This window comes from Anastrepha ludens, chromosome 2 (genome assembly GCF_028408465.1).
Source record: "Anastrepha ludens isolate Willacy chromosome 2, idAnaLude1.1, whole genome shotgun sequence".
In the NCBI taxonomy this organism is placed as follows: domain Eukaryota; kingdom Metazoa; phylum Arthropoda; class Insecta; order Diptera; family Tephritidae; genus Anastrepha; species Anastrepha ludens.
In genome coordinates this window covers 167,986,602-168,108,258 of record NC_071498.1, presented here as the reverse complement: position 1 = coordinate 168,108,258, position 121,657 = coordinate 167,986,602, and the positions used below count along the sequence as shown (strand labels likewise).

The window sequence follows — 121,657 nt, the reverse complement described above, 5'->3', positions numbered from 1 at the left end:
AAGATAATCCCTTTCAAATGTTGGCCGCAACAGCGCCGTACTTTGGCCATCCGTAAACATCAATTTTGGATGACTCGCTGGAAGACTTCGGTCGGTATCTCGTGAATAAGTTTAATAATGCTGACTTCCAATGTCTCAATTCAAGCTGATTTATCCACAAATCATTTAGACTTTACATACCCGCACGGACCTACAAATAAAAGTTCAAAGGTGTGAAATACCACGATCTTGGTGGGTAATCCACTGATCCGAGTCGAGAGATAAATTGCTATCCTGGCGCGATATTGTTCGCCATTCACTGTTTCATTGGTGCCAGCATCGTCTTTGAAACATGGAAGAAATATGGCCCAATGATTCCTCCAGTCCATGGGCCCCACCAAATGGTTGTTTTCAATGGATGAAATGTATATTCTTGAATGGCTTCGGGTTCTTCTTCAGCCCAAATAAGGCAATTTTGCTTATTGACGTAGCCATTAAGCCGAAAATGGGCCGCTCGTCGAACACCATAAGTTGGCTTGAGCGCGCGATGAACGCTTTTCACGGAGCGTCTATTTTCGCAAAACAATTGTCCGATTTGTAAACGTTGTTGAGATGTAAACGTTTGTAAATGTTGTTAAGGCCATGATGAAACGTCAAGGAATACCGAAAAAAATATAAGCAAACGTTGAAGGATTTCAACGATTTAAATAAATCTCTCTATAATAGCTATATTAATACCATGGAGTTAAGCATTAAAGCATATCCCAAAATCTTCTGGAAATACGTAAAATCTAGAAGGAGTAGTACCAGTGTCCCCACTGGTGTGTTTTTCGATAATAGTCAAGCGCGAAGCCCACGTGAAGCGGCAAACTTATTTGCTGAATTTTTTAAAACTAATTTTGTTGGCGAAGAACTTGATCCTCTGTCCGACTTTTCTTCTGACTAAGTTTATGCCTTGAACTTTGGAGGCATTTGCCTCTCTCCTGAGGATATTAGTAACGCTTTAATTAAATTGAAATCATCCTCTCAAAAAAAATTCTCCGGTTTTGGTCTATCCTCTGAAAATTATTTTCCACAAATCTTTATCGTCGAGGTGTTTCATTGACGCATGGAAGCTCTCTTTCATTACGCCCTTCTTTAAGAGTAGCAATAAAAATGACGTTAGAAATTATAGGCCTATTTCAAAGCTGTCAACTATTGGTTATTTAAAAGCTGTCAACTATTGGGCAACTATTGCGGTTAAATCTTTAATTTGCCCTAATCAGCATGGGTTTATTGATAACAGATCTACAGTATCTAATCTGGCTGTTTTTAGTGAATACTGTATTGATTTTTTCTCGACTGGCTTCCAGGTCGACTGTATTTACACTGACTTTTCGAAAGCCTTCGACAAAGTTTCTCCTAGAATTTTAGATAAAAAATTAGCTTATTTTGGCTCTCATTCTGCATTTCTGCAATGGACAAACTCTTATTTGAGCAATAGACGTTGTATTGTAACAATTGATGGTATTTCATCTACCACCTTTGCTGCTACCTCTGGTGTTCCGCAAGGAAGTATCTTGGGACCGCTTTCATTTGTGTTATTTATTAATGAAATCAAAAGTTGTTTCTCATTTGCTAAATTTTTGCTTTATGCTGATGACCTTAAGATCTTCTCAGCGATCAAGACTCATGCCATTAAACTTCAAGCCGATATGAATAGACTTTACCTGTGGTGCCAGAATTCACGACTTTCGCTGAACTTATCTAAGTGCTTTCAAATACCTTTCTCGAAAACATCTAACATTTTGTGCACTAAGTACAGTATCAGTTTTGGCGCATTTAAGGACCTTGGCGTTATCTTTGATAACAAATTTTCTTTTAATAACCATGTAAATTATATTACTTCTAAATCTTTTTCGATGTTGGGCTTCGTCAGACGGAAAGCCACTAAGTTCTCTGATCCCTATATCATTAAGTTACTCTATATATCTTTTGTTAGATCTCATTTAGAATATGCTGTTTTTATTTTGATACCTTGTAGTCATCAAGCTATCAATAGAATCGAGCGGGTGCAAAAAATATTTCTCAAATATGCCCTTCGGTCTCTGAATTTTTCTGATCCCATGCCATCATATTCTGCTCGTCTCATGCTTATAAGTCTCAAGTCCTTAGAAATACGTAGGTCTATACTGTGTCTGTCTTTTACTCATAATATTATTACTGGAGTAATTGATTGTTCCTACTTGTTGGAAAGAATTTGATTTAATGTTCCCCAGCGATCTCTTAGGAACTTTTATCCTTTCTATGGGGGAAACTTTAAAACTAAGTATGCCAGTAATGCTCCCATTACTCGTGCTTTACGGAAATTAAATTCCTTTCATAATGATGTTGTTCTCGATTTTTTGCTTTCATGAGTAGCATTTTTAAATCTCTTGAATTCTATTTTATAGTTGTTTTTAAATACATGTAATATATCAGTAGTTTAATCTAAGCAACTTTTGTATCATAGCCTGTAAGGATTGTAATTCATAGACTTAAATAAATAAATAAATTATGTATTTAGTTTAACAGTAGTTACGCCCTTTACCTGGCTAATTTATCTGCCCTTTCGTTCCCATTTCGTTCTGACCTAAGATATTCAGCTCATCGAGATATTCCAGCACCAGTTTTGATGTAACCGAAAAAGAGTTGAGAGCGTTGATTGCAGCTGGGCTATCAGTAAGGAGACCTCTGATTCTCTTGTTATAGTTGCGTTCAAGATTAAAATGAGCGCATCTTTCTATTGCATAAATTTTCGCTTGAAATATAGATACTTGTATTCTTGGCTAGCACTTTCCATTATCTTTTTGCCGGTCCGCAGACACCTGCGGTTGCCCCTACCTCAATTGGGGGCGATTTTGATGAACGCCTTGGTTGTTCTTAGGATAGTCCTCCTCTCTTGTGATTGCATATGAATGAGAAGAGGTGCAATTTCTAGAAGAGCCCCCATTGATAGCGTGGGACATGTTCGCATATGTATACATACACAAGTAGTTGTAACCTTGTTATTATGTTTTTTATTATTTATTTCATAGTGCAATTCTCTCTAACTAACTCTCTGTCCCGTAGGAAATCATTGGTCGGACTATATCGTGTAGATCCATCGCAGTGATTTTGATGTATCTGATTTGTCTTCCACAAATATTAATGGTGTTACCTACACATAAAATAAAGTAGCTGACATGAGTGACGTGTGACGTAACAAGTGGATAAATAATAAAGAGAACGGCGTTGTACAATAATTTCACTAGTGAATAACAATAAAAATGAAAAATGTAATAATAAATTGTTAACAAATGCCCACTTATTAAGTCAGCAAAACAGGTAATTCTGCCAAATTCACTGAAAGCGGATTAGCGGTTCACGCAAGTCGCCGCCTTCTGTATTCTCTCTATCGAGAATAAAATATTATTTTTGCAGGAGAGTTTGCTCGAACCATTTACCAGCTCTATCTCTGGTATCTGCTATCTCCGAATGAATAGCCTAACCGTCAATCAATGTAAATTAATGCGAACTCTGTCCAATATTATAAAGGGTGGTTAAGTTTTAAGGGCCGGTGTTGATTTTGAATAAAATACAATTTTTTTTTTAATTTTTGTCGGCGGCACACCTCCAAAGACCACCAAATGAAAATAGTTCCTTATCTAAAGGGTGGTTAAGTTTTAAGGGCCGGTGTTGATTTTGAATAAAATACAAGTTTTTTAAAAAATTATTGTTATTGCTCTTTATTATGATAATACTGGTATGGCTCAATTACGCATAAAACAAAATATTGGCCAAATAGCCGCCGTGGCCTCAGCGGCACACCTCTATCCGATGGTCAAAATTTTCGATGACGCTGAGGCATGATTGAGGTTCTATGCCGTTAACGTGCCGACTTACCTTATCCTTTAGTTCTTGAATTGTTGCTGGCTTATCGGTGTACACCTTTTCTTTGAAATAACCCCAAAGAAAGAAGTCCAACGGTGTCGTTGACGTTTAGGTGTGGTTCACATTCAACATCCGCTCTTGAAATTTAACCACTCTTAATCATATTTTTGGCTATCTTTTCATAGTTTCGGTATGTTATACGTCCTATTTTAGATATGTATATCATCTATATCAAATGGATTAACGAAACCAACTCAAGACAAGTCTTGTCGAGGCCCTATGCTCTCGCTAGCGGCATTTTAAAAATGAGGTATATGTCTTTATTGTTGCTGTTGTAAGTTATAACTTTATAAAAGGCTATCTATGTATGCTGCTGTTATAGAAATGGAGTGAGATGCAAGATAACTTTCTTGCTGCTAACATACATAAATGTTATTATCAAATGTAACATAAAAGTTTGAGAAGCACTACTGTAGTGATGTTCATTGGTCGGCAGAATAAATCTAGTTTGTTGCTGTAACTAAAGTAGAACCGAACTGTCGTGAGAACTTGTGTGATTTCGTCTCATTTACCTTACCTTACGAAGTACGCATTTGATGTTCGTCTCGGTATAAAAAATCGCGGTACTGCATTCGGAAATTCGTTTAAGTGTTAATGTTTGAAACTGTTTTTAAATGTTTACGTACAGCCAAGGAAACACAAACTGTTGATGGTGTATTTTACAAGTGTTAAACGAAAGATCATGCATACCGGCTCAGCAATCATGGAGTCTACCGTCTACTGGTGTCAAACCTATTACTTAGCAGAGTAGTTTCAAACCATTCATGGTATACGTCTTACACAAAAAAAATGACGTAAAAATGCATTTGCTGTGTCATCCATTAATTAGTCACTTGCAGTTATTTATACGTACATATATATTCATGTTTATACCTATGGTATTTCCCTTCCTTAAGTTCTTGCTAAACCAACTTTTTACTCTCTGGCTCTCTTTTTATTAAGATGTTCATCTAATCATTTCACGTAATTAATTTGATTTTGTTTAATGAATCGGCGCTCAGTTGTTATCTCCAAAGCTGTTGCAAACAACTGGGAAGAACCGCATAAAAAAACATATATATATATACACATATATATATATACACCTATCACCACATGCATATGTACATATATGAGTATGCGTATTAAACTTGATGCCTCTCCTGGAATAACCGGTGGCAATGGTAAAGAGGAATATTTTATTTACAATAATATTGTAAACGAAACGAAGACCAAACAGCGGCTTGCCCAATTGAGTGTGCGAGCATTTGAGTATCGCATGTCGAGCAGAATTGAAATCAAACTAGCAAGCGCGCATTAGTAGTTAACTAAAAAGAGATGCTGCTGCTGATACTGTAACAGAGCACCCATAATTTGTTAGTATCGAGCAGAACGTCATTCCAATACTAGCGTCTTCATAGTAGGCTTTAAAGATTAAACAAATAATACAAAAATAAATATTTAATGAACGTTTCGGTGACTTATAATCTTATTTTATTACTTTAACAACAAAGTTGTGTGATATTCTCGTTACAAACTGAGACCTCGTATTTGTTTAGTGAACTTGATTTCAATCGAGCGTAATGACAATCCGGTTGTATATTAACGTAATTTTGGCGATTACGACAACGGTTATTCTACGTTTTGGTGACGCTGGTGAGTATAGATTTAACGCTTATTTGAATAAAATTCTGAAAGCAAAAGGTAAATAAATTTTGCATCTATTCTGCATTTTGTTTTTTAAATATATGTTTTGAAATTTGAACTCTCTTATCAAAAATGTTCTTTTTTCGTCGAAAATATTGCTTAAACTTTTCTAAATAAAATAAAATAAATTCGTTTGAAAACACACACAAATTTTGCTCTCAATTCTATTGAATTGTATGGGTAAACAAATTCTCAAATCCTCAATAATAATCTCAATAACAGAGTAGAGGCTTACATGCGCGTATGCATGTAAATATACCTATACCTATTAGCGATGCCAAGCCCGGGATCGCGGGAAGTCGGTGTTTGAATAAGCTAAACATACCGAGATTCGTGAATATTAAGCTCAGTATAAAATACTTACATAAATTGATTTTCTTCGCGATAAAGTGTGAGAAAAATTTGGAATAAAATCTTATTGAAATAAATTTCCCCTTTTGCTCCGTAAAACATTAGTATGAGTGTGCAAACATGCGAGAAAAACAACATGCGAGAACAAATGCAATACTTACAGAGTAGAAATGCTCTAGGTTTTATTTGGAATAGGTTTAAATCACAATTACATAGAATACTTCACCTTACATTCAAATTATCAAATTATTTTTATCTAAAAAACAAAATAAATAATTGGCGCATACACTTTTGGCAGAGTTTGTTCCACAAATTTTATTTACAAATACATACATATTATTGTTCTCAGCCAAAATAAAAATTTAAAAAATAAGCGAAATTTTTCTACGTATTGGCGTAGGGAATGACTTCGTAGCGTTTTTACCGAAGACGTTTATTTAAACAAAAAACAATAATTATACCAATAAGTGAATCAATTATTTATTCGCGGTTGCTGTTTACAACCTCTTTCCACATTTCGACATTGATTCCGTTCCGCCAAAAATCGCCTGACCTGGTGTCGAAGAAGTTGTTGAGCGAGTTTTTAAGGGCCTCTTTGTAATCGAAGGTAACGCCCTTCATATGGTTTGACAGGGAGCGGAAAAGATGGTAATCGGTCAGTGCAAGGTCCGGAGAATACGTCCGATGCTGAAGAACTCCCCATTCGAGCTCTTGGAGTGCAGCTTTGACGACTTGTGCAACATGGGGCCTAGCGTTGTCGTGAAAGAGTATGGTTTGACCATGCCAATCAGGGGTTTTTAAGTCGAACAGCCTCATTCACGCTGGCAATGGAGGGCTCCGTGACATTCTTTTCGAGCATTTCCCAGTGCACCATGCCCTCCCAGTCCCACCAAGCACATATCATGACCTTCTTTGGATGAAGATTCAGCTTGACTCTCGGCTTTGGCGTATCTCCTGGAGCCGTCCACTCCTTTCTTTGCTTCATATTGACGTATAGGCACCATTTTTCATCTCTCGCATCGATTCGCTGTTTATGACTGTGTGTTGTTGCTCGATGGCGGGAAAAATGCTGAGAGGCAATTTGAAGGCGACTTTTTTCGATTTTTTTTTCGTTGAGCTCGTGAGGCACCCAGGCTCCCATTTTTCGGTAAATCCCATGAAAGAAAAAGCATGCAGATGATTAAGAATCGTTTTAGGTATGATCAAAGTTCAGTCTTTTCGCCAATTCACGACTGGTTTGGCGACGGTTCTCTTTCAAAAGTTATTTGAGACGTTCTTCATTGGACGCCTTCCGTCCGTTTTCCGCTGCGGGACGTGTTATCGACGTCAAAGTCGCCATTTTTGAACTTTGCAAACCATTTTCGTACTGTAGATTCGCATATGACACCTTTTCCATACACATCGCAAATTTCCCGGGCTGCTTCGGCTTCGGCAGCTTTTTGACCTCGATGAAAAGCAAAGAAGAGCAGGTGTTGATTTTTACCTACTAGGCATTCCATTTCTAAACCTCAAAACTAATAAAAAATTAAATAACTCAAAAATACAATTAACATAGTTTTGTAGAGCAGAAAGTGGTCTATCGAATGAATACTTTCCCTTTGCTTAACAGCAAACAATTCGTTGTAAAATAAAAGACAATATAAAAACCCTATGAACTTATTCCCCAACCCAATAAATAACATTCAAAACCTATTTATCTTTACCTTTCAGAAAAGTCTATTTGATGTAGTATGTCTAAGGCGCATTTATGAAAGGTGGTGGCACTAGACCAACAACAATGTTCTGTCAATTGTCAAAGCAAAGTAATGAAAAACTAGAAAACAAAAAAATAATTCGCCTTGTTTCATTCTGAGCTGACAGCCACATGGACTCGGCGAAAGACAAAAATCAAATCAGCTGATTTACCAACACCACCTTTAATAGATTCGCCTTGAGTATGTCAAACAGCTAGCATCTGCTTCTACCATAGTTCCTTAGGCTTAAATTTGTTAATAAAATTAAAGAAAGTCATGTTCCGGCATGAATCCACGATTCCGGGATTACATTAAAAACATCCCAAAATTCCAAAATCAATACTACAAATTGCTAATATTGGCATCCCTAACACACACACATAAAGGGTTTTCCAATAAGAGGTATTATTCCCATAAAATATTAATGGATTCGTTGCTTGTGTGGCACGTAGCACCGTCTTGTTGAAAATAAGCGTTGTCCAGATCAATATCATACAATTCCGGAAATGAAAAATCGTTAATCGTCACTCGATAGCGCTATCCATTCACCGTAACTTTTGCTCCAGCTTCATTTTCGAAAAAGTAAGGTCCAATCACTCCGCCGGACCATAAACCGCACCAAACAGTCACACGTTGAGGATAGAGAGGCTTGACAGCAATAACTCTTGGATTTTCTGAGCCCCAGATCCGACAATTTTGCTTCTTGACGAAGCCACCGAGGTGGAAATGGGTGCGCCCATCACTTAATATGATTTTGATTTGATTTTTCGATTGAATTCCGGATCAGTTTCATGCATTTCAACGACCGAATCAGCAAAGACGTCGTTGATGATCGGGCGGCGTGAGTTCTTGTGGTAACTGGACCTTATAAACCTTAAGATCCAAATCTTTATGCAAAATACGGTGTAACGACGTTTGTGGTTTGTCCTAAGAACGACGAGGAATGGACAAATCTGGGTTTTCTTCAACACTTTCGGCTACAACAGCAATAATATATTTTCTGGTGTTCTTAAGCGACGTGCACGGGTTGTATTCTTCACATCACTAACTTGCCCCAACAGCTACAATTTTTTCACCATTCGAGTTTTACGAACCGTCTCTGCCCAATTTTCAACATTTTTATAGTGAATTTTAATAATTCCAATGCATTGTTCCAATTTTATTAACGGCGTAGTTTCTACTTGTTAAATATCAAAAAATGACGGCTTCAAAAGTGACATCTACCGAAATAGCGAGCTGTTATTGGAAAACCCTTTACATACTTCCAATCTATATTTTATATTTTACAAGTTGCTGTAAAAGTGTTTGTTTATTTTTGATTTTAGTAACAAATTATGGAGCCTGCCGCACACCGAACCGCATGGAAGCTACGTGCATTAACCTGGAAGATTGTCGCTACCTTTTCGAATTAGTGCAAGATCCGAATCTATCACAAAACGATCGCGCATATTTGCGTAGCAGCCAATGCGGGTATCGCGATCGCAAAGTTTTGGTAAGTAAAGCCTCAAATATGGGAAAAAAAGAAAATGTTAAAAAAATGTCGATATTTTTGTAACTTGAATACATGCAGATATGTTGTCCTTCACAATACATGACACTAAGTGCCACCACGCCTGCACCGTTACCCGCACCTGCGCCAGCTCCAGCCTTTGCACAACCAGGTGTGCTTTTTCCAGAATCCCTGCCAGCGAAGCGCCCTGTAAGTAACAGCGCTAGTGGTTTCAGCGGCGGCGACAGCAGAATCAACAGTTCCTCTAGCTTATTGCCGAAGTTTCCGCAATGTGGGAATGTGCTTGACAACCGCATTTACGGTGGCACTGAGACAGCGATAGATGAATTTCCGTGGACCGCCTTGATTGAGTACTTAAAGCGTAAGTATTGTACACACACACACATATATATATATACATATACACATGTATTCATAAGTTATATATCCATACGGCTTTCTAATGATACATTTTTTCCCACAGCGAATGGCGTGAAGGGCCACTATTGCGGGGGCGCATTGATAAGCGAACGCTACGTATTGACGGCCGCACATTGTGTTAAACCGAGTGATCTGCCCGCCGGCTGGAGATTGACTGGTGTGCGTTTGGGTGAATGGGACACGCGCTCTGATCCCGATTGCAGCAAAGAAGGTTGTGCGCCCAGTCATAAAGATATCGCCATTGTGCAGAATATTCCACATCCAGATTATGCAAGTCACAATGACCCCAACGATATTGCATTGCTGCGTCTAGCCGAGTCTGTGCAATTCAGTGATTTTGTTAAGCCGATTTGTTTACCCACAACAACAAGCCTGCGCATGGACACTTTTCTCAATACTGCAATGGATGTAGCCGGTTGGGGTTCAACCGAAACAAGTTCAAGTAGTTTTGTTAAATTGAAAGCCACCCTGAAAGTTAAAGATTTGGATGCGTGCCGTGCGAAATATGCTAAACTAAATGGTATAAAATTGGATTCGACGCAGTTGTGTGCGGGTGGCGAGTCGGGAATCGATACGTGCCGTGGTGACTCGGGTGGTCCGTTGATGTTTCAGGATGATGTAAACGGTAAAGCGGCTTATTATCTGGTAGGGATAGTCTCGTATGGACCAACTCCATGCGGTTTAAGTGGTTGGCCAGCGATTTACACGAGAGTTGGTGCGTTTATAGATTGGATTGAAAAAAATATGCAAACATAGATAAAATATTTGATTATGGACTCGCGAATGTATGCATTTACATTTATTTGGTGTTCTCCTAAAAAATGGAAAAAAATACATGGGAGTAAATAAATCAATGTAGTATAAATAAAAATCTATGACAGTTCATCGAGCTGTATCCAAAAGGTGAGGTTAGGTTATATTGGTTGCCTAGAAAATGGGCCCACTTGAACGAAGAACTCAAGTTCATCCTTTGTGATACCATTGGCAAGGAAGTAAGGTGGAGGAAGACCAAGGGGACAAATGGAAGAAGAGAGTGGGGAAAGGAAAAGTGGGTGAGTATTTTTGGAATAGGAACGGTGACTGATTTGCGTTTATGTTAGACGCTTTAAGTTGCTGATGAAGTTCATCAGATTTTTTATATCAAGGCCTGCTATAACCAAAAGACTAAGGAACGTTTCAAATTTTAAAGGTAAAATACATTTGATTTCCGATTTGGATTTGCTCGCTTGGTACACATGCCCTAAATACTAGGCTGTTCAATAAATTTGTGGTTCGATAAGAAAAACACGATTTTATACAATATACAATGGCAATACACTTGTTTTCGTATCCCTAGACAACGCAGCTACCGTAGTCGAATGGGTTGGTACGTGACTGGCATTCGGAAATCGGAGTACGTAGGTTCGAATCTCCGTGAAACGCAAAAATAAAAAAAAAGTTGTTACTAACAGCGGTCGCCCCTCGGCAGGCAATGGCGAATCTCCGAGTGTATTTCTGCCGTGAAAAATCTCCTCATAAAAAAAAATATCTGCAGTTCGTAGTCGGCTAGAATAACTAGGTTTGTATATAGGGGTACACCGCAGGTCGGCGTCCTCTCGCCTCTCCTTTGGTTAGTAGCTATTGACGAAGATTTAACTCGTTTAAACAGGGGTGGGGTAAAGGTGGTAGCATTTGTCGATGGCTTGGTCCTAATGGCTTAAGGACCCTTCCTATCAGTAATGGCTGAAATTTTGGAAGGCGCATTGGCTACACTCAGTAGATGGGCTGCCAGTTGCGGGCACAGAGTCAACTCTGGCAAAGCGGAGTTGATGCTATTCATCAGGAAATACAAGCCTCCACCTTTTAAGCTTCCAAGACTAAACAACCAATATCTTACACTCTCATCGGAAGTCAAGTATTTGGTGTAATACTTGACCCCAATATCCATTGGAAGCTGCACATAGAAAATCGAGTTAAGAAGGCCAGTATAGCCTTCTACGCCTATAAATCTATGTTCGGCAAAAAATTGGATCTCAAGCCACGTGTCGTAGTCTGGATGTACAACTTAGTGGTTCTGCCAATTTCGACATTAGTTGGGTGGGTAGCTCTTCAGGAGGGCTACAATGCCACTAAATTAGAGAGAGTGCAATGAACTGCATGCGAGGGCATCACTGAGGTATGTAAAACATATCTCACTGCCGCTCTTAACTTCATTCTGCACTTACTTCCCGTGGATCTTCAAGTTAAATCCATTGCTGGTCAGAGCACTATTAGGTTGAAGGAGATTGGCCTCTGGAGGCAACTTGTTGTAGGTCATAGTAGCATCTCCCCATCCTTCTCTGTACTTCGTATTGTTCTCTCCGCCCGCAAACTGAGTTTTGAGGGTTGTGCTAGGGCTATCTTTCCGAGCAAGCAAGATTGGAAAGAGGGGAGAGTCGGCACGGATATAGGTACCTCTGTTTTCACTGACGGATCCAAGAGGGAATCTGGAGTGGGAGAGAGAGATTAATATTTTTTCCGATAGTCGAGCTGGGATCAAGGCCCTGTCGTCGTCGTGTTGCAGGTCTTTTCTGGTTAACTACTGTAAGGAGGAACTCAAACGTCTGGAACGTACCGGAAACATTTCCCTTCATAGGCACATTAATATAGAGGAAAATGGAATTGCCGAAGGGGTCGACAGAACCGGTTTCAGTTGTCCACTTCTCATTCATCGGTATCGGCACGTAAGTGCTAAGTTGTTCCACAAATGTAGGTACTTACAGTTTCAAGCCGACTCCGAACTTCAGGTATTTTTTTATGAGGAGCTTTTTCATGGCAAAGATTCACTCGAGGTTCGCAATTGCATGCAAATAGCGGTCGCCCCTATTAGACCAAAACTTTTTCTTCATTTTGGAGTTTCATCGGTATTCGAAAGCTTGGTGGCATTCGGTTCAGTGGAAGCAAAGTTATTGCGCCTAAAACGTCAGTATGTTTGTGTCATCGGTACAAAAATGAGTTTAGAACAAAGAGCTAACATCTAATTTTGTTTTAAAATCGGTAAAACGTTTACCGAAACATTTGAATTGATGAAAAAAAGTTTATGGCGATGATTGTCTATCTCGTGTCAGAGTTCATGAGTGGTTTACTCGTTTCAGAGATGGTTGTGAGGACATAAATGACAATGAACATACGGGCCGCCCAAAATCAGTAATCACCGAAAACTCCTTCGAAATTCATCGTAAATTTATCAAAAATGAGCTGAAATCATCGTTGAAATTCATGGAATCGGAGCTGAGTATCTCCAAAATCGATTTATCGCATTTTAACTGATTATTTGGGCTTACGAAAGGTCTGTGCACATTTCATTCCGCACAAGTAAACTGAGGACCAAAAATTGCTCAGAATTCAACATTCGAAAGACCTCATTAAAGAGGCGAGAAAAGACGAGAACTTTCTCTATAACATCGTAACTGGTGATGAAAGGTGGTGTTTCTAACATGAACCTGAAACTAAGCGTCAAAGTGCCGAATGGAAGGCCCCAGACGAGCCACCACCCAAAAAATCGCGATTGGAGAAGTCAAATATCAAGACGATGCTCATTTGGTTTTATGATTCCAAGGGAATTGTCCACAAGGAGTTCGTGCCAATGGGCCAAACCGTCAATGCAATTTTCTATCTTGGCGTTTTGCAGCGTTTCTTGCTTCGCATTCGTCGAATTCGTCGAAGGAGGAAGCTGGCGCTTATTGCATGATAATGCACCATCTCATCGATCCACTCTTGTGACTGATTTTTTGACTAGAAGTCGCTTGATATGGCTCCCTGTTACTTCTGCTATTCGGAAAATTGCATTTGGTCATGAAAGGAAAACGTTTTGCGTCCGTAGAGGCTTGTGTCGACATCCTGTTATTCCCATAATGGAAGTACCTGCTCAAGTACCACATCGTATACCTGCTTCATTATTTTCGTAATTTTTGACGTTATTATAATTCACTTTTACTATCTGAAGGCAATACGGCAGATAAGCATTCACCTTTCAACCGTAGTTTGTTGGATCGGGTAAGCATTATATGCTCTATAATCTAATATTTATTGTGAGCATTCACAGACAAAATAGTAATGTTAATTATTAAAGAAGACAATGTCCACCACGAAATAATTGTTGGGGCTTACGAAAGAGATATTCGAGTACATTCAGTCAAATTTCTTTTTTAATTATTTCGTAAAAAACATTTATTTTTCTACCTACAAAGTATTCAACTCCAGTTATAACCCGTTTTCCATTCTTTGAAACATTCCTTGTATGCGATTTCCGACATCGCCAGAGTTTCGATGTACGGCTTCAGTAGAATCGGAATGGGTAACTGCACAAATGACGCGCCTTATTCTACATAGAAAGAACTAAAATATCGAGTAAACTGGCCTGAATTATTTTCATTTATTGCTTTTCATGTCGATTGGTGTAAAAAAATGCTAAAGAAACTCAGCGACTGTGGTTCAAAGCACGTCTATGACATCGTAACAGGTAACGAATCTTGGATCTATGCATATAAACCGGAAACAAAACAGCATTCGACAACAAAATTTGCAACTCAAAGCAAAAGCACCTAAAAGTAAATATTCGCCTGTTTTTTCAGAAAATCTGGTAATGTCGCAACTGTACCGCTGGATAAACTTAAAAGAGTCAATTCGAAGTGCTGCACAACCATTACTTTGTATGAACTTTTGGGGGAATTAAGGAAAACCAACCTTCGAAGACGAATTATCCTCCACCAAGGCAATGCTAGCTCTTAAGTATCGTCTCACACAAAAAAGTTTTTGAGCACTCAAAAGATTGAATTAATGGGTCATCCGCCTTACAGCCATAATTTGAAACCTAATGATTTCTTTTGTTACAACTATCAAAAAATGTGCAGTCAGCGTTTTTCAATGCTTGAAGCAGCTGGTTTGATTTGTACAGCTCGTTTTGGAAATAACCGCTTCCAAGTGGTAAAAAGTGCATTGAATTTTGGTTCAAGAGAGTGCAGAAGTGTATTATATATTATATATTATATATATATATATATATATATATATATATATATATATATGTATATATAATTGGCGCGTACACCCTTTTTGAGTGTTTGGCCGAGCTCCTATTCCTATTTGTGGCGTGCATCTTGATGTTGTTCCACAAATGGAGGGACCTACAGTTTCAAGCCGACTCCGAACGGCAAATATTTTTTATGAGGAGCTTTTTCATCGCAGAAATACAATCGGAGGTTTGCCATTGCCAGCCGAGGGGCGACCGCTATTAGAAAACTGTTTTTCTTAATTTTGGTGTTTCACCGAGATTTGAACCTCTGAGAGAGAGAGAACTCTCTGTGAATTCCGAATGGTGGTCACGCACCAACCTATTCGGCTACGGCGGCCGCTAAGTGTATTAATACCCTAAGAGAATTTTATATTTTGAAAAAAAAAACATTTTCATTATTATTTCATTGTGTTTTCATTATTGGGCGCTCTTTGACTTTTTTCTTAGAATTTCATGTAAAATCCCAATCTGCTAGGAATGTCGAGATGTCTTTCTATACATACATATTGACACACCCTAATGTACATATTTGGTATCCGGTTGACTATTCGTGAAAATTTGCCATTGAGTCATTTACTCACTGGTATTTTTAGATAAAATCCCTACCTGGTGGTGCATTCGCGGATAACATAATATGAAAAATTTGCTTCGCGTGACGAGTTGTATGCCCACGAATGTCGAAAAGAGATATTTTTGCAATTAATTATTTAAAATTGGCAGAACTAAAAATTACTGTTATTTTAATTTGCGGACAAAAGCTTGCAAAAGTGTTTAATAAAAATATTTCCTCAATTGATGAAATAACGAAATACGTCAAAAAGACTAATCGCCTTAATACAGTACAATGAAGAAGATCTCTATGATCTCATCGCAAACGCATTTATTTGATTAGTTCACGAAAGATGAGGGTATTGTCAATACGAAGACGATTTCATGAGCAGAAGTGGCAGAAATTAAAAGTAAAAGTTTTGTAAAATAAATTTTTGTGTTACATATTTATATTAAAAAAATTATCAATAAAAAAATCAATAAAAACTGGCCGAGTTTTCAACCGTCATAAGAAAAGTGCTTACTTAGAAATATAATATCAATTTTCCATGAACTCTCGAGCCCTAAAACACACATCTGCTGGTATATGTTTTCATAGTTTTTTTTTCTCAAATCCCTGATAAGAGCAGCTAACTCTACATTTACCCATTACTGAACATTACAACTGAAAGAGAAATCAACTAAGAGCATTTATTCTCTTATGTCACACATGCATTAACATACAAAGTAAATGAAAACAAATAATAATAATCATCGTGAGAAGTTTACTTAAATCAGCATTAAACAACAGAGTGCTACGCAAACTCTGATTGCTGTGGCGAATTTTCGAGCGCGACTCAAAAGATTTTAGCATAGACATACAGCCAGCATCTTCTCAAGTTCTCAGTTGTCTTTGCGACGTGAAACGATACTTGTCTCAGTAATAAGACAGTCTCAGTTGTAAGGCAGTGGAAAGTTCAATTCGCGAGCAACTCGCTGATCTTTGTGAGCCAGGTTGTGATTACAAAAAAAAACCAAAAAAACAAAAGAGGAAAAAATACAAAAACAAAAAAAAAACAACGAAAAAAAACCATAATCACAAAATTTCTCTATCATCAATACGGATTTGGTTATTAATTATTTCTTAATTAATGCAAACGTGTTGTGGTCATTAACTGCTGCTCCAATGAGTTTAACTGAATTCGTAAAATCTGAACACAAAGACATTTATTGAGTTATAAAATACGAAGTTAATTATTTAAAAAAATTGCATTTACATATCGCACTTTTTGTGTGTAAGATTTGATTTAATTTGACTTAATAAAAATAAATATAAAAACTAAAAAAGCAATAACAAAAATTTAGCTAAATCAACGAAACTGGAATCAGAATCACAAAAGAGAAAACTACAGTAGCAGCAATACATGAAGAGAAGCACCTTTAGAATAGCGCTAATAACACTAAAACAACAACAACAATACTTATTTTGGTATTAGCAGACACTGGGATCAGCTTCAGTCCAATATGATAAAACCGGTGTTAATTAGCGCCTTTTGCGTTGCTGCTTTTTTGTGCGGTTTATCATCGGCACGTAAGTCATTTACATACGTATTTCACCATGTATATATATATATATATATGTAGATATGTATATATAGCATAATAAATTTATTCCATCAGGCGAAGCCAATATACAAAACAATTTGCCGAATTTTTAGTGACATTCACTCATATCATTTTTATATCCATACAAGCATTATACACATACATACATACGTTTAGAAAATTATCATTTGTATGTAAATGCATATAAGAAACAAATATGTAAGTGTAAGATCTGCAAGAAATAAAATCAAAATATCCATCACAAATACCTCAAATTAGATGACACTTTAATTGCTGGTATTACCCTGCAGGAAAATCCACTAGTATCCGCTTCTAGCGAATATTCTTAAATAATTATGTAGTTCACGTTCCTATTTGGTGGTGCTGCCGCTATTCTAATAGTCAATAGGCGTCGCATTTATGCAATCTTAAATTCGTTTCTTTGAACAATTTTCATAAATTATTTATTTAACATTAACATATGTACGTGGATTTTCGAACTTGCATATATTTTATCAAAAATCATATTGTAAATAAAATTCAAACCGCTTAAATGTATTTATTGAATTTGAACCGTGACATCATCGCTCCATTACTACTTGAATTAGCAACATTTTGAACCAAAAGCCGAAGTCAACGTACGAAGAAGGACGATTTTTGATATTTGGCGTAGTTGTCAATTTGGATTTTTTTTATTTATTTGTTTACTTCAGTGTACGGGAAATTATGTTACAGAGTGATTCACTTAATTAAATATTAAAAATATTTTCATTGAAGTTAATTGCATTACAATAATAGTTACAGCATCGTAATAATAGTTACAGCATCGTATCATACAAGAAGTTTATGAAATGCATAATTCGCCGTACTATTAGAAAAATTAAAAAAAACGACGATTAATCCTAAGACTATATAAGTATATATGTATGCAAGTTACTCTAATCTTTAAACTATTAGGATTATAATTAATTTGAATTACAGTAATCGTAGTCCATAAATTTTTAAGATTACATTTTCCAAAATATTTCAGCTGGATTATCATTTATTAACCACATAGATGTTATTTTAGCCGCTTTAGATACGCCACTTCAAGTCAGGAAACCTTAAGTGAGTTTGTTTATAAATATTTGCTTAGCTCTACGGGCTGGGTGGAAAGTGAGGAAACAAAAAAAAAGTTTGCATTTTTAAATAAAACTAGTATTGTATAATAGTTGAATATATAATCAATTCAACTTCAATCAACTTATTCCCAGTGATTCTTCAATTATTTTTTTATCATCTCTGTAATGATTTTTCAAATTTCTCTGTTGAATTGTTGGCGGATGCTGCGCTAACTTTCCGAACAGCTTTTCCATATATTCATAATTCTTCATGTAAAATAAAGAGTACGTTCATATGAAATGCCAATGATATAAGCAATTCCATTTCCTCGGTAGTCTAGCGTAAGTGCACTAGCCTGCCATCCTAGAGGTTGTGGGTTCGAATCCCACTTTTCCAAATTTTCCTACTTTCCTAGTAAAACTAAAAAAATAATTGCCCAAAAATTCTTATCTCTCCAATCCTTACTCCCGCACAAAAATAAAGAAAAACACACCTTACACATTGCATCAGTGGCGCCAGCAAAAGGAAGCGGGCAATCGCGGTAATAGCGCAGACACACCAAAATTTAGCGAAGTCCTCAACCATCTGTGCGATCCTTTTGACAGAAAAATGTGAAACACAGATGGCGCTCTAAAAAGTTAGAAGACGTTGTTCCTAAGCAACAACGGGTGGGCACTTCAACTACTTAGGACTAGTAGCGGCAGGCTAATCACCTACCCTGCCAGAAAGCAAAAATAGATTAACGAAACCAAAAATAAAAAATAAAAAAAAAATAAAATAAAATTCATTGATATATACTTGTATATATATTTCCGTGTTTCTTAGGTGGAACATAGGCTTTTATCGGTTTCAGTAATCCATAAGTTTAAGCTGTGTAGGGGGTTAGCCTTCTGCATCTGTCTGGTGCTACTGGCCTTGCCACCAATTTGAAGAGGGACGTAGGAATTTCTTCCTCGCTGATGGTAAGGTTATACCGCCTTGACTCAGTCGACAGAGCCGCGTTAGCACCAAAAAGGGTTTACCAAGTACGAGAAGTCTATGACAGTGGGTGAAGTTTGTCGTTTGGAAACGATTGGCTGTGTTATTTGCATCACTTCCCCATAAACCGAGCAATTGTGGAATTGCTCAAGCAGAAATGAAGCAGCAACGTCCTTAAACTCTTTAAAATTTTTTTTAAGAATTTTTGCTGCATCAAACGCAAGAATTTTATCATTGCACGACGTTCAGTTCTTTATTTGGTAGTCAATTTGAATCAAGAATAAAAAATTAATGAATGAAATCAAGAATGAATTGACAGATCGAAATGAATTTACTTGTGTGTTCAAATGAAAGTTGAAATCATGGCCCAAAAAAGAAGGAAGTCCCACTTAATGACATTAACTGCGATGCTAGACGTTTGCCTTCTGTTGGACCACGTTCACAAAGGTCAACTTTTGTTGCTTCAATTCGTAACTTGTGGAAGAGGGGGGGTTGAAGAAAAGAAGGGGGAAGCGAGTTGTTTGTGATCGGTCAAAAAGCTAAATGTTCTCGTTTTTCTCAATGTTGTTGTTTGTTGTAGACTAAAAATTAAACCAATTACAAGCAACGGAGTTGCCGTATGGGAACCTCACAGATGGCACCAAAAGCGTATTCGCAAAGTTGAAGCGAGAAAAGTACCCCTTTATGAACAGGGTCCTGGAACTATAACATCTTCATCGAAATATTGGTAGCAGATTGAGAATTGCAATTAAGTTTTTTCCATTGCCTTCAACTCAGTTCAAATTAAATTTTATACAAAAAAAAAAAAACGAGAAAAAAAGACGAATAGCCAAAATGATGCAAAAATATTAGAGCAAAAAAGCTGATGGTTATCAGAAAAGTAATTGCCGATTTTACATAAAGACGGCTTTGACAATTGTTTTGAACAGCTCGTGACCATTTATTTATTTTTTTTCTTTCGACAGTTATTAGCTGTCACTTTTAGCTTGCTTTAGAAAAAAAGTGCGCGTAATTTTGTTTATATTTGTTTGTTTGGCGTCAATTTTAATATGGAGCCCACAAAAGAGCATTTTCGTCATATTTTACTTTATTATTTCCATAAAGGAAAAAGCGCAGAGAAGGTTGCTAAAAAGTTGCGTGATTTGTATGATGATAAAACCTTAAAAAAAAAAAAAGTGTCGAAATTTGTTTATCAAATTCAGTTCTGGAGATTTTTCACTTAAGGGGTTATATACCTTGTGTTTTTCAAAAAAATCAAAATAAATTTTATTTCTTTATCGTAAAGTACAATCCCTTGAGAACATTTTCCAAAAATTTCATAGAGATCTGAGCAATAGATCGAAAGTTACAGCGTTTTAAATTGTGCGTCGTCACGTCCTGAGCGTACGGCCTCATGCGGCGCTTGAAACTTTAAACGCGATTATCTCAAAAACGTGTTTTTCCAAAAATGCTTTTGCGGTGGACGCGATTGCAAAAAAAGTATTCAACCGATTTTTATAATTTTTTTTTTAAATTGTTCGTAATTGATGTCGCCTCTTAGTGAACGATCAACTTTTTATGTATAAATTTTTATTTTGCAGATATGAATTTTTTAATGCCAATTTTAGGACTGTAGAAGTGGAGTTTTTTAAAAACATGTTCCTATTTTCACAAAAATCAAAATATTTAATATATTGATCGTTCACTAAGAAGATATAACCCTATACTAATGAAATCTTTTCGATTTTTTGATTTCAGTTGACTTGGTGGACTTGAATCGCGTCCACCGCAAGCCTCTTCCAAAAAAAGGGTCTTGGGGGAAAACGCCATAACTCCGCCATTTTTAAATATTTTTACACAAACAAAGCCTTTTTTTTTTCTTTAAACATTGTAATATCCAATAATAAAAACTTTTATACAATAAAATTATTGCTACATATCTTTAAAAAAAACCCAACTTTCGCTAATTTCACCGGACCACAAGGTATATAACCCCTTAAAGATGAACCACGTTTAGGTCGGCCAAGTGATGTCGTTGAAGACGTTATCAAGGTTTTCATCGAATTGGATGTCAACTTTGCGAGAGATTGGAGAGAAATTAATTATACTAAAATCAACCGTTCATGAGCATACTATATAAAGAGTCTTGGACTGATAAAAAAGCTTGATGATTGGGTACCACATGAATTGAAAGAAATTTATTTAAAAAACCGAATTAACGCTTGTGATATGCATCTTAAACGCAATGAAGTCGATTCGTTTTTGAAGCGGATTATCACTGGTGAAGAAAAATGGATTGTTTACAATAATGTCAATCGAAAACGATCATGGTCCAAGCATGATGAAGCGCCACAAACCACTTCAAAGGCTGATAGTCACCAAAAGAAGAATATGCTGTCAGTTTGGTGGGACTGGAAGGGTGTGGTATATTTTGGGCTGCTTTAGAGGAACCAAACGATTAACTAAACGATGGACAAATTGAATACAACCATCAACGAGAAGCGACCACCAGAATTGATCATATTTCATTAGGACAACGCTAGACCGCATATAGTACATCTTTAGTCACCCGCCAAAAACTGAGAGAGCTTGGCTGGGAACTTTTGATGCATCCACCATAAAGCCCTGCCCTTGCATCGTCATTTGTTTCGGTCTTTACAGAACTCCTTAAATGGTAAAACTTTCGGCAATGACGAGGCTGTAAAATCGCACTTGGTTCAGTTTTTTGCAAGTAAAGGCCAGAAGTTCTATGAGCTCGGAATAATGAATTTGCCGGAAAGATTGCAAAAGGTTATCGAACAAAATGGGAAATATACAATTGATTAAAGTTAATTCTAAGTTTTAATGAAAAAATGGGGAATGGGCAATTTCTTTCCGGACAACTAATAGTATACGGTTTTTAAATTTCAAAATACCATAAATCATTTTTCACTAGTAACTGTTGCCGCCATAGCCGAGTGAGTTGGTGTGTGACTACCATTTGGGAGTGCGTAGGTTCGAGTCTCCGTGCATGAAACAGCAAAATTTTAGAAAAAGTTTTTTGCTAATAGCGGTCGGCAGGCAATTGTGGAACTTCAAAAATCCGTCAAATAATTTTAAGTAAAACCAATTTATTTTTTAAATATTCAATACTTTTTAACGAATCAAATTGTAGATTTTTTCGAGCGTAGCCTTCATGTTCAATCGCAACGAAAACATGATTACTTACCAAATTGTATAAATATACAATATAAAGGGACTTTCAAAAGACGCTCGTATTTGTTGTCTTAAAATAAAACAAGTAAAAATTTAGACTCTTTCTGGTTTCACAATTACATGTAAAAAATGGCATCATTTGAATGTCCACCATAAGCACGTCTACAGGAATTAAAATTTTCAAGGACTCGTCCCCACATATTGCATTGAGTTCAGGAAGCTTGATCCGAATGTTGTGCTGTAGCTCTGGAACCATTGTCGGCTTATTCACATAGACTTTACTTTTCAAAAAATCTCAGTCTGGTCTGCCAGTCCTTTTTCTATTCTCAATAATGAAGCTTCTTCACCATCCTTGGAATTGTCGACTTATTCGGACAATTCTTTCCAACAAAAAAATCACCAATTTTGCGATATTTTGCTCTTAAAAATCGACCATTTCTATACTAAATTTTAATAATTTTAACGCGTTGTTTTATCGCGTAAAATTGTACATCTGTCTACTTGACAAATGTCAAAGATCATCATTCATTTTTCAAAAAATCATTCACTATTGACATCTAGGCGTCACTTTTGAATGGCCTTTTATTTCGCAAATAGAACCAATTTGAAGTTAATTAAAACTACAAGCTAAATTCTATGAAATGAGTTTTTTCTTGTTTTTAACCCTTTGGGGACGGAGCCGCTCGAGGGGCGAACGTCGCTGAGGACGAGAGGTATTGGAGTGCGCAGTAAGGAAAATAAATACGATGAACGTTATAAAAACTAAGGCTTAATTTAACACAAGAATAATTTTTCATAAAATCATTTAATAAACAAACTGCTATCACTGCTCAAGTTGAAATGCCTGAGTGGATTCCTTATTGCATGGATTTCACTTCCACTTGACGAAGTAATGCCGTCAAATTCCGTCTTATCATATTGAAAGTGATGTTCGTCAGAACTGTCAGTATCTAACGTATCATCTCTAGATCGCTTAGCCTGCGTGCATAGGATAAAATATATAAAAAGCCTGCTGGTTCCTCTGGCAGTGGCACTGAGAGACTGAATCAAAGGACTGAAAATCGTTCTGACTCTAAAGTCATCTCACATCGTAAGCTTACATTATAAAGAAGATAAGACTTCATCGCTAATGGCCCCTAATGTCTTTGAATGAAAACGTGATTTTCGTACTATACCTATGCGCATCTTATCACTCAGAATGACAGACGTCGGAAGCCTTGCATCTACGAACTAATTTGGGCGGTTATATGCCGACACGCGTCCTCAAAGAGTTAAAACCTTTTTTTAATTTCTCTCTTTAATTCCTTTCTAGCTGCTGATTGCACAAAGGAAATGCTTTTAAAAATATTACTTAATATCTGATCACCCCATTAGTTTATGGTTTTCGATTTCTAGCGCCTATACTATAGCTGCTTATCAAATTTTTGGCTGTTTAAAAATCTCTAACTAAAATACACAATTTTACCTCTAACTAAGTAAAAGATAGACTCCAATAGTTTATGTTAGAATTGGAGACCTCATTAAGATCACGAACGTGCTTTTGTTGAATAGGAGTGTTGCTAACATAATTTGTATAGAACTTATTTAAATAAAAATAATTGCATTTTTATTTTGTGACTACTGTCGACTTTACGCAATTGCTTGTATATTTGCTCACTTGGTGATTCCGTATTATCAGTAAAATGCAAAAGTGAGTGCTCTAATTTTAGAATATCGTCCGCTGCAACATTTGCTGAATCTGATAACGCAGCTTCGTTATGTCACTAGCGAGGTCGGCTTCTGTATTCCATTTCAAAGTGGATATCTTCTTCGAAATCATTGTTCACAAACCAGTAGTGCGACGATTCGACAATTGTTATTTTTGTCTCCAATAGTTGTCGTTTGCTCTAACGATTATGCTATTGACAAACTTACGTTAACTAACATTCAACAGCTGACCTCTTATATTTATTCAAACTGATAGAGAGTGGCATCTCCGACACTTTAAATATCAAAATGAGGGAATAACTTAAAGAATAGCATAGGAGACTTTACCTTTGTGCAAAATATGAAACGGTTGATTGCATCTGCTATACGATGTATGCTGAGGCTAAGGGCAACTGACTCATGGATATTCCCAACAGCTCTTCTACGAATCGTTGATAACATCCAGTTGCGAAAAATCGCAATGCAGCTAAAAACTAGTAATATAAAACCAGAATTTAGAATTAAATTAGCTGAAAGGAATTAATACAAAAAAGAAAAAAGGTGCTCAGCCAAGTCTGGATTTAACCGGAATAGTTTTTGGAACTCCCCTGCAGCCAAAAAGAAAGAATTGTCCATAAGCCGGAAGTTGCCAGAGAAGCCAAAGTTTGATCCACTGTTTGAGGGTTTACTACCCACTTACCACGCTTTAAGTCATAAGCTAAAAACTCGAAAGACCTATTCGCGCTTTTTTAATAATTAAAAAAACTACTACTTTTTATTTTTTCGTTTGATTTCGCCACAAAAAATTTGTTGTCATCTAATATGCGATAATCGTTTGCTGACTAAAGCAAGTGATTTTGTCTTATCGATTTTTGTTATGAAACTAGTTATAGAATAGCGAAATCGTTAAAATTGTGGTTAAGGAGTTATATACAGTTAGAAGGCCCAAAAAAATCAAATTTTCCCGAATTTTTTCTGAGAAAACTTTTAAGTTTATTGATCTAAAAATTTGTAATTTTTTTTAACTGTATTTTAAGATTCGGAATTAGTAAAAATATTTATTTGGAAAAGAGTTACAGCTGATCTCCGGGGGCTCTTCTCAAAAACGAGGTTTTGCGGTGACCACTATATCTCTGAACTGTATCCTTTGAATATAAAAAAAAAGTTCGTATAGCGTAGTACACATAACAGAAGTGAAACTTTTAAGGCAGGCAAAGAAACAGGGAGAGACCCGAGAGAGAATGAGAAAAAGAGAGAGAAAGAATATATAATATATCTAAATAAATTCACAACATTTGCAGAGAATACAAATAGACAAAATTTACAAAAAACAGAGAAGGGTCGACCGGTGTAGGGAAACGCCGGACACAAACCGTGGCAACAACGCGCACTACTCCGAGCGTTTATCACCCGCACAATCGCAGCGGTACGCAGTAGTACGCACAAGCACTAGCCAGGAAACGGATATAAGCGCCAAAAAGTAGGCACCAAAAAAATTTAGACCAAAACAGTAGGTACTAAGGAAATATAACGCCAAAAAGTAGGCACCCAAAATATATTTCCTACAAGTTTGCACCAACAAACAAGCGCCAAAAAGTAGGCAGTGTTATTTCTCACTCGAAATTAGCAACCACAAGGAAAAACTCAGGAAAAATAGACTAAAGTTAAGATATATATAAGGTATAGGTCTCTCTCTCCTTTTCCTCTACGTTATATCTTTTTCTCTGTCGCGGAACGAAAATGCCCAAAACGTTACATGGTCTTGAAATTTTACTCTCCATTCTTGCTCGTCCATCGACGCCTAAGAAGGCTCATTTCAAAAAGATGTTTTGAAAGTTCTAACTGTAGTTTCTAACAGGGGTTAGCCCCTGAAACGGGTTAGCCCCTGAAACGGGTTACAGCAAAATCGTTAAAATTGCGGTTAAGCGAAAATAACAATGCAAATATCGTTAAAATATGTTAGTAAATTCTACTACAGTTTCTAATACTTCTTCTCCGGAGGAGCCCAACCAAATTACAATCAACTCTTCAACTCTTGAGAATGTAATAAAAAAGCGCATCTATTCACAAACTCATTCGCGATAAGAGTATAATCGTAGTAGTAATTATTTATTTATTTATAAATATTGCAATAATTTCATAATTTTCGATAATTTATACAATTGATTTAAATATATAAATACATAAAGAGAGAAATAATAAATTTATGGCAATAACAATGTTATCTATCACAGCTCAAAAATTAATCAAAATTGAACTCTGCAATAAGAAATTCTCTATAGCGTAAGGCTGAGTAAATAAAAAAGTTAGTATTTTCCAATTATGGGCATTAAGTAGACAATTTTAAAACAATTACTTCTGCTTCATTTAGCTTCGCTGCGTTTAGGTATCTTGTTCTGATCTCCTTCGGTACCGGACATCTTCCTAAGAAGTGCTGCATATCTTCTTACTCGTTTAAATTGCAGAAGGTGCAACTTTTCTGGGTATTTCCATACGTGATTGCATTTAGCTTTAGTAAACTGCATCTTGCTCTGAAAATTGTTGTAATGTCAGCTAGTCGCATATCTTCTTTAATGTATGATTCCCCTTTTGAGTAGTATAAATGTTTATGAATACGCGTCGCGTTTGACTGTGCTTTTTGCCTTGCCATGTTGAGATCTTTTATTTTCATTTTGATAAGAAGTTGCACACAGCGATCTTACCAGTCTGTAGCGGAGATGTTTTCTTCAAACTTGAGACCGAACTCCATTCCCATGTCGTTCAAATGCTTAAGTTAAAAAACACATTTTTACTTAAGATGCCTTGTGTTAGTTTGTGTGGGAATCTTTTGTTATTGTGTTTCTAAATGTTTTGCCAGATACTTCGTGTGGAGCTCTAAAGAATAAATGTGACTATCTTCTAAATTAGTTTCTAGTGTTATTGCATAATTCGCAGTGAACTCGGGCAGTTTGAGGATTCTTTTAATAAAGTAACGTTAAATTTCATTTACTTCATCAAATAAGGCATACCCCCAAACTTGCGCTGCGTAAGTTTGTATCGCTCTGCATACCACTTGGAACAGCTTCCATTTTTATTTTAAGGAAATGAATGGCTTCGCTAAAAAACGTGCCATGTGCAATTAATATAGGGTGGGCCATGTAAAATTTGCTTTTTGAATCGGTTATAAAAAAAAACTAATCAATATTTTTTCAAACTTTTTTTTTATTTTGAAGATTGAACATTGTCATTTATGAATGAAAAATAATATCGTTCAAATGACTGCCACGACTGGCTTAACAGTAGGCCATTCGATCAATTCAATTTTTAAGCACATTTTCGATTGGTTGGGCTCCAATTTCATGAATGGCAACTTCGATTTCGTGTTTTAAAGCATCAACCCTCTCTGGATGGTTCGCATAGCATTTGTCCTTAATGGATCCCCACAAAAAATAGTCAAACGGGCTTAAATCATAGCTTCGAGGCGGCCAATTGATATCGGAATTCAAAAACGGTAGCCAAAAGTTCGAGTGTAACTTTGGCAGTGTGAAAAGTTGCACCGTCCTGTTGAAACCAAATGTCATCCATGTCATCCTCTTCAATTTTTGGAAACAAAAACTCGTTGAGCATGTCACGGTAACGGTCGTCATTTACTGTAACCGCGGAAGACGAAAAAGAATACTCACCACTTTGGAAATAGGTTTTCAATATATTCCAATTTTGTTCAAGCGTATAGCGTCCCATTTCGTAAATGTCAAACCTTTAAGTAAATTATGAACACATTTGACATGTCATTTGTATTACCATTCTCAAAAAAATAGGTGGTTCAAAAAGCAAACGCTATATGGCCCACCCTGTACTAGCTTTTGCAGAAGTATTTCTGGCTTGTAAGTGCTTGCCGAATGCCATTTAGGGTGTGATAATGACACCAAGATATTTATATTCTGCCATCAATTTAATTTCTTCAACTTGGTACCACCATTTTTCTGCCTGGGAAAATCGTCCACCTCTTCTAAAGACCATCATCTCCGATATTTATGGGTTTACTTCCATAATTATGGTTTGCATGACTTTAGAGTTATCCGCCAGGAGAACAATGTCATCGGCATAAAGAAGAAGACGTATATTCATGCCCTCAACCAATAGTCCATCTTCCAAATAGTCGTGCATATAATTTAGGCATAAAGTGAACAATAATGGCGATAACAGACGTCCTTGTTTCACACCAGTGCAGGTTCAAAATAGTCGGATACTTCTTTTACCGTTCAAACCGCAGATCTACTATTCTCGTAGACGTTTTCCATCAGGTTCGTTATTTTGTTAGATATTCCCATCTGTCGAAGTTTATAAATCAACGGTCTCCTCGGCACCCTGTCAAACGCCGCCTTGAAACCAACAAAATATGCGTACACTTTTTGATTTTCATGAAACTTTAGATGTAAAATAGACGTAAGATTATAAATGTTATCTACAGTTGAATAGTTTCTTCTAAAGCCGGCTTGGAATTCTGTGAGCATGATGTTTTTTTCTACCCAATTTGCTAGTCTTGCGTTACGCAATCCCATTAACATCTTTGCGACAGAATTCATAAAAGATATTCCCGATAGTTACTGACTGCATTTACATCCACCTTTTTAAAAATTGGGAAAATTATTGTTATTTCAAAAGTCTCATCGATTATTCCGGACTTAAAAATTATGTTGAATACCTTTGTTAACTCCACGAGTATGCGAGTATACTCATCTGCATTTTGCTCGTACTTTTCGCTTCAAATTGACACTGTACACTTCACTGGGCTATCAATTGTGTATATATTTTGCGCAACCGAGTTCTAGCTCTTACATCTGCATCAAACATGTTTTTGCGGATGTCGTAGCCTTGTCCATGGTAGCCGTGGGCTTGGTGTTACTTGACTTGCCGAAAGATGCATGAAAGATTAAAATTTGTCATTGATGCGACTCCATGAAATGTATTGCAATTACATATAATAATATAGAATTTTGAGAATACCTTCCTATGACATATAAGGGATCTGCATTTTCATAATCCAAATCGAATTCATATAAATAAGAAAACGTCTAGCATATATATTTGCATATCCTACCGTACACAAGAATGACTAAAAGTAAACAACGAATGAATCTCAAGCGCACAAAATCACCATCAAGTCTCAAGCCTCAATGATTAAGTGTGATTTGTTGTTCAAATATGTGTATAGATATATGTGTATATATATATATACATATGCAACTTTTTCAACCAAACTTGCTTACTGTGCGTGCATTTTTCCACATTACTTTTCGCACGGCATCTCAACTTTGGGGAATTTCCCAGCAGATTCGTTTGCTGCTCAAATACACCACACGAAAAATTTATAAGACCTATTCGATTTCTTATATTTTTACTATCAGTTTGCGGCTGAAAATTTAGGTTTTTAGTATTTAATCTCTTCATGATAAATGTTTTGAAAATGTCCAGAAATAAGCACACATAATAATTGCGAAAAAATAATTATAATGGAAGAGTTGCACGAAAAAACGAGATTAACCGGCACAAGAGAGTAAAATTTGCAAAGCATCATGGGGATAAATGTTTCGAGTGCTGGAAGCGCGTTTTATTTGCAGATGAAAGAAAGTTTAACATATTCAGGTCAGAAATAAGGTCTGGAAAAAATCTTACGTCCGACAGTTAAATATGGAGGTGGGTTGGTAATGGGGTTATATATCCGCTCATTAACTGCAATATGGACCACAAACAATACCTAACAATTATGAAAGAAAATTTGGTCTAAAGTGCGAAAAAGGTTGGAATTAAGGACGATTTCCAGTACTATCAAGACAACGATCCCAAGCATAAGGCACTTGATGCCCGTCTAGGACATCTGTGTGCTCATTTGGAAAACCAACTGAAAAACCTTGTTATTAGAAACAAAAAGACCTAAAAGATGCCATTAAAGTAGATTAGGAGAAAAATAGATCCTTTAGCATGGAAGAAGCTGGACGAATCCATGCCAAGAAGACTGAATGTTGTGTGAAAAAATAAAGGCTTGCCGACTAAATATTAATTATATTGTTTTTTGAAGTGAAAACTTCTTTAGAATCATTGGGAGTGATTTGAGACTCGATGAAACGAAAAAGCGACACTACGAAGCGTTATATGTTGATATACCTACGTATATGTGTGTGGCTGCGTACTGCTGAGCCGCGCTAGTATAGTGAGTATTGTAGTATGTATACTACACTGCCTATTACTTGCTTTGGTGTTTAGTTCAAGCGTCATACGTATGTATGTTTGTATGTATGCTAGTACGTATGTGTGCGCGCCTGCGTATTACGGAGCCATGGTGAGCGAGAAGGCATTATGTATACCTATACTACACTACCTAATACTTGCTTAGACCAAGCGTCCTACGAATGTTTGTGTGTATGTTAGTATATACGTCTGTGTAATATACGCGTTACGACGCTCATAATAGCCACCGCGTGTGCTGTATTGCGTCCGTATTTTTATATTCGTAAATATTTTCATTTTTAAATATTTACCGCAATTGCAGGCGGTGTTGCAATATACCACAATCAAAATGACGGTGCTCGTATTGTAACTCCACAGATAGATCTGAATGCACAGCAACTAGAATCACTGTCTGTTCAGCTCTCTAAAGTGGGAGAAATATGTGCGAAACCAGATTGAGCAATGGAAAAACAGTTTTAATTGTGCCAATTTATATTTCACCGAATCAATCAATAAATAGCATCACGGAATTCATTCACGAAAATTTAATAAAGTATACACCAGAAGTATCGCGGATACTTAGAAAAGATTACGATAAAGTTCCAATGATTTTAAGTAGCGATTTTAACGTAAATTTTGCATTGGACACAGCGGTTTCTTTAATTGACTTTCTCAATACAACATTCAATTTAAAAATGTGTAACAATCGCACTGAATCGACAACACGATCAAAACCAACCATTGACGCGGTATTTCAAAGATATGTTGACAACATCGAAACCAAAGCATTTGTATCATATTTTAGCTATCATAAGCCACTCGTATCATTTGTTGAAATTGAAAACATTGAGGATGAATAACAATAAAATGAAGAAAATAAAATATGAACTTTAAGCAATATTATAATGAACCTATAATTATCCCGCTCTTAATGCTGCTTTCGTCTCATTCTCTCTCAGTTTGTTTTACGGAAGATTTCACTTCTATCGCGTCTAACCGTTAGACTGGTATTTTTTTTTCTTAAACATTATTTGCCTAACTCTACTTCATATAAAAGTCCGAATTCTTTTTCTCATCTATTTTGCTAAGTTTTTATGTGTATATTTTCTATGTACGAATGAGTTGAGGTTTGTCATGTTTTTTGTACTTTTGAATAATACCCTTGAAGAGCGAAATAAATAAATAATAAATAAATAAAAAAAAATAACGAAAATATATGTGACACATAAATGCATTAGATTTGCATTCTAATATATATTTTTTATTTAAAATCATATCATTTTCTTTTCTTTATTGAGCCACTATATAAAATTTTCAAAAATTTACGTATTACCTACTCTTACGAGTATACCAAATCTGTAATTGTATTGTAGATGAACTTGCTCATATATATATATACAATATATATACAAAGTACTTAACTTACATATTTACTCACAACTTAACTTCAATTTGGTTTACACAAATACGTCAATTTCCGATTATTTTAACTGTTGCTTGCAAATATTGGGTCTAATCTCATTTCGCAGTGTGAATTTTATTGTTTTCTAAGTTTATTTATAAGAATATATTATGTAGTACATACATATGAAGTATACTAACTAAAATCATTGTAAATTTATTCAATTCGTGCGAATTGTTAGTTCATTCCAATCGAATTTGGGACGTCACCATAATTATTCATTGGAAAATTGCGCGTGTGAGATGATTAATAGCTGAGAATTTAATAACAATAAAAGCGTGTATTTTGATTAAATTAAAATAAAGACACTTACATTTAAAACTAAAATCAAATTCACTAAAACTTGCTTTATATCCCAGTACCCATCCGATTATTTAACAGGTGGATAAAATAAAATCGGCACGTTTTTAAAAATTAAGCAAAATTAAGTTAAATAAAAGAACTTCTGTAAATTCATTTTATCTAAATGCTTATGATTATTGTATGATTAACAAACATTGACACACGATTTCGTTTGTAAACTAATGAAAATAATTCCAAATTATATATCATACTTTTTCTTGTCTATTGCCTCGAACTACTGCTTAGTTTAGGCTTAGACTGGGATGTATATGTATTATTATTATTATTTTTATTTTAAACATGGACGTACTTTTAACAAATATTTTGAAAAACGCTTCCAGGTGATTTTTCACTTCGTATTTATTTCATCATTGGCGACCATGAAGCAATAATTAAAGCTAGTGTAGGATGTTTACTTTTCACCCTGTGCCAGCTATCTTAAACTACTTGCGTAATGCGTAAAGCCCTTTTTGTTTGCGCACAAGTTCTAAAGAAAAACACTCAAAAGCATTGAAATGAAAACTTTTACTAAAAAGAGGTTGTCTGTAAAGTCGGTTTACTGACGATAGTTTAACGTGACAACGTCATAAGAAAATACTGATGTAATGGTTGTAATTTTCAAAACAAAGTTTTAATTTTATTTGTTTGATAGATATTTTGTATGGATATAGAGAAGGAATCGCAATGGAATAGGTCAAGTTACATTTACACAAACGTGAAAAATGACGAAACATTTATTAAATTCATGAAAGTTATGTTCAATTTCGATTGTGCATCAGACGTTTATAAGTCAACAGCACTAAGAGGCAACATCATCGATTTGCCTTTTTCAAGACACTTTCACTTGAAACACTCCCTTTCATTTCCTACTTTTCCTATAATCGTCCTATTCTCAACAGAGAAATGGTTCATTACCATGCACACAGAAAGAAGGCTTATGCAAATACAAGTATGTGAATTTATATACAAATGCGCATATACATATGTACATATATAGTATATGCTCACTCAAGTAGGAGAGAGCCAGATGCCGAACGCGTGGGCCGATTGTGCTCTTTGTCGGTTGTTCCGCGTTTTCGTTTGCAGTTCATGCAAGGTAACGACGCATGAGCAATGAGCACATCGAATTATAAGACGTTATCACGTCAAAAAGTTAACAGGCAATACTGTGTTTGTTGTGCCACAAAGGAAGCATTAAATTTGTTTATATCCTATAACACAAAATGAAAATAAAAGAATAGGCAAAATGTTGTGGCTCTTTCGATGCCTATCGAAATTTTACTTTGCTGGAATGAGCTTGAGACAGAATATGCTTCGTTTGACGCTTCTACGCAAACAGATTAAATTTTGTTTTATTTAAAAAGTGCAGTTTTGCAGTTAAACGAATTTTGAGGCATCCGTACGACAAGTCGAAAATAAAAATGGCGAAATTCAAAAATTTTTTAAATCTCAAAATTAAGTCGTGCCAAACGGAAAATATTTTTTAAATCTCGACATCAAGTCTTGCCGAAACGGAAAGTACCGAAATCTAACCCTGAAGAAATCACAAAAAGGTCGACAATAAATGCGATTGGTGCAGATGTAGTTGCACGGGCATCGCCTGTCTATTAGTTGGCTCAATGAATGCCTAGAGAATTGTTTACAAGCGCGCGGAAGCATTTCGCCGAGAGTTAACGCGAAAAAAGAAAATCAGTAATGGATTTCAAACGTAAAAGTGTGATTGCATTATATTTGGCAGGAAAATCACAATCAGCTCGTGAGCTCGAGCAGCTTAAAGTAAATAAAATTTTTGTTTATCGCACAATTACTGATCATCAGAAGTCTGCAACGCCACGTGAAATGGTTCAAAAAGTGAAGAAGCGACTTGAGCCAAATCCCCCACGAAATGCCAATCAAATGGCAAAAGAACTGAAAATATCTGACCGTATACAATATTTCGCATTTACTTTGACGCCGGGCTCGATGAAAACGATTGGAGAACGCCCAGCTGCGGTTACGGCGGTCCAAAACCATTACCTGTGGTGGGTGCTGCCGCCTTATGGCCAATCGATGACTCAAATTATCATATGAACGGTCGGTCAAATAAACCCTATCGTTTTGAGAGTTTACGAATTGCTCAAGTTCAAAAATTTGCTCGTCAGAAAACACAATGTTCGGAAATTGACCGCTTTCGGCCAAGCGAACCAACTCCTTCGCTCTCTCAAGTTTGATTTGTTGCTGCTTTGGTGTGAGATCATGCGCCTTTTGGATCTTGCAAGGATGGACTTTGAGAACATTTTTCAGTATGCGGCGGACGCTACGGTCAGATATTTTCAGTTCTTTCGCCATTTGATTGGCATTTCGTCGGGGATTTCGCTCAAGTCGCTTCTTCACTTTTTGAACCATTTCACGTGGTGTTGCAGATTTCTGATGACCAGTAATTGTGCGATAAACAAAAACTTTATTTACTTTAAGGTGCTCGAGCTCACGAACAATCGCTGGTTGTGATTTTCCAGCCAAATATAATACAATCACACTATTACGTTTGAAATCCATTACTGATTTTCTTTTTTCGCGTCAAATCTCTGCAAAATGCTTCCGCGCGCCAACTAACAAACAGCTAATGCTCGTGCATCAGCTGCGCGAGCGGTCTGAAGTTGGTTACACTTCGAGTGCCGAATCCTTTTTTTGACCTGTTATAAGGCCGCAAGTTGCTGATGTGCTAAAAATTATTTATTTAAAAATGTAATATAAGACAAATATTTTGTGAGATCAAACCGCTTCAACAAAATAACCTTCAAGTAGGTTGTAAATAACCTGTAAGTATTTCGTGTTGTATGTTTTATTTCGCCACATGTGCACATACATACATATATTCGTATGTATGTAGGTATGTATGTACTCAACTTTTTTCTGAGTAAATTTTTTTAACTTGTTAATTTGTATGCAAAGTGCTTATTATTTTTTGTTGTGCAAACACAAAAAGTCGGTAACCCTACGAGTAATTATTTTCGCATTTCTGCTAACTTGAAATAAGGCTTGCCAAATTTTAAACCAGTTTGACAATGCCGAAAAATATTTGTGAATTTTAGAGAATCTTTGTTTTCAAATGCAAAATGTGCTATACATAAATAAAAAAATAAACATTTACATATTTGCATGTACGTATTCATAATCGTGAATTCATCTACCCAGCCTTTTTTTATTGCATTCTCATCAAACCTGTACATACATGTATATGTATGTACTCATTTATGTACATATGTATGTACTGCATGTAAGCCACTTTGAAGCTGATTTTTTTCACGCAGTTTCTTTTTTGTTCTGATCCACAGAATTCTATTTCCCCAACGAAGCTACTGATGTGCCCAACTTTGGACGCTGTATCACGCCGAACCGCGAGCGTGCGCTGTGCATCGTCCTGGATGATTGTAAATATTTGTTCAATTTGCTGCTTTCCACGCCGCTGCTTGATTCGGATAGGCTGTATTTGAGTCGGAGTCAGTGCGGCTACCAAAATGGCAAAGTGTTGGTAAGATCATGTAACTCGCTCATTTAATTCTATATACTCAGTGCTGAGAAGGCTTAAGAGCTTGTGACAAACGCGCTGGGGTCGTATAGACGAGTATGCCGAGAAATCGGTGTAATGAAGGCTAAGAATAGATACATAATTTTTCATAATTTTAAGGTTAAATTGTGAGGCCATAATACATGCATACAAACGCTTCGTGAGAGGGATCGAGTTTGGAGAAAGTGACCAGTTGAAGCCGAGAGAAGATGTAATTAATTTATTGTACTTACAAGGGGGAAATGAAAGGAGAATTTGCAAATTTTTGCTAACGATTAACAAATCCTGTTTACGTGGGGCCACTACAAATAAGTTTTTAGTTATTGCATGTTCTATAGTACATACATTTAAAACAAAAGAAATCCAAATGCGCATTAAAACTAAATTTTCATACATATTTAGAGCGATTTTGGGAAAGTTTTATGGGTGCTTTCTTCCTTAAAAAAAAAATACGTGTATTCGTTATATGAAGGAAAAGCATAACAGGGGGAAGGGAAAATGAAAAATTGATGAGAATATTGAGCCCTTCCGAGGTTTCACCTTATTATAAATTTAATGGACTATTAAACTGCGGACCGAAATCTTTTTTTTTTTTTAACTCTGAAAAATGAAAAGGTCCAAACTTTCTAAAAAATTCAAAAAAATTTAGCAAATTTAAAAAAACTGTCATCAAACTTTTCAACTTCTAGAAAAAATGCTTAGCCCCTCAGCGAAAAAAAATTGTCAGAAATCAACGACATTTTTGAAAAATTTGCGAGTCTTGAGGTTTGAGTTATATATTTTTTGTTGCACTTTTATAAAAACATTCTCGTACCAAAAAAATTTTTAACTACAAAAAACAAAAAAAATTGTTTAGACTTAGTAATTCGTCCTTTACACAGCGGTAGTTAGGTCAATCCTCTATTGGTGTATTGTAGTATGGTGAACATTAAAAGAGTTGATAATATTTAAAGACTCGGATATATTCCCATAACCGGCACAATGTCAACCACACCCTCGAATGCATTATATGCGCCATGAAACCTCTTCCCTGTAGATCTGCAGACAAATTATGATTTATCACTCGCAGTGCGGTAATAAGGTTGAACACCTTAAGTAAGTGGTTAAACACGGGCTACGTCCACGGTAAAATCCTAGCTGGCATTTCAGAGCTTCCCAGCTTGGTGAACCATGCACTACTCGCCTACTCCTTCTATTACAACATACACGACCCTCCTACCCTCAAGGGAAGAGTGGGAACGGGACGTTGTAAGTCAGGGCGAGTTCATCCATGTATACACAAATGGCTCAAAGCCCGAGGGCATAGTAAGCGGAGGTATATATTCCAAAACGTCTGCGGATCTTCTTAAGTTAACAGTTCCCCAACTACTGTAGTGTCTTTGAGACTGAACTGAAGGTAATACGAAGTGATGCGATACCTGGAAATGATATCTACATTTTCACTGATAGCCAGGCTGCGAAAAAATCCCTCACATCTCTTAACGAGATGGCTGAGTCAAATCACCTAAAGGTAACATGGTTTCCTGCTCATTTTGGCATTGAGGGTAATTGCATGGCCAATGAACTAGCGAGACTTGGCAGCAAGCTGACCGCTGAGTACATAGGCACTGACATAGGCACACCCTTACAAACATGTACGCTATTTATCCTTGAGGAAATTGTAAGAGCAAGATGGCGTCATGAAATCACCTACAGAATCGCCGATAATTGTGACCAACTCTTAATGCTGAACGCACCGAATCTCTGCTAAGCCAAAATAAGCATCGACTTAGCACACTGATTTCCGTTATAACGGGGCACGGACGCGGCAAAGAGACAGAGACGATTTCGCACCGCCTATGCCGTTGTCCTGCTCTATCCAGACGCAGACCATTTTAGGTAGACAATTTTTAATGTATTGTAAACCTAAAATAGAGCTGGGTCCGGCTAAGCGAATGCACATTTCTTCCTAGATGCGTCAACCTTCTTCGCACTATAGTGTCACGTTCGAGAAGAAGGTGTACTGGAGTCTCCGGGGGCTGGTTGCAGAACCGATAGGAGTCAGTGGACCATATCACAATCCTGTGCAGAGGACTACGTAATCTGCGATGATCTGTGAGAAGGCTTGTGAGCGTTCTCAGTTTATCCTCAGGAAGGGTTATGGGTTGCCTGAACCGGCGTTGATTATATCCTTTCTAACGGCAGATGGATTTTTATGATAGAAATACACTCAGAGGTTCGCCATTATCCACTGAGAAGTGACCACTAATGTGTGTTCTAAGCCCGAGGCAAATATGAAGAAATGATTCGGTAGAAAGAGGTTTGAATCAAGTGAAAGAGGACTCGATGAAATAAAGGTATACTTTGAGAGCTTCGAGAAATTGTATAGGTATTTTTAGAAGGATATTAAAATATTGGAGGAACGTCATACGAAGCGTGTCAAGCAATCAGGAATCTGTACTGAAACAATTAACATATTTTTTGGCAATTATGGTACTCAATTTTGACACTGAGGAAGGGTAACTTTTTATATCAAAGATTATTTTAAAAAGTAGTTCAGAACATTTAATATGCACAGTGTCTTAAAGGTATTCTGGTAATAAGCTGCATAAATTTCGAGCGCATCTTGAATTATAGCGTTCGAGGATACGAGAACCCCTCATCAATTGTCTAATATCTTCGAAATTACTCATTTATTAGATATTAAAAAATTCCATAAACATTATGCAAAAGGGCTTTTTGAAAGACGCACCTAGTTTTGCGTTAAACCAAAAAATGAAAAAAAATTAGAATATTTCTTTTATTCGAAATACGGCTATTAAAAATTTTATGTAAAAAATTACCACGAGCACGTCTACAGGCTGCTCACACATATCATATAGAGTTCAGTAATCTTGATCCGAATGTTGTGTTTTAGCTACAGAATCATTATTTGCTTATTCGCATAGACTTTACTTTTTAAAAATCATAGTCTGGTCTGCCAGTCTAATAGAACCAGCCCCTTGAAACTTTTTAAATTTCGACTTTTTCACGGACAATTATCTCCATCAAAAAACTCACCAATTTTGCGATATTTTAATCTTAAAGATCGACAATTTCCATAAAAAGTTTTAATTTTTTTAATGTGTTGTTCTATAGCGTAAAATTGTATATCTTTCTATTTGGCAAAAGTCGGAGATGAGATAGCAAGAAGGTACTGTCTGGGAATTGTTCACTACTGACGCCTTACAAGAAAGTGCAAAATATCTCAATTTTTTTACTCGTTAGACGTAAAAGATTAACTATGAAAATAAAAACATATCCACACCACTATAATATTTTTTTTTTTATCGACAGATTTGTTGTCCTGATCGTTACCGAAATTTCATTAATATACCTTCGGTAACACCAACCACACAGGCACCACCTGCCACTCCCAGCAACCTGCTGCCACAGCCTGGCCAGTGCGGCAACGTCTTATCGAATCGTATCTATGGCGGCAACGTAACGAAAATCGACGAATTCCCCTGGATGGCACTTATAGAGTACACAAAACGTGAGTGAAAATAGTTTTCAAACAATATTAATTAACTACCAATTTTATTAAAATAAATTATGTTGTTCACAGCTGGAGGCAGAAAAGGACACCATTGTGGTGGCTCACTAATAAACTCACGCTACGTCATCACGGCTTCACATTGCGTCAACGGCGTAGCTATACCGAGCGATTGGTCATTGACTGGGGTGCGGCTTGGCGAATGGGATACCACCACCAACCCCGATTGTGAGATTGATGTACGCGGCGAAAAGGATTGTGCGCCACCATATTCAGATGTGCCAGTGGAGAAGGCAATAGCACATCCACAATATGTTCCAGAGTCGAGAAATCAATTTCACGATATTGCACTATTACGGCTCACTAAAAGTGTTCAATACACCGACTTCATACGGCCCATTTGTTTGCCGGCGAGTGCCAATCTACGATCGGCTACTTTTGATGGCATCGTAATGGATGTCGCTGGTTGGGGAAAAACGGAGACTGAATCGACCAGCTCACTTAAGCTGAAAGCAGAGGTCGCTGGCGTACCTATCAGCAAATGCCGTGAGAAATATGCAACAGAAAAAATTTTACTGGAATCAACACAAATATGCGCTGGTGGAAAAGAAGGAGTGGATTCATGCCGCGGCGACTCTGGCGGACCACTGATTAGCTTGGATAATACAAAGAAAGCACTATCTTACTACTTTTTAGCGGGTGTTGTGTCGTTCGGACCAACACCCTGTGGCCTAGACGGCTGGCCGGGGGTCTACACCAGAGTAGGTGACTATATGGATTGGATTCAAGAGACGATTCAGCCATAAGCTTCATGAAAACCATCAATATTATAATTAAGAGTTTATATTTAAATTGAATATATAATTAAATATATTTTTATTTAAAAAATTATTTAATAAAAAATAACTTTACCTGCATTTGTACTTTTTACTTTTGGTAAATGCGTAGATTTTGAACTACATATAATATACAAGAAAATAAATTTAAGCGACAACATGAAATAAACCAACCATTAGTGCTTGTAGACAAGAAAATTTAAACAAACAAAAAAATTCTTTGAATTGCAAAAAGGGATATTTAAATGGCATTTTATGAATGTATGTATGTACGTATGAATGTGCGCTGTACCACTTGAACAACAATGAGCACTTGAACAACAATGCATGAGCACATACACCAGCTACCGTTCTTGTACTTCGTCGCCTCGTACCTGTGTCGCTCACTGCGCGAATGATCTTCGCGTGTGAAATGGCTGGCATGTGCAACAACAATCTATGTATGTAAGTACAACGCCAGGTATAAAATGGCCTTTGAATGCGCGTGTGATTGTTCCAAATATTTTACATAAAGACGGCGGAATAGCCCATCGCTAAAACAGTTATTACAACGATTTCAAGATGTTAAGACAAGTGTTTCTGAGTGTTATCTTCGTGTGCGCATTTTCCAGCAGCCTGCCAGCGGTTCGTAAGTATAATAATTCTTAAACATTTTGTATGTGAGTAGCGTTTTCTGAAACGGGGAAGTAAGTAGAAGCTAACTAACATGGAATTTTAGCATTGACTTACACACGAGGGATTTCACAAACGGTGTAATACTCTGGCGATTTTCATCCCACCATTTAAATAAAAGTAAAAAGAATAGAAAATGTTGCAAAAACAAAAAAAATGACTACTACACATTTACATGCTCTCAAGTGTAAATTGTCATAATATTAGTGCGCTAATTAGGAAGCGCTTGTAAATATAATGAGTATGAAGATGTGAATTAGTATATGAGAGTGCTTTCACCGTTACATCTGGCATAACCCCACTCTGTTAAATTCGAGCTATGCTGCTGAGAAATAACATACATAAGATAGTACTTTAAAATCAGAATCACGAAAGGTTTAATTTTTAACTAAGGAACTCAAAATATGAAGGTTTTTAATAAAACTCCTTTGTGAAAACTTGAAGTAGATTTTTTTTTATTGCAATACTTTTTCATCATTTATTTAATATATTTATTATCATTTTTTCGTTAAAAGTTGTAATGTCTTACCTTTACCGGTACTCTATTTTTAATATGTATTTTCTTTTTCTCTAACCGATCGAAGTCGGCTCATCTAGTGGTAATTTGTAAAACACAAAATATGCTAATAAGTGTGGATGCATTTTTAATTTTTTTCCTATTTTTCAGAAGTCAACCATCCTCGTGCTTTGACGGCAACACCTAACTTTGGACGCTGCAAAACGCCGCATGGCATGCCAGGTTCCTGTATAATTTTGCAAAATTGTAAAAAGCTTTACAAATTGCTATTAATCAAACCAATAAGTGATGTGAACAAACTCTATTTGAGTCAGAGCCAATGCGGTTATTGGAATGGGAAGATTCTGGTGAGTTTATATTTCAAATTATTTACGAAAATCAAAAAAATTTCATATTTTCTAATACTATCGGACCGCTTCCGTTAAAGCGATCTTTATTTCCAAATAAAATAATGAATTTAGCTTAAAATAAATATTAAGACGCTTTTATATGCAAATGCATGCTTTCTTTCTCATTCTCAGATATGCTGCCCAATTCATAATACTACACCTTCCATACAGCCTAAAATTGATCTAAAACCCATACAATCAAGTAAAGCTATTAAAAAAGCAATATTATTGAAACACTCTCCCACTGAGTCTATAAATATGCGGAAAGTGCCACTTCCCGGCCAATGTGGGCAAATGACAACCAGTCGTATTTATGGTGGTAACGCCACAAAGATCGATGAATATCCCTGGATGGCCTTAATAGGTTACAAAAAACGTAAGTTGCATAAAGTAAAGAAAAATTATATAGAAAAGTGATGGAGTCATGAGAAATTGAACAAATTTCCGAACTGAGACGAAGTACACGTATTGGCGCATATAGTTGTTTTACAAATACTTATATACATAAACGAACGAACATATACTGATTTCCCCTCCATAGCAGTAAAGTTACAATAGAGCGTCAAAGACGCCCCAAGCTCTCAGCTAACAGTTCTACCTGTTTTTTTGTTTCTGTAAGAGACTGGTTTCAGATGCATTTTTGTGCGCTGAACACGATGGTGGTGCCCAAAAGAGCACATCGCATTAAGGTTTTCGGAAAAGTAGGGATAAAAACAAATGAAAACGTGACCTTCGATTTTATTACTCGTACTTTTCTCTGACGTGCAAGGTATTTTACACCACCAATTTTTGCCAGAAGGTCAGACAATTAATAGGGACTATTATTTGGGCGTTATGAGGCGTTTACGTGAAGCAATTCGAATACCATCCAACAGCCATCGAATTCACCTGATATGGCTCCTTGCGTTTTTTCTGTTTGATCGAGCGTTGTGGCTGCCAAAAGAGAGTAATGGAAAAATTGAAGACGGCTCGGATGGCTAAACCGAAAATAGAGTTCCAAATATGTTTCTAGAGCTGGATCGAGCGCTGGTAGAAATGCGTTGCAAGGGTAGTAGTACTTTGAGGGCGATAATATCACTTTTGAGGGATAAACTTGAATTTTGAATTTTCGGAATATATTCCGGGTACTTTTTGATCAAGGTGGTTTTTCAATAATTAGTCTTCACTACAGTAAAAACCATAAATATTATATCGAGTAAAAATGGACTAGGATAAAATAGGATAGGGGAACGCCACAAACAGGCAAACAAAATCACTAAAAGCAATGTATTTTGTTTTTGTTTCGATCCAAATCGAGAGTGTCAAAATCTATAAACAAAGATTGACAGTTTACAGTAAACAAATCAGCTGCTCTATTACCACCAAGGCGAATCTATTAACGGTGGTGTTGGTAAATCAGCTGATTTTTTTTTGTTTTCTTTCGCTGCGTCCATGTGGTCCGCACAGAATAAAACAAGGCGAACACATTTTTTGTTTTCTACTTTCCCAATACTTTGCTTTGATAATCAAACGTACAAAACATTGTTGTTGGTCTAGTGCCACCATCTTTAATAAATGCGCCTTGATTACTACAGCCTATTGAATTTGCCTTGATTTTAATAGCACCAGCTCCAGCAAAATACAAAATAAACAAATATTTCTCTTTTATTGTATATTTCAAGCTTTCTTACTATTTTGCCCCATCTTTCAATTTAACCACTTTCAACCTTTCCAGAACTCGGTCAATCGGGATATCACTGCGGTGGTTCGCTGATCAATGCCCGTTACGTTGTAACTGCTTCGCATTGCGTCAACGGTAGAGCTTTGCCTAGTGACTGGAAGATCTCCACTGTACGTTTGGGAGAATGGGATACAACAACAAATCCCGACTGTGAAATTGATTCGACCGGTGCGAAAGATTGCGCACCACCTCATATTGACGTGCCCGTTGAACTTGCCATACCACATCCCAAATATGATCCGCTATCAATAAATCAAATTAACGACATAGCGTTGCTGCGTTTGAAAGAGACAGTAATTTTCACAGACTTTGTACGACCGATTTGCTTACCATTGAATAGCAATTTACATGGCGCTAGCTTCGACGATACCATCTTGGACGTCGCTGGCTGGGGCAAAACAGAGTCACAAACCAACAGTAATATTAAATTGAAAGCTGAACTCGATGTTGTGCCGTTAAAGGATTGCCGAAATGTCTATCGACCGCAAGGTATTTTGCTGAAAGACACACAAATGTGCGCTGGTGGCAAACGAGGAGTAGATTCGTGCCGCGGTGATTCGGGTGGACCACTCATTGGATTGGGCACGACAAGCAAGGGACACACTTATTTCTTTTTGATTGGAATCGTTTCCTTTGGACCAGCTACATGCGGCATGGAAGGTTGGCCAGGTGTTTACACCAGAGTAAGCAACTTTGTGGACTGGATACAGGCGACAATTCGAACTTAAGTGTGTGTGACTAGTAAATAAGTAACTTAGTAAATTTATATAATATTCGCAACTTATGTGTGTGTGCGCGTGCTAAGTTTATAAATATGTATGTAGGTATGTGGATGTGATATAGACACCCTGTAGGAATGTACTAGTTGAAGGCTATCTCAGAACTAATAATTGACCAAGGTGAATTGATTACTGAAGGTGGCGCCTTCCCAAAACAGTTACTTAATTTTTCGCGATTGTGATAAGTCTGTGTTCAGGTCCCTTTCGAATACAAGCAACCAAAAGAAGTATAAATTAAATGTTTGTGAAAATTTAGTGAATAGCTGGTAAAATTGTGACTCGTGAGATTAGAATTAAACGAGGTGCCGCCTGTTAAATAAATTTTGAAAGCACAAATTAATGTAATGCTTCCAAATGCAGTTTTTTGCGTGGCACGTACTGAAGACGCCGTGGCAAGAAAGTAAGCGTATGTGTGCGTTTAGTTTCTTCCTCTTCACATACAAGTAATTCCACTTCCTTTTGTTTGTTTATTCGTGAAGCCTGACGACACAGCGAATTCGAAAGACGCTACCTTGTATTCTATTATCCTTGGTAACGGACGCAGACCTAACTACTCAGGCCAAATACCTTTTTCCATAAAAGCAACTGGAATTTTTAGCATGAGGATGTCCTATGGGATGTCAGTTGTCAGTTGTCAGATTTCGATCAAAAATATACCAGTCTCATACTAGTACAAAATTGAAAAAAAAATCGTATTTCAATTATAGAACAAAATTACTAGTTTGAGATTAAAAAGGGGAATAAAATAACAATAAAATAAATCCTTGAATACACAATTTAAATCTTTCTAATAAGGATAATTTGAAAAAGTATACATTTTTATTTAGCAGACTTAGATTTGCTAATAATATTAGCCTCATATTTTCTTAGTTTTGATAGAAAAGAAAAATAAATACATAAATATTAGTTTAGGGAAAAAGAAATCTATTATTTTTGCGCAAATAGTTTAAAACTGTTTTATGGTCGATATTTAGCTCCTAGGCGATATCACGACTATTAATACGCTGGTCAACTTCGATTATTTCTGTGATTTTATCGAGATTTTTGAGATTTTCGACATTCTCTTTAACATCAAAATTGCCTGAACGGAATCGACGAAAACAAAATTGTACGAAATTAGCTGTGGCATGCATTTTCGCTTTTATTAAAGAAAAACTGTAAAATGTCTCTTTGTTGACTTCCAGTGTTAACACCCTGTAACTCACAACTGAATGGAACAAACAAAACACAGTAAACGAATTTTTTTAGTGTGAAATGTCACCTGGGCAACGAGCATAAACTTTAAATTGTTTGATCCAAGGCGCATTCATTGAAGGTGTTGGCACTAGACCAACAACACTGTTCCGTACGTTTGATTGTAAAAACAAAGTATTGAGACATTAGAAAACAAATAATGAATTCGGCTCAACAACTCAGCTGATTTACCAACACCACCTTTAATAGATTCGCCTTGGTTTGATCGATTTAGAAAATTATTTTTCCTCAAACTAATATTTCGCTCCAAAGATTAATTGAAAGCATTTTTTAAGTAAAATAAATAAAATTTTATTTATCTTTCCCAAAAATATTAAATTTGAATTTGTTGGCGAAGCGAATATGTACCCGCTTTAATGGTTCACAGCACATTAAAATGTTGAATTTAAGTAAAACAGACATGAATAAATCACTTTGCAATCGGTACAAGTCTGGTCTTTTTCGGACTAGTTCGAATTCATTCAAGAAATTCTACTTGTAAACCAGTATTTAAAAAAAAATTTAATTAAAAGTTTTAATTCAAATAAAATAGGCATGACCAATCCTTTTTTAATCGATACAAGTCTGGTCTTTTTCGGACTAGTTCGATTTCATTCAATAATTTCCACTTGTAAACCAATATTTAAAAAAATAAATTTAATTAAAAGTTTTAATTCAAATAAAATAGGCATGACCAATCCTTTTTTAATCGATACAAGTCTGGTCTTTTTCGGACTAGTTCAATTTCATTCGGGAAATTCCACTTGTAAACTAATATTTTTTCTGGCCACTTTGGTGTTTCACTACAGGGTACCAATCCAACGACTTTTAGTTCGTTTAACGATTTTTGCGAAAATTCCAGCACAGGTAGCGGGATTTATTTTCTCTTTAATTATTTAGGACAAACGCTACCCATCTTTCGTGCTACTCGTCCCTTTGTAATAAAGAATTTAGCAGAACTATAAAATAATGCTTTGTGCGTGAAATAGAGGTATTTGCTAATCCATTACTTTTTTTAAATTTGTTAATGATGACGCCAGATAGTTTGAGCACATTAATCATGCTTCCTGTAGCGTGAAGGTGAGCCTTTCTGACTACTTAGATTTTTATATTTATTGCTTTTCAAAGACTGCATTGTTAAGTTTGTATGTATGTATGTAGGCATTTCTAAGTTTAGGTAGCTACTAAATGTACATATATTATTTTCTCAGTAATTAAGTTCGTAAGATATACATGTATCATACATAAGTATGTGTGTATGTGTATACGCAAATGTGCCTGTAATACCAAAGGGGGCGTCCATAAATTACGTGAGGTGTTTTTTTTAATTTTCTGTACCCCCCTCCCCCCCTAGTGAGATGTCGTGAGATTTTATTCAACCCCCTCCCCCATCCCCCAATCTCACGTGAGATTTTTCAAAATTTGGGTTTCTTATGTAAACGCGTTGGATTGTTATTGTAAAAAGAAAAAAAATTGCTTCGTGCTTTTATTTACGACTAGTTAAGACTAGTAATCAATATTGCTGAGAGTTGTAAGTGTAATAAAAAGTTAACAATAGAAGACTTAAATCGAAACTACTGCGATTAAAAAAAGAATATCTACTCTAATTCAGTCCATGGAGAATCATGCGCGGTTTCAAGAGAGACTATTGGGACCAACATGTCCATATGATTTTAAGTAAAATCATCTGCTCCTTCAACTTCGTTCTGATCTATCCACTCTAAGCCGTTGACGCTTGCGCACAGTAACTCATTAGCTCGTCTTGTGACAATCCGTGAGGGTCGCACTTTGCGGTACATACGCGCTTGCTTAGCTGGTGCAATGTGAGCTGCTCGCCTGTGCTCTGCAGCTCTTGTGATAGATGCGAAGTAAATACCGCATGTACTGCAGCATATTTTCTCTAAATCATCACGTATACTTGGGCAATAGAGATCATAAGGCGTGCTGATAAAGGCATTCAGCGGTTGAATCGGTAGGCGTATTAGAAATGGAGCAAATGACTTTCCGTCATGTTCTTTAAAGTCCGGAATTGTCAAACGTCCATCAACCTGAGTGATAGGGTATGGAGGTGGCAGAAAACGGTCGTGAAGAATCATATGCAGATCACTCCGGCGTGGGCTGCAGCACTTCTGGTCATCGCATTTCACAACCTAAAAAAAAATTAAAAACAATTTCCCTTTGTAGCTCTTAATAAAAATTTGTTGACATTCGCGCTCGTTAAAAAACTAGAAAAAAAAAATAAAATAGGCACGCATAAAAATTTGGACTAAAATAGTATAATTTTTTTTGTTTCAATCAGAAAAAAAATTGCGTGATATTTGCCGAGACCCCCCCTCTCTCCAACGTAAGATTAGATGAGATTTGACTCGACCCCCTCCCCCCCTTAAACATCTCACGTAATTTATGGACGCCCCCAAAGGTGTAAATAAAAATATTCTGTTGAGTTAAATTACACGTTTCGAAAGAAGCATTGCATTTTTATGTTTCTCAAATTTATACTAATTTCAATTTTTTACTACTACTGAAATCGTAAAATAATCATATTTCTGTGTATATGCGGCCGCCGTAACCGAATGAGTTGGTGCGTGACTACCATTTGGGAGTACTTTTTTTTTTTTTTTTTTTCGAAGGGGGAATCTTTCATAGATACCGTCAGCATAGACGGCATGCTCGATTCATGCTGAACGCTAAAGGTGCACCTCATTCGGGACCACGCACAGCCAGTATTGCTACTAAACTGGACTTGCGAAACAGTACACCTACATACGTACTAAACCCTAACTCCGACCTCTATAGCTTTAATTTGCCCTGCGGTACCGCCGTTTAAGCATTGCATCGCAGGGCCAAGTTTGCCCGTATGGCTCTTCATATTTGTTTCTTTCTTTGTCTACCCTTCATTAATGGCTTTTCTTCTTTGTTTATTGCGTTCCCATTCCTTTTTCCGCAGTTCCTGTAGCGCCTTTGCGAACCATTCTCTCATCTTGGCCCACACCAACTTCGATTGCAGCATGTGATTTACAATGCTGCCTGGGGTTATTCTTTCCTCTATCATTTCTTCAATGGACATTCTTTCAGATGTGTATCTCGGGCAGGAGAAGAAAACATGTTCCGCGTTCTCACTACCGTTGCCGCAGAACGAGCAGTCTGCTGCGTCCTCGTGACGGAGTCTTTGAAGATACTATAGCATCCATGTCCCGTCAAGAACTGTATCAGGTAGTAATCTGTGTCACCATGTCCCCTCTCAACCCCAGCCTGTGCGCCCCTGATAAGCTTGTGCGTCCACCTCCCTTTGTCGCTAGGTCCCAGCGATTTTGCCACTCAATTATGCTAACCCGTCTTTTTTTCCTTACGCCGGGAATACGTGGGTTCGTATCTTCGTGCACGAAACAGCAAAATGATAGAAAAAGTTGTTTCTAATAGCGGTCGCCTCTCGGCAGGCAATGGCAAACCTACGAGTGTATGGTATTTTTGCGATGAAAGAGTCCCTCATAAAAAACCTCTGTCGTTCGGAGTCGGCTTAAAACTGTACGTCCCTCCGTCAACATCAAGACCCATACCACAAATAGGAGTAGAAGCTCGGCCTAAAAGAAGTGTGCGCGCCAATTATTTACTTATTTTTAATGGGATTCGGTACAGATGCATAACATATCAATGCCTTGATATAAAAAGTGGACGGTATTGATAAAGAAGGCGTAGCACCTCTCATACAAACCAATTTTTAAATATTACATGATTTCAAAACCATTAAATAGCAATGTTGCTGCTTAATGCTGCCAAAAAGTGATCGGGAATTAGTAAAGGGAGCACAACAAATTCAAAGTAAGTACAGGTAACCCTCCTATAACGCGATACTTCTATAGCGCGGTTTCACTACAACGCAGTTCTCAAAATGTGAAAACATTTCCTTTAACGCGGTACTCCTATAACGCCATTTTCAAATTAACGGCAAAGTTACAACGACATTTTTTTTCTTTTTTTTATACGCGCCTTTTTATTTATAAAAGGAGGATTTTCCGAAAATTAAAATTTGAAAGAGTTTTTGGATTTTTATATTTGTCTCGTCATTCACAGTAAAGAAGTCGTCAGAATTACATCACCAACTTTTCAAACATTTAAATAATTTTATTAAAAAGTTTTCTGAAAAATATATTTAAAAACTTTTAAAGGTAGAGGATGACTATGCTTGTATTTTGTGTCTTACAAGTTTATTTTGTGAAAATCAACGTGAATCATTTCATAATCAGTAAGTTTCTTCTAATTTTTTTTAGAAAGGGGTTTCTAATAAGAGGTGTTATTTTGATATTCAAAGAAAAATGCTATTTTTTAATATAGAATGTGAACCACACCTAAGCGTCAAGTTTTTTTTTGCATTTCATTTGACATTTTTCAATTTCAGACTAGCTCAATTTAAACCATGGAAAGATACACAATCGAGCAATGACTTATTATGAAAACGGGCGTTCAAATCAAAATGCATATCAAAGAACATCATTTTCAGTGATGAGGCACATTTTTACCTCAGTGGATTTGTCAATAAGCAGAATGCCGCATTTGGGCGAATGATAATCCAAGAGTGATTGCCGAAAAACCAATGCATCCACAAAGAGAGACTGTTTGGTGCGGTTAATGGGCCGTATTTTTTCCAAAATGAGGTCGGTCAAGCAGTTACTGTGAATAGTGTTGTGCCACAGGTAACGAAACAATGGGTCTTTTGGGCGAAAAATTTGATGGCCGAATAATCTCACGTCGCGGTGATGTCAATTGGTCGCCAAGTTCATGGGATTTGACACCGTTGGACTCCTTTCTTTGGGGTTATTTGACCAACAATTCAAGAGCTAAAGGATGAGATAATTCGGCACATTAACGGCATAGAACCTCAATTACGCCTCGGCGTCATCGGATGGAGGTGTGCCGCCGAAGCCGCGGCGGCCATCTGGCCGATATTTTGTTCCATACTTACGTTGTGAAGAACATTTGTAATAATAGAATTTTAATATAATTTGGAGTATTATTGAGTAAAAATAGCTTTAAATCAAATCTTGAATTAATAAACAGGTAACAAAAATTAGGTATTTTTAACGTTAAATATTGCTATTAATTCTTAATGTAAATATATAACAGTACTATAAATCCAAAGACTGATATAGTGACTACATTTGTGTGTTATAATTTTTAAGTTCGATTAACGCACTTCGACATTATAAACTACTTTATTGTGGTAGCAATGCAAAGCCATCCCGTCTAACTAATAGAGCTGTCACAATGAGTCCTTTGTGTCCGTTACGACAATGCATTTGACTGACGTGACTGGGATTCACAATAATGTATATTTGGCAATTTTTGGCACACTATAATGTCTTTATTAATGAAACTTGGTGGAGATGTTAATGAGGTGTTAAGGAACACTTTTAATAACTCCAAATTATTCGGGAAATAATAATTTCATAATTATTCGCCTTCAAAATGCCCTTTGGAACTTCACTATAATTTGCCACATTACACTATATATTTTTTAACACTTCACTAAAATTCTCCAAATATACACTCACACCCGTGTTTTTACTTATTTTTATCCTTATATTCGAATTATTTTTATTAAAATTAAATGCAAATGCATTTATCCATACAGCCAGTTTCCAATTTTAAACGCGAATAAACGGATACGCGGATACCTGCAAATGAAAAAAAATGTGAACAAAAATTAAGTATTTAAGTTTAGTGTTAATGATGGGGATGGGGGTTATTGTGCCTCCTAACTACATACACGCATATGATGTTTTAATTTTGGGTTTAATGGTTTTAACACGGAAAAATACTGTGGATTGCGTAGCCGGAGTTGGACTGATGAGGGTTATTTTTTTGAAGCGCGGCCGAAGACCGCCCACGCAATAAGGAGTTCTACGCAAAAATACTGTGTTAATTAATTTATTTTAATTTTAATTATTTTATTATTTTTTGTGATACGCTTAATATCATTGTTTTTAAGTTTAAATGAGTTCTATGTTTTTATTTTCAAAAATATTTCACAACTTAAAATTACAGCAAAAAATACTGCAGTCTTACAATGAACTTTCCACTGAACATCCCTGCATACGAACTTCGTTTTTATTTCAGGTGTATGGCAACATCAACTTTTCGCTAAATTAGAGAACTTTAACATTAAATTACTTAAAAACTATAAGCCTCCGGCAGGTTCGGTTTTCAGTTTTAAGATGAGGATACACCCCTCTATCCCCCCTATTAACCTTTTTTTTCACAGTGATATACATTATACTAACGTTTTCCCCACTAAATATTTCCCGTTTAATGAACTGTCGTACCACAATGCAAGTATTGCCAGAGAATTTACGTTCTCTGGTATTGCCGAATATGTGCCGGTCATATACAAGTAATACACTCGTCAGTCGAGCTGATGAAATTTTTTACTGCCACTCAAAACTGTAAGTCTGGCATTCCCATTACATAAGAATTGTCACATTGATCAGCTGTTCGCCGGTTGTGCGATAATTCTCCACCATATTTTTACTTTGGTTAAGTTTGCTACTATAATTTTGTATTAAAAACTTGAGTAAAAATGTTGAAGACCTGGTGTTTCAATTCCATCAACTTACTCAAGAGTTCAGCGACATTGCAGCAGCAAGTGCGGGTGAGTGTCTTTGGCCATCTTAAATTTATGCCATTTCCTACGTACTTCAACGGTATTTGCTTTTCAGACCACCTTTGTTCTAAAGCGCAAATATGATCCGTTACTTCATAAAACTAACGCAAAACCTAAGAAATTGCGCGCAAAACATTTTATTTACGAGCTGGTGGAGGATACAAATGTTAAACGTCGACCAAATTTAGAGCTGGTGCTGAAAACCTATGTGGAAGGAGTCGGAGAAAAGGGGGATGTGGTCTCGGTGAGACCAAATTTTGCCTACAATAAACTATTGTTGCCAGGCTTGGCCGTGTACAAAACAGAAGAGAATATAAAATTATATTCCAAAACGGAGGAAGATAAGCAAACAATAACCCACAGCTCAGCATTTGCACAGCGCGTATGTAACCCTATAAATTATTAAATGTCATATAGAAAAGCTATTTCATGATTCCTAATTGCAGACGATCAACAACATTGAACGGTTTTCACTTGCCGTGGTGATGAATAAAGATCATCCGTGGGTTGTTGAGAAATGGCATATAAAAGCATCACTGCGCAAGGCAGGTATCCATTGCCCCGAAGAATGCATCACAATGCCCGATGCCGTAATCGAAGGACCAGATATGAATAAGGAGGGTAAGGTGTTTTATTGCACTATAACAGTGAATAATATGGAAAAGGCACGTCTGAGCTGTCGCATCCATCACTGGAGTACTGATCCCAGCGAAAGGCTACCGTATGTGCCGGAATACTGGAAACTGCCGACGGAACCTCTATTCGGCAGTGAAAACTCTAAAGCAGATAATGTGGCAAAAGTGGAAGAAAAGTAGACTTGAGATAGGGAAATTTAATAAATGTCGAGTATATATCGGAATGGAAATGAAGAGGAAAAATATATTACAATCACAAAAAAACAAAATGCATTGAGCTAATCATTTGTAGGATATAAGCATTGTGCGTATAAGGTGACTCCGATGATGCGTTTTCAATTTCAGTTCTAAACAGTGAATTGACAGTTACGAAATAATTGTTGACCGTTATTAATGTAGACATCCCCTTCATATATTGGACACTAATTTTTAATTGGTGGCCGCCATAGCCGAATGAGTTAGTGCGTAATTATCATTCGGAGTACGTACGTTCGAATCTCCGTGAAACACCAAAATGACAAAAACGTTTTTTTAGTGGCCGTCTCACCTCGACACGTAATGGCAAACCTCCAAGTGTATTTCTGCCATGAAAAAGCTTCTCATAAAAAAAGAAAAACTATCTACCGATCGGAGAAGGCTTGAAATTATAGGTCTATGCATTTGTGGAACATCAAAGGGGTGTAAGCGCCAATTAAAAACATTTTTTTTTTAAATAAATGCTACATAAAAGTGAAGATATCTTTCAACCAACGGCCGCCGTAGCCGAATGGGTTGGTGCGTGATTACCATTCGGAATTCACAGAGAGGTCGTTGGTTCGAATCTCGGTGAAAGCAAAATTAATAAAAGCATTTTTCTAATAGCGGTCGCCCCTCGGCAGGCAATGGCAAACCTCCGAGTGTATTTCTGCCATGAAAAAGCTCCTCATAAAAATATCTGCCGTTCGGAGTCGGCTTGAAACTGTAGGTCCCTCCATTTGTGGAAAAACATCATGACGCACACCACAAATAGAAAGAGGAGCTCGGCCAAACACATAACAGAAGTGTACGCGCCAATTATTTTTTTTTTTTATCTTTCAACCAAAGTATAGGTGAATTCTACTTTCTGTTGAACTACATAGAAACAACATTTTTATTACAAAAAAGTACTTCGAATGTATTTCATAACTTGTTAAATTATGCATGAGCAGATAACAGGCCAATTATCCAGGCACGGTTCCAGATGTTATAAAAAGTTCACGTTTTAGCTTGCCGTGCCGCACAATACCCTTACATTTATGCAATACTCATAAACAAGTTGTATTAAAATTAAATGAAGCTCACAACAACACATCGAAATATTTGAATGCGAACTACTGCAAACAGATAAATGCTTAATTATAAGAAACAAAATTAAGAATTCTATATATCTAATGAACGCCTTTCAACTCCACCTCGAAGACGAGTGTGCTGTTTGGTGGAATTGTGGGTGGTGAACCACGTGCTCCGTATGCCATATGTGGTGGGCATAAAATGCGACGTTTGCCTCCAACCTTCATTCCTACTACACCAACATCCCAACCCTTGATGACTTCACCTCGTCCAAGCCCAAATTTGAATCCAGCACCGGTCTTCAAACTGTCGAAGACTTTGTTATTGGACTTAAGACGACCTTCGTAGTATACCACTGCACGTTTGCCTTGTTTAGCTTCTTGCCCATTGCCTACACGTATATCCTCAATTTTGACACCTCCAGTGATTACGCGTTCGCCACCAGCTTTCGGTTGTTGTTGTTGCTGTTTTTGCGGCTGTTGCTCATTCTTATTAGGCTTCTTATCTTTTTTGCCTTTCTTGTTGGCTGCATTTTCCTTTGCAATACCATTTTGTTGTTTCTGAGGCTTCTCCAACTTTGGCTGTTTTGCTTTCGGTTGCTGAACTTCCTCATCTTCACTCTCCTCTTCTTCTTCATCCTCATCATCATCATCATCGCCATCGTCGTCGTCGTCGTCGTCGTCATCATCCTCATCATCATCATCATCTGCTTAATAGAGTTAAGACATTAACTAAAACTTAATTAATTAAACGTTCTCATTTATACCTTCATCGTCATCATCTTCCCCGTCCGAGCCTTCCTCGACTTGTTCTATTGTTAATAAGTATATTTAAAAACTTAATAATTTTCCAAAATTTTTTTCAAGTTTACCTAAGCCTTCGGCGTTGAAATCACTATCATCCTCATCGTCTTCATCTTCCTCTGCATTGTTCATTTTTTGCTTCTTGCCATTGACCCCCTTTTTGGCATTTGCTTTCTTATTCAGAGCCTGGCGAAGATCTTGAATATCTTCTTCTTCTAACTCCGACTCATCTTCATCTTCTACGTCATCCATGAAATTGAATTTATCAATGAGGTAGCCAGTGAGACTCACATTACCACTGCCTGTATGTATATGTAAAAAGACATATTTTGAGAAAATTTCCTAATTTAATGCTGCCTGCTCCCAACGTACCAATACACTGAAAGCAAATTTCATCCCCTTCGCCGAAATTAAGATCCAACATGACTTGCTCGCAACTTCCTTTGCGCAACGTGCAAATCAAGAACTTTTGATTATCATGATTGATGAATATTTGGTTGGGCCCATCATCCGCCACATTGTCCGATTCCAATGACGCTAAGGAAATGTGGAAAGGTTTGCTTGTTGTTTGCGTATATTTACGGTTGGGCTTCAAATTTAATCCTAGAATTGGGAAAATAAACTTGTTTTAACATTGATATTCTCTAAAGATGGCGTTGGGCTCAACTGAACCGCGCTAAAAAAAAAAACACGTGGTAAAATTGCACTCACTCAATTTCCACACCCCACCTTCAAATTGATTAAAAGAAACTTACCCCAAAACATTTTGTTATTATTTAATGAAGTAACACTCTGCTAAATTAACCGTATTAAAATTTTCCGAAGATTCACCAAAAATACTTTAACGATGCCGGTAACGAGGAGATAATAAAATTCCTTCGCAGCTGAATGCCAGAGAAACGAACGCGAATATGTGCCGCGTGAAATTGACAGTGGAGAGACAGAGTTGCTTAGAAGATTGCACTTTGACCAGTTTTGACGACTACAGAGTGACTCAATGTAAGTGTACAAATTCAATAACAACAAAGAAATTATTGTAAAATATATTAAAATTAAGAAATAATCAAATGAAGAAGTAAAACAAAATAAGAAAATGTAACAGCTTCAATAAATTTAAAAATTATTGGTACGAGTACCACTAAGGAAAACGTATATGAAATAAATTATATAATATAGTAATGTGGTACATGTATTAATTTATAAAAAAATAGAATAAAATAAAATCAAGTAAAATTAAAAGAAATACAAAAAAAAAAAAAAAAAAATTAAAAAACATCAGTAAAAAAATATCAAAAAATCAATCGAAAAAAAAAAAAATAAAATTAAAAAAATAAATCAATTGAAATAAAACGAATTATAAAATACAATAAGATATAATACAATGAAATTAATGTAAAATTAGGCAATAAACAATATTTTGTTCGACAAACTTCTTTACATGTTTTATTTGTACTTTTTTAATTTTTTATTGACCTGAAGAATATATTATATATTTAAATCCTGGATTACAAAAATTAACAATAAAATTAAAAATACAGTAGTGATAAAAAAGCGACTTTTTTTAAAGTCGTAAGTCGTTAAATAAAAAAGTTGAAGTTGTAGAAGTCATTAAAGAAAAGATAAAAAAATAGTTATAATAGTAGAGGTGACGATTGATTGGAGTTAGGGAATGAGAAATTATTTGAGCACATTCAGCTATGTTCGGCAAAAAAAAAAAATTAAGCAATTCATTTATATAGCAAGCAATTTTTTTTATACACTTAATTCTTAGCGGGAAATTATTCCAAATACGGACAAAGAACACAAGGTATTAACATTAAATCACAAAAAAAAAAAAAAACTATTTAACCGGACTAAGTTTAGCGAACGGCATGATTTTGAAAACATAAGCCGAGTTGTAATGATCTTCTGAAGTAGCACAAAACTTTTAAACTTGGTGGTTCCAAGATGGAATCGGGAGCTAGAGCAGCGGTTTTCTCTAAATCAGCTAATTTATCTATATCCCTTAAACTGCCGACCACTGCTAGTGTTTTTCAAGCAGAAGCCTTTGCGATCCTGCAGACATGCAAAATGCTTAAGGAACGTAGGAGCGAGGGAAATATTAACATTTTTTCCTATATTCAAGCCGGGATTAAGGCTCTGACGACGCCATGGTACCGAACGAAATAAGTAAACTCCTGTAATCTCTTGGGAATGTAGGTAACAATTTTTTGATCTTTCCCTCACATAGAGTGAAACGAAATTGCTGATTAACTTGCCAATTAAGGGAGGACTGAATTGGTCTAAGAGGTCTTTTACCCAGACATCGGCATCCCCCTGACTATTGTAAAAGAGGAATTGCACAACTTATTTCTCGGGAAAGCGCCGAAAAGGAGCTTCATTTCTTGTGCTATTTCGAAAACCCTGTGGCCCCAGTACAATAGACGGAGGACTGAGAAAATTCTTTGGACTCCTCGCCATTCAATTTCCAAACCCCATTGCAGAAGCTTTGGGGACCCTTCAGAGAAGGCTACTGTTGAGCACTTTCTCTGTAAATGTCCGGACTTGGCAGCTAGATGACTAAGGTTACTAAGAGTGTTCCTTTCTTCGACAGCCTGGGGCAGTACGCCAACCTAAATTCCATCAATCTTCTCCATTATATCAACAGCTCTGGCTGGCTTTAGATATCTGCCTGTTGAAGGTTTCATAATGGTATGAAAACGGCGCTTTAGTGCTACTTGAGGAGTACCAGACTGGCACTTCAACCATTTCAGCTACCTACACGTACCTAATTAGTCAAAAGATGCTGATGCAATTTGTTTCGCAAAAAGAGAAATGAAAGAGAGAGGTCATAACGTTTTTTACAGTAAACGTATCTTACGATATTATTATACAAAACTTTAAGATTACTATATGTAACTCACAGCCATACAGTGACGTTGGTAACAAATTTGTTTTAAATAAAATATGCTGATTCGAAGACGAATGATCTTTTACAAAGCCAATGCGAGCTCTCAAATATCGGCTCACTCCAGGGAATATTGCAGCACTCAAAAGATCGAATTAATGAATCATTAGCCTTACCAATCTGCTTTGGAACATAATGATTTCTTTTGCTCCCAATCATCAATATGCGCGGTAAACGTTTTTCCACTTATGAGTGGTAAAAATGATTTCAGAATTGCAGTATTGACTTCCAAGGAGAATATTTTGAAATAAAAAAGAGGTTGTCTGTAAAGTCGGTTTACTGACGATAGTTTAACGTGACAACGTCATAAGAAAATATTGATGGAACGGTTGCAATTTTCAAAACAAAATTTTAATTTTATTTGTTTGATAGATATTTTGTATTAATATAGAGGAGGAGGTAAATGGAATAGGTCAAGTTACATTAACACAAACGTGAAAAATGACGAAACATTTATCAAATTCATGAAAGATATGTTCAATTTCGATTGTGCATCAGACGTTAATAGGTCAACTACACTAAGAGGCACCATCATCGATTTGCCTTTTTCAAGACACTTTACACTCGAAACACTCCCTTTCATTTCCTACTTTTTCTATCATCGTCCTATTCTCAACAGAGAAATGGTTCATTACCATGCACACAGGAAGAAGGCATATGCAAATATAAGTATGTGAATTTATATACCTACATATGCGCATATACATACATATGGTTCATTACCATGCACACAGGAAGAAGGCATATGCAAATACAAGTATGTGAATTTATATACCTACATATGCGTATATACATACATATATATGCTCACTCAAGTAAGACAGAGCCAGATGTCGAACATTGCCGAACGTGGGGGCCGATTGTGCTCTTTGTCGTTCGTTCCGCGCTCTCGCTTGCAGTTCAAGCACATTAGCTTACATTTGCTTGCGTACGGAATAGATTCGTATATTTGATATGTCCATATGACTTGTATGCATCTTTACATATAGATTTGTTCTTTTTGAAAATTGCACCAAAGTATATGTATGTATGTATGCATGTTTACATACAGTAGGTTCTGTTTTTATGCGGTTTTGAAATAGTGCGGTTTTTTTTAAATTACAAAATGCATGTCGACCTATCGGGAATTGTACATATAAACAAGATTCTAAACCAACTAAGCAAAACCTCATCACAGATTCATGCGGTCTATGGAACGTATCTATAGTTATAATATGGGACTTGTGCCCTTTTTTATACGATTTTATTACATTGTTTCAGATTTATGCGGTTTTAGCATTTGAAACGTATCTATAGTTTTACTATAGAATTAGTAGCTTTTTTTATGCTGTTTTTGTTTTTATGCTGTTTCTTGCGGAACGTATCTACCGCGTAAAAACAGAACCTACTGTACATATATTAGTATACAACATATCTTATAAGGTATATGGTAAATATTACCATACATTTTTTCCTTCATATATAATAAAAAAATTAATAATAATAACATTAAAACAACAGGTATTATTAACAAACTTGGTTTTATTTTAAATTCTTTAAGTGAATCAAATTAATAATAATCAATAAGAAGGCATATGCAAATACAAATACGTGAATTTATATATGTACATATGCGCATATACATACATATATACGCTCACTTAACCGTTTGAGTGCGATTCGTCGATATAGCGACGATAACTAATTACTCCAAATTTGCGGCGCGTTGCTATAGCGACGATTGCATCACTGTGCATTTGGCGTTCGGCTAGGAACGTGTTGAATATTATTTTGCGATATTTATAAAAAATTTATGTCATATAAAAGTATAAATTAGTTGAGACCGTTAAAAACAATTTTTATTTTTCGTTCAATATCGATATTTTGAAAATAAATTGCGCAAATGTGTAGTATGTAGTGTAAAAGGATCTAAAAATCCAAAGCGTTCCCGGCTAATATGCAACATTTGCAAAAAAGGTGTGCATGGTACATGTGTGGGGAACCACAAATGTGCCAAAATTTGAATAATAATGCCGGAACTTGTTGTAAAAAAAAAAAAAAGATTATATTAAAAAAATGTAAATAAGTTTTTCTTATAATCATAACTAATAGTTTAGTCTACAAAATAAAAATAAAATTATTGAAATATGTAATTTTTTGTGTTCTCTATGCTTATATTTGTAAAGCCATCATATTTCAGTTTTCTTAGACCAAATTTTGCTTCGCAATTTTCGTATGTATTAAAGAAAATCGCTTAGCACTCAAACGGTTAAGTAGGAGAGAGCAAGATGTCGAACGTTGCCGTTCGTTTGCTTTGTTTGCTTTGTCGTTCGTTCCGCGCTTTCGCTTGCAGTTCATTCAATGCAATGAGCAAGGTAACGACAAATGAGCAAGGTAACGGCAATGAGCAAGGTAACGACATATGAGCAAGGTAACACTAATGAGCAAGGTAACACTAATGAGCAAGGTAACGACACATTTTTTCGTGCGTGCAGCCTGTTAAATCGAATTATAAGACGTTATCACGTCAAAAATAAATAAATAAAGCCACTTCTATTATTATTTAAAGTACGTTCACATATACAGTAATTAGCAATAAATCCACAAAATTAATCAACCCGTTCAGGTATGGCATTTAGCTGCAAAATTGGCAATCAGCTGACAATACCGTTTTGAAAGGGTTTTCTTCATAAAAATTGGTGGTATATTTTTAGGTCGAAAGAAGCTAATTTTCCAGAAATTTTGATCTAAAAATGAATGATCAAAAAATTTGTATACATATTATGTTATCTTTAATTATAATTAAATTAAAAAACCAAACAGATTTCGTTAAAGTCATGTCAAATCTAGTAATTAATCGAAGGAATAGCAAAATAAATTTTTTTGACAAAATGTCGGTTTCTCAAAAAAAAAAGAAAAAATCGATTTTTGACCAAAATTTCGGTCTTAACTTGTTCATAAAAAAAAAAAAATGTATCGGTGGGAGGAAACTTTCGATTAATTACTAAAAAATATATTTAAGAAGCTCGTGTTAAAATTTGAGAGTAATTGGTCACCGACTTGGAAAATACCATTTTGATAAAAACGCGTTTAAAGTTTGAAAAACACTTTACATAGGATTAATTTTTTTTAACTTACATGGAGTTGTCTATGGTCCAGGACCATATAATACACCCTCCGCCCCCTCGGCAGCTTCTAATAACTCGAGCTGATGCTGTCTGCGGGCCATTCTTCCATCTCGAGTGCTCTCACGCGCTGCTCATCTTCTTTTGCGGCATATGAATGCGCATAGGGCCCAAGTGCAATTCATATTGCCTTCATACGAGGGGTGCCTTTTATATGTCGGGATTAGAGAACAAAAACAAATTTTAATCATCGAAAATCACTTTATTGTTTTTCAAAATATTCTCTATGAACATCTATACACTTTTGCATGCGATTGAGCCAATTGCCGAAGCACTTTTGCCACTCTGAATGAGGTACCTCCAAAACATGCATTCTGAATGCCGCAATCGCTTCTTCAGGTGTCGAAAAACGTTGACCTTTCAGTTTGTTTTTTTTTTACGTACGGGAATAAAAATAAGTCATTCGGTGCCAAGTCAGGACTATACGGCGGATGACCCATTAATTCGATGTTTTGGGTGCTCAAAAATGCAGTTGTTTGAGCCGATGTGTGAGAGCTCGCATTGTCCTGGTGAAGAGTGATCCGTCTTTGGCGATTGGTTTTCCTAATTTCTTGGAAGACAACTGGCAAACAAATGGTTGTGTACCACTCAGAATTTACAGTTCTGCGTTGTTCTAGTGGTACGGTTGCGACATGTCCAGTTTTTCCGAAAAAACAGGCGACCATTTGCTTGGAAGTGCTTCGTGCGCGAACAACTTTTGTTGAATTTGGCTCTTCTTGAAACACCCATACAGTCGATTGCTGTTTACTTTCGGGCTCATACGCGTAAATCCATGATTCATCACCTGTCACGATGTCATAGACGTGTTTCGAAGCCCCGCGATCGTATTTTTTGAGCATTTCCTTCAACCAATCGACACGAGCCTTTTTTTGAGCGATTGGCAAATTGTGTGGGATCCAACGCGAACAAATTTTTTTGACAGTCAAATGTTTATGCAATATTTAATGTATGCTGGTCCCACTTATGCCTAAGATTGTCTCAATCTCACGATAGGTCACATGACGATCTTGCAATATCAGTTCGCGCACAGCACCAATGATTTTCAGAACAACAACTGATTTTGGACGACCTTCACGAAATTCGTCTTGGAGTGAACTACGTCCACGATTGAATTCACCATACCATCGATAAACACTGGTCCTTGTTGGAGCTTCATCGCCAAAAAATGAATTAAGTTCATCCATGAAATGTTGCTGAGTTAATCCACGTCGAAAGTTGTAAAAAATAATCGCACGAAAATGTTCACGACTTAATTCCATTTTTGGACCGAGATGAATCTTTTAAGTTACTGTAAACAACACAAATAGCGCTATAAAAGGCACCCCTCGTATAATATAGTGATACCATTCATTTATTTTATATGCCGGAAGCTATGTATGCTGCGATTTCCATAGTTTTCGAACCGGCCGCAACAATTTTGGGAGAGATTTTCAAAATCAGTTGATTGCAGCTCTCATTGTTTTTTTGGTTAAAACCACGTACACATCCGCTCCGATCTGGCACTTTCAATCACTCTGAAGCGCCTTTTAAAATTTGCGTGTAATTTCGAAAATATTCACCGAAACGATATTAAATTTTCTGTGTGTATTCTTAAATTTATGTACATTAAAAAAAAATCGATTTTTTGAAAATTCTAACTATATGTTATATAACCCCTTAAAGAAAGCGTCCCCAATTCAATTGAATTTGAATTGATTTAATTATAAAGATTTAAGAAAAAATTAGAACAGGGGCAGCTGGGTACTATTATATTTTACCTATTCTATCGCAAATCCGGTAGTATACAAAGAAGGATCTCTTGATTCTGATGTCAGTTTGTAATAAATTCTTTGAAATCAATAAGAAACTTACTTGTTCAAATGCCATTTTAGCTCACAGTAGTGGCGAAAAGTAAATTTTATAATTTCTGTCTCTATAATAGGTTCACATATAACGAGATTACCTACTTTATCCGTAAAAGCGAATTTACCCATACAAAATTTCTCTCCCAAAATCCTAGAATTACAAAATAATCTCACCTTAGGTTGGGTTATTTTGGCAGCTGCATCGCCTCTATGTGCGCTGCCACTTGACCACGAATTAGCCCGTCGTGAGCCGCAGGGGCTGGGCTACATTTCCCTTTCCATAATGAGCCATCCTGACTTTTGGACAAAGCGTAAAAGGTTGTTGATACCTAAAGTGTATAGATTATCTATATTCATTAAGAAGTCGGATCTTAAATATCGGTTCCTGCTTCTGGCTAGAGCCGGTCATGTGCAAAAAAGGTGTTGAATTCTTACCAACTCCTCCTCATTTCTACAGCTACGACAGAAATCATAAATGTAAGCGCCTAATCTCTTTGCGTGATCTCGTGCGTGATACAACGTCCCGTGAGGGCCGCTACTAAGGTCCTAATTTGAAATTCCTGGATAGACAGTGTAAAACACTCCTTTATGTTATTTGGAATGCATCCAGAGCCCATAGGGAAGCTTGACTGTCTGATAGAATACAGATATCTTTTGATGGTATTCTGTTTATCTCTAACCATCTTAAGGTTTCATGAATAGCGTTTATTTCCGCTTGAAAAACACTTCAATGATTCGGTAGTTTAAAGGATTCACTGCTAAAAAACTCTTCGCAATATAACCCTGATCCTACACCGATGTCCATTTTATATTCGAACGTGTAGATCTTCACGGGTGTGCTGGGGGATGGATCTTCTTCAAGCCATTCTAGAAGGGATTTTCATTAAGACAATCACTGGGTACATCCGTCTAGGAGTCTAAGATGGTTGAAGACCGTAAATAAAGCAACCTCTGAAGATTGCTAGTAGCCAGTGTGTTAAATATCCAGCGAGTTTCTGCAGTTCCACTGGATAAACACCATCTGGACCTGGTGATTTAAAAGGTCTGTAACTTTCAAGCGCCCATAAGAGTCGGTCCTCAGATATAGCGTCTATTCTGACTTCACGACAGTGTACTGTATCTTCCATGTCATGCCCAGTAATGTCTGAACAGCCTAGAAAATGAGTGTTAAGTAAAAGTTCTAAAGGCTTTTTACTGGTACCATCACATTTCTGTAGCAGTTGCCAATTTTTAAGACTTCGCGATAATATCTTACGAAGTCTGGAAATCTCAGGATTCAACTCAACCTCTTCGCAAAAGGATTTCCAAGATTGCCTTTGGGCATTTCGGATTTCCTTCTTATAGATTCTCAGACCAACTTTATGGCCTTTCCAATCTTCTGCGAGACGTGTTTTCTTTGCCTCATTAAAAGCGCTTCTGCTTGTTTTTTTGAAGCTTGCTTAGCTCAACCGCCCACCACTGAGGCTTGGGTTTACCCGTCAGTCTTCTTATGGGACTGGCTTCAGCTAAGGCAGTACACATGTTGTAGGTAGGTCTTGTCAACCAAATTTTGACAGTCCTTCTATGCTTTGTGGTACAACAGATGGACATGTTCTTAGCGTAACCCCGATACATACTTTTCTCATCCTGTTTTCCTGAAACTTCTACCAGGCTTAAGTTTCGGTAGATTTTTACTAACCTCAATCGAGATATATCAGAGAAGGAATGTTCTTCCAAAACTTTCCAGCTCTTAATTCTGTTATTATTATTTATTAGAATAATATAAAATATTACATTAACTTTAAAAAAAAAAAAGAGCACACTAGCTGCTTGGGCCTTTGGTGCTTGGTAATTATAAGGTTATGTTTAAGTTTTAAGGTATAGTATAAATGACAATTTTACAAGCTTTCAATTAGGCCGATTACCTTAATAAAGTCATATATTTTAATGACATTCGCTGTTGTGGTATTTTTCAAAAGTTCGGAGGGGTTTTTGGAACCAAAGATAGGTACACGTTTAGTATTTAAATTTGCACAGATGTCTATTATCTGTATAAGGTTAAGTTGATGGTACAGAAAGGACATGTTGGAGGAGACGTGGATAGAAGAAGGTGTTCATGGGTTAGCCTGGAGTGACCGATCCTTAAACGCACGAATACAGAAATTTGATTCCTTGATAATGTGGATGCATATATTGCTTTTACACACTCTGGGTTATTTTTGTCGAAGGGGATAGCTGTTTATGTAGGCTTGAAGGTCTTTAGAGACAAGTGGAGTATATAGAAAGACTGGGGATTGGTGCATGTATTTGGCCGCTAGATCTGCCGATTCATTTCCCAGAATGCCTTTGTGACTTGGAAACCAGACGATACGTATTTTGTCTCCATTTTTTATTAAGTATTTGGGAGAGAATTTGACTACTACCGTAAATGTTGGATAGCCCTTGTACTACCGAAAAGCTATCAGTAAATATGGCAAATTTACCTTTCGATTTCGACGCAAAGTCCATTGCTTTAAGGATAGCGGTTGCTTCGGATGAAAATATTGAGCTATAACTTGGTAACAAGCCTCCTGTTATCAGTGCACCATTATTGTGTACTACAGCGAAAGTTGTGCTATAGCCGGATTTAGACCCGACTGTAAATATGTGAGTTCTACTAGCGAACTCTTCTCTGTTGACTAGTTCGCCGTAGAGTTATTTGAACAGTTCGGAGCTAGTGTTATTTTTATAGAACTTGTGGAGGTCAGAGTTTATTGAGGTGGGGGAGAAGGTCCAGGGGGCCTATTGACACAATTTAAGCGATGTTTTTGGGATTTGAATCCCCAGGTTATACATTGATGAAATACACTCTCGTATAGCAGACTTTATCTTGTACTACTGTGGGCAAAAAGTAAGGTGAATTTATTTGTCAAACTTCGCGGTATTAAAATTTCGCTCCAGTTAGTTTTTCATGAGTTGGCAGCACTGTTAATAACATCTGGGCCAACTTTCATGTGAATGTCATTATCAGTAATATATTTACGCTTGTGTTTACCAAACGACCAAGAGTGCATTTTTCGATTTTTACAATGTCTGATTTGATTGAGCAGAGAAGTGCCATCAAATTTTGTTTGCGGAATGAAATTTCGGCTGCGGGAACGTTTAGCATGCAGAAGGCATTTGGTGATTCGACAATGTCGCAGAAAAACGTTTATAAGTGGTACAAAGACCTCAAAGAGGGTCGAGAACGTGTTGATGACTTGGAGCGCTCCGGACGACCATCGACGTCAACAGATGACCAATACGTCAATAAGGGAAGGAGTTAGTGCTCAAAAATCGTCGGTTGACTGTTAAAGTCCTTCCTGATATGATCGGAATATCAGAAGGATCTGTGAAAACCATTTTGAAAGACCATTTGGGCCTACGAAAAGTCAAATCTCGTTTGGTACCGAAAACTCTCAATTTCTTGGAAAAAAAGTCGTCGCGTTGATGTGTGTGAAACAATGCTTTCAGATTATCAGGACAAGCTCAAATGCATCATGACGGGAGATGAGTCTTGGATTTATGCTTACGACCCTGAAACAACTGATCAATCAAGCGAATATCGTGCTAAAGGCGAGGCCAGGCCGAAAAGAGCACGTCAAAGTCGTTCAAAAATAAAGGTCATGATGACTGTTTTGTTCGATTTTCGTGGTGTGGTGCACTATGAATTCCTTCCACCTGGCCAAACTGTTAATAAGGAATATTATTTGAGCGTTATGCGTCGTTTACGTGAAGCAATTCGTCTAAAAAGACCAGAATTATGGGCCAACAACTCTTGGTTTTTGCATCACGATAATGCACCGTCTCACACTGGACTCGTTCTTCGTGACCATTTCGCCAAAAATTCCACGCATATCGTTCCACAACCACCATATTCGCCTGATTTGGCTCCGTGTGATTTCTGGCTATTCCCAAAACTCAAGAGACCACTCCGGGGAACGCGTTTCGAGCCGATTGAGGAGATAAAAGATGAATCGAAGAAGGTGCTGGTGGCTATACCGGAAATGGACTATTTGGCATGTTTCGGGGATTGGAAAAATGGTTGGCATAAGTGTATTTCTTTGAGAGGGGATTATTTTGAAGGGGCTGAAATTGATTTACAAGAATAAATAAAGATTTTTCATTTTACAACCAAATTCACCTTACTTTTTGCCCACAGTAGTATGTTCGTTTATGTTTGGAAGCAGTCTTCAAGGTATTAAAAATAAGTTTATTGGTGGTGGTCAAAAGCTTCGTCAAGCTGTTCGAATATTGATTGTACTTTATTGATGTCTTTGACTTTTGTGTAAAAGAAAGCATCATCGGCATATATCCGGAAGTCTAAACTTTTTTGTTTGGAGGCAATTTTATTTATTTCCTCGAAAGCTATTGTATAATAGAGAGTACCACTGAGAGAGGAGAGCCTTGGGGTATACCGTTTTCAAGGCGGTGCATTGAGGAAGGTACACCATTGATTTTGACTTGAAATGTACGATTCGTTAAGAACGACTTTACCAACTGGTAAATTTTCGGGCCAACATGCCACGCTGGCAGTTGTTCAAGAACAACATGGACTCCAATGTGGTTAAAGGCCTTTTTAAAATCTGTCGACAGTAATGTTAAGTGATTTGTTGATGAAAGAGCATCTGCTATGTAGTGTTGCATGGGAATAAGACCTTCCATGGTGCTATGGTTTTTTAAAGGCAACTTGATTAGGACTCACAAACCCGTTTTTTGTTATGAACCACATAAGCCGTTTTGCTATCATTTTTTCAAATGTCTGTAGCTATCGAGGTGATTTGTAGGCTTATTCGGTTTAGAAATTGGTATCACGTCGGCAGACAGCCAAGTGTGAGGATATTTAGCAGTTTTGAACATGTCGTTGTAGAGTGATAGAAGAGTGCTTTTGCAGGAGCTGGGAAGGTACCGTAGCAAGGGGTAAGATATCTTGTCTCAATCGAGATATATCAGAGAAGGAATGTTCTTCCAAAACTTTCCAGCTCTTAATTCTGTTAATAACGGAGTTAAAAGCAAAAGTAGTGTCTAAAACTTTCTGCCTATTTATGTCTTGTCTTTTATGACAAAAGTAGGTTTATTATAATCTCACATTATAAATATAAATAGGACGCCGGCAAAGAAAACACACTTATAGACATAAGTCTAAGACGATTTTTGTTAGGTATTATTAATTATGTATTCATATAACAGAAAAAAAGTGTGTGTCCATAGACGCTTTGTCCTCTTATTACCTATTATAAAATGTAATATCGAATTTCGCATGCGTATTGCTGTCATAATTTTTGCAATCTCGGTAGACGTCGCTTATGGATTTAGTCCAACTGGTGGTTTTCGCAATGTGTGACCTATATATCGCCACTTTCTGCGTTTGATTTGCGTAAGGATGGGCTCCTCGTTCATTAATCTCCACAGTGCGTCGTTACTGATGGTTTTTGGCCAGAATATTCCGCAGATGATGCGGAGGCCTTTGATAATGAAGGGTTGTAGCCTCTGTGTAATGGTGTTAGAGACCAGCCATGTTTCGCTTCCGTACAACAATACGGACTTCACCCATGAGTCGAATATTCGTAGTTTAGTGCGCCTGGAGATTTGCGAACTCCCCCATACTGAATGCATTCGCCCGCGGCCTTGCTTTGTTTAGCCTACAGTTGACATCTTCATCTCCTCTATCATCTGCCGTGATGATGCAGCCGAGGTAGCAGAAGCTTTCGACGAATTCCACCGGGCATCCGTCAACCAACTGTCTATTACTAGCAACAAATTGCCTAATTAGATTAACTACATATATCACTATTTGCCTTTTGTTCATATCTTTAATAATAATAAAACAACCTAAAAAATCATTAAAATATTGCACCAAACCAATTTCTATAAGGTAAAAACTTTCAAAATAGTCTTGACAGGTGATTGTCAATTTTGCAGCTAAAATGTCATACGTGAACGGGTAGATTAATTTTCCTGGACTTACTGCTAATCACTGCGTATGTGAACGTACTTTAAGGGCAGGTTAGATGGCAAGAGTACCCCAGTACACTTCAAGTAGCACTTACGTGCCGTTTTGTTACCATAATGTGGACCACTACCTACTTTAAGGGTATTTTATGCCCTTTTTTTCCAAAAATGATTATTTATAGTAATAATTAGTAACGTTATCTGTCTTTTTTGTTTTAAAATTAAGTTAAACAAGCCACAATCACTTTGCGAGCATTTATTTATTGGTAGACTCTAATCAACTCATGGTTACGCCCAAAGTCCGAATGGAATACTCGTAGACAATATAACTAATGCAGACAGCAGGCACAACTTTGACTAAATTTAAAAATAAGCCGCGATATAATCCAGTTAAACCTTCGTTTACGATAATCGTTCGAAATAACTGGTACGAAGTCTTTCTGTTTACAGGTCTGCGTGATAGGCCAGTGCGTGGTATATCTCTCAAAATAACTGTGAAAGAAAGTATACAAGTAAATGTGCTGTTATAATATTCATACAATTATATATATTAATGAATATCACATTTATAGGATAATTATATGGAAGGAATCGAGAAAGTTATTTTAAGTTAAGTTTGTACTTTATTTCGCATTCTTTCTAATGAAAAACTTTTGCACACAGTTCACTTACTTAATTTGAATAGTTATAAAATAAGGTGGTTTTCCAATAACAGGTGTTATTGGTGAATGGATTGCGCTATCGAGAGGTGATTAACGTTTTCTTATGGCCGGAATTGGATGGTATTGATTTGGACAACGTTTATTTTCAACAAGACAGCGCTACGTGCCACACAAACAACGAAACCATTGATCTTATACGGGAAAAGTTTCTGGACCGTGTTATCACTCGAAGAGGTGATCACAATTGGCCCACCGAGATCTTGTGAATTAACCCCTTGTGACTTTTTTCTTTGAGGCCACGTGAAAGAGAAGGTTTACGCCAACAGCCAAGTGTTGATTCAAGACCTCAAAGATGGAATACGTGAGGCCATCGAGGACATAGGGCAGCCACTTTGCAATTCGGTTATAGAAAATTTCATGAAAAGGATATTGTCCTGTAAGCGTGGTCGTGGTGGTCATTTGCCTGATGTTATTTGCCGCTATTAACGGCACACCTTCCTCTTTATAATGCAATAAACATCGGATCATTTATATTAAAAAATAGCATTTTTCTTTGAATATCAAAATAACACCTCTTATTGGAAAACCCTATATAATTTTTTGGACCACCGATTCTTAATTTAAATGCAGCTGATGAGTAAGTAAGTAATTGAGTCATCTTAGAAATAATGGCTGTCATGGCCATTGCACAAAAATACAAGTACAAGTAAATTTTTAGACTTTTTGACACGATTTTCTATGAAATTCAACCAATTTTTATGCGACCATGTTATGGGTTGGCAACTAAGTAATTGCGGATTTCACTCATAGATGGTTTCAGTTGAATTTTTAGGTTTGCAGACGTAGTACAAATGTAAAACATATTTTGTTATTTCGTAGTTGGCAATTCAGCTGTCAATCAGTAAAAAAAGTATTTTGATCGATTGCGTAGTTTTCGTGTCGCGTTCGTTGAAAAATGGAGAATCAAAAGGAAAATTTCGTCATATTTTGCTTTTTTATTTCCGCAAAGGGAAAACTGCATTGCAAGCTCATAAAAAGTTATGTGCTGTTTATAGTGACGAAGCCTTAAAAGAACGGCAGTGTCAAAATTGGTTTGCCAAATTTCGTTCCGGTGAATTTTCACTCAAAGATGAAAAACGCTCTGGTCGTACAATTGAAGTTGTGGACGCCCTAATCAAAACAATAATCGATTCGGATCGTCACAGTACAACACGTGAGATTGCAGAGAAGCTTCATGTGCCCCATACATCACTTAAAAAAACGTGGCTATGCTCAAAAACTCGATACAGGGGTACCGAACTTAAAGGAACGCATTTAACGCAACGCATTAACAGCTGGGATTTGCTAAAGAAACGTAATGAAAATGATCCATTTTTAAAACGACTGATAACTGGCGTCGCAAAATGGGTTATATACAAAAATATCAAGCGGAAAAGATTATGAAGCAGGCCAGGTGAACCAACTCAAACCAACTCGTGGGATAGATACAAAGAATGCCAGCGTAGATTTAAGTATGCCATAAGGGTAGCAAAAACAGCGTCTTGGAGAGACTTCTGTCAAAAGATAGAAAGTGTTTCGGAGACCAGTAGACTCCGGAAAGTAGTATCAACAAGTCCCAGCAACCCTAGCTACCTCATAAAAGAGATGACAATTCGACAACCAGCAGTGAAGAAACACTAGAATTACTAATGCAGACGCACTTTCCAGGTTGTCTCTGCAACGAAGATAGTAGAACCCACCCTATAGTTGACTACAATAATCCCCCAATACATTTTATAACGGAGGATAACATAGAACTTGCCATTGGCAGCTTCAAACCTTACAAGTCACCGGGACCTGATGGAATCATCCCCGCTGATTTGCAACACACAAACAATATGATTGCACCTACACTAGCCTTAATTTTTGAGGCAGCGATACGTCTTATGGGCAGAAGTAGATTAAAGTGGTATTATAAGGCAATAAGGCTGAACACTCTGTGGTCAAACACGGATTATGGTTACGGTAAAATCCAGGCTGGCACTTCGGAGCTTCCCGTATTGGTAGACTATGCATTCCCGCCTATACTTGCGATTACATCGTTTACGACCCTCCTACTCTCAAGGGAAGAGTGGGAACGGGACGATGTAAGACAGGGCGAGTCCATCCATGTATACACAGATGGCTCAAAGCTCGAGGGCAGGATGGGCGGAGGTGTATATTCCGAACATCTGGGGCTCTCCTTCAGTTTTCGACTGCCTGACTACTGTAGTGTCTTTCAGCCGCGACACTGATACAGTGTAATGCGATATCCGGAAATGATATCTACATTTTTCACTAATAGCCAGGCGGCGATAAAATTCCTCACAAAACAGTCGACAACCTCCAAGGTAGCCATTAGATGCCGCACATCGCTTAACGAGATGTCTGAGTTATTTCACCTAAAGGTAACATGGGTTCCTGGCCATCGCGATATTGAGGGTAACTATAGAGCCGATGAACTAGTGAGACTCGGCACCAAATTGACTCATGAGTACATAGATAATGACATAGGGATACCCTTACAAACATGTAAGCTACTCATCCTTGAAGAAATTGTAAGGAAAGCAAACGAAAGATGGCATAATTAAGCTACCTGCAAAATCGCCCGTCAACCAAAATAAACACATAACGGGGCACTGCCTAATATATTTAGTAGACACGCCTAGAGGATGGGTGTGCAAACACATGACTTTTGTAGAAGCTGCCTAAATGAGGACGAGGAAGAGACAATTTCGCACCTACTGTGCCAATTTCCTGCTCCATCCAGACGAAAGTTTACTATTCTGGATAAACAATTTTTTAATGAGTTGGAAGATCTCAGTTCTACAGAAATCAGAGATATTCTAAAATTTTTGAAAAGCACACGCTTCAACCTAACATATCAGTTTGGAGGGATTACAAAGGAATTGTCTACTTTGAGCTCTGACCACCAAACCGAACGATCAATTCTGATGTTTACATTGAACAACTAACGAAATTAAACAATGCAGTTGAAGAAAAGCGGCCCGAATTCTCAAAAATCGAAAAAATATTGTATTCCATCATGACAATGTAAGGCCACACTCATCTTTGGCCAATCTTTGGCCACTCCGCAAAAATTATTGGAGCTTGGTTGGGATGTTTTGCCACATGGTGGCCCGGACTTTACGCCATCTGATTACTTTTTTTTCGATCTTTACAAAACTCCTTGAATGGTAAACATTACAATAATTATGCTGATTTCAAATCGTAACTGATTCAGTTTTTTGCTAATAAAAACCAAAAGTTTGGGATTATGATGATTATGATGCTGCCTGAAAGATGGCAAAAGGTCATTGATCAAAATGGGCAGTACATTACAGAATAAAGTTATTTAGTTGTCTTAAGAGCCGAAGGTCCTGGCAGCCAGTGCTCCTATTCTCCTGTTAAAATAATTATATTATTATACCACGTTTGTAAATAAATAAATAAATAAAATAGTTCTTTGATTTTCTAAAAAAAATCCGCTATTACGTAGTTGCCAACCCAATACATAAAAAAGAGTTCCAAAACACTCTTCACTCAGGTGATCTCAGCTATGGACATTTTTTGACATTTTTTACTGAGAGTGCTTTTACTTATGGCTCTGTTCAATTGAGTCTGACTTATATCAGAGAGCCTATGACATATCGTCGAACAATAACAACTAAGATATTTTAGTTGCAAAACCTTTTTCCAATGTTTTTTTTTACAAATTTCATTCTTAGCGATTTAATATTTATATAAAAGTTTTGGTTTGAACTAAATTCTTACCTTGCGCTTGTATTCGTGTTCGAATCAGTGAACATGGATAGGTAATTACCTGTCCCAGTATGCTGGATATAGTACCGCAGAGTAATAAATTTAAGGAATGCGATTGATTTGCTTTTTCGCATTTCAAATGCTTTTTTAAAGTTTCGTATACGGCCAGATCAATACCGGCATATGGTATGACACCTATTACATTTATAGCGTAGCCATTGTAAAAGCTCAGTATACCTTCGGTCAAGTAGATTTTTTTAACCGCACCTATTAAGCCGCGATATTGATGGGGCTCATGCAGTGCCAAGCGTGTTTTCATGACATCAAATGGATAAACCGCACTTTGTGAAATGGTACCCGCAAGAGCGCCGGCAACGAATCGTTCACCAATACTCATTTCCCCTTGACGTGAGTCTCTCTCCGTTCTTATGTAATGTTTCAGTTTCTCGTAGATGGTAAACTTTATTGCCGAATCTGAACTAATTTTTAATACATTAACACCATTGCCGCGCCACATACTTCGTACGCCTCCCTCTCTAATCAAATAACTTACACCATCGTATATGGAAGTCTTCTGGTTTTGGACCTACAAATACATACATACATATGTATGTAGGTATATAGAAGATTGTAGTAGTGCATTTACTATCCATCCACTTGCCTGCATATATAGTTTTATCCTATCTACTGGTGCTGTGCATGTACGCGAAATGGCACCAGCAAATCCACCAGAAATGGAATGACGCCACCATGCGCCCTCCTGCTTTTGTTGCTTCGCAAATTCATCTGGTATTTGTAAGTTTTCAGCAATTGTGGGATGCTGAAAATATGACGAATGAAATGTAGTGAATGAACATTTTACAAAAAAGCGACGACCAAAATATTTAACATTTATTTGCATACGTTTTTACGAATAATTGTGAAGGCTTTAGGTGAGACAAAATTGGGAATTTGATGTTGATATTAATTTATGTTTGTTTTTTGAAAATTCAATTTTCAAAATTATTGTGATTTGTTGGAAAATATAATTCGATACTTTTCGGAAAAGGAAAATGTTTAGATACATATTCAAATTTTTATTATGTCCCAGTAGAGTCAGAAGTAAGATTTCCCAAAGAAAATAATACTTCTTTTGACATGCTGATTTTGGAGCCTGTTTATTGCTTGTTGTTGGTTCTGTACTCCCTTATTACTCGTTATTACTCGGAACAAAGAAAGCGATAGCAAACTAGAAAACGAAGTGTGGAAAACTATTTTGGATATGATACAGACCAAGAATGATAGAAAGAAGATTGCGCCCATCAGAGAGTACGTGACGTCACGTTTTTCCAAGTTGTGCAGCATTGCCAACCATTTGCTCTTCGCAATAAATTTAGTGCTTTTTTATACCGAAAATGCGAAAATTTTAAAGTTTCGTGTTTGTTTCTTTTTTTAATTTAAAGCTACTGAAACTTTAAGTTAAAAAAACCCTGTATTATTATACAAAAGAAGGTTAAAAAGGCCACCCTGAGATGATTTTAGTGCTAATGAAAATTAGTTGGTTCTTATAAAATTTGATATTTTGAAAGTGTGAATTTAATTTTTTACTGCTTTTAAGGTTATGCAAGAATATTAAATGCCTCAATCTCAACTCTTCTTAAGATTGGAAACCTTTTTACACATTTTAAAAGGCGTTTGAATTTACTGAAGGCGGATAAAAACCATAGAGGTGTAATCGTTTCTTCCGGCCATCAATCCTTAGTGGGACATAGGGCATCAAGAGGTCTATTCATTGTAAAAATAAGCCACAAAATACCAGAAAATACTAAATAAACCATACTGACATTTTTACAAAAAGAGCAAATAAGTCGTTCCTTTAACAAAATAGTCTCGCTTAACAAAAAAAAAAAAAACTCATAAATTAAATTGTACATAAGCATAACACATTAATTAAAAAAAAACCCACATTCTAAAGACAATTTGTCACGCATACAAAGTTCTTTAAGTGATTCAATAAAAATTTGGTGTTTTATTTTCTTTAAATGAGCATTTTAGTGCGTTTTAATATCCAAGGCTAGGCAACACTGCAGTAGCGAGAGAGAGATTTGACTGCCGAAAGCAGAAGAACACCAACAACACCTGCAATCGCGGGCAATGCCACCAGATGTTAAAAAAAGTAAAGCTAAATAAAACTGAGTGAATTATTTAACAAATTATTAAAAAATGTATATTTTACAAAATTATAAACATTACATTTTAATTAGAACAGGCTAGAAAAATGTCATGACGAAAGAACTAAAACTCCGAGACTAAATAATAAAAAAAAATGCTAAATCAAGTTACGAAAATGGTAATCTGGCCATACTGGAGCTAAAATCACGTAACTCGTTGTCAAATTCGCTGAGAGCAAAGTAACGGGACCACGATAGGCGCCATATCATTATTCTTTCCATCATGGATACAGACGTTAGGGTGTTGATTCTACATCGCTGCAGCCTGGGAGAGCGAAAACTTCCTGACGTCTTGGACGAAAGGCATTGTAATCACGCTGCCAAAAAAAAGGCGACCTTCGGGAATGCGGCCATTGGAGAGGCGTCACGTTGCTTAACACTATTTATAAAATAGTCGCAACCATTATTTTGGACAGACTTCAACCGGTCAAAATGTCATAACGCGATGAACAAGCAGGCTTCCGTCCCCACCGGAATTGCGTAGATTAAGCGAATACTCTGAGGATAATTATTGAACAATCCTTAGAATGGAATACCTCACTTTATATGGTGTTCATTGATTTCCAGAAGACTTTTGATACCATCAAGCTCTCTGCAATATGGAAGAAAAGGAGTTCCTACAAAAATTGTGCATATTATAAAGGTACTCTATTGAACCGCAGAGCTAGAAGTTCTCTACAATAGCGCCACAAGTACTCCATTTAGAGCAACATCCGGCGTGAAACAGGCGCTGCCCACTGTCGCCACTTCTTTTCACGGTCCAGGCATCACTTGGAGGCTATCCCGTCAACTACACGACCTCGACTATGCTGACGATATTTGCCTGCTTTCACACAGGCATTCCGACTTGCAGGGCAAATTTGATTTTCTAGTCACCGCGCGGTAGCAATGCAAATCAACAATACAAATCTCAACAATATTGTAATCGAGGGAGAAGCGGTGCAGTATGTTGGAAGTTTCTGTTATCTCGGTAACATAATTTCAACGAAGGATGGAACAGAAGAAGACGCAGAAACCCGTCTGCGTAAAGCTAGGTCAGACTTTGGCCGGTTACTGGCAATTTGGAAAAATAGACAAATCTCGCAGAAAACTAAAACAAGAGTACTCAACTCATGCGTAAAATTCACACTCTTATATGGTAGTGAAATGTGGCTGGTGTCGAGAAGCATTACGCAGAAACTACAAAGCTTCATCGAGCAAGATCCAATCCAAAAGGTGATAAGTGGTCGTAAATGGCGATGGATCGGGCACACTATCAGAAAGGACAGGGAAAGCATTAATAGAACAGCATTGGAATGGAACCCACAAGGAGACAGACGGCCCGGTTGTCAACGAAGTACTTGAAGGCGTTCTAGCCTTCGTGAACTAGAAACAGTTAAACGAACGTGGGATGTCGTAAAGAGAACAGCGAGAATAATATTCAAATGTTTTGTTGAAGCCCTATGTTCCCAATTGGAATAAAAAAGGAATACAAATTAGATGAAAAGCCGCGATTATTGCTTTGGGTCTGCGTTCGTACTTGCGCGGGAAACCGAAAGGAGAATGGATGTAGAAAGACAAAGTGTTATTGAATTTGACAGTACTCGCATAATAAAATGACAAATTGAAAAAAAATAAACATTTTAATTCATTTGTGTACAATTTTTGAAATTATAGTCGCTTAAAAGAGAGCCACTCGTATTTAATACACCTTAGACAGCCGCCGTGGCCGAATGGTTTGGTGCGTGACTACCATTTGGAATTCAGAGAGAGAACGTCGGTTCGAAGGACAAAAAATTAAGAAACAGTTTTTTATAATAGCGGTCGCCCCTCGGCAGGTAATGGCAAACCTCCGAGTGTATTTCTGCCATGAAAAAGCTTCTGTAGGTCCTCCATTTGTGGAACAACATGAAGATGCACACCACAAATAGGAGGAGGAGCTCGGCCAAACACCCAAAAAGGGTGTACGCGCCAGTTATATATATATATATACATATATAGACATAACACATGGGGCGAAAAGTCCCGTGCTTAACACATAGATGACACTAGTTTTATTGTATTCACCAGTTAGTACTAACCTTAAAAAGACAGTTGTTAGATTTTCCTGATATTCTATGCATTTCCTCGTGAGTTATTGTGCTAAGAGTTCCGCTATTTTTGGATCAAAAAGAATTTCGTGTTTTAATTTTACTTTGCTTCTTGATGGGAAAAAATACAGTTCAAGCAAAGCAATGGCTTAAAAAGTATTATGCGGACTCCGCTCCATCAGAAGCAACAATGAAAATATGGTTTACTGTAACAAAGAGGCGGTAACACCAGAAAACGTAAAAAGAAATCCACAAAATAATTTTGAATGATCGAAAAGTGAAGTTGCGTGAGTTAGCTGACAACTGAGAAGCTGGGCTGATTATGGGATGCAATGCTAACGCTCACCACTCCCTGTGGGGAAGTAGCGATATGAATGAATAGCGCAAATTACTTGTGGAATTTATTCTGGGCTCTAGGTTTTTCATTTGTAATAGAGGTGAGGAACCTACTTTTGTGCCTGGAGAAAGAGAAGATATTTTAGATATCTCATTGGCCTCAGTTGGTATCTTAACCTTTATGGTAGTAGCCCGGTGTGACGGGTTCAAAAAATCTATTTTTTTTTACATTTTTCCGAAGAAAAACATCTTAAAAATATACTATAAAAATTTCAGACAGAAATTTTAATTATTTTTAAAGTGATAGTTAAAATAAGAGAGCGCGCCGTAGTGTGTATGAAAGCGTGTGACACGCCAGCAGCAGCTGTTGTCGGAACTTTAAACGCGTTTTTCTCAAAACTATGTTTTCGAAATTTTGGGGAATCACTGACTCAAAACTATTCAACCGATTTGGCTAAAAATTTAACCCGTTATTCTAGATACACATATCTAGATCCCGGACCTTTAAAACATTTAATTTTTTAATAATAAACTATTTAATTTAAACAATTTATGAAGAAAAAAAATTAGATTTTGAGAACTTTTTTCACAAGTCCGCCATTTTGTTTTTGTTTTATTATTTTTACTCTCCTACTACTACCAACTCATCTTTTTTTTAAGGACTCCACTTTGACGTCAAAAATTTTAAACAAATTAATAAAAACATTAACTTTAAACATTTTTTTTATATACTTCAAAACACCAATAAAAACATGTAAAACCTTTAAAACGATCGCATTTTATTTTCTTTTTAAGAAAGATTCATGAAAAACGTCGAAATTTCGGTCGTTACACCGGAGTACTACCTTATAGATTGCTGGAGAGTTAGTAAGGAGAACTCGTTCTCAGATTACAGGTATATTGAGTTTAATTTTTTAGACTCCCCACCAGTTCCGACATTTTGTAGGAATATTAGGAAGGCCAATTGGGCATTGTACAGAACTACTTGTATGAAATCATTTGATGAGGCGCCTATGCAGAGTGTAGATGCAGGCACTAGTCTCGATCAAGTAGTCGAAAAACTCACCAGTAGCTACAAAAAGGCGCTTGGTGCAGCCTGCAACTTAATCAAGAGCAGAGGGAAGCAAAAACCATCTTGGTGGTCGCAAGAACTAAATACGCTTAGGAAAGACTGTAACATATTGTTTAACCAGGCTAAAGCCACTGGTCTGGTGCACGATTGGGAACATCATAATGATAGCCTCAGAATCTATAAAGGGGATCTTAAAAGAGCAAAACATAGTTTGTGGCGAAATTTTTGTAGCTCTGTTGATGGGTGCACGGAAACTTCTAGGAAAGTATTGCGCTCGACATCTTTGCCCCCAGGTTTTGTAAAAAAGTCGGACGGTTCGACCAGACTATGTCTAGTAGGGAATCTCTGGATCTCCTATTAGATACTCACTTTCCGTCTCTAAAACTAAGATTCGATGGGCGGTTAATAGTCTCAGGCCTTATAAATCACCTGGTACCGACGGTATCGCTCCAGTAGAGTTTCAACGAACTCTTGATCCGGCGATACGGTGGCTTCTGGTCGTTTTTAAAAGTTGCCTCAAGCTGTCATATATTCCCGATAAGTGGGGAGAAACCAACGTGGTGTTTATTCCCAAAGCAGGAGAGATTTCACATGTCCTTTCAAAGGGTTTCACACTAACCAGCTTGTTATCGTTCTTTCTAGAAACTTTGGAATATTCGATCGATCTTCACATAAAAGATTGCTTCAAAAATGGTAGCTTCTCGGCGGCTCAACATGCCTACACTTAGGGTAGGTCAACAGATACTGCTCTGCACTCGCTTGTGGGTACTATTGGGAAATGTTGTACTATTGAGAAATCTTGTACTGAATGCAATTTAAATGTTTTTGATGACACGTTCCATTTTATCGGTGTGTGTCCTATTTATTCCACTAATCGTGTAAGTGTTTTGGTGAGAAAGTTTTGGATTTACCTCAAGTGCTAAATATCTTTAGAGGAAGTAACTATTTTGTTCTTTATAAATACAGTTTCATCAGACATCTTGAGGACCTGGAATTCGCTGATTACATTTGCCTCCTCTCTCACAAATCTCTGGCATGCAAGCGAAGACGGACAAACTAGTCGCGCTGTCACGCAATAACGGGCTGGAGGGCAACATCACCAAGACCAAGACTATGGGAGTTAACCATAATAACGCAAGGCAGATATTGGTTGACGGAATTCGTCGAAAGCTTCTGCTACCTCGGCTGCATCATCATGGCAGATGGTGGAGCAGATGAAGGTGTCAACTGGAGGCTAAACAAAGCAAGGACGGCCTTCGGGCAAATGTATTATATATAGCATGGGGGAGCTTGCAAATCTCCAGGCGCACTAAACTATGAATATTCGGTTCATGCGTGCGGTCCGTTTTGTTGTACGGAAGCGAAACATGGCTGGTCTCTAACACCATCACATAAAGGCTACAATCCTTCAACAACAAATGCCTCCCCATCATCTGCAGAATATTCTTGCCAAACACCATATGTAACGACGCACTGTGGAGATTAACGAACGAGGATAAGTCACACATTGAGAAAAGCAGCAGTTAGCATCGCGAGAATGGCACTGGACTGGAACCCTCAAGGGAGTAGAGGTCAACCAAAAAACACTTGGAGAAGGTCTATGCTGCGCGAACTAGCAGATGCCGATATCTCATGAGACGGTGCGATAACAACAGTACAGATCCGTGTACGATGGAACAGTCCTGTCGAGGTTCTATGCTCCCGAAAGGAGTGAACAAGGAAAACAAAACAAAAGAAAAAAAAAATATTAGTAATAGTTTAAAGTATAGAGGACTAATTTTGAATGAATTTACTTAGTTTCAAATGAACTGCTCTGCAGATATACAACATGAAATGTTAAAAGTGTATGATTTTATTAAAAAAATAAAAAATAGTTACTTATCGCAAAAAAATGTTTACTTCAAGAATCATTATTTTAGGAATTATGTTTTGTTTCGAATAAAATTTCGCAAATTGCGAGTAAAAAAATGTATGTGTGAACAGTATTTTTTCAAAATCGTATAAAAAAGGCCTGGAAAAAAGTTATTATTTTAGGAATTTTCGTTTAGAATAAAACTTTACAAATTTCGAGTAAAAAAATATATGCGTGAACAGTATTTTTTCAAAATCGTATAAGGTAGTCTGGTCAAATACTCATTTTTTATAGATATTTTTTAGGATTTTTTTTTAAATGCAACCGTTTTGATTTTATAGTACATATGTTGTTATTGATATCAAATAGTATACAAAAACAATTTTTTTTTGACATATTTTTTTGTAGTACCTAGTGTGGCACCAAAGTAAGCCTCTTAAAAAAAAACAATAGGTGGCTTGTCAACAGGATTTTGGCTCTTCAGGACATCTGAAACGAAAGAGTTAAACTGATTATTATTCCGCAGGCTTGTCATTCTGACTATGGAAAAATGACAAAATGGCGGACTTTTGAAAATACCTTTTTAAAAGGTGGGCCAAATAAGACCTACTATTGACTAAAGACTACTGCCTAGCAGTATGCGCAGTTGCACCCACAAATTAGGATACTGCTCTGCCATTGACCGCAAAAAGTTTTCAATCAATGTTCTGTAAGAAGCTCCTGAAATCGATTCCGGCGTTTCATCCTCATTTTCGAAGAAATATGGACCGATAACTCTAGTGGCCATAACACCGCACCAAACAGTACATTTGGATGAGTGCAACTGGTGTTGGTGTGTTGCCCCCACAATCTACAGTTTTGTTTGTTGACATAACCATTTAAATGGAAATGCACTTCATCCGATATCAAAACATTATTTTAAAAATCAATTTGTGTGGCTAATTGTGTAAGAATAGAAAAACTCGATAATTTTAACGCGTTGTGTTGTACTGTAGGGTTCCATAATAAATTTCCAACAATTCAATTATAACATACAAAAAGAGAAAAATAAATATGTCAAAATAAAAAAGTTATCTGTGCTTAACATTCTTCTTCCTAATTGGCGCGATAACCGCTTACGCGATTTTGGCCGAGTTTAACAAAGCGCGACAGTCGTTTCTTTCTCGTGCTAACCGGCGCCAATTGGACACAAGTGAAGCCAAGTCCTTCTCCACCTGATCTTTCTAATGCAGAGGAGGCCTTCCTCTTCCTCTGCTACCACCAGCTGGTACCGCTTCGAATATTTTCAGAGCCGGAGCGTTTGTATCCATTCGGACGACATGACCCAGCCAACGTAGCCGCTGGATCTTTATTCGCTGCGCTATGTCTATGTCGTCGTAAAGCTCATACAGCTCATCGTTCCATCGTCTGCGATTTTCGCCGTTGCCAACGTGCAAAGGTTCGAAAATCTTACGCAGAATCTTTCTCTCGAACACTCCAAGCGTCGCTTCATCGGGTGTTGTCATCGTCCAAGCTTCTGCGCCATACGTAAGGACGGACATGATGAGAGTCTTATAGAGTGTTAGTTTTCTTCGTCGAGAGAAGACTTTACTGCTCAGTTGCCTCCTTAGTCCAAAGTAGCTCTTGTTGGCAAAAGAGATTCTACGTTGGATTTCAAGGCTGACATTGTTATCGGTGTTAATGCTGGTTCCTAAATAAACGAAGTCTTTTACAACCTCGAAATTATAACTGTCTAAAGTGACGTGGGTGCCAATACGCTAGCGCGCCGACTGTTTGTTTAAAGACAGGAGGTACTTCGTTTTGTCCTCGTTCACCACCAAACCCATTCGCTTTGCCTCTTTATCCAGTTTGGAGAAGGCAGAACTAACAACGCGGTTGTTAAGGCCGATGATGTCAATATCATCGGCATACGCCAACAATTGTACGCTCTTATTAAATATTGTGCCTGAGCGATTAAGTTCTGCGACTCGTACGATGCTCTCCAACATCAGGTTAAAGAAGTCACACGACAGGGAGTCACCCTGTCTGAAACCTCGTTCGGTATCAAACGGCTCGGAGAGGTCCTTCCCAATTCTGACGGCGCTGCTTGTGTTGAGCAACGTCATCTTGCATAGCCGTATTAGTTTTGTGGGGATACCAAATTCAGACATCGCGGCATACAAGTAACTCCTTTCCGTACTGTCGAATGCAGCTTTGAAATCGACGAAAAGATGGTGTGTGTCGATTCTCCTTTCATGGGTCTTTTCCAAGATTTGGCGTATTGTAAATATTTGGTCGATGGTAGACTTTCCAGGTCTAAAGCCACACTGATAAGGTCCAATCAGTTGGTTGACCGTGGGCTCCAGTCTTTCACACAATACGCTCGCTAGAACCTTATAGGCGATATTAGAAGATTAATCCCGCGGTAATTGGCACAAATTACAGGATCACCCTTCTTATGGATTGGGCAGAGCACACTTAAACTCCAATCGGCAGGCATGCTTTCATCCGACCATATTTTGCATAGAAGCTGATGCATGCACCTTACCAGCTCCTCGCCGCCATGTTTGAATAGCTCAGCCGGCAGTCCGTCGGCGCCCGCGGTTTTGTTGTTCTTTAGCCGTGATATTGCTATTCTCACCTCGTTATGGTCGGGTAGCGAAACGACAATTCCGTCGTCAACGATTGGGGTATTGGGATCTGCGCATGTCACTGTTTAACAGGTTCGAGAAGTGTTCCTTCCATAATTTAAGATTGCTCTGTACGTCAGTCACCAGTTCGCCGTCTTTGTTCTTACAGGAAAACACCCCGGTTTCGGGCCCCGGCGAAGTCGATCAGCCTCTGTCCGTTATCGGATGTTTCGTTGTGCAGGCTGAATTTTCCGACTGTCGGCTTGAAGTCGCCAAGCACGATTTTTATGTCGTGGCGGGGACAGCGCTCATAGGAACGTTCCAAACGCTCGTAGAAGGAATCTTTGGTCGCATCGTCCTTCTCTTCCGTCGGGGCGTGGGCGCAAATTAGCGAGATGTTAAAAAATCGCGCTTTGATGCGGATTATTGCGAGACGCTCGTCCACCGGAGTGAACGACAGTATTTGGCGACGAAGTCTCTCTCCAACAACAAGTCCGACACCGAATTTGCGCTCCTTTTCATGGCAGTTGTAGTAGACGTCGCAAGGTCCTATGGTTTTCTTACCTTGCCCCGTCCGGGTAGAGGCACCTTCCCCGTTAAGGGACCGGACATTCCAGGTGCATGCCATCAAATCATATTCCTTACTTCGTTTGCAGGGGTCGTCATCAGTAAAGGCAGTTCTCATCGGAGGCTTTGCAGTTCTTTCTGTGCTTAACATTAGTAGGTCTTATTTGGCCCACCCTGTACCTATCTTTCTTTTAAGACGCTTACTTTGGTGTTTGTTTTTTGTATACTATTTGATATCAATAATAACATACTATAAAATCCAAACGATAGCAGTTTATTTTCTTAAAAAAAAAATCCGAAAAAATGTCTATAAAAGATGAGTATTTGACCAGACTTCTACCATAAAAAAGGCCTGGCAAAACAAAAATTTGAGTATATACTATATGTAGAGTGCATCGAAAAACTTCATTTCATTTAAAATAAGTCCTTTTGTTGGGATATCCTCTATTTACCATAAGTTCTTACTTGGGTAATGCAGAGAGTGGGCATTGGAAGCAATCATGAATATGCACATATGTAACATATTTACATTTCAAATCAACAGTTGTTTTGCCATTTCGTGAGCAACTGTTGTCCTTTCGTGACATACATCAAATGGCAGTGCTTACTGGAAATATTTCAGAGCTTTTGTTCGTCATACGAGCGGAATAAGCAGCAACACCATATGCTGCTAATTACATATCTGAGTCACTGCTTCTTTTATACGGACACGAATTCGTTGTACATTTTCAACTAGTGATTGAAAGGCCAAATTAAATAAAATTAAGTGAAATTGGAATACACCGAACAAAAAATTACTGAATTCGTGCACAAATTGGTGACATACAAAATTCGCGTACATTAAATATTTCGTGCAGAACGAAGAAAACGCCTGCAAAGTGGACAAATGTTACGTGAAAAGTACATCGTGAAGCAGCAGCCTGAACCGGATTAATATATCATTTTTGTTGTGTTTGTGCATAAATAAGGACAAAAGGTGCGAGTTAAAATATGGTTTGCATGTATTTGCGAACAAAATACTTGATTTACCAAAGGAATTTATTTAGTTGTTATTAAAAATGCCTTTTCGGAAAAATCGATTACGTGCATTTTAGTATCCTTTGTATTTTACGACCCAAAGGATTTCCCTTCCTAGCGCAAACGCACAGTACGAAGCTTTCACACACTATTCCAGTGCCAAAAAGTTATTGAATGCATTTCCAATGGAATGTTGATTTGGTCTTGTTGCTGGATGTGTGAAGATGTCAACAGAGATGGAGAGAGCGACAGAGAGAGAGAGAGAGAGCGCGGAGTTGTTGGCTTGTTTGTTATCATTTGTGCCGATACGCAAAAGAAAAATGTAAACACTCCCCACCGCCAGCCGCCTAGACGCTAGTCTTCGTGCTGAGCAAACAGTTATTAAAATGGCTATCCATAATTTTGTTTGCTGTCTATGCACATTTAGTGTATTTTAGAATATAATTGTGTGTCGTGAGCTTAAGTTTGGTATTTCACAAAAATAGTTGGTCTATTTTTTTACAGTTGTGCAGAGCGCAATTTTTGTGCAGGCCGCTTTAAAGTAGCTTTGGGATAAAAGAAAAGAAAAAACGCCGGAAGTTGGAAGTGAACTAAGATGATAGTAATTTCCGGTGTGGAATCGTATTCTTTAAATGGTAAGTGGAAATGCGAAAAAAATCTATAACTTTTAGTTTTTAAAAACGATTTTAAAGCATATATTTTTCTATATATACATACATACATAGATACCTACCATTTTATACTCACCCGAAAGTAGGCTTTCATCGTATGCACACATACTTACAACTGTGAATATGAATATATATATATATGTATGTTTTTTGCTTGTGAATATGAAATTCCACTTCTATGTAGTTTCTTGCGTGCTTCGCTGTGTCTTGCATAGTTTTGACCTGGTTTTTGAGAACTTCATGCGCGTTGACAAACAAAGTACAAAAGAACTTTATACTTAAACAAACACATACATATGTACATACGTAAATGTACCTATCTATGTACATACATACATACACAAAGTCCGTTAATGCCATCACAGTAACCTTAAAAATTTACGACGAGTTAGCTGCTCACTAACTGCCTTCAATACTGCAGACCTGCATTTACTCGTAGTCACGCAGTCGTCGCCGGGAGCCACATTGACCACCCTGCCTTCCAATCAGTTAGGCACCATTTCTGTGCCACACTTTTGTTGCGTGCAATTACAGTTCAGTAAACTCATAAAGTATGGCAGTGTGCACGCACTTTAGAAGACAATGCAGGTGGGCCGGCCCAAGTGGTGTCGCATTTGACATTGAAACTGGATGCGATACTTTACAAGCGCGCGTGTGTGTGTATGTGTGTGTGTGTGTGTGTGTGTGTGTGTGTTTTCCTTTTCCTTCTCGTGCATCAGCATTCTACTACATCCATGCAGAAATTCAATTTACCTTAACTGACTCATAATGAATAGTGGATTTTTGTGTCTACTGCGTGAGTAATCATCCTTTGCGTTCGTTTGTTGCAAAAGAGAAAACAAACTATGTTACAGACATTAAAATACAGCTAATAATTAAGCTCCACGTCCTTGTTTCAAGAATTTAAGTATTATATATTTGTATTAAGGTTCGGTTACTACGGAAATTAGTGGCTACGGGGGTTGCAGGGGTTAGGTGGTAAACAGACATGTAATTAAAGTTTAATTTATGGCTTAGGCATGCCATAGACGGTGGCACTACATACAAACATACTTATTAAATTATTAACATAAGTTGATTTTTCCAGTAACGATTACCACTCGGCATTCAGTGGCAAATCTCTGGGGAATTTTCAGTAATAAGGAAATTCCATGGTTGAGTGCGGTAGTCTAAACGCATTAAACGCATACATTGATACAAAACTGTTCATATCAAATTTTTACGAATTAGTTTTTGTTTTTTGAATGTTTATTATTTTTGTACAAAATAAGCAAATAATAAAATATAAATCTAATTTTTAAATTGTATGCAAAAATTAGAAAAAATCCATAAGCTTTTCATTGCAATTCGAAAATTAAGATTTTACGGTGCATGAAACAGTAAAATTATAGAAAAAAAGAGGTTGTCTGTAAAGTCGGTTTACTGACGACGTGATAACGTCATAAGAAAATACTGATTGAATGGTTGCATTTTTCAAATGAAAATTTTAATTTTATTTGTTTAATAGATATTTTGTATGGATATAGAGAATGAGGTAACATTAACATAACATAATATACTTTAACATAACATAACATAACATAACATAACATAACATAACATAACATAACATAACATAACATAACTTAACATAACATAACATAACATAACATAACATAACATAACATACCATAACATAACATAACATAACATAACATAACATAAACAAAATAAGCAAATAATAAAATATAAATCTAATTTTTAAATTGTATGCAAAAATTAGAAAAAATCCATAAACTTTTCATTGCAATTCGAAAATTAAGATTTTACGGTGCATGAAACAGTAAAATTATAGAAAAAAAGAGGTTGTCTGTAAAGTCGGTTTACTGACGACGTGATAACGTCATAAGAAAATACTGATTGAATGGTTGCATTTTTCAAATGAAAATTTTAATTTTATTTGTTTAATAGATATTTTGTATGGATATAGAGAATGAGGTAACATTAACATAACATAATATACTTTAACATAACATAACATAACATAACATAACATAACATAACATAACATAACATAACATAACATAACATAACATAACATAACATAACATAACATAACATAACATAACATAACATAACATAACATAACATAACATAACATAACATAACATAACATAACATAACATAACATAACATAACATAACATAACATAACATAACATAACATGCTGTTCAAGCAAGGTAACGACGCATGAGCAAGATAACGACGCATTTTTTGGTGCGTGCAGCCGGCTACATAAAATTATAAGACGTTATCACGTCAAAAAATAATAATAACATTAAAACAACAGGTATTATTATCAAACTTGGTTTTATTTTAAATTCTTCAAGTAAATCAAATTAATAATAATCAATAAGAAGGCATATGCAAATACAAATACGTGAATTTATATATGTACATATGCGCATATACATACATATATAAGCTCACTTAAGTAGGAGAGAGCCAGATGTCGAACGTTGCCGTTCGTTTGCTTTATTTGCTTTGTCGTTCGTTCCGCGCTTTCGCTTGCAGTTCATTCAAGGCAACGGCAATGAGCAAGGTAACGACAAATGAGCAAGGTAACGGCAATGGCCAAGGTAATACTAATGAGCAAGGTAACGACACATTTTTTCGTGCGTGCAGCCTGTTAAATCGAATTATAAGACGTTATCACGTCAAAAGTTTTTCCTAATAGCAGTCGCCCCTTGGAGCAGGCAATTGCAATCCTTCGAGTGTATTTCTGCCACGAAAAAGCTCCTCATAAAAAACCATTTGCCGTTCGGAGCCGGCTTAAAACTGTATGTACGTTCCTCCAGTTGTGGAAGAACATCAAGACGCATGCCGCAAATAGGAGGAAAAGTTCGCAAACACCTAATGCAAATACGCGTCAATTATTATTATTCTTTTTTTAATTAAGATTTTTGGTATGGAAGTATGTAGTTTATAAAATTTTATTTTAATAAAAAGTGCAAGTTTGAAGTTGCAAAAGTATCTCTTATATATTTTTTTTCCTTGACGGTGTCTTAATTTTGTTGTGCTTTTTTTGCCGAGGGCTGTAGATTCAAGGCTTGTTTTTATCGATTGCATAAGTCATAAGTGTTAGTAGGTTAGGGGTAAGGTGTAGTCAGAATTTTCCAAAAATTGATTCTTTTTTTGCATTTTCTTAAAGTAATATCTTAAAAGGATTGTGTGAAAATTTGAAGTGAATCCGACAAATACTTTTCGCTTTAAATGCATTTTTCTCAAAACTATGTTTTTTGAACTGGTGATCACTGTAAAAAACTGCTTGGTCGATTTCAATAAAATTTATACTGCTTTTGAAAAACATAAAAAAATCGTGCCTGATCGAAGATTTTTTTTTCAAAAATTTCGATTTTTTTTTAACAATTAATTGTCGGTTTCTTTCTCGAAAATCAGAAAAATATTTCCGGAGGTCGCCATATTGTTAATTTTGAAAAAAAGGCAAGGCGATCAGGCACATCTATTAATAAAACTAATTTCTCTTGTCCGATTGGTTTTAGATGAATCTCCAAGGACTTGTGATGATTGCCGCAAGAAGCTTCTGGAGAAACGGGCTCCATACAAAGAGCGATGGCTTTTACAATTATTCATTTTTTCTTTTTAAATTTTGCTTAAATCTTGATGTATTAATGCTATATTTTTATTTTTGTAAAATAAAGCAACTGACTAGCAAAAAAAAAAAAATATTGAAAATCAATATTTTTTCGCGTCTCTGACTACCCCTAACCCCTTAAAACTGTAGGTTCCTCCATTTGTGGAACAACACCAAGACACATGCCACAAATAGGAGGAGGAGTTCGGCAAAACACCTAATGGAAATATGCGTCAATTATTGTTTTTTTCTTTTTTTAATTGAGATTTTTGGTATGCAGGTATGTAAAGGGTGATTTTTTAAGAGCTGTAGGAAAGTTTTTCAAAAAAAACATACGTAAAATTCAGAAAAATGCATGAAATTTTTATTTAAATCGATAGTACAATCTATATAATTTAAAGTTTGAAGATTGTTTCATGCAAATGTTGACCGCAACTGCGCTTCAAATGGTCCATCCGCTTAGTCCAATTTTGGCATACTCTTTCCAATGTTTCGGCCTGTATCTCACATATAATATAAATGCTTTAATGTTGCCTTCCAATGCGTTAATTGATGCTGAATAGACATGAGCTTTAACATAGCCTCACAAAAAAATATCTAAAGGCGTTATATCGCACGATCTGGGTGGCCAATTGACAGGTCCCGAACGTGAAATAAAATGTTCACCGAACTCGCTTCTCAACAAGTCCATTGTTACGCGTGCTGTGTGGCATGTGTCACCGTCTTGCTGAAACCACATGTCATGCAAGTCAAGCTCTTGCATTTTGGGCAAAAAAAAGTTGGATATTATTTCACGGTAGCGCTCACCATTTAATCAGTTACGTTACGATTCGCAGCATCTTTGAAGAAGTACGGTCCAATGATACCTCCAGCCCATAAACCGCACCAAACTGTGGCCTTTTCTGGATACATTGGCAGCTCTTGCAATTCTTCTGGCTGATCTTCACTCCAAAATCGACAATTCTGCTTATTCACGTGCCCATTGATCCAAAAATGAGCTTCTTCGCTGAACACAATTTTTCGATAAAAAAGTGGATCTTCGGCCAACTTTCCAAGAGCCCATTCACCAAAAATTCCGTGTTGCGGTAGGTCGTTCGCCTTCAATTCTTGCACCAGCTGTATTTTGAAAGGCTTCACACCTAAATCCTTTCGCAAAATTTTCCACGTTGTTGTTTTCCAATCGCTGCGAACGGCGACGAATCGATAATTGATGGTCATCATCAACACTGGCCGATACAGCTGCGATATTTTCTTCAGTTCGCACTCTACGTAAGCGTGTTGATGTCCCATAATGTAAATTTGGTTCTAAATTTAGTCACAAAGCTCGAATAGCCGCTTCAATGGCTCGATTAAACTGACCATAAAATGGAAGAAGAGCGCGATAAACTTTCTTAACAGAACACGCATTTTTATAATAAAATTCAATGATTTGCAAGCGTTGTTCGTTTGTAAGGCGATTCATGGTTAAATTATAGACCAAACTGAAGATGTTTGACAGTGAAACTAAACACGAAACGTGCGTCAGCTGTTTAAACCAACTGTTTAAAAAGATAATAGCTAAAAAATCACCCGTTATATACATACCATATACAAAAATGGCAAGTGGAGTTGTTTTTGCCATATCCGCCCGTCAGTCCGTCCATGCGCACTATTAGATTAGATAGACTTGAGGGGGGTGGGACAAGTCCAAGCACTCAGTCAGGAGACCATTGTACACCCGGACAGATTTCAGTAGAAAGAATAGAGAGATAGGGCAGATAAAATGTGGGTGGTAAGACGGAAAAATTAGTTTAAGGCCACTCTTTCACAAATCCTTTGGATTCATTGATGAATCTTAAGAGATCGGGAAGAGTATGAATATTATCCATATTCAGTATATCGCAACCCAATATCCTAAGTCTGATTCTGCAAAACGCCGGACAGTTGCAGAGAAAATGCTCTGCAGTGTCAGGCATATCAGGCTGTCGACGAGCCCCCATGGCAGCCATATGCTGACCACAGGCGTTGTACCCTGTGATTACACCCACCACTACTATCAGGTACTTTCTGGTGAGTTTTAGGAGAAAGGTCGTTATTTTCCTGTTTGGTTCCTTCACAAAGCACTTGGCTACTCTGCCCGAGTTCAACCCAAACCAACGTCCTCTATGGGTAGACCTCATGAAGTCGTCAATCCATAGTTGAATCGTTACAGAATTAACACCTCGAATGGATTCAGGGCTTAGTGGCATACTTGCAGAGTCTTCATTAGCCAATTTATCAGCTAACTCGTTCCCTGTAATACCACAATGTCCAGGCACCCAAATAAGATTAACTTTGCTGTGCTTTGCAACACTGTTCAGTTTTGTCTTACATTCACCGAATACCTTCGAAGAGCAGCGTGGGTTAGCAAGGACTTTCAGTTCAGCTTGACTGTCACTAATACTGCTACCCCGCCATCTGTTCTGTGGCATAGGAGTACTTAGTGTCTTCGTTTAAGTACCATCCAGATCCGCTACCATCACTGGTTTTGTATCCGTCGGTGTAGAAAGTGTGCTGATATCCCGTTAATAGGTTCTCTGGACTTAACCATTGATCTCTATCTGGGATCAAAACATCATACTTTCTACCGAAGCTAACGAAAGCTACCCGATTGTCCACTGGCATCGAGAACAGGGTGCACCGCTCCGACAACTGGCGGTATATCTGACAGTGGCCAGTGCTTTCTTCATTTCCCCAGACTCCGTTTAACTTGAGCCTGTACATTGCCTTCATCACTTCCGTTCGAATTTGAAGATATAAAGGTTGCAAGTTCAGAATGGCATTAAGGGCATCACCAGATGTCGTACTCATAGCACCTGTGATACCCAAGCACATACTTCTCTGTAGTCTGTTTAAGGGTTTTACTCTGGAACTAACCATTGTTGACTTCCACCATACTACAGAGGAGTATATAATAATGGGTATAATCAGGGTGATGTACAACCAGTGTAAAATCACCGGTCTTAGACCCCATGTCTTGCCAAAGATTTTCTTACACTGCCAGAAGACTTTTAATGTCCGAGATACCTTCTGCTCGACGTGCTTCTTCCAGGTAAGCTTACTATCTAGGATTATTCCAAAGTACTTAACCTCAGAAGACAGTTGCAGTGTTACCCCTTTCATTGTGGGTTACTACCCATATTGCATTTCCTAGTGAAAAACACTACGGTACTTTTTGTAGGATTCACCGAAATACCATGCAATTAGCACCAATGCTCAATCTTATTTGGAGCTACCTGCATTTTATTGCATATAGTTTCAAGTGATCGTCCTGAGAGTAATACGCACACATCGCCTGCGTAGGCTTGGATGTGTCCAATTTCCTGCAGATCATTAAGAAGAGAGTCCACAACAAAGCACCAAAGTAGGGGAGAGAGTACTCCGCCTTGTGAGCAAACCCTTCTAATCTCAACCTTGACTCCTTCATCGCTTTCTCTATCCATGCTAAGCAGTCTTTTGGATAGCATAGAGTGAATCCGTCTGACAATGATTTCTTCTACTCCATAACTTCTGATAGAAGAGCACATAGAGTCAAAGGTAGCACTGTCAAAAACTCCTTCAATGTCCACAAACGCATGATACTCGAACAAAAATCCGTATATTTCAATAAAACTTGGTACACACATTGCGCTTTTTCTAAGTAGGCTGCTATTGGAAGTGGACAAAATAGGCCAATAATCCACATGAATGAACATCAAATTTATTTTAGTGATATTTGGTAAAAGCGGTAAGCCCCATCATTTACATTTGACTTAAATTTATTGAGATCATTTAAAAACCACGCCAACTTTTTGCATGTTAAGATTAAATCACCGTATGCCCCTCTGATGGTACATGTCATAACTCTTATTGTCTATGAGTTTGGTTGATTCCAAAAATTAACAGGCAGACCCAAATAAAATTTTACTAATATAAAATGTGCGCTAGTAAATGTGGCTAGCACTAATAATTATAAGGTTCATTCCTGCTGTGTTAGGATTAAATCACTAAATAAATAAAACAAAAATGATGTATAGTTCATTTCGGTCCGAGTTTATCCGTCCTTACTTGCTTTTCTTTTTAGCTAACAGCGAGTGCATAACAAACACAGGAGATTAATTTCATTAAGCTTTTACAAACAACTGTTAAGGGCACGAAGATGTAATAGTCTAGTGGGCTGGGAATAAGAATAGATTAGAAATATTAAAAATGTGCCACATGTGGCATAAAACTTCTAATAAAAGTTGTACCTTAATCCCTTTCGATATACTTGTAAATGGTGTTTAGTGGACACTTAAATCGACGCTGCCAACACGTCGTTAAAACTATTAAATAGTAAATTCGATTTTTTGTGTATCGTCATTATTATATTACATATACTCGCATACATACATATGTATATTCCCACGTAGGTTATATGCCCACATACAGTGACTCACAAAAGTATTCGGAAATATTTTTTTTCGGTTATAAAATATCAGAAAATCCTTGCACTTTTTATTTATTACTCAAAGACTAACTCAGTTAAACACTGAAGGCCTTAGTAGTCAGGGGTATGTTGTTTATGGTATATCACCTGTAAAAAGTAAAACTAATAATTAAGTCATTTCATTGTGGTCAAAGTTTTAATTTAAATATAAAATAAATATTTTTTTCAAGCAAGAGCGTCAGTAAACAATGCATTAACTTAAAAAGTATGTGAATTCATGTCACAAAAGTATTCAGGAAAACAATTCCAGACATGCATAGAATTCATGGCATTTTTAACTAATATCTGGTAGCGTATCCTTTCATTTTAATAAATTCTCTTAATCTATTCTGCATGGAGAAAACCAACTTGCGCGTTCCCACAGTTTATATCTCTGATATCCCATCTTTTGAGTATCGCTGCTTTAAAATTGTACCTTGACGTAATTTCGTGCGTCCAAATGGTATGCTCCAAATCTGCCCACACGTGCTCGAAACGGATTCAGAACCGGCAACTGAGATGGTGTTTTCGAAACATTCAGGGTGTTGTTCGGAAAGTAATTTCGTTTTTTCCCGGCAGAGGATTTAATTGTATTTTTTCACAGCTAATTTCACACTTATATAAGTCGCATTGTCGTTACATGTTTTGACAGCTGATATAGCAAGGCTTGTGTGTCAATAAGTTCAATTGATTTTACGTAGTAGTTTTTGGTCGGTACCCTTTAAAATATGGAGAGCAATAAGCAGCATTTTTCGTCATATTTTACTTTTTTACTATAGAAAAGGTAAAAATGCTGTTCAAGCCAGAAAGAAATTAACCGATGTGTATGGAGAAGATGTGTTGACAGCACACCAGTGCCAGAACTGGTTATGCAGAACTGGAAGATGCACCACGTTCTGGAAAGCCAGTTGAAGCTGATAAAGACGCGATAAACGCATTGGTTGATGCAAACTGGCGAATAACAATACGTGAGATCGGTGAGCGGATAAATTTATCGAATTCAACTGTTTATGACCATCTGAAAGGCCTGGGTTTAAGGTCGTCTATCATTTTCACCATCGTTTAGAAAGTCGCGATGTAGGTCGACGGAGTGGAGCACCTCCGCAACGGGCAAGATCAGTAAACAGTCGCAGCGGAGCAACACGAGATGGGTGTAACGATTTTTGCTGGTACCATCGTACTTTCGGCGAGAAGGCAACACGATGTCGACAGCCGTGCGGTTTCCATCGAAGGCGCTCGGAAAACTAGTCAGTCCTCCGTTTAAAGCGGCTGAACCGGAGGAGGAAATCAATTCCAGCCGCCTTTATATTACAGATAGAATGTCCTCAATGAAGTTTCTTATCGATACGGGGGCCGAAGTGTCGGTGGTGCCCAAGCGTAACGGCGTAACCTTCCGTCTTGAGACTGGTTGCCGCGAACAACACTGCAATTGATACTTTCGGTAGGCGACATATCACGATAGATTTAGGCCTTAAGCGAAAATTTAATTGGCATTTCATCATTGCTGATGTAGCACAGCCTATAATAGGTGCGGATTTTTTAAAGCACTACGACGTTTTGGTAGATTTAAAAAACAAAACTATTATCGATAGAGTAACGAGTACTCAAGCATTATGCCAAGTCATGATGCCGCCTCGTAGGGTACTTTCTTTGAGGGGAGCCGACTCCTTTCATACAATTTTAGCGCGCTATCCCGATCTGACTAACGACGTACCAAAAAATAAAAGGCTTATGACAGCAACCATTTCCGAATTGGTAAATAGGTTAAATCGCAACTGAATATTCAGTCGGTAAAAAACACACGCGTGTACAAAAGCAAATATTTGTATTTTTATAATTTGAATAAACAGAATATAGACAACGAGGTTCTATAATTGGTCCTAACGACCCAATATATTATCCAAAACTGCGTATTGTGAGCTGTATGCTTTGGGTCGTTCTCTTGCTGGAAGATATAATCACCCGAAAGCCCGAGTTTATTGGCTCTAGCAAACAAGGTTTTCTTTAATATTTTAGTATAAAGTCGATGGTCCATTTTATCACTAATAAGTTGCATATGCCTGACACCGTTTGGAATCACCCACCGGAATTCATTTCTGGCCATACTTTATTACGACAGTCTGGCCCAAAAATGATAAATTTAGTCTTATAACTAAATATTATTTTTGACCAAAACTTTTTGTTACGATCAATGCACCTTTTTGCGAATTCCAAACGTTTTTTTTTGGTTTTCTTCTTTTACAAGCGGCTTAATGCGTGGAGTTGGCTCATTATACCCAGCAGCTCTAACGGCAGTGTGCACAGTTTGATCACTAACGTTTATTCTGCTAATTTCAGCGAGATTCCTATTAATTTCTGGGAAAGAAGTGCGTGGATCGCGCTTGATAATAACGGCTGAGTCCTCAATTTTTTCGACCTTCCTGTTCGCTGCCCTAAGTTTAACGAATTTCTCTGCAAAATGCTGTGGATGTTTAAAATCCTTCTTTTTGTGGAATTTGATATCGTTTTTAATGTTTCTCCTTCATGTAGTTTGCGTTTTTCTGTAAGCATAAATACGGTGACTGACATCCAGAGCAGCTGAATCCCACCGTCAACCAACTGATTTGACCTTATCAGTGTGGCTTCAGACCTGGAAAGTCTACCATCAACCAGATATTCACAATACGCCAAGTCTTGGAAAAGATCCATGAAAGGAGAATCGATACACGCCATCTCTTTGTCAATTTCAAAGCTGCATTCGACAGTTCGAAAAGAAGTTACCTATATGCCGCGATGTCTGAATTTGGTACCCCCGCAAAACTAATATGGCTGTGCAAATGACGTTGCTCAACAGCAGCAGCGCCATCAGAATTGGGAAGAACCTCTTCGAGCCGTTTGATACCAAACGAGGTTTCAGACAGGGTGACTCGCTGTCGTGTTACTTCTTTAACCTGATGTTGAAGAGGATCGTACGAGCCGCAGAACTTAATCGCTCAGGCACAATTTTTTATAAGAGCGTACAATTGTTGGCGTATGCCTTAACAACCGCGCTGTTAGTTCTGCTTTCTCCAAACTGGATAAAGAGGCAAAGCGAATGGGTCTGGTGGTGAACGAGGACAAAGCGAAGTTCATCTTGACATTAAACAAACAGTCGGCACACTCGCGTATCCGCACCCACGTCACTGATGACAGTTATGACACCTATAACAATGCCAGCTTGGAAATCTAACGTACAATCTCTCTTACCAAAAGTGCTACTTTGGACTAAGTAGGCAATTGAGCAGTAAAGTCCTCTATCAGCAAACAAAACTAACACTCTACAAGGCTCTCATCATGCACGTCTTAACATAGGGCGCAGAAGCTTTGACGATGACAACATCCGAAGAGGCATCCCTTGAAGTGTTTGAGAGAAAGATTCTGCGCAAGATTTTCGGACCTTTGCACGTTGGCAACGTCGAATTTCGCAGGCGATGGAACGATGAGCTGTATAAGCTTTACGACGACATACATATAGCGCAGCAAATAAAGATCCAGCTGGGTCATGTCATGAATGGATACAAACACTCCGGCTCTGAAAGTATTCGATGCGGTACCAGCTGGCGGTAGCAGAGGAAGAGGAAGGCCTCCTATGCGTTGGAAAGATCAGGTGGTAGAGCAGTGTGCAACTGGCGCCGGTTAACACGAGAAAGAAACGACTGGCTGGTTAATTATGGTCAAAATCGCGTAAACGTATATCGTGCCAATCAAGGAGAAGAGAAGTTTCTTTTGACTTTCTACCCATATTTCAAAGAATTTATTGTACTTTATTACACGTTAAGTGAAAACTACCGGTATAACCAAATTTTATTAGCTGAATGAATATTAAATTCTACCAACAGCAACGCACTATTGCTTGGATAACGGTGCCTTTGCAAGCGTTCAGAGTGCTTGAAAGTACAAGGCTGGAGCGGGAGCGCGTTTTTCTCAAAATGGTGTTTTCAAAGTCGGTGACTAGCATTAGTCGAAAACGGCTAATAGTCTCAAAGCTCTCAAACACGAGCTTCCTAAATATATTTTTTAGTAATTAATCAAAGATTTTTTTTCACCGATAAATGATGTTTTTTGTTTTTTTATAAACAATTTTAAGCAGAAATTTTGGTCAAAAATCGATTTTTTTTTTTTGAGAAATCGCCATTTTGTCAAAAAACTTTATTTTGCTTATTCCTTCGATTCATTACTAGATTTAACACTACTTAAACGAAATCTGTTTGGCTTTTTAATTTCAGAGGATCCAGTTCAGAGATATAGTAGTCAGTGCAAAACGTCTTCTTTGAGAGGAGCTCCCGGAGCTCCTATCCAAATAAATATATTTACTAATACAAAGTCCTAAAATACGGTTAAAAGATAATAAATATGTGCACAAATTTTTTGATCAATCAATTTAAAAGTTTTCTCAGAAAGAATTGTGGAAAATTCGCTTTTTTCGGCCTTCTAACTGTATATTACCCCTTAAGAAATGAGTTTTTGAATGTGAACCCGAGATGAAGCAATTGTTTTTTGGACTTTCTACTAGGATTAGGATTCCGAAGGATTCTACTAGGAATTAGTTTTCCGAATACTTTTATGAGGCACTGTATGTATATATGAGCGTAAATGAACGCTTCGTCCTCTTCGTAGGTATTATTTATAGGAATTTCCATTATTGCAGTGTTTTGAGTTTTATCGAAAAAAGGTGCACAGTTGAAAGTGGTGAACAGCCCAACAGTTGAACAGTTGAACAGTTAATTGTTGGCATTTGGAGTGTCGACACTTTCTTCGTTTCGCGGTATTGTCTGGTTAATATTTTGTTTGTTATGCTAGCCAGGCAATTTGAGAGTGAGTAATAGGCCAATACTACACACACAAGCTGCATATAAGGACATACACACACATATACACGCAGAGTTTGTATTATATATGTATATATCTATATGTATATATGTATATGTAAACGTATATATATCTGCTGAAGGACTTTCGTGCTTAATGACACCATTTTTTATTTCAGCCCATTAAATATGCCTACAATTTGTAATTTATGTTTTCTTTTTTTCACTTTTCTTATATTTCACTTAAGGATCCGTTGAGTTAACAACCGTATTGGGTGCGCTTTTTGGCGTCGTTGCTTTGATGTTTTTATTTTTTCTTTACGTACATCGCAAATGGTGCTTTCATGCTCGTCACAGTCTAAATTGTTGCGATGAGAAGATAATCGCATCAAAATATACACAAAAGATGTGTAAGTGTGAGTATACGTAGTAAAAATTATGAAGAAAATTTAATTACTTGCATGAATTCAGAAAGGTATTTCATACAGGAAAAGATTTTTAATTTCAATTTGGTGCTAATGCACATACTTACATACATATCTGTACATTTATTTCCTCATTTTAGCTCGCAAACGCCGCTATGACAATACCAGTTCCGATTCCGAGGAAGACATATTGCGACGTTTACGCTTGCAACAGTCACGTAATTTTTCAACAAATGGCCACTTCAATAACTACGGTGTCCATCAGCAGTCTTCGTATCAGCCACCGTCACCGCCAAATCCGCAACAGAGCTTCAATTATACACCAAATGAATTGCAACGCGTAACGATAACGCCACGCTTTGATTCATCCCGCGATCCATTGGCCATAGCGGAGCGTGGTAAAGTTGGTATTCCGTCCTCGCATAGTGAGTGCAGTTCAAATGATTCGGAGAAAGCGTCCGTCGATAGTCATACGGGTATATTGACTGGTGACAGGAAAGGTAAAAGAGCAAACTAAGTTAAGAAAAATATTTTCATCTAAACAAACAAAAATCCTGGATGGCACTTTGGGGCTTCCCGGATAGGTGGACTATACAGACTATACAACGTCCACGACCCTTCTACCCTCGAGAAAAGAGTGAGAACGGGACGAGGTAAGACAGGGCGAGTTCATCCATGTATACACAGATGGCTCCCAAATCGAGGGTAGGCTGGCCGGAGGTGTATATTCCAAGCATCTGGGGATCTCCTTCAGTTTTCGGCTTCTCGTCTAGTGTAGTGTCTTTCAGGCTGAACTGATGGCAATAATGAAAGCCGTGACACTGGTACAGTGTGATGCGATACCTGGAGATGAAAATGTAGATATTTTCACTGATAGCCAGGCGGCAATAACATCCCTCACAAAACAGTCGATAATCTCCAAGGTAGCCATGAAACGCCGCGCATTTTTTAACGAGATGGCTGAGTAATTTCACCTATTGATAACATGGGTTCCTGGCCATTGTGACACTGAGGGAACTGCAGAGCCGATGAACTAGGAAAAATCGGCACCAAATTGACTGATGAGTACATAGACAATGATATAGGTAAACCGTTGCAAACATGTAAACAACTTATCCTCGAAGAAAGTGCAAGAGTAGCGAATGAAAGATGCCACTTACAAAATCGCCCGACAGCTGTGGCCGATTCTCAATGCTAAATGCACGGAACTTCTACTAAGAAGAGATAAGCATAGTCTTAACATACTGGTTTCAGTTATTACGGTGCACTGTCTAATTGGTAGCCCAGAGAATGGGTGTGCAAACACATGACTTCTGCAGAAGTTCCGTAGACGAGGAAGAGACGATTTCGCACCTTCTGTGTCACTCTCCTGCTCTATCCAGACGTAGACTCGCCATTTTGGGTAGACAATCCTTTAATGAATTGGAAGATCTCGGCTCTATCGAAACTAGGAATCTTACAAAACTTTTAAATAGTACACATTGGTTTTAGGAGAGATAAGGGCTATTTCCCCACGCGGCATCACAATGGGCCATGAGTCTGAGTGTGTCCCACAGGGGACAACCGCTTCAATCTAACCTAGGAGTTTAGACAAGGACAAGAACTCTATCACTAATTCAATTCTAAAACCAGTAAGGTTACAAGGCGGACGCCTGAGCCGAATGAGTTGGTGCGTGACTATCATTTGAAAGTACGTAGGATAGCATCTTTTTGCATGAAACATCAAAATGATAGAAACAGTTTTTTCTAATAGCGGTTGCCCTCGACAGGTAATGGCAAACTTTTAAGTGAATTTTTTCCATGAGCAAGTTCCTCATAAAAAACCATCTGCAAGAGTCCGCTTAAAACTGTAAGTCCCTCTAATTGTGGAACAACATCAGAACGCTCACAACAAATAGGAGGTGGAGCTCGGCTAAGCACCCAATAAGGGTGTATGCGTCCATTATTTATTTGTTTACTTTAGTAAGACCACAAACACTACTCCGAAGGAGCAAACGTGTTGTTCATACCATTGCCAGACAACTCCGATCTAGCAGCCAAGTTTAAGAGGCAGATTGAAGAAAGCCCTCGTTAGCTTGGCCAGATTATCTGAGAAATTCTTTTATTATATAGAAATTTTGTTTTACAGTCTTTCTGAATATTGAAGACGCTTCAGCAATATAATTCTAGTGTACATAACAAACGTCTCTCCAGAGTTAGACCCAAGGAAGTCGAATAAGCCTCTAGATGTAGATGAGTTCTATGCAGTTGAAAAGGCAGCAGACCTAGTTTGTGTTGCTACTGGGACCGACTTCAAGGTTAACTTTTACATACTCGTAGATAGTCAGGCAGCCATCAAAGCAATTGCATCTTTTAGTACGAGTATAATGTCCAAGAGCGTTCTTAAAAGCAGAGAGGCAGTAGAAAGCTTGGCAGCGACTTGTAAACTAAATTTCTATTGGGTTCCACCGCATTGAAGGGAACGAGATAGTAGTCGAAAAACGGGGTCTCTCTATCTTCGGATCTTCTTAATGAAATACCAAAGTCTATACGAACATTATACAACGAATTAGACGAGAACCTGATCGGAAATTTTAGAATAAGATGGGACAGTCTGTCCACTTCCAGGAATGCCAAGATGTGTGAACAAGACGATCAAAGTGGTACTCGATTTGTACTGTCACTAACATTAAGAGATTGTAGAACCATGATAGGCATGCTGGCGGAACATAGCCCAATAGCAGTGTTTGCTTATGAGATAGGAATCTCGGGCAGCGAGGAATGCGGAAATGTAGGGTGCAGGGCCCAAGCGAAACTGTAGAGCATCTCCTTTGCGGATATACTATTTATTCAAAACACCCTTAAAATATTTGGATGCACCACAGTTTGACGGATTGGAAGACGTCTCAGTAGTGGGTTGGAAATGTCTCCTTGTCACCTATCGCTATGGACCGAATCGGTTTATACCAGTTCAGCCTAACCTAACCTAATAAACGTTTCGATAGAGCTGGGACTGGACGATTCTTTGGTAAAGTTTACCACTCCTCTGTTATGAAGTAGTAGGCAGTGTTGGACATTAATCAATTAATTTTTCAAGCAACTTTTTAATTGACTAGAAAATGAATTGCAATTAAATTAATCTACGAAAAACTAAAAATAACAAAGAATATCCTTAATTAAAAGTTCTTAGTACATTTTTCCCATATTTGGATACAATTGTTACTGTTTAGAGAGGAATGGCTAGAGTTATCCGAGGCTTTGTTCGTCCTTTCATCGGGGGAATTTTTATGTGGCGGGTCCCAAACCCAGCGCACAACCACCAGCTATCCTGGGATGTTTCGCCTTCTCACGTTGGCTCGCTCCCGAACGGGATACTAGAGGATGCTTGGGCTAAGCCCGGAAGTTGTGAGCTGCTTGGACCATATGTAGAAGAATCATCCTGACCACTCTCAAGTGAATGGCAATCAGTGACTTTCCCCACTTGCATGGGCTTCTATATATGGAACCATCCCCCTACTTCATTTTAGTATCACTGCCAGTTAAAATATAGGTAAAAATACGGCCTTGGAGGGCCTAAAAATTATATTTTCCGACAAAATAGAAAACAGACTGTATTATAATATGAACATCAAGCAAATTGATTTAGAAATATTTTCGAATAGGGTTGCCATCTATCTAAAAATTTGAAACTAAAAAAATTTAAATCAAATGAAATTTTATAAAGCGGGCACCCAATAGAGTGGCCAGTCATTGGATCCCGAAAACCCGGTATTTTTCGTGCTCACAAAGTTCCGGGACCAACATGCATCAATCTCAGAATATCGGGATTACTTTAAAAATATACCGAAATCACGAGATCCTAATTGTGCACTAATATTGACATAAGCCTCCTGACTTCATGTGCTATTTCGAAAACCCTTTGACCCCAGTACAATAGACGGAGGACTCAGAAGGTCCTGGGGACTCCATACCATTCACTTTCCAAACTCGTAGCTGTGTTTACCAGCCATTGGACGATCGACACACACGCGGAAAAGCAAGGTTTACATTTAAACCCCATTGCAGAAATTGTGTGAGCTGGGTCCGGTAGGGTAAGGGTGCGCCTGGGTGAGCCTTTCTTCGAAAATTTAATTTGATTCTGCCTACAAATAAAATTTCACCCAACAATGGTAATAGGGACGCTGACTGTATTACAAATAAAATTTCGTGAAACGGCGATAACTACTTGCGGTTTCTGCAAGAGACGGAATAATAAGTGATAAGAGTGCTACCTATGCCGATAATATCTCGATAACACGAATAGGCAAGTTTCCGCAAAGGCTACTGGTATATGATTTAATGCAGAGGGTGTTTCGAGATGTGTTAAGATGGTCTACTTGTTGCGATTTAAATGTTAAGGCGAGTACACAAGGAACCTCCCCTTCTCAATATGTAATCGGGACGTCCGTTTAGGCTTAGTAAACAAACTCTAATTTTAGCGCATTATTATGAATCAGAAGCTAAGCATAAAGTAAAATATAGTCTAGTAGTCGCAGCACTTATTCCTCTGTATAAAGTGGCTTGTATAGAGTAAGGCTAATAGAGCGGAGAGGAAGGCCAATCACCACACTCCTTCGAGTAAAATAAAATAAATAAATAATTGGCGCGTCCACTTCTGTTAGGTATTTGGTCGAGCTTTTCTACTATTTGTGGCGTGCGTCTCGATGGTGTTCCACAAATGGAAGGACTTACAGTTTTTCGCCGACTTTGAGCAACAGACGGTTTTTAATAACGGTTTCATGGCAGAAATACACTCGGAGGTTCGCCATTGCCTGCCGAGGGGCGACCGCTATTAGAAAACACTTTTTGTTTAATTTTTCTGTAGGAAGCTTACCCCAGAGCCTCCTTTTTCGTTTACCTCATCTCTGTGAGGTTGAGAAGCAGGGCACCTATATCTCGTCTTATTCACTGAAAAAAAGATTATTATTATATTTGAGCTCTGGTGTAATTAGCTGTCTATTCTACTTAAATTCAACTTGCAAAGAAAGGCACCAAAAGTTGGTTCCTTTTGGAAAAGAAAGCATGGATATGTCAATTAAACTTGCAAAGTCAGAAAATTTATAAAGTTGCAAGTTCAATTGGCATACCAATGCTTTCTTTTCCATATAGGCTGGCGAAAGTTCTAATCAGAGAACGACCTGTTGGGTCAGAGATTGGGCAAATAATTTTAAACTATGTTCCCACAATGGGCTTACTTTATTGTGCCTCATTGTGCAATTGCTGCCACCACAACTTGTTTACTTAAATACTAAAAAATTTATTTTCTCTTCTGTGGAAATTCCAGAACGTTTCCAGAGCAATGGCGGTACGAATAAATCGAGCGAGTGCAGTGTTTCATCTTCGCTGAAAGAGTCGCGTATTGACAATCGGGCTGATTTGTTAAAATCCAGCAGTAATAGCAGCAGCAGCAGATATCAGAAAATTTCGACTGCGTCTGTGCGTCAAGACAGTTTAGACGATGTGCCTGATTTACATAGCAATAATAATAATAACAACAGTAATAATAATAATGAAGATGTAAGTACGCCTGGACCTGATGCTGAAACGAGATACCTTCAATTTCTTTTTATTTTCCAGGAGCCACTTTTCGACACGAGTGATTTGCGGTCCATCAAATCGGATGATACTTCCGTACAGAACCAATTCTATGGCAAAAGTGGTAGCATCGAGATCTCGTTGCTTTACGATGCACCGATGCGTAAAATGACAGTGCATGTGATGCAAGCTCGAGGTTTACCTACTCTGGGCAATGGACAGACGACGCATACGCAGGTAAGCTTCGATTTGGAAGAAATGACAGTGAAGAGTATTCTAAATGAGTTAAATCGGCATAATGCAGTGTATACCGAGTGCCTTTCTGGCAAAGCAAGCTGCAAGCTTATCCATTTTTTTATAATAATCATCTTAGTTCCATAGTCGAGTACATTTAGGTGACATTTGCCACCTTTTCTATATAAAGGCTGGTCAATTTAGAGGTATCAGATTTTTAATTGAAATAAAACAACAAAAATTCAAATTGATTGGGTAATCTTTCTTATTTTTGTATAGAACCATTCATGACGTTTATGTTTTAAATATAATCCTTTTCAAATATTGGCCGCAACTGCGCTGTAATTCGGCCATCCGTAAACACCAATTTTGAATGACTCACTGGAGGACTTTGGTCGGTATCTCGTGAATAACTTTAGTAATGTTGGCTTCTAATGCCTTAATCAAAGCTGGCTTATCCATCAAGCATTAAGACTTTACCTACCCCCACAAATAAAAGTCCAAAGATGTGATATTACACGATCTCGGTGGCCAATCCACTGGTCCACTGGTTCGAGACGAGAGATAAATTGTTCACCTAAACGACGACCCAGTAAATCCATTGCTTCACAGGCTGTATGGCAAGTAGCGTCGTCGCCGTCTTGTTGAAACTAAATTTGGTTGAGATCACGGGCTTCAATTTCTGGTATCCAAAAGTCGTTTATCAAATCGCGATAGCATTCGCCATTCACTGTTGCATTGGCGCCAGCCTCGTCTTTGAAGCAATATGGGCCGATGATTCCTCCAATCCATAGGACGCACCAAACGGTTATCTGAAATGGATTTAATGGCTGTTCTTGAATTACTTCGGCTTACTCTTCAGCCCAAATACGGCAATTTTGTTGATCGACGTAGCCATTAAACCAAAATGGGACTCATCGCTGAGCGCCATAAGTTGTCCTGAGCGCGCGATGAGCACTTCCATTAATAACTACTGCAGTTAGTCCTACCGAATTAGTCGATTGACTATTGCTTCCAATTGCCTTCCGCCGTATTCGGCCTTACTGTATGTTGGACTTCCTCACAAATTATCGAGGAATGTAGGTTGAGTGAAATTCCGTGGCGGTTAGGGACACTGTCACACTTACGACCGCACTAAGATACTGTCGTGTTCAGGGCAACGAACTGGCTGGTCAGTTGGCGAATTGCGAGTCTTCGGCTCACCTGAAGAAACCAAACCCAACTATCGGTCTAGGTTTTGCAGAAAGGCGTAGAAAAGACGCAGAAGCTACTGGCTCCAACATCTGCATAACAACTAAGCGACTCTGAAAGAGCCAAACAGATGCGTGTGGAATTTCTTATTAAGCTGTAGATGAATAAACTATGTACTTTGCTCACAAGGCGCAATCCAAGGCCGAATGTATGGAGCCAACATGTGGCTACAAAAGGCATCGTCGACTACTCAATATGTGTTTCTGGTCTGATGGGCATGGCATTACAGAAAACTTTCTTAGTTTACCTCAGTTATTCTTTAGTTAAAGAGAAGCATTTTTGGCTCAGATGAGTTGAGAATGGCTTGACCACCCGCTCTATTCTCAACAAATTTTTCAAATTCATTACGGAATCAGGAATCCGGGAAGTTGAAAAGGAGTTAAGCTTGTAATATTCCTCCCTCTCTACTCGTTTTCCCATTCAACTTATTGTCTTAGGTCTCAAGTACAATGGGCTTACCATATATGTATTAAATTTTCTAATAACTTCAGATTAATTTTCATAACAAACTTCATAACCTTTCAGGTCCGCCTTCTTATGTTGCCAAATAAGAAGCAAAAGCATAAGACTAAAATACGTTCGGGCGAAAATCCTCAATACATGGAAAGTTTTTTACTGCATCGGGTCAACCCGGAAGAAGTCAACAACATGGGTCTGCGCGTACGAATATACGGCTGCGAACGTTTGCGCAAAGAACGTCTCATCGGGGAGGCGTACGTTAGTTTTGCCACAATAGATCTGGAGTTGGAGACGAATTTGTGGTTACCATTGGAGCCTAGGAGCACATCTTCTGTAAGTTTACATACAAGTATAAGAAATAAAAGTCATTTATTAAATTAAAATTAAATAAATTGAATTAAATAATTTGAATCTGCTTAACTCTTCTTCATAGGTTTTGGGCTCCAATAGTGATTTGTTAAGTCTGGCGAGATCAGACAGCGCTGGTTCGACCACCTCGATGCAACACGGTGGAGTGCCAGAATTACTCTTAGGCTTAGGTTATAACGGTGTTACGGGTCGTTTGACGGTGGAAATTGTCAAGGGCAGTCATTTTCGCAGTTTATCAATGAATAAGGCACCCGACACGTATGTGAAGCTATGCTTAGTCAGCAGCATAGGGCAGGAGATATCGCGAGCGAAAACATCAACAAGGCGTGGCCAACCACATCCGCTATTCAAGGAGACCTTCGTCTTTCAAGTATGTGGCGCATGCATAAATTTTAAAATGTATAAGAAGTAAAATATTTCTGTACTTTCTGTACCTTTTGCTTCAGGTGGCACTTTTCCAGTTGAACGATGTGACGCTGATGGTTTCCGTTTATGCGAAACGTAATATGAAAAAGAATGAAATGGTCGGCTGGTTTAGTTTGGGACTAAACTCGTCCGGACCTGAGGAGGTGGCGCATTGGGCGGATGTGCGCGATTTAGCCAAAGGCGAGCTACTAGCGCGATGGCATGTGCTTGTGGATTCCTGATTCGAGCAGTTGGGCCAATCTTCTCGACGCGGCAGTGCCCTAGGTATTTTGGGCTTTGCGACGAAAGATAAGTCCAAATCGAAAAAGCTGAAGGAAGAGGAGGAAGGCGATGTGGATGTTAGTATTGCGACGGATAAAGCGGTCGCAGTTAATATTGAAGCTGGCTTGGAGCTCGACTTTGTTTAGAGTATTGGGATTAACCAAATGACTCTGTTGTAATGTGAGCAACAACAAACAAGAGCAGCATTTTTGTGTGTTTACGAAGCATAAACCAAAACCAAAAACAAAAACAAATTTGTATAGCAAAGTAGTTTTCTGTACCACTGCGACAGAAACCGAACAACGCTAAAACGAGAATTTAACCTTAGTATTGTCACTTTAAATTACCAAAATGGAAAAAATCAAAAGGAAACAAACATACATACATATATTGAATATCAAATATGTCACTTAACTAGTAAACAAATTACGCACATTACATATTTTGGTAGAGAAATAACTAAACGACAAAAACAAAGAAAAAAGCATGAAACGATAAACTAGTAACCTGATATAAAAAATTAATTGAATTTAAACTGGAATTTCATACAAATGCTTTTAATGAAGAAAGATGTTTATGAACGGAACAAAAACAAAAAATATGTTGTTTTGTAAGTGAAGGATTTTGATGGATTGATAAGTAAAATGAATTTTGAATTTTGTGATATGCGAATGAGTATTAATTTAGAAGCCAGTCTATGCATTTGTGCTAAACTAAAAGAATGGGGTTAAGTAAAATATTTGAAGCGATTATTGCTAAAATTATACTTAATTTTCGACAAGTTAACTACACTATTTGCTAACTTCGCATTTTCAAAAAGTATTTAGCCTTGCGATATTCGAATTATATGTTTAAGCTTTGATTTTTTGATTACTCATAAATTCTAGTAAGTTTTTTGTATTGAACTCCATGAGTTGTAAGTATATATGCATAATCAAACATAATACATAGATACTTGAAAAAATATGAAAAGATTTGCAAAGAATTAAAATAAAATTTAAAAAAAATATATCATATCAACATATTAAACTTTTTGCTTTTACTTGCTACCTTATGGATGGTGGCAGTTATTATTTAAATTGCCTTAAAAAATCTCGTACTACTCACAAATACATGCCACATATATTGCCAGTATATATTTTGATTAAAAAATGCTTTTGTTGCCATTTGCTTCGAGTACCTACTCATGTGAACTAATAACAGAAAGAGTAAAATTGCGAAATCTGTGAAAATGTAAACAAATTTTAATTAGTACGATTGCAATTAATGCCTGTAAGGTGAACATACAGTGAACTTTTAAACACAACAACAGTAGTGCAGATTTTAGCCGAAGCATGCCAGTCTGTTTGCAGTTAATCTTGTGTAACAGCCAAGCCGAATCATGTTTACTTGCTTCTGTTACCAGTTCATTTTGTGTAACAGCCAAGCCGAGTTATGTTACTCGTTTTCTGTTAGCAATTATTCTTGTCTCACAGCCAAGCCGAGTCATGTTACTCGCCTTCTGTTAGCAGTTATTCTTGTGTAACAGCCAAGCCGAATCATGTTACTCGTCTACTGTTAGCAGTTCGTTTTGTATAACAGCCAAGCCGAGTCATATTTACTCGTCTTCTGTTAGCAGTTATTCTTGTTTGACAGCCAAGCCGAATCTTGTTTACTCGCTTCTATTAGCAGTTAATTTTGTGTAACAGCCTCTTTGTTAGTGATAAAAATGAATTATGATGAAAACTTCATATTTCTTATAATAAATTTCTTCAATAGTTCACATATTACAAGCATTTTACAATCTTTTAAATCTTTCCAAATTACTTAATTGTAATAACTTAGTTGTAATAACTATGTTAGTTCCCAACATCTGGTTGTTACGCTTGTTCTTGTATGCGCTTAACACTATGTTAAGATACGCGCCTATTCAGCGTATATCAGCTCTGAAATTACTGATAATTTTCACTTTTAAATTTTAACACTAAACCTACCATGGACGGGTCAAATGAGCCATTTTAAACTTCTTGTCAGAAGTTCTTAGAAATAACATTATTAAATCGTCGTTTGCCTTCACGACTTTTATTAAAAAATACATCGAATGTATTTTTCAAGATTTACTATTCTCTTGCTAATTGTTTTACCGAGAAATATATGTGATCTTAATAATATATATAATATTTTAAAGACGGGTCATTTGACCCACATTGGTAGGAATAGGAATACTTAAAATACCGGTAGGTTTAGTGTTAAAATATCAATTTTTAGTTCTTGATGAACTTTTTTTTATAATTAAAAAATTTCTGTAAAATTGCGAAGGAAAGATTTTATAAATAACCATTTGGTATTGCGTTGCATATAGCTTTTAATAACATTATTACTGTTTGGTTTTTTTACAATAATAGCTTTGCTTGAAAAATCAAAAAGGCACTAAAAAAGTATGGCGCATGCCTTTAAGTTAAACAAAGTGAAAGTTTCTTGCATAGTACCTTTTTAACCCACGTGGTAAAGAACATTTAGGAGGTTAAGCTCGAAAAACATATTTTACTCAAAATAAAAAGCATGAATTCGTGAAATAAAAAGTTTAAAATTTACTTAAATAATCTACTCACATACACTCACACTTTAATATGTATGTGTGCAATATAAAAATAGCCAAATTAAAAACAAAACGAAAATTGCTTAAAGTGAAACCTAACAGCATTTTTAAATCTCATTTCTAAAACCGATTTCTCATAACTGATTTTATTTTTATAAAACCATGCGTAAAAAGTAAAGTAAAAAAAAAAAATAATGTAATGCATCCATTTTATTTGAAAAAACATAAACACATACATACGAGTATATTCCCAAGAGACTTTAAAACAAAATTAAAAAAAGAAATGGTTAGTTTAATATCTTTTTTATACGAAATAAAAAAATATATACATTAATGAAAAATAAAAAAATTGAGAATTACATATTACTGCATGATATAAACATAAATATCAAACTAGAATTAAGAGCATAGTAATCGTAGTACTTGCCTATGTTTATACTTATATATATTTACATAAACTTGTGTATGTATAAGTTGAACATCTTTATGTGGTACTTTTTATAAACTTTTAATATAACATTATTAGGTGTGAAAACGGTTAGGAATATTGAAAAGCTTTTCGATTTTTGCCACAAAGGCTAATCAATTCTCCCATTTTATTTTCACGAATAGTTTTTTGGAATAAAAGCAGTCTAAATAACAGTTAGGATGCGTTAATCGCAAACTTTAGGAAGAGTGAGATGAGATACTCCGACGCTCTTTCTATTTAGCAGTAAATTCTGTTTGATGACTGTTAATAAAGGAGTTGCGCAGTGTCAGTTAACGGTAAACTAAACTCATTAAAATTTTATTTTTTCTATAATATGTTTATTACTCAATTTGGAAGCTTTAAGAATGAAAAGCGCTTTTTTCTAAAAAAAAAAAATTTCTCCCTAGAGGGGGAAAATTAACAGAGCAAAGTGAAGAAATTGGAAAAAAATATAATATAATATATATAAATTGTCTTCACTTTTATTGGAATGTGATTGGGATACTGAGTGAAAAGGGCGTGAAATTTTCTAAAGAATAACTGTTTTCAATAGCTTTAAAAAATTGTGCGAATAAACTAACGGGGCAACTGTTAGTTCAGGTAAGCGATAGAAAATATTTCTTTGGTACCTCAGATTTGGTAAGAATAAGCTGCACTCAAATGTAATGAGAAACTATTGCCGGTTGTAGGGATTATTGGTCATCGAAAGGGGAGAAGAAATGGCAAAAATTCGGGAAATTAAAATTTTGTTTCTGACTTTCTATATCAAATTGCAAATAAAGATATTGAAAAAAAAAATCTTTTACCTGTGAAATTGTCAGTGAATAAAAATACACCTATAAATCGGGTGCTTCATTTGAACGCTCTTGATTACTTAGAAATTTCGAATTTTTAAGGACTTAGTAAAGGGTGGTTAAGTTTCAAGAGCCGGTGTTGATTTTGAATAAAATACATTTTTTTAAAGAAATTATTGTCATTTCTCTTTATTATGATAATATTAGTATGGCTCAATTACGTATGAATCAAAATATCGGCCAAATGGCTGCCGCGGCCTCGGCGGCACACCTCCATCCGATGGTCCAAATTTTCGATGAGGCTGAGACATAATTGAGGATCTATGTCGTTAATGTGCCGAATTATCTTATCCTTTAGCTCTTGAATTATTGCTGGCTTATCGACGTACACCTTTTCTTTCAAATAACCCCAGAGAAAGAAGTCCAACGGTGTCAAATCACGTGATCTTGGTGGTGAGATTATTCGGCCATCAAATTTTTCGTGCAAAAGAGCCATTGTTTCGTTAGCTGTGTCACAAGTGGCACCGTCCTGTTGAAACCACATATCGTCCAGATCCATATCTTCCAATTCGGGCCATAAAAAGTTCGTTATCATCTCACGATAGCGAACACTATTCACAGTAACTGCCTGGCCGGCCTCATTTTGGAAAAAATACGACCCAATGATGCCGCCGGCCCATAAACCGCACCAAACAGTCACTCTTTGTGCGTGCATTGGTTTTTCGGCAATCACTCTTGGATTATCATTCGCCCAAATGCGGCAATTCTGCTTATTGACGAATCCACTGAGGTGAAAATGTGCCTCATCACCAATCACGAAGTGCGCGATATGCATTTTGATTTAAACGCCCGTTTTCATGATAAGCCTGAATAACTTTAACACGTTGCTCTATTATGTATCTTTCCATGGTTCAAATTGAATTAGTCTGAAATTGAAAAATGTTAAATGAAATGCAGAAAAAACTTGACGTTTAGGTCTGGTTCTCATTCAACATCAGCCCTTGAAATTTAACCACCCTTTAGTTTTTTGAAAATCTTTTCAGTATGAGTCCTTGGTTATTGACTGATGAAAGTTAATCTCCCTTTTTTTACATTGAAAACAGAAAAAAATGCTCTCAGTCGATGATAACAGGCCTGTTCTTTTCGTCAAGCGTTAACAAGCGGCGAATAGATGAAGCAACTGATATAAATAAACATATCTTGGCAACGCTGGAAAAGAGCTGCCTCAAATTACATTTGTTTGCAAAGTGAGTTATACAAGTTTCATGAGGTAATAACCTAGGCTTATTAGCTAAAGGCGGTGGCACTAGATCAACAACAACGATTTGTAGGTTTGATTGTCACGGCAAAGTATTGACAGCCACATGGTTACTGTGAAAGAAAAATAAAACAAATCAGCTGATTTACCAACACCACCTTTAATAGATTCGCCTTGGGTATAACCATCGTTAGCGGTGAGTCTTGCTCTATAACTTTGTTGTTGCTTTCACATGCAAATTTGAACCGAACAGAGAGATAGCGAGCAGAGAAGTGGCGCATAGAGGAGGTCTTCTCTATTTCGTCAAGTGAGCCGAGTAGAGAGATAGCGAGAAGTAGTGAATAGCAGAGACCTAAACGCTATTTGTTAAAAATCTGTTACTTTGTAATAGCAGGAACGGCAACAATAACCGACAAAGTAGCTCGAAACCCTAATTTTTACTTGTAACTTTGAATCGCTTTAAGGCACCGAATCACACCTAACAGAGTTGAAACGAATGATTTGGAATGGATATGGATATATTTTACAAACAATGATAACCTTCAGAAATTTCCTTCAAGCCACCTTTCATTCGATTGGAATTTTAGGTTAGGTTAAACAAAGTCGACCTTTGATTTCTTCTCCTTATTAGGTCCTGTGATTTTTTACTTATCTTCAAAATAATGAAATTCCCCTAAGTATTATTGGAACTTAGTACCTTGCAATGTTGATAAAGTTAGTACGTAGGTAAACAAATATGAATATGCAAAGGAGGAATGTTAAGAAATCGACAGGATACGCACAAAATTGTACTTGAAAGATTGAAAATATGTATGAATACATACATACATATATATATATTTAGTATTGCATGAGTATATGACATTAAAATAAAAAAAGAATTAAAAGCAAAATAGAAAAATAAGAAAAATTTGACCAGTTATTTGGAAAACATCTACGTTTTGAAAATGCAAAGAAGTGCAATAAACCTGAAACACATTTGGGTAATAATTTTATAATTCGAATGGATTTTGAACACAAGTCAAGTGACACAGTGACAAAGTGTTTTTTACAGCCCCAAAAAACAGGGTAGAATATAATTGCAAAGTTAAAAATGTGTCGGAATTAAAAGGCTTGCCCAATTAGTAAAGTTTTGAAAACAATTCGAGGGCCACAAAGTGTTATTTACAGAAAAAGGCACAGAACATATATGGCAAAGTTAAAAAAAGTGTAAAATGAAAATTTGAAATTTTTTCTAACAAATATGAGAAAGTATTATTCAAAAAATAAAACAAAACAAGAAGAGTAAACGTCATTGTCAATATCGATTCGTAAAATTTAAGTTTCGATTGTGACGTAGGTGAAAGCTTTACCAAAATTACACGAAAGTTTGATTAACAAGCTAAATGCGTCAAAAAGCTCATTCCCCAAAGCATGAACAAATAGCACTTTTTCAGTGATGAATGAGTTGGTTTTGAAATTTGACCGGCAATTAAAAAAAAGTGGAAGATTTCTCCATTATTATACAATTTTTGAAATTTGTATGAAAATTTAAAAATATTTTTATTCATGCTTCGTGAAACCTTTTGAAGTATTAAGTTGAGGAAATTAAATTCTCTAAAGCTATGAAGACATTTTTAAAACGAACAAGAATGTACGAAGAAGAAAAAATTGCTTTGATCAAGTCAAGAAACGACTAATAATTTGGAGCTTGATTGTTGAGGCACAGAAAGTAGAAGCATAAAGAATGAAAGATATTAAATTTTACATAAAATAGAATATTGTTTAAAATGTACCTTAAACTATTATATGGATATAACTATAAAATTGTAGGCCAACTATTTTTAGAATAACATCAAGCTACACAATGCAAATATGTAAGAGTGGATCTCGCCAAATTGAAAAAAAAAAATGGCACCTAAAATGGCCTACAGTTTTATGCCACCTCTGAATGGTAGACGGTTTTTTATAAGAGGCTTCTTCAAGGCAGCATTACACTCTACTGCTACTGCTCCCTCAGGGACAATCACTACTACAAAAAATTAGATTTTATCTTTTGATATTCCAGAATAAACAGAATGGCAGTCACGGGTAAGCGCTTGCGAGAACAAAAATCGCTGGAAACTGTGCTCATTTCAATACTACAATAAATACAATCCGATTCACTTGATTAAAGGCAATAATTTTTATGGAAGAAGTTTTAATTTTTAACCGTTTTACAAGGTGAAGTCCAAAACAAACAAGACTAAGCTAAATTAGAAACGACAGGAGCTTTGTTCTGATAATTTCGAGTTTATTTATTCAAAATAGTCCCCTATGGCCTCGATACACTGTTTTGCGTGATCTAACAGCTTTTCGAAAGAGTCTTTCAGATCATTGACCGGAATGTTCTTCAGAATGTCGGTACAAGCCTTTTGGATGGCCTCTACGGACGCAAACCATTTTCCTTTCATGTCACAGGGAGCTATATCGGGCGAATAAGGTGAGGAATTGAATGGTGATTTATAGTTCAAATAAGATTTCTAGTCAAAAAATTATTCACAAGAGTGGATCGATGAGATGGTGCATTATCATGCAATAAGCGCCATCTTCCTCCTTCGCGGTATTCAGGGCGAATTCGACGAATGCGATGCAACAAACACTTCAAAACGCCACGATAGAAAATTGCATTGACGATTTGGTCCGTTGGCATGAATTCCTTGCGGATAATTTCCTTGGAATCGTAAAAACAAATGAGCATCAACTTGATTTCTGACTTCTCCAAACGCGATTTTTTGGGTGGTGGCTCGTCTGGGGTCTTCCATTCGGCTCTTTGACGCTTAGTTTCACAGTCATATTGGAAACACTACGTTTCATTACCAGTTGCAATGTTTCAAAGGAAGTTCTCGTCTTTTCTCGCCTATTTAAAGAGATCATTCGAATGTTGACTTCTGAACAATTTTTGGTCCTCAGTTAACTTTTGCGGAATGAAACGTGCAAATGATCAGTTATAATGCGACAAATCGATGTTTTGGAGATATTCAAATCCGATTCCATGAATTTCAGCGATGATTTCCGTTCATTTTTGATCAATTTACGAATAATTTCGACTTTGGACTTTTCGGTGATTACTGATTTTGGGCGGCCCGTATGTTCATTGTCATTTATGCCCTCGCAACCATCTCTGAAATGTGTAAACCACTCATGAACTCTGGCACGAGATTGACAAACATCGCCATAAACTTTTTTCATCAATTCAAATGTTTCGGTAAACGTTTTATCGATTTAAAACAAAATTTGATATTAGCTCTTTATTCGAAACTCATTTTTGTACCGATGATACAAACTTACGAACATTTTCCACGCAATAACTTCGCTTCCACTGAACCGAATGTCGCCAAGCTTTCATTGGAAGTCAGCTAAAGATGTAACTTCCAACGCAGTAACTCATTAAAAAGATGGCGCCTTCAACAACATTTTTATGACGCCAGTCTGGTTTGTTTTTTACTTCACCTTGTATTATTTGAGCAAAGTACAGTATTCACTTAAAATCTTTGTGTTACTACAATAGATCAAATACGGTTGCTTTAATAACCATTTTCCTCCATAAAAATGATTGCCTTTAATAACTAAAAAACTTTAACTAAGGGAGTGTTTTCATACATCGAGCTTTCGATAGAAACACCTGCCAAACTAGCTGTCCCAGTAGACACTATCTTTTGGCCATTTCTCCCCAATATATTCTCGGAATTTTATAGTTTAACTTTTGAGCCTTTAACCCACATAAGTGCCGGAGTAATAGAAGAACCGGAAAATAATGCCGTTTTTTGCAGTAAATCCGAATAAATGAATTTCTTAAAATTTACATTATTAGTCAATGATATAATTACCCTCGTGGCCAACAGCCTTTTGCCATCTAGTGTGCAAATTTTCAATGCCGCACCGATGAAAATCAATTGGATTTTCAGTAAAATATCTGGAGATGGCATTTTTCACATCAACCAAATTTGAAATTGATTGTTTGTCAAGAAGTGTTGCAGTGAACTGAATAAATGGAAATCCGATGGCCCCCTTCGCTTGCATGCCAGAGAGTTCGTAAGAGAGAAGGCAGATGTCATTGGCGAAGTCCAGGTTCTCAAGATGTCTGCTGAACCCCAAACGATGCCTTTTTTGTGCAGGACAGTTGGTTCATGTCGTCATCAAGGACGATGGCGAATAGAAGAGGTGACAGGGGACAACCTTGCCTTACGATCGCTAATATCGCCTTTGTGAAGCACTGCCAGCTCGGAGTTCTCGTAGAGGGCTTTGATGAGGCGGCTTATCTTGGCGGGAACTCCCTTTCTACTCAGTGCCATCCATATTGCAGCTCGCTTGATAGTGTCGAACGCCTTCTTAAAGTCTACGAACAGCATGTAGAGCTGGTAGTTCTACTATAAATCGATGTGTGTCGGCTTGGTCAACACAGCTTCGGTGAGGGCAAAAACCAGCTTGCTCGTCTCTTAAGAAGCGTTCGATACCTTTGAACCAGCTTTGTATGATTACGGCTACAATTTTGTAGATGGTGTTAAGTAGGGTTATTCTTCGCCAGTTGCCGTAGTCACGCAGGTCGCCTTTCTTGAGCAGCTTCCCTATGATGCATTTTGTCCAGGACGGAGGCAGCTTTTCAATGCTCCAGACGGCGGTGATGTGGGGATGAAGAACTTCCACTGATATTTGCGGGTCGGCAGTCATTAGTTCAGGCTGCATGCCACCTTCGCCCGCCGCTTTGTTGAGCTTCAGCTTTTTAATTGCATCCTCAATCTCCGCTAGGCTAGGGCAGGATGTTGTTATTTTATTGCTGGTTGTGGTTGTGCTGCCCAAAGCTGCCAAAGCTAGGTATACTGCTAAGAGCAATGTTGCTAGTTGCTTCAAAGTGTTTCTTCCATCTGCGGACCTGGTCATCGATAGAAGTCGGCAAAGCACCATTCAGATCTCTGATCGGTTGTTTGCTGTTACTTCGCTGGTACGCTAGGCGGGCAACTATGCGGTACAGCTGTCTAATGTTGTTTACTCCTGCTGCTACTTCGGCATCACTAGCAAGGTCTTCAACGAACTTTCTCTTATCACTTCTGGCTGATTTCTTTACTTGCATCGCCACCTCTCTGCACGCCACGGTCTTGCATTATCGCGTTACAAATTGCGTTTTATCGACAAACAGCACTTCACCACTGAAATAATCTATGGCGATGTCGCTCAGGGGTATGTGAATAATAAAAATTGTCGTAATAGGATTGAAAAAAGATTGTCGAGATGGCATAAAATTGTGGAAAAATCAGGGTTTGGCACAAATTTTTCAAAACTGAAGATGAAGCCAGCGTTTATGTTGAGCGCTAAAAGCAAATTATTTGTTATGCAATTTTGGTGACAGTATAATTTTAAGAAAATTACCTGTGACTAGACCGCCTAGGTTATCTTATTTGCCTTTCGTGGGCTAATTTTTGTGGCGTGGCAGTACTTAGTACAATACTTAGTCACTAGTTAACTAAGCTAAAAGAGCCAACAATTGGTGATTGCATTGCTCTGCGGCATAAGTCTTCAATAGATGCCGTTAAGTTACCGAAAAACCAAAAGTGGTAGCCGATTGAGTTATTCACTGATTTCCTTGAATGAAGGGACCTACAGTTTTATGACGCCTCTAAACGGAAAATGATTTTTAATGAGGAGCCTTTTCACGGCAGAAATACACTCGACGGTTTGTCATTGCCTGTTGAAGAGCGACCACTATTGGCCGCTGGTAATTTAAGTGCAACAAATTTTAGTTCAAATATAACGGTATTACATGCCCAAGTTGATATTGTTGATAATTTCTAATTATACATACATACATATGTAGCTTTTTAAATTTTTTTTTCGATATGAAGTTTTATCGACATTAAATTCTTTTGACCTAGGAAAATTTAAAATAAAATTGAAAATTTTATGAAATTAAAAAAACAATAACATATTTCAAAAGAGGTGTAACTTGATTTTTAAAAGTATTATAATTTTTTTTCTATTTTTTTTTTGACGGTAAATCCTTAAAAATATTATAGTTGTGCATATTGGTTTTTTGATAAGTACGAGTATAATACATACATAATTAATAATGAGATTTTTAGTAAGAGCCAATTTACAATATGACATTTCACCTGTGTCTTTTGCACATTCTCGTTTAAGGAGGTCACCGTTTAAAAGTCACGATGACTTTTTGCTTGCGGCTTTCCTTGCGCGACTTTGACGTTTAAGGGTCCCGGTGGTCCAAAGCTCGAAATCTTGGGGTATTTTCAGCAATTTTTTTTACAAAAAAAAAATTAAAAACGATATTTACATTTTTAGGCTTTTTACTTAACTTCTTTTGCATACAAAAATTAAGAAAATCATAATTTTTTTTAATAATAATTCTATTTTATTTTATTAAAACTAAAAAAATAATAATTTTTAAATTAAAATTAAAAAAATTACATTAAATTAAAAATTAAAAAAAAATAATATTAAATTAAAAAAATTATAATATATGAAATTAAAAAAAATAATATTAAATTTAAATATAAAAAAATATTAATATTTAATTAAAAAAATTTAATTTTTTTTTATATAATAATAATTTTTTTTTAATTTTAATAATTAAAAAAAAGCGCTGAAGTTAACGCTACCGAAAAATTGTACCTGCCCATTTTGGCTCTTCTATTTATCTGAAACACAAAAACCACAACAATTATTAATCAAGACGACTGTAGGTAGCTATGTCCCACTACTGGAATAAAAAAATTGACAAAATGGTGTGGTTTTGAATTTTATACTCTAAAGATCGGGGTTTTTTCAGTTTTTCAATCAAAAAATACGAAATAATTGAAATAATAATATTATTCTAGTACGGGCGATAGCCATTGAAGTTGTGAACCATATATTAAAATTTCAGACGATTCAGTTAAATAGTTTTTTTTCTTAACCACACTAGGCCGCAAGAAGTCGTTTCGAGAGAAATGAGTTTAAAGTTTGAGGTACAGGAGCGCGCGGCCTGCTCTCTACCTGGTTAACGGGCTGTAGAAGCTAATAAGTTATAATATTGGAAATTTATGCAAGAAAATTTCACAGTACATATATTCTTAAGATACTATACTTTCGAAATATCGAAAAAACAAAAAATTTGATTTTTTGAAATTTCTAGACCACCGGGTCCCCTTAAGTGGATAACTTTCTTTGGTCATTCGTTCGTTGAGCGCGAGCGCATTTGAATAAATATACGAAAATATGAATTCGATGTTAACAACCACAAACAACGTAACAATATATACTAGGGCTCTTCTTAGTCATACTAAGGCCACGCATCTTAGCATTATAAAACGAGAACTGCAGGCCGTCTGTCATTTTTGCAACATCTCCCTATTAACTATCACTCACATTCTACCCCAATGCCCCAGCGTTACACAAACGTACTCTGCCATCTTTCAAAATTCACCACACTCTCTATTCAAAGCAAACCCAGAGACTCTCATGTTAATGTCATTTACATTTTTTTTAGTAGAATTAACCTTAAATATTACATTTAAATTGGCTCATGTATTTACATATATTATATATTAAATATCAATTAATATTATAATTTAACTTTGTAATAGTTTGTATTGTAATTTATAATATTTATTGTAAATTAATTTATAATATAACAAATTAAAGATTAATAATAATAATCTTATTTAGATGAAAGCGAAATGTCAAAAAAACCCCTCGATTTCGTTGATTGTGCGTGCATGCCTACGCCGTTGACTTCTCTACACTTTTTACCTCCAAACTCGTCACGCATGTCTTTGCACACAGGGTGAACACAATAACTTTCCACACAGGCTGAAAACTTTAACTTTCCACCCAGGCCGAAATGTCATCCTATAAATTGGCTCGGAACTATTTCATGCATAAGAGCAACCGTTTTTATTGAAAATGTAGTGTGACATAAAATTTTAGTAGAAAGTATTTATTTTGCGTGAAAAATATTTTTAGAAATGTTTTTTTTTTTCTACACCAACTGTGTTTAATAACACTTTGTCGATGTATTGCTCGCGGATTAAAAGTAACCACAAGAAATTTGTTGATATTTGATAAGATGAAAGCCAAACTAGGCTTGCGATTCCGTCTTTAAGTGAATGGAAAGTATTAATATTGAGCTCAATGATCTCATTGCACCCACTTTTTAAAAACTATTATAATATTATATTATATTTTTTGAAACTGTAAGAATATCTTCTTTGTAGGTTATAAACAAAAATAAATATAATTGTTTTGAAAGTTTATCCCAATTGTCGAATGACGTAATAAAATTATATAATAGTATACATATATTTTATTAGCGTAAAAATAACATACATAAAAGCTTTAATTAACAAAAAACTTCATACAAATTAAAATTATGACCTTATCAATGTTGAGTGTTGCTGCGGCGTTGTGCATTCGAAGAAAATAGAATTAAAGATAAATTAATACATATTTAAAAAAACAAAAACAAAATAGAGTAAGAAAAAATATTGTAAAACATTAAACAAATTGAATTGCATTAAGTGCAGTGACAGTAAGCGCCGTTAATTGGTAGAGTTGAATTATTTATTAGGACATTTTTGGTAAAATGAAATTATTTTTATATCCACAACTATAAATGTGTTTTTTAATACGATCCAGAGTGAACACTAAATGTTTTATCGCTGTTATATGCATACTTGTGTGTGTGCGCATAAGCATAACTTGCATAGCTACTTAAATGTGTATTTGTATTTAAATATGTATATGTAAGTACATAATTGTATTCACATACATATATTACATAAAAATCTTTGTACTAAACAAATCAGCACTTTACCACTACCCTCCCTAACAAAATTTTTGTATGAAACACATTTTAATGTTGCTCTAACTAACACTTTTTAGGCTTAGGCACTTAACACTAAAATTAGTAAAAAACGAAAAGACCTTAAAACTAAACAAGCAAATTAAAAAATAAATTATTAAATTTCTTACAAAAAAAAAAAAAAACCAAATATTTGGAAAACCCTGCATGCCACACATAAACACCACTCGTTTATTGTAATTGTGTGTATGCATGCGCATTGCTCGTATTTATTGTTGCTTTACACAGGATAATGACAGACACTTGTCGGTACGCTAATTGTCCTGCTGCTCACTTGTATTGAAGTGCGTCTTGAGACTGTCGTAATTTGAAACGAATATAATAATTTCTTTTATATAAGTAATTGGGTAATAACTGTAACTTTGTGCTATATGCCAATATTTTTGTAATTTGGGTTCTATACACACATAAATATGCAATTTAAATTTTATATACCCAATATTGTACTAAATGTTTTTTATAAAAACTCACGAGTATTTTTGTTTCTCAAATAAAATATAAATGAAAAATAATGAGCGTTTAACAGACTGCTGTAGCCGCCATAAAAGAAGGCCTTTAAGTTTTTTAACGTTCAAAACTAATTGAAATATGTGCAAGCGGCTGGCTGGCATTGCTTTTTTACATACCTACTACATACATACATACATACCCATATGGAAGGGAGTTCGAAGCGGTAGT

General features: G+C 36.9%; 6 protein-coding genes across 10 annotated transcripts; 4 read left to right on the top strand and 2 right to left on the bottom strand.

Moving 5' to 3' along the window:
- The first annotated feature begins 5,159 nt into the window (after positions 1-5,159).
- Positions 5,160-10,484, top strand: LOC128855798 (serine protease easter-like). The gene is made up of 4 exons (XM_054090980.1): positions 5,160-5,565; positions 9,026-9,192; positions 9,271-9,571; positions 9,674-10,484. Exons 1-4 carry the CDS (start codon positions 5,493-5,495, stop codon positions 10,384-10,386), a joined length of 1,254 nt encoding a protein of 417 aa, XP_053946955.1. The 5' UTR covers positions 5,160-5,492; the 3' UTR covers positions 10,387-10,484.
- Positions 10,485-15,985: 5,501 nt separating this feature from the next.
- Positions 15,986-46,658, top strand: LOC128855799 (serine protease easter-like). 4 transcript variants are annotated; one of them, XM_054090983.1, is made up of 4 exons: positions 15,986-16,781; positions 40,985-41,178; positions 41,353-41,596; positions 42,935-46,658. In XM_054090983.1, exons 1-4 carry the CDS (start codon positions 16,715-16,717, stop codon positions 43,666-43,668), a joined length of 1,239 nt encoding a protein of 412 aa, XP_053946958.1. In that variant the 5' UTR covers positions 15,986-16,714; the 3' UTR covers positions 43,669-46,658. The 4 variants fall into 4 exon arrangements, with proteins under 4 accessions (XP_053946958.1, XP_053946956.1, XP_053946959.1 ...); XM_054090981.1 differs by having other exon boundaries at positions 15,988-16,781; positions 40,982-41,178; XM_054090984.1 differs by lacking the exons at positions 40,985-41,178; positions 41,353-41,596; positions 42,935-46,658 and adding exons at positions 35,060-35,256; positions 38,608-38,806; positions 38,879-39,710 and having other exon boundaries at positions 16,078-16,781.
- Positions 46,659-51,397: 4,739 nt separating this feature from the next.
- On the top strand, positions 51,398-52,516 carry LOC128855797 (39S ribosomal protein L9, mitochondrial). Its single transcript, XM_054090979.1, has 3 exons — positions 51,398-51,598; positions 51,666-51,992; positions 52,057-52,516. Exons 1-3 carry the CDS (start codon positions 51,527-51,529, stop codon positions 52,423-52,425), a joined length of 768 nt encoding a protein of 255 aa, XP_053946954.1. The 5' UTR covers positions 51,398-51,526; the 3' UTR covers positions 52,426-52,516.
- Positions 52,517-53,371: 855 nt separating this feature from the next.
- On the bottom strand, positions 53,372-55,280 carry LOC128855796 (39 kDa FK506-binding nuclear protein). Of its 2 annotated transcripts, none has more exons than XM_054090977.1 (5): positions 55,112-55,280; positions 54,729-54,959; positions 54,425-54,658; positions 54,320-54,364; positions 53,372-54,259 (listed from the first exon to the last, which is right to left on the bottom strand). In XM_054090977.1, exons 1-5 carry the CDS (start codon positions 55,119-55,121, stop codon positions 53,652-53,654), a joined length of 1,128 nt encoding a protein of 375 aa, XP_053946952.1. In that variant the 5' UTR covers positions 55,122-55,280; the 3' UTR covers positions 53,372-53,651. The 2 variants fall into 2 exon arrangements, with proteins under 2 accessions (XP_053946952.1, XP_053946953.1); XM_054090978.1 differs by having other exon boundaries at positions 53,372-54,254; positions 54,321-54,364.
- Positions 55,281-68,471: 13,191 nt separating this feature from the next.
- On the bottom strand, positions 68,472-77,014 carry LOC128855692 (calcium-binding mitochondrial carrier protein SCaMC-2-like). The gene is made up of 4 exons (XM_054090825.1): positions 76,973-77,014; positions 73,364-73,522; positions 72,715-73,288; positions 68,472-68,752 (listed from the first exon to the last, which is right to left on the bottom strand). The coding sequence occupies exons 1-4, from the start codon at positions 77,012-77,014 to the stop codon at positions 68,538-68,540; spliced, it is 990 nt and encodes a 329-aa protein (XP_053946800.1). The 3' UTR covers positions 68,472-68,537.
- A 7,119-nt stretch (positions 77,015-84,133) lies between these two features.
- Positions 84,134-107,933, top strand: LOC128855794 (synaptotagmin-14). Its single transcript, XM_054090976.1, has 9 exons — positions 84,134-84,393; positions 84,939-85,069; positions 98,279-98,440; positions 98,596-98,955; positions 103,758-103,990; positions 104,051-104,245; positions 106,019-106,285; positions 106,386-106,691; positions 106,768-107,933. The coding sequence occupies exons 2-9, from the start codon at positions 85,030-85,032 to the stop codon at positions 106,966-106,968; spliced, it is 1,764 nt and encodes a 587-aa protein (XP_053946951.1). The 5' UTR covers positions 84,134-84,393; positions 84,939-85,029; the 3' UTR covers positions 106,969-107,933.
- Positions 107,934-121,657: the final 13,724 nt, after the last annotated feature.

Bases quoted from the DNA above. Each gene is read 5' to 3' on its own strand.
- LOC128855794 (XM_054090976.1), top strand. From the start codon at position 85,030: ATGATAGTAATTTCCGGTGTGGAATCGTATTCTTTAAATG. The intron at 98,441-98,595 runs GTAAGTGTGAGT...TCCTCATTTTAG, and splicing joins AAAATATACACAAAAGATGT to CTCGCAAACGCCGCTATGAC. The intron at 106,692-106,767 runs GTATGTGGCGCA...CTTTTGCTTCAG, and splicing joins AGGAGACCTTCGTCTTTCAA to GTGGCACTTTTCCAGTTGAA.
- LOC128855799 (XM_054090981.1), top strand. From the start codon at position 16,715: ATGATAAAACCGGTGTTAATTAGCGCCTTTTGCGTTGCTGCTTTTTTG. The intron at 41,179-41,352 runs GTGAGTTTATAT...TCTCATTCTCAG, and splicing joins ATTGGAATGGGAAGATTCTG to ATATGCTGCCCAATTCATAA. The intron at 41,597-42,934 runs GTAAGTTGCATA...CAACCTTTCCAG, and splicing joins CTTAATAGGTTACAAAAAAC to AACTCGGTCAATCGGGATAT.
- LOC128855797 (XM_054090979.1), top strand. From the start codon at position 51,527: ATGTTGAAGACCTGGTGTTTCAATTCCATCAACTTACTCAAGAGTTCA. The intron at 51,599-51,665 runs GTGAGTGTCTTT...TTTGCTTTTCAG, and splicing joins CATTGCAGCAGCAAGTGCGG to ACCACCTTTGTTCTAAAGCG. The intron at 51,993-52,056 runs GTATGTAACCCT...TCCTAATTGCAG, and splicing joins GCTCAGCATTTGCACAGCGC to ACGATCAACAACATTGAACG.
- LOC128855796 (XM_054090977.1), bottom strand. The intron at 54,365-54,424 runs GTAAACTTGAAA...TATTAACAATAG, and splicing joins TTTCAACGCCGAAGGCTTAG to AACAAGTCGAGGAAGGCTCG. The intron at 54,260-54,319 runs GTATAAATGAGA...TCTATTAAGCAG, and splicing joins GGAAGATGATGACGATGAAG to ATGATGATGATGATGAGGAT.
- LOC128855798 (XM_054090980.1), top strand. From the start codon at position 5,493: ATGACAATCCGGTTGTATATTAACGTAATTTTGGCGATTACGACAACG. The intron at 5,566-9,025 runs GTGAGTATAGAT...TTTTGATTTTAG, and splicing joins TCTACGTTTTGGTGACGCTG to TAACAAATTATGGAGCCTGC. The intron at 9,193-9,270 runs GTAAGTAAAGCC...GAATACATGCAG, and splicing joins ATCGCGATCGCAAAGTTTTG to ATATGTTGTCCTTCACAATA.
- LOC128855692 (XM_054090825.1), bottom strand. From the start codon at position 77,014: ATGCATAGAATATCAGGAAAATCTAACAACTGTCTTTTTAAG. The intron at 73,523-76,972 runs GTTAGTACTAAC...TCATATTTTCAG, and splicing joins CTAACAACTGTCTTTTTAAG to CATCCCACAATTGCTGAAAA. The intron at 73,289-73,363 runs GCAAGTGGATGG...ATGTATTTGTAG, and splicing joins GGATAAAACTATATATGCAG to GTCCAAAACCAGAAGACTTC.